Below are 144,179 nucleotides of genomic sequence, written 5' to 3'. Positions count from 1 at the left end.
TTTTTACTGACTACGTTTTGAACTGATCCTGTGACACTAGTTATAGAATCGGATGCTTCCCTTCAGGTTTACTGTATCCCTCTGACCTCCTTGGTGACGATGAAACACAGAAATTGCATCGGAAGTAAATAGAAAAGGCACAATGCCGACTTATGTACAAGACGACTGACTTATCTTACTGTCTATGTTTTGAACCGTTCTTGTGACACTAGTTATAGAATCCGATGCTTCACTTCAGGTTTACTGTATGCCTTAAACCTTCTTATTGACGATGAAACACAGAAATTGCATCGGAATAAAATACAAAAGGCACAATGCCGACTTATATACAAGAAGACTGACTCTTCCTACTGTCCATGATTTGAACCATTCCTGTAACCCTAGTTATAGATTCCGGTGCTTCACTTCAGGTTTACTGTATCCCTTGGACCTTCTTATTGACGATGAAACACAGAAATTGTATCGGAATTAATTACAAAAGGCACAATGCCGACTTAAGTACATGAAGACCGACTCTTTCTACTGACTATGATTTTAACCATTCCTGTGACACTAGTTAAAAATTCCGATGCTTCACTTGAGGTTTACTGTATCCCTTGGACCGTCTTATTGACGATGAAGCACAGAAATTGCATCGGAATTAAATATAAAAGGTACAATGCCGACTTAAGTACAAGAAGACTGACTCTTCTTACTGACTATGTTTTGAACCATTCCTGTGACACTAGTTATAGATTCCGATACTTCACTTCAGGTTTACTGTATCCCTCTGACCTTCTTATTGACGATGAAACACAGAAATTGCAACGGAATTAGATACAAAAGGCACAAAGCCGACATAAGTACAAGATGACTGACCGTTCTTACTGACTATGTTTTGACCCATTCCATTGACACTAGTTGTAGATTCCGATGCTTCACTCCATGTTTACTGTATCCCTTGGACCTTCTCATTGACGATGAAACACAGAAATTGCATCGGAAATGAATAGAAAAAGCACAATGCCGACTTAAGTACAAGAAAACTTACTCTTCTTACTGACTATATTTTGAACCATCCTGTGACACTAGTTATAGATTCCGATGCTTCACTTCAGGTTTACTGTATCCCTTGGACCTTCTTATTGATGATGAAACACAGAAATTGCATCGGAATTAAATACAAAAGGCAAAATGCCGACATAAGTACACGAAGACTGACTCTTCTTACTGTCTATGTTGTGAATCATTCCTGTCACACTAGTTATAGATTCCGATGCTACACTCCAGGTTTACTTTATCCCTCCGACCTTCTTATTGACGATGAAGCACAGAAATTGCATCGGAATTAAATACAAAAGGCACAATGCCGACTTAAGAACAAGAAGACTTACTCTTCTTACTGACTATGTTTTGAACCATTCCTGTGACACTAGTTATAGATTCCAATGCTTCACTTCAGGTTTACTGTATCCCTGGGACCTTCTTATTGACGATGAAACACAGAAATTGCATCGGAATAAAATACAAATGCCACAATGCCGACTTAAGTAAAGGAAGACTGACTCTTCTAACTGTGTATGTTTTGAACCATTCCTGTGACACTAGTTATAGATACCGATGCTTCACTTCAGGTTTACTGTTCCCCTTGGACCTTCTTATTGACAATGAAACACAGAAATTGCATCAGAATTAAATAGAAAAGGCACAATGCCGACTTAAGTACAAGAAAACTGACGCTTCTTCCTGACTATGATTTGAACCATTCCTGTGACACTAGTTATAGATTCCGATGCTGCACTTCAGGTTTACTGTATCCCTTGGACCTTCGTATTGACGATGAAACAAACAAATTGCATCGGAATTAAATAGAAAAGGCACAATGACGACTTAAGTACAAGAAGACTGACTCTAATTACTGTCTATGTTTTGAACCATGCCTGTGACACTAGTTATAGTTTTCGATGCTTCACTTCAGGTTTACTGTATCCCTTGGACATTCTTATTGACGATGAAACACAGAAATTGCATCGGAATTAGATACAAAATCACAATACCGACCTAGGTACAAGAAGACTGACTCTTCTTACTGTCTATGTTTCGAACCATTCCTGTGACACTAGTTATTGATTCCGATGCTTCACTTCAGGTTTACTGTATCACTTGGACCTTCTTATTGACGATGAAACATAGAATTTGCATCGGAATTAAACACAAAACGCACAATGTCGACTTACGTACAAAAAGACTGACTCCTCTTACTGACTATGTTTTGAACCATTCCTGCGACACTAGTTATAGATTCCGTTGCTTCACTTCAGGTTTACTGTATTTCTCTGACCCTCTTATTGACGATAAAACACAGAATTTGCAACGAAATTAAATTCAAAATGCACAAAGCCGACTCAAGTACAAGAAGATTGATTTTCCTTACTGTCTATGTTTCGAACCATTCCTGTGGCACTAGTTGTAGATCCCGATGCTTCACTTCTGGTTTACTGTATCCCTCTGACCTTCTTATTGACGATGAAACACAGAAATTGTGTCGGAATAAAATACAAAAGGCACAATGCCGACTTAAGTAGAAGAAGACTGACTCTTTTTACTGACTACGTTTTGAACTGATCCTGTGACACTAGTTATAGAATCGGATGCTTCCCTTCAGGTTTACTGTATCCCCTGACCTCCTTGGTGACGATGAAACACAGAAATTGCATCGGAAGTAAATAGAAAAGGCACAATGCCGACTGAAGTACAAGACGACTGACTTTTCTTACTGTCTATGTTTTGAACCGTTCTTGTGACACTAGTTGTAGAATCCGATGCTTCACTTCAGGTTTACTGTATCCCTTGGACCTTCTTATTGACGATGAAACACAGAAATTGCATCGGAATAAAATACAAAAGGCACAATGCCGACTTAAGTACAAGAAGACTGACTCTTCCTACTGTCCATGATTTGAACCATTCCTGTAACCCTAGTTATAGATTCCGGTGCTTCACTTCAGTTTTACTGTATCCCTTGGACCTTCTCATTGACGATGAAACACAGAAATTGCATCGGAAATGAATAGAAAAAGCACAATGCCGACTTAAGTACAAGAAAACTAACTCTTCTTACTGACTATATTTTGAACCATCCTGTGACACTAGTTACAGATTCCGATGCTTCACTTCAGGTTTACTGTATCCCTTGGACCTTCTTATTGATGATGAAACACAGAAATTGCATCGGAATTAAATACAAAAGGCAAAATGCCGACATAAGTACACGAAGACTGACTCTTCTTACTGTCTATGTTGTGAATCATTCCTGTCACACTAGTTATAGATTCCGATGCTACACTCCAGGTTTACTTTATCCCTTCGACCTTCTTATTGACGATGAAGCACAGAAATTGCATCGAAATTAAATACAAAAGGCACAATGCCGACTTAAGAACAAGAAGACTGACTCCTCTTACTGACTATGTTTTGAACCATTCCTGTGACACTAGTTATAGATTCCAATGCTTCACTTCAGGTTTACTGTATCCCTGGGACCTTCTTATTGACGATGAAACACAGAAATTGCATCGGAATAAAATACAAATGCCACAATGCCGACTTAAGTACAAGAAGACTGACTCTTCTAACTGTGTATGTTTTGAACCATTCCTGTGACACTAGTTATAGATACCGATGTTTCACTTCAGGTTTACTGTTCCCCTTGGACCTTCTTATTGACAATGAAACACAGAAATTGCATCAGAATTAAATAGAAAAGGCACAATGCCGACTTAAGTACAAGAAAACTGACGCTTCTTCCTGACTATGATTTGAACCATTCCTGTGACACTAGTTATAGATTCCGATGCTTCACTTCAGGTTTACTGTATCCCTTGGACCTTCTTATTGACGACGAAACACAGAATTTGCATCGGAATTAGATGCAAAAGGCACAATGCCGACTTAAGTACAAGAAGAATGCCTCTTCTTACTGTCTATGTTCCGAACCATTCCTGTGACACTAGTTATTGATTCCGATGCTTCACTTCAGGTTTACTGTATCCCTTGGACCTTCTTATTGACGATGAAACACAGAATTTGCATCGGAATTAAACACAAAAGGCACAATGTCGACTTAAGTAGTAAAAGACTAACTCCTCTTACTGACTATGTTTTGAACCATTCCTGCGACACTAGTTATAGATTCCGTTGCTTCACTTCAGGTTTACTGTATCCCTCTGACCCTCTTATTGACGATAAAACACAGAAATTGCAACGATATTAAATTCAAAATGCACAAAGCCGACTCAAGTACAAGATGATTGACTCTGCTTACTGTCTATGTTTCGAACCATTCCTGTGACACTAGTTATCGATCCCGATGCTTCACTTCTGGTTTACTGCATCCCTCTGACCTTCTTATTGACGATGAAACACAGAAATTGCATCGGAATTAAATACAAAAGGCACAATGCCGACTTAAGGACAAGAAGACTGACTCTTCTTACTGACTATGTCTTGAACCATTCCTGTGACACTAGTTATACATTCCGATGCTTCACTTCAGGTTTACTGTATCCCTCTGACCTTCTTATTGACGATGAAACACAGAAATTGCAACGGAATTAAATACAAAAGACACAATGCCGACATAAGTACAAGATGACTGACCGTTCTTACTGACTATGTTTTGAACCACTCCATTGACACTAGTTATAGGTTCCGATGCTTCACTCCACGTTTACTGTATCCCTTGGACCTTCTCATTGACGATGAAACACAAAAATTGCATCGGAATTAAATAGAAAAGGCACAATGCCGACTTAAGTACAAGAAAACTAACTCTTCTTACAGACTATATTTTGAACCATCCTGTACCACTAGTTATAGATTCCGATGTTTCACTTCAGGTTTACTGTATCCCTTGGACCTTCTTATTGACGATGAATCACAGAAATTGCATCGGAATAAAATACAAAAGGCACAATGCCGACTTAAGTACAAGAAGACTGACTCTTCCTACTGTCAATGTTTGAACCATTCCTGTGATACTAGTAATACATTCCGATGCTTCACTTCAGGTTTACTGTATCCCTCTGATCTTCTTATTGACGATAAAACACAGAAATTGCAACGAAATTAAATTCAAAATAAACAAAGCCGACTCAAGTACAAGAAGATTGATTCTCCTTACTGTCTATGTTTCGAACCATTCCTGTGACACTAGTTATGGATCCCGATGCTTCACTTCTGGTTTACTGTATCCCTCTGACCTTCTTATTGACGATGAAACACAGAAATTGCATCGGAATTAAATACAAAAGGCACAATGCCGACTTAAGTAGAAGAAGACTGACTCTTTTTACTGACTACGTTTTGAACTGATCCTGTGACACTAGTTATAGAATCGGATGCTTCCCTTCAGGTTTACTGTATCCCTCTGACCTCCTTGGTGACGATGAAACACAGAAATTGCATCGGAAGTAAATAGAAAAGGCACAATGCCGACTTATGTACAAGACGACTGACTTATCTTACTGTCTATGTTTTGAACCGTTCTTGTGACACTAGTTATAGAATCCGATGCTTCACTTCAGGTTTACTGTATGCCTTAAACCTTCTTATTGACGATGAAACACAGAAATTGCATCGGAATAAAATACAAAAGGCACAATGCCGTCTTATATACAAGAAGACTGACTCTTCCTACTGTCCATGATTTGAACCATTCCTGTAACCCTAGTTATAGATTCCGGTGCTTCACTTCAGGTTTACTGTATCCCTTGGACCTTCTTATTGACGATGAAACACAGAAATTGTATCGGAATTAAATACAAAAGGCACAATGCCGACTTAAGTACATGAAGACCGACTCTTTCTACTGACTATAAATTTAACCATTCCTGTGACACTAGTTAAAAATTCCGATGCTTCACTTGAGGTTTACTGTATCCCTTGGACCGTCTTATTGACGATGAAGCACAGAAATTGCATCGGAATTAAATATAAAAGGTACAATGCCGACTTAAGTACAAGAAGACTGACTCTTCTTACTGACTATGTTTTGAACCATTCCTGTGACACTAGTTATAGATTCCGATGCTTCACTCCAGGTTTACTGTATCCCTTTCGACCCTCGTATAGACGATGAAACACAGAAATTGCATCGGAATTAAATACAAAATCCACAATGCCGACTTAAGGACAAGAAGACTGACTCTTCTTACTGACTATGTCTTGAACCATTCCTGTGACACTAGTTATAGATTCCGATGCTTCACTTCAGGTTTACTGTATCCCTCTGACCTTCTTATTGACGATGAAACACAGAAATTGCAACGGAATTAGATACAAACGGCACAAAGCCGACATAAGTACAAGATGACTGACCGTTCTTACTGACTATGTTTTGACCCATTCCATTGACACTAGTTGTAGATTCCGATGCTTCACTCCATGTTTACTGTATCCCTTGGACCTTCTCATTGACGATGAAACACAGAAATTGCATCGGAAATGAATAGAAAAAGCACAATGCCGACTTAAGTACAAGAAAACTTACTCTTCTTACTGACTATATTTTGAACCATCCTGTGACACTAGTTATAGATTCCGATGCTTCACTTCAGGTTTACTGTATCCCTTGGACCTTCTTATTGATGATGAAACACAGAAATTGCATCGGAATTAAATACAAAAGGCAAAATGCCGACATAAGTACACGAAGACTGACTCTTCTTACTGTCTATGTTGTGAATCATTCCTGTCACACTAGTTATAGATTCCGATGCTACACTCCAGGTTTACTTTATCCCTCCGACCTTCTTATTGACGATGAAGCACAGAAATTGCATCGGAATTAAATACAAAAGGCACAATGCCGACTTAAGAACAAGAAGACTTACTCTTCTTACTGACTATGTTTTGAACCATTCCTGTGACACTAGTTATAGATTCCAATGCTTCACTTCAGGTTTACTGTATCCCTGGGACCTTCTTATTGACGATGAAACACAGAAATTGCATCGGAATAAAATACAAATGCCACAATGCCGACTTAAGTAAAGGAAGACTGACTCTTCTAACTGTGTATGTTTTGAACCATTCCTGTGACACTAGTTATAGATACCGATGCTTCACTTCAGGTTTACTGTTCCCCTTGGACCTTCTTATTGACAATGAAACACAGAAATTGCATCAGAATTAAATAGAAAAGGCACAATGCCGACTTAAGTACAAGAAAACTGACGCTTCTTCCTGACTATGATTTGAACCATTCCTGTGACACTAGTTATAGATTCCGATGCTGCACTTCGGGTTTACTGTATCCCTTGGACCTTCGTATTGACGATGAAACAAACAAATTGCATCGGAATTAAATAGAAAAGGCACAATGACGACTTAAGTACAAGAAGACTGACTCTAATTACTGTCTATGTTTTGAACCATGCCTGTGACACTAGTTATAGTTTTCGATGCTTCACTTCAGGTTTACTGTATCCCTTGGACATTCTTATTGACGATGAAACACAGAAATTGCATCGGAATTAGATACAAAATCACAATACCGACCTAGGTACAAGAAGACTGACTCTTCTTACTGTCTATGTTTCGAACCATTCCTGTGACACTAGTTATTGATTCCGATGCTTCACTTCAGGTTTACTGTATCACTTGGACCTTCTTATTGACGATGAAACATAGAATTTGCATCGGAATTAAACACAAAACGCACAATGTCGACTTACGTACAAAAAGACTGACTCCTCTTACTGACTATGTTTTGAACCATTCCTGCGACACTAGTTATAGATTCCGTTGCTTCACTTCAGGTTTACTGTATTTCTCTGACCCTCTTATTGACGATAAAACACAGAATTTGCAACGAAATTAAATTCAAAATGCACAAAGCCGACTCAAGTACAAGAAGATTGATTTTCCTTACTGTCTATGTTTCGAACCATTCCTGTGGCACTAGTTGTAGATCCCGATGCTTCACTTCTGGTTTACTGTATCCCTCTGACCTTCTTATTGACGATGAAACACAGAAATTGTGTCGGAATAAAATACAAAAGGCACAATGCCGACTTAAGTAGAAGAAGACTGACTCTTTTTACTGACTACGTTTTGAACTGATCCTGTGACACTAGTTATAGAATCGGATGCTTCCCTTCAGGTTTACTGTATCCCCTGACCTCCTTGGTGACGATGAAACACAGAAATTGCATCGGAAGTAAATAGAAAAGGCACAATGCCGACTGAAGTACAAGACGACTGACTTTTCTTACTGTCTATGTTTTGAACCGTTCTTGTGACACTAGTTGTAGAATCCGATGCTTCACTTCAGGTTTACTGTATCCCTTGGACCTTCTTATTGACGATGAAACACAGAAATTGCATCGGAATAAAATACAAAAGGCACAATGCCGACTTAAGTACAAGAAGACTGACTCTTCCTACTGTCCATGATTTGAACCATTCCTGTAACCCTAGTTATAGATTCCGGTGCTTCACTTCAGTTTTACTGTATCCCTTGGACCTTCTTATTGACGATGAAACACAGAAATTGTAACGGAATTAAATACAAAAGGCACAATGCCGACTTAAGTACATGAAGACAGACTCTTTCTACTGACTATGATTTTAACCATTCCTGTGACACTAGTTAAAGATTCCGATGCTTCACTTGAGGTTTACTGTATCCCTTGGACCTTCTTATTGACGATGAAGCACAGAAATTGCATCGAAATTAAATACAAAGGGTACAATGCCGACGTAAGTACAAGAAGACTGACTCTTCTTACTGACTATGTTTTGAACCATTCCTGTGACACTAGTTATAGATTCCGATGCTTCACTCCAAGTTTACTGTATCCCTTTGGACCCTCGTATAGACGATGAAACACAGAAATTGCATCGGAATTAAATACAAAATCCACAATGCCGACTTAAGGACAAGAAGACTGACTCTTCTAACTGACTATGTCTTGAACCATTCCTGTGACACTAGTTATAAATTCCGATGCTTCACTTCAGGTTTACTGTATCCCTGGGACCTTCTTATTGACGATGAAACACAGAAATTGCATCGGAATAAAATACAAATGCCACAATGCCGACTTAAGTACAAGAAGACTGACTCTTCCTACTGTCAATGTTTTGATCCATTCCTGTGACACTAGTAATACATTCCGATGCTTCACTTCAGGTTTACTGTATCCCTCTGATGTTCTTATTGACGATGAAGCACAGAAATTGCATCGGAATTAAATACAACGGCACAATGCCGACTTAAGTACAAGAAGACTGAATCTTCTTACTGTCTATGTTTTGAACCATTCCTCTGACACTAGTTATAGATTGCGATGCTTCAATTCAGGTCTACTGTATCCCTTGGACCTTCTTATTGACGATGAAACACAGAAATTGCACCGGAATTAAATACAAAATGCACAATGCTGACCTAAGTACAAGAAGACTGACTCTTATTACTGTCAATGTTTGAACCATTCCTGTGACACTAGTAATACATTCCGATGCTTCACTTCAGGTTTACTGTATCCCTCTGACCCTCTTATTGACGATAAAACACAGAAATTGCAACGAAATTAAATTCAAAATGCACAAAGCCGACTCAAGTACAAGAAGATTTACTCTCCTTACTGTCTATGTTTCGAACCATTCCTGTGACACTAGTTATCGATCCCGATGCTTCACTTCTGGTTTACTGTATCCCTCTGACCTTCTTATTGACGATGAAACACAGAAATTGCATCGGAATTAAATACAAAAGGCACAATGCCGACATAAGTGCAAGATGACTGACCGTTCTTACTGACTATGTTTTGAACCATTCCATTGACACTAGTCATAGATTCCGATGCTTCACTCCACGTTTACTGTATCCCTTGGACCTTCTCATTGACGATGAAACACAGAAATTGCATCGGAATTAAATAAAAAAGGCACAATGCCGACCTAAGTACAAGAAGACTGACTCTTCCTACTGTCAATGTTTGAACGATTCCTGTGACACTAGTAATACATTCCGATGCTTCACTTCAGGTTTACTGTATCCCTCTGATCTTCTTATTGACGATGAAACACAGAAATTGCATCGGAATTAAATGCAAAAGGCACAATGCCGACTTAAGTACAAGAAGATTGCCTCTTCTTACTGTCTATGTTTCGAACCATTCCTGTGAGACTAGTTATTGATTCCGATGCTTCACTTCAGGTTTACTGTATCACTTGGACCTTCTTATTGACGATGAAATACAGAGTTTGCATCGGAATTAAACACAAAAGGCACAATGTCGACTTACGTACAAAAAGACTAACTCCTCTTACTGACTATGTTTTGAACCATTCCTGCGACACTAGTTATAGATTCCGTTGGTTCACTTCAGGTTTACTGTATCCCTCTAACCCTCTTATTGACGATAAAACACAGAAATTGCAACGAAATTAAATTCAAAATGCACAAAGCCGACTCAAGTACAAGAAGATTGATTCTCCTTACTGTCTATGTTTCGAACCATTCCTGTGACACTAGTTATAGATCACGATGCTTCACTTCTGGTTTACTGTATCCCTCTGACCTTCTTATTGACGATGAAACACAGAAATTACATCGGAATTAAATACAAAAGGCACAATGCCGACTTAAGTAGAAGAAGACTGACTCTTTTTACTGACTACGTTTTGAACTGATCCTGTGACCCTAGTTATAGTATCGGATGCTTCCCTTCAGGTTTACTGTATCCCTCTGACCTCCTTGGTGACGATGAAACACAGAAATTGCATCGGAAGTAAATAGAAAAGGCACAATGCCGACTTAAGTACAAGACGACTGACTTTTCCTACTGTCTATGTATTGAACCGTTCTTGTGACACTAGTTATAGATTCCGATGCTTCACTTCAGGTTTACTGTATCCCTTGGACCTTCTTATTGACGATGAAACACAGAAATTGCATCGGTATAAAATACAAAAGGCACAATGCCGACTTAAGTACAAGAAGACTGACTCTTCCTACTGTCCATGATTTGAACCATTCCTGTAACCCTGTTATAGATTCCGGTGCTTCACTTCAGGTTTACTGTATCCCATGGACCTTCTTATTGACGATGAAACACAGAAATTGTATCGGAATTAAATACAAAAGGCACAATGCCGACTTAAGTACATGAAGACCGACTCTTTCTACTGACTATGATTTTAACCGTTCCTGTGACACTAGTTAAAGATTCCGATGCTTCACTTGAGGTTTACTGTACCCCTTGGACCTTCTTATTGACGATGAAGCACAGAAATTGCATCGGAATTAAATACAAAAGGTACAATGCCGACTTAAGTACAAGAAGACTGACTCTTCTTACTGACTGTGTTTTGAACCATTCCTGTGACACTAGTTATAGATTCCGATGCTTCACTCCAGGTTTACTGTATCACTTTGGACCCTCGTATAGACGATGAAACACAGAAATTGCATCGGAATTCAATACAAAATCCACAATGCCGACTTAAGGACAAGAAGACTGACTCTTCTTACTGACTATGTCTTGAACCATTTCTGTGACGCTAGTTATAGATTCCGATGCTTCACTTCAGGTTTACTGTATCCCTGTGACCTTCATATTGACGATGAAACACAGAAATTGCAACGGAATTAGATACAAAAAACACAATGCCGACATAAGTACAAGATGACTGACCGTTCTTACTGACTATGTTTTGAACCATTCCATTGACACTAGTTGTAGATTCCGATGCTTCACTCCACGTTTACTGTATCCCTTGGACCTTCTCATTGACGATGAAACATAGAAATTGCATCGGAAATGAATAGAAAAAGCACAATGCCGACTTAAGTACAAGAAAACTAACTCTTCATACTGACTATATTTTGAACCATCCTGTGACACTAGTTATAGATTCCGATGCTTCACTTCAGGTTTACTGTATCCCTTGGACCTTCTTATTGATGATGAAACACAGAAACTGCATCGGAATTAAATACAAAAGGTAAAATGCCGACATAAGTAAACGAAGACTGACTCTTCTTACTGTCTATGTTGTGAATCATTCCTGTCACACTAGTTATAGATTCCGATGCTACACTCCAGGTTTACTGTATCCCTTCGACCTTCTTATTGACGATGAAGCACAGAAATTGCATCGGAATTAAATACAAAAGCACAATGCCGACTTAAGAACAAGAAGACTGACTCTTCTCACTGACTATGTTTTGAACCATTCATGTGACACTAGTTATAGATTACAATGCTTCACTTCAGGTTTACTGTATCCCTGGGACCTTCTTATTGACGATGAAACACAGAAATTGCATCGGAATAAAATACAAAAGCCACAATGCCGACTTAAGTACAAGAAGACTGACTCTTCTAACTGTCTATGTTTTGAACCATTCCTGTGAGACTAGTTATAGATACCGATGCTTCACTTCAGGTTTACTGTTCCCCTTGGACCTTCTTATTGACGATGAAACACAGAAATTGCATCAGAATTAAATAGAAAAGGCACAATGCCGACTGAAGTACACGAGACTGTCTCTTCTTACTGACTATGTTTTGAACCATTGCTGTGACACTAGTTATAGATTCTGATGCTTCACTTCAGGTTTGCTGTATCCCTCTGACCTTGTTATTGTCGATGAAACACAGAAATCGCATCGGAATGAAATACAAAAGGCACAATGCCGACTTAAGTACAAAAAGACTGACTCTTCTTACTGACTATGTTTCGAACCATTCCTGTGACACTAGTTATAGATTCCGATGCTTCACTTCGGGTTTACTGTATCCCTTGGACCTTCGTATTGACGATGAAACACACAAATTGCATCGGAATTAAATAGAAAATGCACAATGACGACTTAAGTACAAGAAGACTGACTCTAATTACTGTCTATGTTTAGATCCATTCCTGTGATACTAGTTATAGTTTTCGATGCTTCACTTCAGGTTTACTGTATCACTTGGACATTCTTATTGACGATGAAACACAGAAATTGCATCGGAATTAGATACAAAATCACAATACCGACCTAGGTACAAGAAGACTGAATCTTCTTACTGTCTATGTTTTGAACCATTCCTCTGACACTAGTTATAGATTCCGATGCTTCAATTCAGGTCTACTGTATCCCTTGGACCTTCTTATTGACGATGAAACACAGAAATTGCACCGGAATTAAATACAAAATGCACAATGCCGACCTAAGTACAAGAAGACTGACTCTTCCTACTGTCAATGTTTGAACCATTCCTGTGACACTAGTAATACATTCCGATGCTTCACTTCAGGTTTACTGTATCCCTCTCACCCTCTTATTGACGATAAAACACAGAAATTGCTACGAAATTAAATTCAAAATGCACAAAGCCGACTCAAGTGCAAGAAGATTGACTCTCCTTACTGTCTATGTTTCGAACCATTCCTGTGACACTAGTTATCGATCCCGACGCTTCACTTCTGGTTTATTGTATCCCTCTGACCTTCTTATTGACGATGAAACACAGAAATTGCATCGGAATTTAAATACAAAGGGCACAATGCCGACTTAAGGACAAGAAGACTGACTCTTCTTACTGACTATGTCTTGAACCATTCCTGTGACACTAGTAATACATTCCGATGCTTCACTCCACGTTTACTGTATCCCTTGGACCTTCTCATTGACGATGAAACACAGAAATTGCATCGGAATTAAATAGAAAAGGCACAATGCCTACTTAAGTACAAGAAAACTAACTCTTCTTACAGACCACATTTTGAACCATCCTGTACCACTAGTTATAGATTCCGATGCTTCACTTCAGGTTTACTGTATCCCTTGGACCTTCTTATTGACGATGATTCGCAGAAATTGCATCGGAATAAAATACAAAAGGCACAATGCCGACTTAAGTACAAGAACACTGACTCTTCCTACTGTCAATGTTTGAACCATTCCTGTGAGACTAGTAATACATTCCGAAGCTTCACTTCAGGTTTACTTTATCCCTCTGATCTTCTTATTGACGATAAAACACAGATATTGCAACGAAATTAAATTCAAAATGCACAAAGCCGACTCAAGTACAAGAAGATTGATTCTCCTTACTGTCTATGTTTCGAACCATTCCTGTGACACTAGTTATGGATCCCGATGCTTCACTTCTGGTTTACTGTATCCCTCTGACCTTCTTATTGACGATGAAACACAGAAATTGCATCGGAATTAAATACAAAAGGCACAATGCTGACTTAAGTAGAAGAAGACTGACTCTTTTTACTGACTACGTTTTTAACTGATCCTGTGACACTAGTTATAGAATCGGATGCTTCCCTTCAGGTTTACTGTATCCCTCTGACCTCCTTGGTGACGATGAAACACAGAAATTGCATCGGAAGTAAATAGAAAACGCACAATGCCGACTTCAGTACAAGACGACTGACTTTTCTTACTGTCTATGTTTTGAACCGTTCTTGTGACACTGGTTATAGAATCCGATGCTTCACTTCAGTTTTACTGTATCCCTTGGACCTTCTTATTGACGATGAAACACAGAAATTGCATCGGAATAAAATACAAAAGGCACAATGCCGACTTAAGTACAAGAAGTCTGACTCTTCCTACTGTCCATGATTTGAACCATTCCTGTAACCCTAGTTATAGATTCCGGTGCTTCACTTCAGGTTTACTGTATCCCTTGGACCTTCTTATTGACGATGAAACACAGAAATTGTATCGGGATTAAATACAAAAGGCACAATGCCGACTTAAGTACATGAAGACCGACTCTTTCTACTGACTATGATTTTAACCATTCCTGTGACACTAGTTAAAGATTCCGATGCTTCACTTGAGGTTTACTGTATCCCTTGGACCTTCTTATTGACGATGAAGCACAGAAATTGCATCGGAATTAAATAAAAAAGGTACAATGCCGACTTAAGTACAAGAAGACTGACTCTTCTTACTGACTATGTTTTGAACCATTCCTGTGACACTAGTTATAGATTCCGATGCTTCACTACAGGTTTACTGTATCCCTTTGGACCCTCGTATAGACGATGAAACACAGAAATTGCATCGGAATTAAATACAAAATCCACAATGCCGACTTAAGGACAAGAAGACTGACTCTTCTTACTGACTATGTCTTGAACCATTCCTGTGACACTAGTTATAAATTCCGATGCTTCACTTCAGGTTTACTGTATCCCTCTGACCTTCTTATTGACGATGAAACACAGAAATTGCAACGGAATTAGATACAAAAGGCACATTGCCGACATAAGTACAAGATGACTGACCGTTCTTACTGACTATGTTTTGAACCATTCCATTGACACTAGTTGTAGATTCCGATGCTTCACTCCACGTTTACTGTATCCCTTGGACCTTCTCATTGACGATGAAACACAGAAATTGCATCGGAAATGAATAGAAAAAGCACAATGCCGACTTAAGTACAAAAAAACTAACTCGTCTTACTGACTATATTTTGAACCATCCTGTGACACTAGTTATAGATTCCGATGCTTCACTTCAGGTTTACTGTATCCCTTGGACCTTCTTATTGATGATGAAACACAGAAATTGCATCGGAATTAAATACAAAAGGCACAATGCCGACTTAAGAACAAGAAGACTGACTATGTTTTCAACCATTCCTGTGACACTAGTTACAGATTCCAATGCTTCACTTCAGGTTTACTGTATCCCTCTGACCTTCTTATTGACGATGAAACACAGATATTGCAACGGAATTAAATACAAAAGGCACAATGCCGACATAAGTACAAGATGACTGACCGTTTTTACTGACTATGTTTTGAACCATTCCATTGACACTAGTTATAGATTCCGATGCTTCACTCCACGTTTACAGTATCCCTTGGACCTTCTTATTGACGACGAATCACAGAAATTGCATCGGAATAAAATACAAAATGCACAATGCCGACTTAAGTACAAGAAGACTGACTCTTCCTACTGTCAATGTTTGAACCATTCCTGTGACACTAGTAATACATTCCGATGCTTCACTTCAGGTTTACTGTATCCCTCTGATCTTCTTATTGACGATGAAACACAGAAATTGCATCGGAATTAAATGCAAAAGGCACAATGCCGACTTAAGTACAAGAAGATTGCCTCTTCTTACTGTCTATGTTTCGAACCATTCCTGTGACACTAGTTATTGATTCCGATGCTTCACTTCAGGTTTACTGTATCACTTGGACCTTCTTATTGACGATGAAACACAGAATTTGCATCGGAATTAAACACAAAAGGCACAATGTCGACTTACGTACAAAAAGACTAACTCCTCTTAATGACTATGTTTTGAACCATTCCTGCGACACTAGTTATAGATTCCGTTGCTTCACTTCAGGTTTACTGTATCCCTCTGACCCTCTTATTGACGATAAAACACAGAAATTGCAACGAAATTAAATTCAAAATGCACAAAGCCGACACAAGTACAAGAAGATTGGCTCTCCTTACTGTCTATGTTTCGAACCATTCCTGTGACACTAGTTATGGATCCCGATGCTTCACTTCTGGTTAACTGTATCCCTCTGACCTTCTTATTGACGATGAATCACAGAAATTGCATCGGAATAAAATACAAAAGCACAATGCCGACTTATGTACAAGAAGACTGACTCTTCCTACTGTCAATGTTTGAACCATTCCTGTGACACTAGTAATACATTCCGATGCTTCACTTCAGGTTTACTGTATCCCTCTGATCTTCTTATTGACGATGAAACACAGAAATTGCATCGGAATTAAATGCAAAAGGCACAATGCCGACTTAAGTACAAGAAGATTGACTTTTCTTACTGTCTGTGTTTCGAACCATTCCTGTGACACTAGTTATAGATTCCGATGCTTCACTCCACGTTTACTGTATCCCTTGGACCTTCTCATTGACGATGAAACACAGAAATTGCATCGGAATTAAATAGAAAAGGCACAATGCCGACTTAAGTACAAGAAAACTAACTCTTATTACAGACTATATTGTGAACCATCCTGTACCACTAGTTATAGATTCCGATGCTTCACTTCAGGTCTACTGTATCCCTTGGACCTTCTTATTGACGATGAATCACAGAAATTGCATCGGAATAAAATACAAAAGGCACAATGCCGACTTAAGTACAAGAAGACTGACTCTTCCTACTGTCAATGTTTGAACCATTCCTGTGACACTAGTAATACATTCCGATGCTTCACTTCAGGTTTACTGTATCCCTCTGATCTTCTTATTGACGATAAAACACAGAAATTGCAACGAAATTAAATTAAAAATGCACAAAGCCGACTCAAGTACAAGAAGATTGATTCTCCTTACTGTCTATGTTTCGAACCATTCCTGTGACACTAGTTATGGATCCCGATGCTTCACTTCTGGTTTACTGTATCCCTCTGACCTTCTTATTGACGATGAAACACAGAAATTGCATCGGAATTAAATACAAAAGGCACAATGCCGACTTAAGTAGAAGAAGACTGACTCTTTTTACTGACTACGTTTTGAACTGATCCTGTGACACTAGTTATAGAATCGGATGCTTCCCTTCAGGTTTACTGTATCCCTCTGACCTCCTTGGTGACGATGAAACACAGAAATTGCATCGGAAGTAAATAGAAAAGGCACAATGCCGACTTCAGTACAAGACGACTGACTTTTCTTACTGTCTATGTTTTGAACCGTTCTTTTGACACTAGTTATAGAATCCGATGCTTCACTTCAGTTTTACTGTATCCCTTGGACCTTCTTATTGACGATGAAACACAGAAATTGCATCGGAATAAAATACAAAAGGCACAATGCCGACTTAAGTACAAGAAGACTGACTCTTCCTACTGTCCATGATTTGAACCATTCATGTAACCCTAGTTATAGATTCCGGTGCTTCACTTCAGGTTTACTGTATCCCTTGGACCTTCTTATTGACGATGAAACACAGATATAGTATCGGAATTAAATACAAAAGGCACAATGCCGACTTAAGTACATGAAGACCGACTCTTTCTACTGACTATGTTTTGAACCATTCCTGTGACACTAGTTATAGATTCCGATGCTTCACTCCAGGTTTACTGTATCCCTTTGGACCCTCGTATAGACGATGAAACACAGAAATGGCATCGGAATTAAATACAAAATCCACAATGCCGACTTAAGGACAAGAAGACTGACTCTTCTTACTGACTATGTTTTGAACCATTCCTGTGACACTAGTTATAGATTCCGATGCTTCACTCCACGTTTACTGTATCCCTTGGACCTTCTCATTGACGATGAAACACAGAAATTGCATCGGAAATGAATAGAAAAAGCACAATGCCGACTTAAGTACAAGAAAACTAACTCTTCTTACTGACTATATTTTGAACCATCCTGTGAAACTAGTTATAGATTCCGATGCTTCACTTCAGGTTTACTGTATCCCTTGGACCTTCGTATTGATGATGAAACACAGAAATTGCATCGGAATTAAATACAAAAGGCAAAATGCCGACATAAGTACACAAAGACTGACTCTTCTTCCTGTCTATGTTGTGAATCATTCCTGTCACACTAGTTATAGATTCCGATGCTACACTCCAGGTTTACTGTATCCCTTCGACCTTCTTATTGACGATGAAGCACAGAAATTGCATCGGAATTAAATACAAAAGGCACAATGCCGACTTAAGAACAAGAAGACTGACTCTTCTTACTGACTATGTTTTGAACCATTCCTGTGACACTAGTTACAGATTCCAATGCTTCACTTCAGGTTTACTGTATCCCTGGGACCTTCTTATTGACGATGAAACACAGAAATTGCATCGGAATAAAATACAAAAGCCACAATGCCGACTTAAGTACAAGAAGACTGACTCTTCTAAGTGTCTATGTTTTGAACCATTCCTGTGACACTAGTTATTGATACCGATGCTTCACTTCAGGTCTACTGTTCCCCTTGGACCTTCTTATTGACGATGAAACACAGAAATTGCATCAGAATTAAATGGAAAAGGCACAATGCCGACTTAAGTACAAGAAAACTGACGCTTCTCCCTGACTATGATTTGAACCATTCCTGTGACACTAGTTATAGATTCCGATGCTTCACTTCAGGTTTACTGTATCCCTTGGACCTTCGTATTGACGATGAAACACACAAATTGCATCGGAATTAAATAGAAAAGGCACAATGACGACTTAAGTACAAGAAGACTGACTCTAATTACTCTCTATGTTTTGAACCATTCCTGTGACACTAGTTATAGTTTTCGATGCTTCACTTCAGGTTTACTGTATCCCTTGGACATTCTTATTGACGATGAAACACAGAAATTGCACCGGAACTAAATACAAAATGCACAATGCCGACCTAAGTACAAGAAGACTGACTCTTCCTACTGTCAATGTTTGAACCATTCCTGTGACACTAGTAATACATTCCGATGCTTCACTTCAGGTTTACTGTATCCCTCTGACCCTCATATTGACGATAAAACACAGAAATTGCAACGAAATTAAGTTCAAAGTGCACAAAGCCGACTCAAGTACAAGAAGATTGACTCTCCTTACTGTCTATGTTTCGAACCATTCCTGTGACAATAGTTATCGATCCCGATGCTTCACTTCTGGTTTACTGTATCCCTCTGACCTTCTTATTGACGATGAAACACAGAAATTGCATCGGAATTAAATACAAAAGGCGCAATGCCGACTTAAGGACAAGAAGACTGACTCTTCTTACTGACTATGCCTTGAACCATTCCTGTGACACTAGTTATAGATTCCGATGCTTCACTTCAGGTTTACTGTATCCCTCTGACCTTCTTATTGACGATGAAACACAGAAATTGCATCGGAATTAAATAGAAAAGGCACAATGCCGACTTAAGTACAAGAAAACTAACTCTTCTTACTGACTATATTTTGAACCATCCTGTGACACTAGTTATAGATTCCGATGCTTCACTTCAGGTTTACTTGTATCCCTTGGACCTTCTTATTGACGACGAATCACAGAAATTGCATCGGAATAAAATACAAAATGCACAATGCCGACTTAAGTACAAGAAGACTGACTCTTCCTAATGTCAATGTTTGAACAATTCCTGTGACACTAGTAATACATTCCGATGCTTCACTTCAGGTTTACTGTATCCCTCTGATCTTCTTATTGACGATGAAACACAGAAATTGCATCGGAATTATATGCAAAAGGCAGAATGCCGACTTAAGTACAAGAAGATTGCCTCTTCTTACTGTCTATGTTTCGAACCATTCCTGTGACACTAGTTATTGATTCCGATGCTTCACTTCAGGTTTACTGTATCACTTGGACCTTCTTATTGACGATGAAACACAGAATTTGCATCGGAATTAAACACAAAAGGCACAATGTCGACTTACGTACAAAAAGACTAACTCCTCTTACTGACTATGTTTTGAACCATTCCTGCGACACGAGTTATAGATTCCGTTGCTTCACTTCAGGTTTACTGTATCCCTCTGACCCTCTTATTGACGATAAAACACAGAAATTGCATCGAAATTAAATTCAAAATGCACAAAGCCGACTCAAGTACAAGAAGATTGACTCTCCTTACTGTCTATGTTTCGAACCATTCCTGTGACACTAGTTATGGATCCCGATGCTTCACTTCTGGTTTACTGTATCCCTCTGACCTTCCTATTGACGATGAAACACAGAAATTGCATTGGAATTAAATACAAAAGGCACAATGCCGACTTAAGTAGAAGAAGACTGACTCCTTTTACTGACTATGTTTTGAACTGATCCTGTGACACTAGTTATAGAATCGGATGCTTCACTTCAGGTTTACTGTATCCCTCTGACATCCTTGGTGACGATGAAACACAGAAATTACATCGGAAGTAAATAGAAAAGGCACAATGCAGACTTAAGTACAAGACGACTGACTTTTCTTACTGTCTATGTTTTGACCGTTCTTGTGACACTAGTTGTAGATTCCGATGCTTTACTTCAGGTTTACTGTATCCCTTGGACCTTCTTATTGACGATGAAACACAGAAATTGCACTGAATAAAATACAAAAGGCACAATGCCGACTTAAGTACAAGAAGACTGACTCTTCCTACTGTCCATGATTTGAACAATTCCTGTAACCCTAGTTATAGATTCCGGTGCTTCACTTCAGGTTTACTGTATCCCTTGGACCTTCTTATTGACGATGAAACACAGAAATTGTATCGGAATTAAATACAAGAGGCACAATGCCGACTTAAGTACATGAAGACCGACTCTTTCTACTGACTATTAATTTTAACCATTCCTGTGACACTAGTTAAAGATTCCGATGCTTCACTTGAGGTTTACTGTATCCCTTGGACCTTCTTATTGACGATGAAGCACAGAAATTGCTTCGGAATTAAATACAAAATGTACAATGCCGACTTAAGTACAAGAAGACTGACTCTTCCTACAGACTACGTTTTGAACCATTCCTGTGACACTAGTTATAGATTCCGATGCTTCACTCCAGGTTTACTGTATCCCTTTGGACCCTCGTATAGACGATGAAACACAGAAATTGCATCGGAATTAAATAAAACTCCACAATGCCGACTTATGGACAAGAAGACTGACTCTTCTTACTGACTATGTCTTGAACCATTCCTGTGACACTAGTTATAGATTCCGATGCTACACTTCAGGTTTACTGTATCCCTCTGACCTTCTTATTGACGACGAAACACAGAAATTGCAACGGAATTAAATACAAAAGGCACAATGCCGACATAAGTACAAGATGACTGACCGTTCTTACTGACTATGTTTTGAACCATTCCATTGACACTAGTTGTAGATTCCGATGCTTCACTCCACGTTTACTGTATCCCTTGGACCTTCTCATTGACGATGAAACACAGAAATTGCATCGGAATTAAATAGAATAGGCACAATGCCGACATAAGTACAAGAAAACTAACTCTTCTTACTGGCTATATTTTGAACCATCCTGTGACACTAGTTATAGATTCCGATGCTTCACTTCAGGTTTACTGTATCCCTCTGATCTTCTTATTGACGATGAAGCACAGAAATTGCATCGGAATTAAATACAACGGCACAATGCCGACTTAAGTACTAGAAGACTGAATCTTCTTACTGTCTATGTTTTGAACCATTCCTCTGACACTAGTTATAGATTCCGATGCTTCAATTCAGGTCTACTGTATCCCTTGGACCTTCTTATTGACGATGAAACACAGAGATTGCACCGGAATTAAATACAAAATGCACAATGCCGACTTAAGTACAATAAGACTGACTCTTCCTACTGTCTATGTTTAAAACCATTCCTGTGACACTACTTATAGATTCCGATGCTTCCCTTCAGGTTTACTGTATCCCTCTGACCTTCTTAATGACGAGGAAACACAGAAATTGCATCGGAATTAAATAGAAACGCCACAATGCCTACTTAAGTACAAGAAGACTGACTCTTCCTACTGGCTACGTGTTGAACCATTTCTGTGACACTATTATAGATTCCGATGCTTGACTTCAGTTTTACTGTATCCCTTGGACCTTCTTATTGACGATGAAACACAGAAATTGCATCGGAATTAAATACAAAAGGCACAATGCCGACTTAAGTACAAGGATACTGACCCCTCTTACTGCCTATGTTTTGAACCATTCCTGTGACACTAGTTATAGATTCCGATGCTTCACTTCAGGTTTACTGTATACCTTGGACCTTCTTATTGACGATGAAACACAGAAATTGCATCGGAATTAAGTACAAAAGGCACAATGCCGACTTAAGTAATAGAAGACTGACTCTTCTTACTGTCTATGTTTTGAACCATTCCTCTGACACTAGTTATAGATTCAGTTGCTTCACTTCAGGTTTACAGTATCCCTCTGACCTTCTTATTGACGATGAAACACAGAAATTGCATCGGAATTAAATACAACAGCACAATGCCGACTTAAGTACAAGAAGACTGAATCTTCTTACTGTCTACGTTTTGAACCATTCCTGTGACACTAGTTATAGATTCCGATGCTTCACTTCAGGTTTACTGTATCCCTTGGACCTTCTTATTGACGATGAAACACAGAAATTGCATCGGAATTAAATACAAAAGGCACAATGCCGACTTAAGTACAAGAAGACTGACTCTTCTTACTGTCTATGTTTGAACCATTTCTCTGACACTAGTTATAGATTCAGATGCTTCAATTCAGGTCTCCTGTATCTTTTGGACCTTCGTATTGACGATGATACACAGAAATTGCATAGGAATTAAATACAAAAGGCACAATGCCGACTTAAGTAATAGAAGACTGACTCTTCTTACTGTCTATGTTTTGAACCATTCCTCTGACACTAGTTATAGATTCAGTTGCTTCACTTCAGGTTTACAGTATCCCTCTGACCTTCTTATTGACGATGAAACACAGAAATTGCATCGGAATTAAATACAACAGCACAATGCCGACTTAAGTACAAGAAGACTGAATCTTCTTACTGTCTACGTTTTGAACCATTCCTCTGACACTAGTTATAGATTCCGATGGTTCAATTCAGGTCTACTGTATCCCTTGGACCTTCTTATTGACGATGAAACACAGAAATTGCACCGGAATTAAATACAAAATGCACAATGCCGACTTAAGTACAAGAAGACTGACTCTTCCTACTGTCTATGTTTAAAACCATTCCTGTGACACTACTTATAGATTCCGATGCTTCACTCCAGGTTTACTGTATCCCTTGGACCTTCGTATTGACGATGATACACAGAATTTGCATCGGAATTAAATACAAAAGGCACAATGCCGACTTAAGTACAAAAAGATTGATTCTTCTTACTGTCTATGATTTGAACCATTCATGTGACACTAGTTATCGATCCCGATGCTTCACTTCAGGTTTACTGTATCCCTCTGACCTTCTTAATGACGAGGAAACACAGAAATTGCATTGGAATTAAATAGAAACGCCACAATGCCTACTTAAGTACAAGAAGACTGACTCTTCTTACTGGCTACGTTTTGAACCATTCCTGTGACACTATTATAGATTCCGATGCTTGACTTCAGTTTTACTGTATCCCTTGGACCTTCTTATTGACGATGAAACACAGAAATTGCATCGGAGTTAAATACAAAAGGCACAATGCCGACTTAAGTACATGGAGACTGACTCTTCTTACTGTCTATGCTTTGAACCATTTCTGTGACGCTAGTTATAGAGTCCGATGCTACACTTCAGGTTTACTGTATCCCTTGGACCTTCTTATTGACGATGAATCACAGAAATTGCATCTGAATTAAATACAAAAGGCACAATACCGACTTAAGTACAAGAACACTGACTCTTCTCACTGTCTATGTTTTGAAACATTCCTGTGACACTAGTTATCGATTCCGATGCTTCACTTCAGGTTTACTGTATCCCTTGGACCTTCTTATTGACGATGTAACACAGAAATTGCATCGGAATTAAATACAAAAGGGCACAATGCCGACTTAAGTACAAGAAGACTGACTCTTCTTACTGTCTATGATTTGAACCATTACTGTGACACTAGTTAAAGATTCCGATGCTTCACTCAAGGTTTACTGTATCCCTCTGACCTTCTTATTGACGATGAATCTCAGAAATTGCATCGGAAGTAAATACAAAAAGCACAATGCCGACTTAAGGACAAGAAGACTGACTCTTCTTACTGACTATGTTTTGAACAATTCCTGTGAGACTAGTTTTAGATTCCGATGCTGCACTTCATGTTTACTGTATCCCTCTGACCTTCTTATTGACGATGAAACACAGAAATTGCATCGGAATTAAATACAAAAGGCACAATGCCGACTTAAGTACAAGGATACTGACCCCTCTTACTGCCTATGTTTTGAACCATTCCTGTGAAACTAGTTATAGATTCCGATGCTTCACTTCAGGTTTACTGTATCCCTTGGACCTTCTTATTGACGATGAAACACAGAAATTGCATCGGAATTAAATACAAAAGGCACAATGCCGACTTAAGTAATAGAAGACTGACTCTTCTTACCGTCTATGTTTTGAACCATTCCTCTGACACTAGTTATAGATTCAGTTGCTTCACTTCAGGTTTAAGTATCCCTCTGACCTTCTTATTGACGATGAAACACAGAAATTGCATCGGAATTAAATACAACAGCACAATGCCGACTTAAGTACAAGAAGACTGAATCTTCTTACTGTCTACGTTTTGAACCATTCCTCTGACACTAGTTATAGATTCCGATGCTTCAATTCAGGTCTACTGTATCCCTTGGACCTTCTTATTGACGATGAAACACAGAAATTGCACCGGAATTAAATACAAATTGCACAATGCCGACTTAAGTACAAGAAGACTGACTCTTCCTACTGTCTATGTTTAAAACCATTCCTGTGACACTACTTATAGATTCCGATGCTTCACTCCAGGTTTACTGTATCCCTTGGACCTTCAAATTGACGATGAAACACAGAAATTGCATCGGAATTAAATACAAAAGGCACAATGCTGACTTAAGTACAAGAAGACTGACTCTTCTTACTGACTCTGATTTGAACCATTCCAGTGACACAAGTTATAGATTCCGATGCTTCCCTTCAGGTTTACTGTATCCCTTGGAACTTCGTATTGACGATGATACACAGAATTTGCATCGGAATTAAATACAAAAGGCACAATGCCGACTTAAGTACAAGAAGATTGACTCTCCTTACCGTCTATGCTTTGAACCATTCCTGTGACACTACTTATCGATCCCGATGCTTCACATCAGGTTTACTGTATCCCTCTGACCTTCTTAATGACGAGGAAACAGAGAAATTGCATCGGAATTAAATAGAAACGCCACAATGCCTACTTAAGTACAAGAAGACTGACTCTTCTTACTGGCTATGTTTTAAACCATTCCTGTGACACTATTATAGATTCCGATGCTTGACTTCAGTTTTACTGTATCCCTTGGACCTTCTTATTGACGATGAAACACAGAAATTGCATCGGAATTAAATACAAAAGGCACAATGCCGACTTAAGTACAAGAAGACTGACCCCTCTTACTGTTTATGTTTTGAACCATTCCTGTGACACTAGTTATAGATTCCGATGCTTCACTTCAGGTTTACTGTATCCCTTGGACCTTCTTATTGACGATGAAACACAGAAATTGCATCGGAATTAAATACAAAAGGCACAATGCCGACTTAAGTACAAGAAGACTGACTCTTCTTACTGTCTATGTTTGAACCATTTCTCTGACACTAGTTATAGATTCAGATGCTTCAATTCAGGTCTACTGTATCCCTTGGACCTTCGTATTGACGATGATACACAGAATTTGAATCGGAATTAAATACAAAAGGCACAATGCCGACTTAAGTACAAAAAGATTGACTCTTCTTACTGTCTATGATTTGAACCATTCATGTGACACTAGTTATCGATCCCGATGCTTCACTTCAGGTTTACTGTATCCCTCTGACCTTCTTAATGACGAGGAAACACAGAAATTGCATTGGAATTAAATAGAAACGCCACAATGCCTACTTAAGTACAAGAAGACTGACTCTTCTTACTGGCTACGTTTTGAACCATTCCTGTGACACTATTATAGATTCCGATGCTTGACTGCAGTTTTACTGTATCCCTTGGACCTTCTTATTGACGATGAAACACAGAAATTGCATCGGAGTTAAATACAAAATGCACAATGCCGACTTAAGTACATGGAGACTGACTCTTCTTACTGTCTATGTTTTGAACCATTTCTGTGACACTAGTTATAGAGTCCGATGCTACACTTCAGGTTTACTGTATCCCTTGGACCTTCTTATTGACGATGAATCACAGAAATTGCATCGGAATTAAATACAAAAGGCACAATACCGACTTAAGTACAAGAACACTGACTCTTCTCACTGTCTATGTTTTGAAACATTCCTGTGACACTAGTTATCGATTCCGATGCTTCACTTCAGGTTTACTGTATCCCTTGGACCTTCTTAATGACGATGTAACACAGAAATTGCATCGGAATTAAATACAAAGAGCACAATGCCGACGTAAGGACAAGAAGACTGACTCTTCTTACTGACTATGTTTTGAACAATTCCTGTGAGACTAGTTTTAGATTCCGATGCTGCACTTCATGTTTACTGTATCCCTCTGACCTTCTTATTGACAGTGAAACACAGAAATTGCATCGGAATTAAATACGAAAGGCACAATGCCAACTTAAGTACAAGAAGACTGACTCTTCTTACTAACTATGTTTTGAACAATTCCTGTGACACTAGTTATAGATTCCGATGCTTCGCGTCAGGTTTACTATATCCCTTGGACCTTCTTGTTGACGATGTAACACAGAAATTGCATCGGAATTAAATACAAAAGGCACAATGCCGACTTAAGTAAAAGAAGACTGACTCTTCTTATTGTCTATGACTTGAACCATTACTGTGACACTAGTTAAAGATTCCGATGCTTCATTCCAGGTTTACTGTATCCCTCTGACCTTCTTATTGACGATGAAACGCAGAAATTGCATCGGAATTAAATACAAAAAGCACAATGCCATCTTAAGGACAAGAAGACTTTCTCTTCTTACTGACTATGTTTTGAACAATTCCTGTGAGACTAGTTTTAGGTTCCGATGCTGCACTTCATGTTTACTGTATCCCTTGGACCTTCGTGTTGACGATGATACACAGAATTTGCATCGGAATTAATTACAAAAGGCACAATGCCGACTTTAGTACAAGAAGAACGACTCTTCTTAATGTCTATGTTTTGATCCATTCCTGTGACACTAGTTATAGATTCCGATGCTTCACTTCAGGTTTACTGTATCCCTTGGACCTTCGTATTGACGATGAAACACACAAATTGCATCGGAATTAAATAGAAAAAGCACAATGACGACTTAAGTACAAGAAGACTGACTCTTCTTACTGTCTATGTTTTGATCCATTCCTGTGACACTAGTTATAGATTTCGATGCTTCACTTCAGGTTTACAGTATCCCATGGACCTTCTTATTGACGATGAATCACAGAAATTGCATCGGAATAAAATACAAAAGGCACAATGCCGACTTAAGTACAAGAAGACTGACTCTTCCTACTGTCAATGTTTTGAACCATTCCTGTGACACTAGTAATACATTTCGATGCTTCACTTCAGGTTTACTGTATCCCTCTGATCTTCTTATTGACGATGAAGCACAGAAATTGCATCGGAATTAAATACAACGGCACAATGCTGACTTAAGTACTAGAAGACTGAATCTTCTTACTGTCTATGTTTTGAACCATTCCTCTGACACTAGTTATAGATTCCGATGCTTCAATTCAGGTCTACTGTATCCCTGGGACCTTCTTATTGACGATGAACCACAGAAATTGCACCGGAATTAAATACAAAATGCACAATGCCGACTTAAGTACAATAAGACTGACTCTTCCTACTGTCTATGTTTAAAACCATTCCTGTGACACTACTTACAGATTCCGATGCTTCCCTTCAGGTTTACTGTATCCCTTGGACCTTCGTGGTGACGATGATACACAGAATTTGCATCGGAATTAAATACAAAAGGCACAATGCCGACTTAAGTACAAGAAGACTGACTCTTCCTACTGTCAATGTTTTGAACCATTCCTGTGACACTAGTAATACATTTCGATGCTTCACTTCAGGTTTACTGTATCCCTCTGATCTTCTTATTGACGATGAAGCACAGAAATTGCATCGGAATTAAATAGAAACGCCACAATGCCTACTTAAGTACAAGAAGACTGACTCTTCTTACTGGCTACGTTTTGAACCATTCCTGTGACACTAGTATAGATTCCGATGCTTGACTTCAGTTTTACTATATCCCTTGGACCTTCTTATTGACGATGAAACACAGAAATTGCATCGGAACTAAATACAAAAGGCACAATGCCGACTTAAGTACAAGAAGACTGACCCCTCTTACTGCCTATGTTTTGAACCATTCCTTTGACACTAGTTACAGATTCCGATGCTTCACTTCAGGTTTACTGTATCCCTTGGACCTTCTTATTGACGATGAAACACAGAAATTGCATCGAAATTAAATACAAAAGGCACAATGCCGACTTAAGTACAAGAAGACTGACTCTTCTTACTGTCTATGTTTTGAACCATTCCTCTGACACTAGTTATAGATTCAGATGCTTCACTTCAGGTTTACAGGATCCCTCTGACATTCTTATTGACGATGAAACACAGAAATTGCATCGGAATTATATACAACGGCACAATGCCGACTTAAGTACAAGAAGACTGAATCTTCTTACTGTCTACGTTTTGAACCATTCCTCTGACACTAGTTATAGATTCCGATGCTTCAATTCAGGTCTACTGTATCCCTTGGACCTTCTTATTGACGATGAAACGCAGAGATTGCACCGGAATTAAATGCAAAACGCACAATGCCGACTTAAGTACAAGAAGACTGACTCTTCCTACTGTCTATGTTTAAAACCATTCCTGTGACACTACTTAAAGATTCCGATGCTTCACTCCAGGTTTACTGTATCCCTTGGACCTTCATATTGACGATGAAACACAGAAATTGCATCGGAATTAAATACAAAAGGCACAATGCTGACTTAAGTACAAGAAGACTGACTCTTCTTACTGACTATGATTTGAACCATTCCTGTGACACTAGTTATAGATTCCGATGCTTCCCTTCAGGTTTACTGTATCCCTTGGACCTTCGTATTGACGATGATACACAGAATTTGCATCGGAATTAAATACAAAAGGCACAATGCCGACTTAAGTAGAAGAAGATTGACTCTTCTCACTGTCTATGCTTTGAACCATTCCTGTGACACTACTTATCGATCCCGATGCTTCACATCAGGTTTACTGTACTCCTTTGACCTTCTTAATGACGAGGAAACACAGAAATTGCATCGGAATTAAATAGAAACGCCACAATGCCTACTTAAGTACAAGCAGACTGACTCTTCTTACTGGCTACGTTTTGAACCATTCCTGTGACACTATTATAGATTCCGATGCTTGACTTCAGTTTTACTGTATCCCTTGGACCTTCTTATTGACGATGAAACACAGAAATTGCATCGGAATTAAATACAAAAGGCACAATGCCGACTTAAGTACAAGAAGACTGACTCTTCTTACTGTCTATGTTTGAACCATTCCTCTGACACTAGTTATAGATTCAGATGCTTCAATTCAGGTCTACTGTATCCCTTGGACCTTCTTATTGACGATGAAACACAGAAATTGCACCGGAATTAAAAAGAAAATGCACAATGCCGACCTAAGTACAAGAAGACTGACTCTTCCTACTGCCTATGTTTAAAACCATTCCTGTGACACTACTTATAGATTCCGATGCTTCACTCCAGGTTAACTATATCCCTTGGACCTTCATATTGACGATGAAACACAGAAATTGCATCGGAATTAAATACAAAAGGCACAATGCTGACTTAAGTACAGGAAGAGTGACTCTTCTTACTGACTATGATTTGAACCATTCCTGTGACACTAGTTATAGATTCCGATGCTTCCCTTCAGATTTACTGTATCCCTTGGACCTTCGTATTGACGATGATACACAGAATTTGCATCGGAATTAAATACAAAAGGCACAATGCCGACTTAAGTACAAAAAGATTGACTCTTCTTACTGTCTATGCATTGAACCATTCCTGTGACACTAGTTATCGATCCCGATGCTTCACTTCAGGTTTACTGTATCCCTCTGACCTTCTTAATGACGAGGAAACACAGAAATTGCATTGGAATTAAATAGAAACGCCACAATGCCTACTTAAGTACAAGAAGACTGACTCTTCTTACTGGCTACGTTTTGAACCATTCCTGTGACACTATTATTGATTCCGATGCTTGACTTCAGTTTTACTGTATCCCTTGGACCTTCTTATTGACGATGAAACACAGAAATTGCATCGGAATTAATTACAAAAGGCACAATGCCGACTTAAGTACAAGAAGACTGACCCCTCTTACTGCCTATGTTTTGAATTATTCCTGTGACACTAGTTATAGATTCCGATGCTTCACTTCAGGTTTACTGTATCTCTTGGACCTTCTTATTGACGATGAAACACAGAAATTGCATCGGAATTAAATACAATAGGCACAATGCCGACTTAGGTACATGGAGACTGACTCTTCTTACTGTCTATGTTTTGAACCATTTCTGTGACACTAGTTATAGAGTCCGATGCTACACTTCAGGTTTACTGTATCCCTTGGACCTTCTTATTGACGATGAATCACAGAAATTGCATCGGAATTAAATACAAAAGGCACAATACCGACATAAGTACAAGAACACTGACTCTTCTCACTGTCTATGTTTTGAAACATTCCTGTGACACTAGTTATCGATTCCGATGCTGCAATTCGGGTTTACTGTATCCCTTGGACCTTCTTATTGACGATGTAACACAGAAATTGCATCGAAATTAAATACGAAAGGCACAATGCCGACTTAAGTACAAGAAGACTGACTCTTCTTACTGTCTATGATTTGAACCATTACTGTGACACTAGTTATAGATTCCGATGCTTCACTTCAGGTTTACTGTTTCCCTTGGACCTTCTTATTGACGATGAAACACAGAAATTGCATCGGGATTAGATACAATAGGCACAATGCCGACTTAAGGACAAGAAGACTGAATCTTCTTACTGACTATGTTTTGAACCATTCCTGTGACACCAGTTATAGTTTCCGATGCTTCACTTCATTTTTACTGCATCCCTCTGACCTTCTTATTGACGATGAAACACAGAAATTGCATCGGAAATAAATACAAAAGGCACAATGCTGACTTAAGTACAAGAAGACTGACTCTTCTTACTGTCTATGTTTGAACCATTCCTGTGACACTAGTTAAAGATTCCGCTGCTTCATTCCAGGTTTACTGTATCCCTCTGACTTTCTTATAGACGATGAAACGCAGAAATTGCATCGGAATGAAATACAAAAAGCACAATGCCAACTTAAGGACAAGAAGACTGTCTCTTCTTACTGACTATGTTTTGAACAATTCCTGTGAGACTAGTTTTAGATTCCGATGCTGCACTTCATGTTTACTGTATCCCTCTGACCTTCTTGTTGACAGTGAAACACAGAAATTGCATCGGAATTAAATACGAAAGGCACAATGCCAACTCAAGTACAAGAAGACTGACTCTTCTTACTGACTATGTTTTGAACCATTCCTGTGACACTAGTTACAGATTCCGATGCTTCGTGTCAGGTTTACTTTATCCCTCTGACCTTCTTATTCATGATGAAACACAGAAATTGCTCGGAATGAAATAGAAAAGGCACAATGCCGACTTAAGTACAAGCAGACTGATTCTTCTTACTGTCTATGTTTTGAGCCATTCCTGTGACACTAGTTATAGATTCCGATGCTTCAATTCAGGTCTACTGTATCCCTTGGACCTTGTTATTGACGATGAAACACAGAAATTGCACCGGAATTAAATACAAAATGCACAATGCCGACTTAAGTACAAGAAGACTGACTCTTCTTACTGACTATGATTTGAACCATTCCTGTGACACTAGTTATACATTCCGATGCTTCCCTTCAGGTTTATAGTATCCCTTGGACCTTCGTATTGACGATGAAACACAGAAATTGCATCGGAAATAAATACAAAAGGCACAATGCCGACTTAAGTACAAGAAGATTGACTCTACGTACTGTCTATGCTTCGAACCTATCCTGTGACACTAGTTATCGATCCCGATGCTTCACTTCAGGTTTACTGTATCCCTCTGACCTTCTTAATGACGAGGATACACAGAAATTTCATCGGAATTAAATAGAAACGCCACAATGCCTACTTAAGTACAAGAAGACTGACTCTTCTTACTGGCTACGTTTTGAACCATTCCTGTGACACTATTATAGATTCCGATGCTTGACTTCAGTTTTACTGTATCCCTTGGACCTTCTTATTGACGATGAAACACAGAAATTGCATCGGAATTAAATACAAAAAACACAATGCCGACTTAAGGGCAAGAAGACTGACTCTTCTTACTGACTATGATTTGAACCATTCCTGTGATACTAGTTATAGATTCCGATGCTTCCCTTCAGGTTTACTGTATCCCTTGGACCTTCCTATTGTCGATGAAACACAACAATTGCATCGGAATTAAATACAAAAGGCACAATGCCGACTTAAGTACAAGAAGATTGACTCTTCTTACTGTCCATGCTTTGATCCATTCCTCTGATACTAGTTATTTATCCCGATGCTTCACTTCAGGTTTACTGTATCCCTCTGACCTTCTTAATGACGAGGAAACACAGAAATTGCATCGGAATTAAATAGAAACGCCACAATGCCTACTTAAGGACAAGAAGACTGACTCTTCTTACTGACTATGTTTTGAACAATTGCTGTGGGACTAGTTTTAGATTCCGATGCTGCACTTCATGTTTACTGTATCCCTCTGACCTTCTTATTGACAGTGAAACACAGAAATTGCATCGGATTAAATACGAAAGGCACAATGCCAACTTAAGTACAAGAAGACTGACTCTTCTTACTAACTATGTTTTGAACAATTCCTGTGACACTAGTTATAGATTCCGATGCTACGCGTCAGGTTTACTGTATCCCTTGGACCTTCTTATTGACGATGTAACACAGAAATTGCATCGGAATTAAATACAAAAGGCACAATGCCGACTTAAGTACAAGAAGACTGACTCTTCTTATTATCTATGATTTGAACCATTACTGTGACACTAGTTAAAGATTCCGCTGCTTCATTCCAGGTTTACTGTATCCCTCTGACCTTCTTATTGACGATGAAACGCAACAATTGCATCGGAATTAAATACAAAAAGCACAATGCCGACTTAAGGGCAAGAAGACTGACTCTTCTTACTGACTATGTTTTGAACATTTCCTGTGAGACTAGTTTTAGATTCCGATGCTGCACTTCATTTTTACTGTATCCCTCTGACCTTCTTATTGACAGTGAAACACAGAAATTGCATCGGAAATAAATACGAAAGGCACAATGCCAACTTAAGTACAAGAAGACTGACTCTTCTTACTGACTATGTTTTGAACCATTCCTGTGACACTAGTTATAGATTCCGATGCTTCGCTTCAGGTTTACTGTATCCCTCTGACCTTCTTATTCATGATGAAACACAGAAATTGCTCGGAATGAAAAAGAAAAGGCACAATGCCGACTTAAGTACAAGAAGACTGATTCATCTTACTGTCTATGTTTTGAACCATTCCTGTGACACTAGTTGTAGATTCCGATGCTTCACTTCAGGTTTACTGTTTCCCTTGGACCGTCTTATTGACGATGAAAAACAGAAATTGCATCGGAATTAAATACAAAAGGCACAATGCCGACTTAAGTACTAGAAGACTGACTCTTCCTACAGTCTATGTTTTGAACCATTCCTGTGACACTAGTTATAGATTCCGATGCTTCACTTCAGGTTTACTGTATCCCTTGGACCTTGTTATTGACGATGAAACACAGAAATTGCTTCGGAAATCGACACAAAAGGCACAATGCCGACTTAACTACAAGAAGACTGACTCTTCTTACTGACTATGCTTTGAACCATTCCTGTGACACTAGTTATAGACTCCGAAGCTTAACTTCAGGATTACTGTATCCCTCTGACCTTCTTAGTGACGATGAAACACAGAATTTGCATCGGAATTAAATACAAAAAACACAATGCCGACTTAAGTACAAGAATACTGACTCATCTTACTGTCTATGTTTCGAACCATTCCTGTGACACTAGTTATGGATTCCGATCCTTCACTTCAGGTTTACTGTTTCCCTTGGACCTAATTATTGACGAAGAAACAGAGAAATTGCATCGGAATTAAATACAAAAGGCACAATGCCGACTTAAGTACAAGAAGACTGACCCCTCTTACTGCCTATGTTTTGAACCATTCCTGTGACACTAATAATAGATTCCGATGCTTCACTTCCGGTTTACTGTATCCCTTGGACCTTCTTATTGTCGATGAAACACGGAAATTGCATCGGAATTAAATACAAAAGGCACAATGCCGACTTAAGTACATGGAGACAGACTCTTCTTACTGTCAATGTTTTGAACCATTTCTGTGACACTAGTTATAGAGTCCGATGCTTCACTTCAGGTTTACTGTATCCGTTGGACCTTCTTATTGACGATGAATCACAGAAATTGCATCGGAATTAAATACAAAAGGCACAATACCGACTTCAGTACAAGAACACTGACTCTTCTCACTGTCTATGTTTTGAAACTTTCCTGCGACACTAGGTATCGAATCCGATGCTTCACTCCAGGTTTACTGTATCCCTCTGATCTTCTTATTGACGATGAAACGCAGAAATTGCATCGGAATTAAATACAAAAAGCACAATGCCGACTTAAGGACAAGAAGACTGACTCTTCTTACTGACTATGCTTTGAACAATTCCTGTGAGACTAGTTTTAGATTCCGATGCTGCACTTCATGTTTACTGTATCCCTCTGACCTTCTTATTGACAGTGAAACACAGAAATAGCGTCGGAATTAAATACGAAAGGCACAATGCCAACTTAAGTACAAGAAGACTAACTCTTCTTCCTGACTATGTTTGAACCATTCCTGTGACACTAGTTATAGATTCCGATGCTTCGCGTCAGGTTTACTGTATCCCTCTGACCTTCTTATTCATGATGAAACACAGAAATTGTTCGGAATGAAATAGAAAAGGCACAATACCGACTTAAGTAAAAGAAGACTGATTCTTCTTACTGTCTATGCTTTGAGCCATTCCTGTGACACTAGTTATAGATTCTGATGCTTCAATTCTGGTCTACTGTATCCCTTGGACCTTCTTATTGACAATGAAACACAGAAATTGCACCGGAATTAAATACAAAATGCACAATGCCGACTTAAGTACAAGAAGACTGACTCTTCATACTGTCTATGTTTAAAACCATTCCTGTGACGCTACTTATAGATTCCGATGCTTCACTCCAGGTTTACTGTATCCCTCTGACCTTCTTAATGATGAGGAAACACAGAAATTGCATCGGAATTAAATAGAAACGCCACAATGCCTACTTAAGTACAAGAAGACTGACTCTTCTTACTGGCTACGTTTTGAACCATTCCTGTGACACTATTATAGATTCCGATGCTTGACTTCAGTTTTACTGTGACCCTCGGACATTCTTATTGACGATGAAACACAGATATTGCATCGGAATTAAATACAAAAAGCACAATGCCGACTTAAGGGCAAGAAGACTGACTCTTCTTACTGACTATGTTTTGAACAATTCCTGTGAGACTAGTTTTAGATTCCGATGCTGTAATTCATTTTTACTGTATCCCTCTGACCTTCTTATTGACAGTGAAACACAGAAATTGCATCGGAATTAAATACGAAAGGCACAATGCCGACTTAAGGGCAAGAAGACTGACTCTTCTTACTGACTATGTTTTGAACAATTCCTGTGAGACTAGTTTTAGATTCCGATGCTGCACTTCATTTTTACTGTATCCCTCTGACCTTCTTATTGACAGTGAAACACAGAAATTGCATCGGAATTAAATACAAAAGGCACAATGCCGACTTAAGTACTAGAAGACTGACTCTTCCTACTGTCTATGTTTTGAACCATTCCTGTGACACTAGTTATAGATTCCGATGCTTCACTTCTGGTTTACTGTATCCCTTGGACATTAATATTGACGATGAAACACATAAATTGATTCGGAAATCGATACAAAAGGCACAAAGCCGACTTAACTACAAGGAGACTGACTCTTCTTACTGACTATGCTTTGAACCATTCCTGTGACACTAGTTATAGATTCCGAAGCTTGACTTCAGGATTACTGTATCCCTCTGACCTTCTTAGTGACGATGCAACACAGAATTTGCATCGGAATTAAATACAAAAAGCACAATGCCGACTTAAGTACAAGAAGACTGACTCTTCCTACTGTCCATGTTTTGAACCATTCCTGTGACCCTAGTTATAGATTCCGACGCTACACTCCAGGTTTAATGTATCCCTCTGACCTTCTTATTGACGATGAAACACAGAAATTGCTCGGAATGAACTAGATAAGGCACAATGCCGACTTAAGTACAAGAAGACTGTCTCTTCTTACTGTCTATGATTTGAACCATTCCTGTGACACTAGTTGTAGATTCCGATAGTTCACTTCAGGTTTATTGTATCCCTTGGAACTTCTTATTGACGATGAAACACAGAAATTGTATCGGAATTAAATACAAAAGGCACAAGCCGACTTAAGTACATGAAGACCGACTCTTAATTCTGACTATGATTTTAACCATTCTCGTGACACTAGTTATAGATTCCGATGCTTCACTTGAGGTTTACTGTATCCCTTCGACCTTCTTATTGACGATGAAGCACAGAAATTGCATCGGAATTAAATAGAAAAGGAACAATGCCGACTTGAGTACAAGAAGACTGACTCTTCTTAATATATATGCTTTGAACCATTCCTGTGACACTAGTTATGGATTCCGATGCTTCACTTCAGGTTTACTGTATCCCTCTGACCATCTTATTGACGATGAAACACAGAAATTGCAACGGAATTAAATACAAAAGGCACAATGCCGACTTAAGTACAAGATGACTGCCTGTTCTTACTGTCTATGTTTTGAACCATCCATTGACACTAGTTATAGATGACGATGCTTCACTCCAGGTTTACTGTATCCCTTGTACCTCCTTATTGACGATGAAACACAGAAATTGCATCGGAATTAAATTGAAAAGGCACAATGCCGACTTAAGTACAAGAAGACTGACTCTTCTTACTGACTATGATTTGAACCATTCCTGTGACACTAGTTATGGAATCCGATGCTTCACTTCAGGTTTACTGTATCCCTTGGAATTTCTTATTGACGATGAAACACAGAAATTGCAACGGAATTTAATACAAAAAGCACAATACCGACTTAAGTACAAGAAGACAGACTCTTCTTACTGACTGTGTTTTGAACCATTCCTGTGACACTAGTTATAGAGTTCGATGCTTCACTTCAGGTGTACTGTATCCCTAGGACCTTCTTATTGACGATGAAACACAGAAATTGCATCGGAATTAAATAGAAAAGGCACAATGCCGACTTATGTACAAGAATACTGACTCATCTTACTGTCTATGTTTTGACCCGTCCCTGTGACTCTAGTTATAGATTCCAATGCTTCACTCCAGGTTTACTGTATCCCTTGGACCTTCGTATTGACGATTAAACACAGAAATTGCATCGGAATTAAATACAAAATGCACAATGATGACTTACGTACAAGAAGACTGACTCTTCTAACTGACTATGTTTTGAACCATTCCTTTGACTCTAGTTATAGATTCCGATGCTTCACTTTAGGTTTAGTGTATCTCTTGGACCTTCTTGTTGACGATGAAACACAGAAATTGAATCAGAATTGAATAGAAAATGCACAATGATGACTTAAGTACAAGAAGACTGACTCTTCTAACTGACTATGTTTTGAACCATTCCTGTGACTCTAGTTATAGATTCCGATGCTTCACTCCTGGTTTACTGTATCCCTTGGACCTTCTTATTGACGATGAAACACAGAAAATGCATCGGAATTAAATGCAAAAGGCACAATGCCGACTTAAGTACAAGAAGACTGACTCTTCCTACTGTATATGTTTTGAACCATTCCTGTGACAGTAGTTATAGATTCCAATGCTTCACTCCAGGTTTACTGTATCCCTTGGACCTTCGTATTGACGATTAAACACAGAAATTGCATCGGAATTAAATACAAAATGCACATTGATGACTTACGTACAAGAAGACTGACTCTTCTAACTGACTATGCTTTGAACCATTCCTGTGACACTAGTTATAGATTCCGAAGCTTGACTTCAGGATTACTGTATCCCTCTGACCTTCTTAGTGACGATGCAACACAGAATTTGCATCGGAATTAAATACAAAAAGCACAATGCCGACTTAAGTACAAGAAGACTGACTCTTCCTACTGTCCATGTTTTGAACCATTCCTGTGACCCTAGTTATAGATTCCGACGCTACACTCCAGGTTTAATGTACCCCTCTGACCTTCTTATTGACGATGAAACACAGAAATTGCTCGGAATGAACTAGATAAGGCACAATGTCGAATTAAGTACAAGAAGACTGACTCTTCTTACTGTCTATGTTTTGAACCATTCCTGTGACACTAGTTAGTGACTCCGATGCTTCACTCCAGGTTTACTGTATCCCTTGGACCTTCTTATTGACGATGAAACACAGATATTGCATCGGAATTAAATAGAGAAGGCACAATGCCGACTTAAGTACAAGAAGACTGACTCTTCTTACTGTTTATGTTTAGATCCATTCCTGTGACACTAGTTATAGATTCCGATGCTTCACTCCAGGTTTACTGTGTCCCTTGGACCTTCTTATTGACGATGAAACGCAGAAATTGCATCGGAATTAAATACAATAGGCACAATGCCGACTTAAGTACAAGAAGACTGACTCTTCCCACTGTCAATGATTTGAACCATTCCTGTGACACTAGTTATAGAATCCGATGCTTCACTTCGGGTTTACTGTATCCCTTGGACCTTCTTATTGACGATGAAACACAGATATTGCATCGGAATTAAATAGAGAAGGCACAATGCCGACTTAAGCACAAGAAGACTGACCCTTCTTACTGACTATGTTTGAAACATTCCTGTGACACTAGTCATAGATTCCGATGCTTCACTCCATGTTTGCTGTATCCCTTGGACCTCCTTATTGACGATGAAACACAGAAATGGCATCGGAATTAAATACAAAAGGCACAATGCCGACTAAAGTACAAGAAGACTGACTCTACTTACAGTCTATGTTTTGAACCATTCCTGTGACACTAGTTATAGATTCCGGTGCTTCACTCCAGGTTTACTGTATCCCTCGGACCTTCTTATTGACCATGAAACGCAGCAATTGCATCAGAATTAAATAAAAAAGCACAATGCCGACTTAAGTACAAGAATACTGACTCATCTTACTGTCTATGTTTCGAACCATTCCTGTGACACTAGTTATAGATTCCGATCCTTCACTTCAGGTTTACTGTTTCCCTTGGACCTTCTTATTGACGAAGAAACATAGAAATTGCATCGGAATTAAATACAAAAGGCACAATGCCGACTTAAGTACAAGAAGACTGACTCTTCCTACTGTCCATGTTTTGAACCATTCCTGTGACCCTAGTTATAGATTCCGGTGCTTTACTTCAGGTTTACTGTATCCCTTGGAACTTCTTATTGACGATGAAACACAGAAATTTTATCGGAATTAAATACAAAAGGCACAAGCCGACTTAAGTACATGAAGACCGACTCTTCCTTCTGACTATGATTTTAAGCATTCTCGTGACACTAGTTGTAGATTCCAATGCTTCACTTGAGGTTTACTGTATCCCTTCGACCTTCTTATTGAGGATGAAGCACAGAAATTGCATCGGAATTAAATGGAAAAGGCACAATGCCGACTTAAGTACAAGAAGACTGACTCTTCTTACTGGCTACGCTTTGAACCATTCCTGTGACACTATTATAGATTCTGATGCTTGACTTCAGTTTTACTGTATCCCTCGGACCTTCTTATTGACGATGAAACGCAGCAATTGCATCGGAATTAAATACAAAAAGCACAATGCCGACTTAAGGGCAAGAAGACTGACTCTTCTTACTGACTATGTTTTGAACAATTCCTGTGAGACTAGTTTTAGATTCCGATGCTGCACTTCATTTTTACTGTATCCCTCTGACCTTCTTATTGACAGTGAAACACAGAAATTGCATCGGAATTAAATACAAAAGGCACAATGCTGACTTAAGTACTAGAAGACTGACTCTTCCTACTGTCTATGTTTTGAACCATTCCTGTGACACTAGTTATAGATTCCGATGCTTCACTTCTGGTTTACTGTATCCCTTGGACATTAATATTGACGATGAAACACAGAAATTGCTTCGGAAATCGATACAAAAGGCACAATGCCGACTTAACTACAAGAAGACTGACTCTTCTTACTGACTATGCTTTGAACCATTCCTGTGACACTAGTTATAGATTCCGAAGCTTAACTTCAGGATTACTGTATCCCTCTGACCTTCTTAGTGACGATGCAACACAGAATTTGCATCGGAATTAAATACAAAAAGCACAATGCAGACTTAAGTACAAGAATACTGACTCATCTTACTGTCTATGTTTCGAACCATTCCTGTGACACTAGTTATAGATTCCGATCCTTCACTTCAGGTTTACTGTTTCCCTTGGACCTTCTTATTGACGAAGAAACAGAGAAATTGCATTGGAATTAAATACAAAAGGCACAATGCCGACTTAAGTAGAAGAAGACTGACTCTTCCTACTGTCCATGTTTTGAACCATTCCTGTGACCCTAGTTATAGATTCCGACGCTACACTCCAGGTTTAATGTATCCCTCTGACCTTCTTATTGACGATGAAACACAGAAATTGCTCGGAATGAACTAGATAAGGCACAATGCCGACTTAAGTACAAGAAGACTGTCTCTTCTTACTGTCTATGTTTTGAACCATTCCTGTGACACTAGTTGTAGATTCCGATAGTTCACTTCAGGTTTATTGTATCCCTTGGAACCTCTTATTGACGATGAAACACAGAAATTGTATCGGAATTAAATACAAAAGGCACAAGCCGACTTAAGTACATGAAGACCGACTCGTAATTCTGACTATGATTTTAACCATTCTCGTGACACTAGTTATAGATTCCGATGCTTCACTTGAGGTTTACTGTATCCCTTCGCTTTCTTATTGACGATGAAGCACAGAAATTGCATCGGAATTAAATAGAAAAGGAACAATGCCGACTTCAGTACAAGAAGACTGACTCTTCTTAATATATATGCTTTGAACCATTCCTGTGACACTAGTTATGGATTCCGATGCTTCACTTCAGGTTTACTGTATCCCTCTGACCATCTTATTGACGATGAAACACAGAAATTGCAACGGAATTAAATACAAAAGGCACAATGCCGACTTAAGTACAAGATGACTGCCTGTTCTTACTGTCTATGTTTTGAACCATCCATTGACACTAGTTATAGATGACGATGCTTCACTCCAGGTTTACTGTATCCCTTGTACCTCCTTATTGACGATGAAACACAGAAATTGCATCGGAATTAAATTGAAAAGGCACAATGCCGACTTAAGTACAAGAAGACTGACTCTTCTTACTGACTATGTTTTGAACCATTCCTGTGACACTAGTTGTAGATTCCGATAGTTCACTTAAGGTTTACTGTATCCCTTGGACCTTGTTATTGACGATGAAACACAGAAATTGCTTCAGAATTCGATACAAAAGGGACAATGCCGACTTAAGTACAAGAAGACTGACTCTTCTTACTGACTACGCTTTGAACCATTCCTGTGACACTAGTAAATAGATTCCGATGCTTATTTCAGGTTTACTGTATCCCTCTGACCTTCTTAGTGACGATGAAACACAGGAATTGCATCGGAATTAAATACAAAAAGCACAATACCGACTTAAGTACAAGATTACTGACTCATCTTATTGTCTATGTTTTGAACCATCCCTGTGACTCTAGTTATAGATCCCGATGTTTCACTCCAGGTTTACTGTGTCCCTTGGACCTTCTTATTGACGATGAAACACAGAAATTGCATCGGAATTAAATGCAAAAGGCACAATGCCGACTTAAGTAAAAGAAGACTGACTCTTCCTACTGTATATGCTTTGAACCATTCCTGTGACACTAGTTATAGATTCCGAAGCTTAACTTCAGGATTACTGTATCCCTCTGACCTTCTTAGTGACGATGCAACACAGAATTTGCATCGGAATTAAATACAAAAAGCACAATGCAGACTTAAGTACAAGAATACTGACTCATCTTACTGTCTATGTTTCGAACCATTCCTGTGACACTAGTTATAGATTCCGATCCTTCACTTCAGGTTTACTGTTTCCCTTGGACCTTCTTATTGACGAAGAAACAGAGAAATTGCATTGGAATTAAATACAAAAGGCACAATGCCGACTTAAGTAGAAGAAGACTGACTCTTCCTACTGTCCATGTTTTGAACCATTCCTGTGACCCTAGTTATAGATTCCGACGCTACACTCCAGGTTTAATGTATCCCTCTGACCTTCTTATTGACGATGAAACACAGAAATTGCTCGGAATGAACTAGATAAGGCACAATGCCGACTTAAGTACAAGAAGACTGTCTCTTCTTACTGTCTATGTTTTGAACCATTCCTGTGACACTAGTTGTAGATTCCGATAGTTCACTTCAGGTTTATTGTATCCCTTGGAACCTCTTATTGACGATGAAACACAGAAATTGTATCGGAATTAAATACAAAAGGCACAAGCCGACTTAAGTACATGAAGACCGACTCGTAATTCTGACTATGATTTTAACCATTCTCGTGACACTAGTTATAGATTCCGATGCTTCACTTGAGGTTTACTGTATCCCTTCGCTTTCTTATTGACGATGAAGCACAGAAATTGCATCGGAATTAAATAGAAAAGGAACAATGCCGACTTCAGTACAAGAAGACTGACTCTTCTTAATATATATGCTTTGAACCATTCCTGTGACACTAGTTATGGATTCCGATGCTTCACTTCAGGTTTACTGTATCCCTCTGACCATCTTATTGACGATGAAACACAGAAATTGCAACGGAATTAAATACAAAAGGCACAATGCCGACTTAAGTACAAAATGACTGCCTGTTCTTACTGTCTATGTTTTGAACCATCCATTGACACTAGTTATAGATGACGATGCTTCACTCCAGGTTTACTGTATCCCTTGTACCTCCTTATTGACGATGAAACACAGAAATTGCATCGGAATTAAATTGAAAAGGCACAATGCCGACTTAAGTACAAGAAGACTGACTCTTCTTACTGACTATGTTTTGAACCATTCCTGTGACACTAGTTGTAGATTCCGATAGTTCACTTAAGGTTTACTGTATCCCTTGGACCTTGTTATTGACGATGAAACACAGAAATTGCTTCAGAATTCGATACAAAAGGGACAATGCCGACTTAAGTACAAGAAGACTGACTCTTCTTACTGACTACGCTTTGAACCATTCCTGTGACACTAGTAAATAGATTCCGATGCTTATTTCAGGTTTACTGTATCCCTCTGACCTTCTTAGTGACGATGAAACACAGGAATTGCATCGGAATTAAATACAAAAAGCACAATACCGACTTAAGTACAAGATTACTGACTCATCTTATTGTCTATGTTTTGAACCATCCCTGTGACTCTAGTTATAGATCCCGATGTTTCACTCCAGGTTTACTGTGTCCCTTGGACCTTCTTATTGACGATGAAACACAGAAATTGCATCGGAATTAAATGCAAAAGGCACAATGCCGACTTAAGTAAAAGAAGACTGACTCTTCCTACTGTATATGCTTTGAACCATTCCTGTGACACTAGTTATGGAATCCGATGCTTCACTTCAGGTTTACTGTATCACTTGGAATTTCTTATTGACGATGAAACACAGAAATTGCATCGGAATTTAATACAAAAAGCACAATACCGACTTAAGTACAAGAAGACAGACTCTTCTTACTGACTGTGTTTTGAACCATTCCTGTGACACTAGTTATAGAGTTCGATGCTTCACTTCAGGTGTACTGTATCCCTAGGACCTTCTTATTGACGATGAAACACAGAAATTGCATCGGAATTAAATAGAAAAGGCACAATGCCGACTTATGTACAAGAATACTGACTCATCTTACTGTCTATGTTTTGACCCGTCCCTGTGACTCTAGTTATAGATTCCGATGCTTCACTCCAGGTTTACTGTATCCCTTGGACCTTCGTATCGACGATGAAACACAGAAATTGCATCGGAATTAAATACAAAATGCACAATGATGACTTACGTACAAGAAGACTGACTCTTCTAACTGACTATGTTTTGAACCATTCCTTTGACTCTAGTTATAGATTCCGATGCTTCACTTTAGGTTTAGTGTATCCCTTGGACCTTCTTGTTGACGATGAAACACAGAAAGTGCATCAGAATTGAATAGAAAATGCACAATGATGACTTAAGTACAAGAAGACTGACTCTTCTAACTGACTATGTTTTGAACCATTCCTGTGACTCTAGTTATAGATTCCGATGCTTCACTTCAGTTTTACTGTATCCCTTGGACCTTCGTATTGACGATGAACACAGAAATTGCATCGGAATTAAATAGAACAGGCACAATGCCGACTTAAGTACAAGAATACTGACTCATCTTACTGTCTATGCCTTGAACCGTCTCTGTGACTCTAGTTATAGATTCCGATGCTTCACTCCAGGTTTACTGTATCCCTTGGACCTTCTTATTGACGATGAAACACAGAAAATGCATCGGAATTAAATGCAAAAGGCACAATGCCGACTTAAGTACAAGAAGACTGACTCTTCCTACTGTATATGTTTTGAACCATTCCTGTGACAGTAGTTATAGAATCCGATGCTTCACTTCAGGTTTACTGTATCCCTTGGACCTTCTTATTGACGATGAAACACAGAAATTGCATCGGAATTAAATACAAAAAGCACAATACCGACTTAAGTACAAGAAGACAGACTCTTCTTACTGACCATGTTTTGAACCATTCCTGTGACACTAGTTATAGAGTCCGATGCTTGACTTCAGGTTTACTGTATCCCTTCGACCTTCTTATTGACGATGAAACACAGAAATTGCATCGGAATTAAATAGAAAAGGCACAATGCCGACTTAAGTACAAGAAGACTGACTCTTCTTACTGTTTATGTTTAGATCCATTCCTGTGACACTAGTTGTAGATTCCGATGCTTCACTTCAGGTTTACTGTATCCCTTGGATCTTCTTATTGACGATGAAACACAGAAATTACATCGGAATTAAATACTAAAGGCACAATGCCGACTTAAGTACATGGAGACTGACTCTTCTTACTGTCTATGTTTTGACCCATCCCTGTGACACTAGTTATAGATTCCGATGCTTCACTCCAGGTTTACTGTGTCCCTTGGACCTTCTTATTGACGATGAAACGCAGAAATTGCATCGGAATTAAATACAATAGGCACAATGCCGACTTAAGTACAAGAAGACTGACTCTTCCCACTGTCAATGATTTGAACCATTCCTGTGACACTAGTTATAGAATCCGATGCTTCACTTCAGGTTTACTGTATCCCTTGGACTTTCTTATTGACGATGAAACACAGAAATTGCATCGGAATTAAATACAAAATGCACAATAACGACTTAAGTACAAGAAGACTGACTCTTCTTACTGACTATGTTTGAAACATTCCTGTGACACTAGTCATAGATTCCGATGCTGTACTCCATGTTTGCTGTATCCCTTGGACCTCCTTATTGACGATGAAACACAGAAATTGCATCGGAATTAAATACAAAAGGCACAATGCCGACTAAAGTACAAGAAGACTGACTCTACTTACAGTCTATGTTTGAACCATTCCTGTGACACTAGTTATAGATTCCGGTGCTTCACTCCAGGTTTACTGTATCCCTTGGACCTTCTTATTGACGATGAAACACAGATATTGCATCGGAATTAATTAGAAGAAGCACAATGCCGACTTAAGTACAAGAAGACTGACTTTACTTACCCCTTATGTTTTGAACCATTCCTGTGACACTAGTTATAGATTCCGATGCTTCACTTCAGGTTTTCTGTAACTCTTGGACCTTCTTATTGACGTTTAAACACAGAAATTGCATCGGAATTAAATACAAAATGCACAATGATGACTTAAGTACAAGAAGACTGACTCTTCTAACTGACTATGTTTTGAACTATTCCTGTGACTCTAGTTATAGATTCCGGTGCTTCACTTCAGGTTTACTGTATCCCTCTGACCTTCTTATTGACGATGAAACACAGTAATTGCATCGGAATTAAATAGAAAAGGCACAGTGCCGACTTAAGTACAAGAATACTGACGCCCCTTACTGTCTATGTTTTGAACCGTCCCTGTGACTCTAGTTATACATTCCGATGCTTCTCTCGAGGTTTGATGTATCCCTTGGACCTCATTGACAATGAAACACAGAATTTGCATCGGAATTAAATACAAAGGGCACAATGCCGACTTAAGTACAAGAAGACTGGCTCATCTTACTGACTATGTTTTGAACCATTCCTGTGACACTAGTTATAGATTCCGATGCTTCACTCCAGGTTTACTGTATCCCTTGGACCTTGTTATTGACGATGAAACACAGAAATTGCATCGGCATTAAATACAAAAGACACAATGCCGACTTAATTACTAGAAGACTCACCCTTCCAACTGTCTATGTTTTGAACCATTCCTAAGACACTTGTTATAGATTCCGATGCTTCACTTCTGGTTTACTGTATCCCTTGGACCTTCTTATTGACGATGATACACAGAAATTGCATCGGAATTCAATACAAAAGGCACAATGCCGACTTAACTACAAGAAGACTGACTCTTCTTAATAACTATGCTTTGAACCATTCCTGTGACACTAGTTATAGACTCCGATGCTTCACTCCAGGTTTACTGTATCCCTTGGACCTTCTTATTGACGATGAAACACAGTAATTGCATCGGAATTAAATACAAAAGGCACAATGCCAACCTAAGTAAAAGAAGTCTGGCTCTTCCTACTGTCTATGATTTGAACCATTCCTGTGACACTAGTTATAGATTCCGATGCTTCACTCCAGGTTTACTGTATCCCTTTGTTCTTCTTATTGACGATGAAACACAGAAATTGCATCAGAATTAAACAGAAAATGCACAATGATGACTTAAGTACAAGAAGACTGACTCTTCTTACTGACTATGTTTTGAACCATTCCTGTGACACTAGTTATAGAGTCCGATGCTTCACTTCAGGTTTACTGTATCCCTTGGACCTTCTTATTGACGATGAAACACAGAAATTGCATTAGAATTAAATACAAAAGGCACAATGCCGACTGAAGTCCAAGATTACTGACTCATCTTACTGTCTATGTTTTGACCCGTCCCTGTGACTCTAGCTATAGATTCCGATGCTTCACTCCAGGTTTACTGTATCCCTTGGACCTTCTTATTGCCGATGAAACACAGAAATTGCATCGGAATTAAATACAAAAAGCACAATTCCGACTTATGTACAAGAAGACAGACTCTTCTTACTGACTATGTTTTGAACCATTCCTGTGACACTAGTTATAGAGTCCGATGCTTGACTTCAGGTTTACTGTATCCCTTGGACCTTCTTATTGACGATGAAACACAGAAATTGCATCGGAATTAAATAGAAAAGGCTCAATGCCGACTTATGTACAAGAATACTGACTCATCTTACTGTCTGTTTTTTGACCCGTCCCTGTGACTCTAGTTATAGATTCCGATGCTTCACTCCATGTTTACTGTATCCCTTGGACCTTCGTATTGACGATGAAACACAGAAATTGCATTGGAATTAAATACAAAAAGCACAATGTCGAATTACGTACAAGAAGACTGACTCTTCTTACTGTCTATGTTTTGAACCATTCCTGTGACACTAGTTAGTGACTCCGATGCTTGACTCCAGGTTTACTGTATCCCTTGGACCTTCTTATTGACGATGAAACACAGATATTGCATCGGAATTAAATAGAGAAGGCACAATGCCGACTTAATTACAAGAAGACTGACTCTTCTTACTGTTTATGTTTAGATCCATTCCTGTGACACTAGTTATAGATTCCGATGCTTCACTTCAGGTTTACTGTATCCCTTGGACCTTCTTATTCACGATGAAACACAGAAATTACATCGGAATTAAATACTAAAGGCACAATGCCGACTTAAGTACATGGAGACTGACTCTTCTTACTGTCAATGTTTTGACCCATCCCTGTGACACTAGTTATAGATTCCGATGCTTCACTCCAGGTTTACTGTGTCCCTTGGACCTTCTTATTGACGATGAAACACAGATATTGCATCGGAATTAAATAGAGAAGGCACAATGCCGACTTAATTACAAGAAGACTGACTCTTCTTACTGTTTATGTTTAGATCCATTCCTGTGACACTAGTTATAGACTCCGAAGCTTCACTTCAGGATTACTGAATCCCTTGGACCTTCTCATTGACGATGAAAGACAGAAATTGCATCTGAATTAAATACAATAGGCACAATGCCGACTTAAGTACAAGAAGACTGACTCTTCCCACTGTCAATGATTTGAAACATTCCTGTGACACTAGTTATAGAATCCGATGCTTCACTTCAGGTTTACTGTATCCCTTGGACCTTCTTATTGACGATGAAACACAGAAATTGCATTGGGATTAAATACAAAAAGCACAATAACGACTTAAGTACAAGAAGACTGACTCTTCTTACTGACTATGTTTGAAACATTCCTGTGACACTAGTCATAGATTCCGATGCTTCACTCTATGTTTGCTGTATCCCTTGGACCTCCTTATTGACGATGAAACACAGAAATTGCATCGGAATTAAATACAAAAGGCACAATGCCGACTAAAGTACAAGAAGACTGACTCTACTTACAGTCTATGTTTTGAACCATTCCTGTGACACTAGTTATAGATTCCGATGCTTGACTCCAGGTTTACTGTATCCCTTGGACCTTCTTATTGACGATGAAACACAGATATTGCATCGGAATTAATTAGAAGAAGCACAATGCCGACTTAAGTACAAGAAGACTGACTCTTCTTACTCCTTATGTTTTGAACCATTCCTGTGACACTAGTTATAGATTCCGATGCTTCACTTCAGGTTTTCTGTAACTCTTGGACCTTCTTATTGACGATTAAACACAGAAATTGCATCGGAATTAAATACAAAATGCACAATGATGACTTAAGTACAAGAAGACTGACTCTTCTAACTGACTATGTTTTGAACTATTCCTGTGACTCTAGTTATAGATTCCGATGCTTCACTTCAGGTTTACTGTATCCCTCTGACCTTCTTATTGACGATGAAACACAGTAATTGCATCGGAATTAAATAGAAAAGGCACAGTGCCGACTTAAGTACAAGAATACTGACGCCACTTACTGTCTATGTTTTGAACCGTCCCTGTGACTCTAGTTATACATTCCGATGCTTCTCTCCAGGTTTGATGTATCCCTTGGACCTCATTGACAATGAAACACAGAATTTGCATCGGAATTAAATACAAAGGGCACAATGCCGACTTAAGTACAAGAAGACTGGCTCATCTTACTAACTATGTTTTGAACCATTCCTGTGACACTAGTTATAGATTCCGATGCTTCACTCCAGGTTTACTGTATCCCTTGGACCTTGTTATTGACGATGAAACACAGAAATTGCATCGGCATTAAGTACAAAAGACACAATGCCGACTTAATTACTAGAAGACTCACCCTTCCAACTGTCTATGTTTTGAACCATTCCTAACTCACTTGTTATAGATTCCGATGCTTCACTTGAGGTTTACTGTATCCCTTGGACCTTCTTATTGACGATGATACACAGAAATTGCATCTTAATTCAATACAAAAGGCACGATGCCGACTTAACTACAAGAAGACTGACTCTTCTTAATAACTATGCTTTGAACCATTCCTGTGACACTAGTTATAGACTCCGATGCTTCACTCCAGGTTTACTGTATCCCTTGGACCTTCTTATTGACGATGAAACACAGTAATTACATCGGAATTAAATACAAAAGGCACAATGCCGACCTAAGTAAAAGAAGTCTGACTCTTCCTACTCTCTATGATTTGAACCATTCCTGTGACACTAGTTATAGATTCCGATGCTTCACTCCAGGTTTACTGTATCCCTTTGTTCTTCTTATTGACGATGAAACACAGAAATTGCATCAGTATTAAACAGAAAATGCACAATAATGACTTAAGTACAAGAAGACTGACTCTTCTTACTGACTATGTTTTGAACCATTCCTGTGACACTAGTTATAGAGTCCGATGCTTCACTTCAGGTTTACTGTATCCCTTGGACCTTCTTATTGACGATGAAACACAGAAATTGCATTAGAATTAAAAACAAAAGGCACAATGCCGACTGAAGTCCAAGATTACTGACTCATCTTACTGTCTATGTTTTGACTCGTCCCTGTGACTCTAGCTATAGATTCCGATGCTTCACTCCAGGTTTACTGTATCCCTTGGACCTTCTTATTGACGATGAAACACAGAAATTCCATCGGAATTAAATACAAAAGGCACAATGCCGATTTAAGTACAAGAAGACTGACTCTTCTTACTGACTATGATTTGAACCATTCCAGTGACACTAGTTATAGACTCCGAAGCTTCACTTCAGGGTTACTGAATCCCTTGGACCTTCTTATTGACGATGAAACACAGAAATTGCATCGGAATTAAATACAAAAGGCACAATGCCACCCAAAGTACAAGAAGACTGACTCTTCTTACAGTCTATGTTTTGAACCATTTCTGTGACACTAGTTATTGATTCCGGGGCTTCACTCCAGGTTTACTGTATCCCTTGGACCTTCTTATTGACGATGAAACACAGATATTGCATCGGAACTAAATAGAAAAGGCACAATGCCGACTTAAGTACAAGAAGACTGACTCTTCTTCCTGTTTATGTTTTGAACCATTCCCGTGGCACTAGTTATGGATTCCGATGCTTCTCTTCAGGTTTACTGTATCCCTTGGACCTTCTTACTGACGATGAAACACAGAAATTGCATCGGAATTAAATACAAAAGGCACCATGCCGACTTAAGTACATGAAGACTGACTCTTCTTACTGTCTATGTTTTGAACCATCCCTGTGACACTAGTTATAGATTCCGGTGCTTCACTCCAGGTTTACTGTATCCCTTGGACCTTCTTATTGACGATGAAACACAGCTATTGCATCGGAATTAATTAGTAAAAGCACAATGCCGACTTAAGTACAAGAAGACTGGCTCTTCTTACTGATTATGTTTTGAACCATTCCTGTGACACTAGTTATGGATTCCGATGCTTCACTTCAGGTTTTTTGTAACCCTTGGACCTTCTTATTGACGATAAAACACAGAAATTGCATCGGAATTAAATACAAAATGCACAATGATGACTTAAGTACAAGAAGACTGACTCTTCTAACTGTCTATGTTTTGAACCATTCCCGTGACTCTAGTTATAGATTCCGATGCTTCACTTCAGGTTTACTGTATCCCTTGGACCTTCTTGTTGTCGATGAAACACAGAAATTGCATCAGAATTAAATAGAAAATGCATAATGCTGACTTAAGTACAAGAAGACTGACTCTTTTAACTGACTATGTTTTGAACCATTCCTGTGACTCTAGTTATAGATTCCGATGCTTCACTTCAGGTTTACTGTATCCCTTGGACCTTCGTATTGACGATGAAACACAGAAATTGCATCGTAATTAAATAGAAAAGGCACAATGCCGACTTAAGTACAAGAATACTGACTCATCTTACTGTCTATGCCTTGAACCGTCTCTGCGACTCTAGTTATAGATTCCAATGCTTCACTCCTGGTTTACTGTATCCCTTGGACCTTATTGACGATGAAACACAGAAATTGCATCGGAATTATATACAAAAGGCACAATGCCGACTTAAGTACAAGAAGACTGACTCATCTTATTGTCTATGTTTTGAACCATCCCTGTGACTCTAGTTATAGATTCCGATGTTTCACTCCAGGTTTACTGTATCCCTTGGACCTTCTTATTGACGATGAAACACAGAAATTGCATCGCAATTAATTGCAAAAGGCACAATGCCGACTTAAGTACAAGAAGACTGACTCTTCCTACTGTATATGTTTTGAACCATTCCTGTGACACTAGTTAGAGATTCCGATGCTTTACTTCAGGTTTACTGTATCCCTTGGACCTTCTTATTGACGATGAAACACAGAAATTGCATCGGAATTAAATACAAAAAGCACAATACCGACATATGTACATAAAAACAGACTCTTCTAACTGACTATGATTTGAACCATTCCTGTGACACTAGTTATAGAGTCCGATCCTTCACTTCAGGTTTACTGTATCCCTTGGACCTTCTTATTGACGATGAAACACAGAAATTGCATCGGAATTAAATAGAAAAGGCACAATGCCGACTTATGTACAAGAATACTGCCTCATCTTACTGTCTATGATTTGACCCGTCCCTTTGACTCTAGTTATAGATTCCGACGCGTCACTCCAGGTTTACTGTATCCCTTGGACCTTCGTATTGACGATGAAACACAGAAATTGCATCGGAATTAAATACAAAAGGCACAATGCCGACTTGAGTACAAGAAGACTGACTCTTCTTACTGACTATGTTTTTAACCATTCCTGTGACACTAGGTATAGATTCCGATGCTTCACTTCAGGTTTACTGTACCCCTCTGACCATTTTATTGGCGATGAAACACAGAAATTGCATCGGAATTAAATACAAAAAGCACAATAACGACTTAAGTACAAGAAGACTGACTCTTCTTACTGACTATGTTTAAAACATTCCTGTGACACTAGTCATAGATTCCGACGCTTCACTCCATGTTTGCTGTATCCCTTGGACCTCCTTATTGACGATGAAACACATAAATTGCATCGGAATTAAATACAAAAGGCACAATGCCGACTAAAGTACAAGAAGTCTGACTCTACTTACAGTCTATGTTTTGAACCATTCCTGTGACACTAGTTATAGATTCCGGTGCTTCACTCCAGGTTTACTGTATCCCTTGGACCTTCTTATTGACGATGAAACACAGAAATTGCATCGGAATTAAATACAAAAGGCACCATGCCGACTTAAGTACATGAAGACTGACTCTTCTTACTGTCTATGTTTTGAACCATCCCTGTGACACTAGTTATAGATTCCGGTGCTTCACTCCAGGTTTACTGTATCCCTTGGACCTTCTTATTGACGATGAAACACAGCTATTGCATCGGAATTAATTAGTAAAAGCACAATGCCGACTTAAGTACAAGAAGACTGGCTCTTCTTACTGATTATGTTTTGAACCATTCCTGTGACACTAGTTATGGATTCCGATGCTTCACTTCAGGTTTTTTGTAACCCTTGGACCTTCTTATTGACGATAAAACACAGAAATTGCATCGGAATTAAATACAAAATGCACAATGATGACTTAAGTACAAGAAGACTGACTCTTCTAACTGTCTATGTTTTGAACCATTCCCGTGACTCTAGTTATAGATTCCGATGCTTCACTTCAGGTTTACTGTATCCCTTGGACCTTCTTGTTGTCGATGAAACACAGAAATTGCATCAGAATTAAATAGAAAATGCATAATGCTGACTTAAGTACAAGAAGACTGACTCTTTTAACTGACTATGTTTTGAACCATTCCTGTGACTCTAGTTATAGATTCCGATGCTTCACTTCAGGTTTACTGTATCCCTTGGACCTTCGTATTGACGATGAAACACAGAAATTGCATCGTAATTAAATAGAAAAGGCACAATGCCGACTTAAGTACAAGAATACTGACTCATCTTACTGTCTATGCCTTGAACCGTCTCTGCGACTCTAGTTATAGATTCCAATGCTTCACTCCTGGTTTACTGTATCCCTTGGACCTTATTGACGATGAAACACAGAAATTGCATCGGAATTATATACAAAAGGCACAATGCCGACTTAAGTACAAGAAGACTGACTCATCTTATTGTCTATGTTTTGAACCATCCCTGTGACTCTAGTTATAGATTCCGATGTTTCACTCCAGGTTTACTGTATCCCTTGGACCTTCTTATTGACGATGAAACACAGAAATTGCATCGCAATTAATTGCAAAAGGCACAATGCCGACTTAAGTACAAGAAGACTGACTCTTCCTACTGTATATGTTTTGAACCATTCCTGTGACACTAGTTAGAGATTCCGATGCTTTACTTCAGGTTTACTGTATCCCTTGGACCTTCTTATTGACGATGAAACACAGAAATTGCATCGGAATTAAATACAAAAAGCACAATACCGACATATGTACATAAAAACAGACTCTTCTAACTGACTATGATTTGAACCATTCCTGTGACACTAGTTATAGAGTCCGATCCTTCACTTCAGGTTTACTGTATCCCTTGGACCTTCTTATTGACGATGAAACACAGAAATTGCATCGGAATTAAATAGAAAAGGCACAATGCCGACTTATGTACAAGAATACTGCCTCATCTTACTGTCTATGATTTGACCCGTCCCTTTGACTCTAGTTATAGATTCCGACGCGTCACTCCAGGTTTACTGTATCCCTTGGACCTTCGTATTGACGATGAAACACAGAAATTGCATCGGAATTAAATACAAAAGGCACAATGCCGACTTGAGTACAAGAAGACTGACTCTTCTTACTGACTATGTTTTTAACCATTCCTGTGACACTAGGTATAGATTCCGATGCTTCACTTCAGGTTTACTGTACCCCTCTGACCATTTTATTGGCGATGAAACACAGAAATTGCATCGGAATTAAATACAAAAAGCACAATAACGACTTAAGTACAAGAAGACTGACTCTTCTTACTGACTATGTTTAAAACATTCCTGTGACACTAGTCATAGATTCCGACGCTTCACTCCATGTTTGCTGTATCCCTTGGACCTCCTTATTGACGATGAAACACATAAATTGCATCGGAATTAAATACAAAAGGCACAATGCCGACTAAAGTACAAGAAGTCTGACTCTACTTACAGTCTATGTTTTGAACCATTCCTGTGACACTAGTTATAAATTCCGGTGCTTCACTCCAGGTTTACCGTATCCCTTGGACCTTCTTATTGACGATGAAACACAGATATTGCATCGGAATTAATTAGAAGAAGCACAATGCCGACTGAAGTACAAGAAGACTGACTCTTCTTACTGCTTATGTTTTGAACCATTCCTGTGACACTAGTTTTAGATTCCGTTGCTTCACTTCAGGTTTCTGTAACCCTTGGACCTTCTTATTGACGATTAAACACAGAAATTGCATCGGAATTAAATACAAAATGCACAATGATTACTTAAGTACAAGAAGACTGACTCTTCTAACTGACTATGTTTTGAACCATTCCTGTGACTCTAGTTATAGATTCCGATGCGTCACTTCAGGTTTACTGTATCCCTCTGAACTTCTTATTGACGATGAAACACAGAAATTGCATCGGAATTAAATAGAAATGGCACAGTGCCGACTTAAGTACAAGAATACTGACTCTCCTTACTGTCTATGTTTTTAACCGTCCCTGTGACTCTAGTTATAGATTCCGATGCTTCTCTCCAGGTTTGATGTATCCCTTGGACCTCATTGACGATGAAACACAGAACTTGCATCGGAATTAATTACAAAAGGCACAATGCCGACTTAAGTACAAGAAGACTGGCTCATCTTACTGTCTACGTTTTGAACCGTCCCTGTGACACTAGTTATAGATTTCGATGTTTCACACCAGGTTTACTGTATCCCTTGGACCTTCTTATTGACGATGAAACACAGAAATTGCATCGGAATTAAATACAAAAGGCACAATGCCGACTTAAGTACAAGAAGACTGACTCTTCTTACTGACTATGTTTTGAACCATTCCTGTGACACTAGTTATAGATTTCGATGCTTCACTCCAGGTGTACTGTATCCCTTGGACCTTCTTATTGACGATAAAACACAGAAATTGCATCGGCATTAAATACAAAAGACACAATGCCGACTTAATTACTAGAAGACTCACCCTTCCAACTGTTTATGTTTTGAACCATTCCTAAGTCACTTGTTATAGATTCCGATGCTTCACTTCTGGTTTACTGTCTCCCTTGGACCTTCTTATTGACGATGATACACAGATATTGCATCGGAATTCAGTACAATAGGCACAATGCCGACTTAACTACAAGAAGACTGACTCTTCTTATTGACTATGCTTTGAACCATTCCTGTGACACTAGTTATAGACTCCAATGCTTCACTCCAGGTTTACTGTATCCCTTGGACCTTCTCATTGACGATGAAACACAGAAATTGCTTCGGAATTAAATACAAAAGGCACAATGCCGACCTAAGTAAAAGAAGTCTGACTCTTCCTACTGTCTATGATTTGAACCATTCCTGTGACACTAGTTATAGATTCCGATGCTTCACTCCAGGTTTACTGTATCCCTTTGTTTTTTTTATTGACGATGAAACACAGAAATTGCATCAGAATTAAACAGAAAATGCACAATGATGTCTTAAGTACAAGAAGACTGACTCTTCTTAGTGACTATGTTTTGAACCATTCCTGTGACACTAGTTATAGAGTCCGATGCTTCACTTCAGGTTTACTGTATCCCTTGGACCTTCTTATTGACGATGAAACACAGAAATTGCATCGGAATTAAATAGAAAAGGCACAATGCCGACTTATGTACAAGAATACTGCCTCATCTTACTGTCTATGATTTGACCCGTCCCTGTGACTCTAGTTATAGATTCCGATGCTTCACTCCAGGTTTACTGTATCCCTTGGACCTTCGTATTGACGATGAAACACAGAAATTGCATCGGAATTAAATACAAAAGGCACAATGCCGACTTAAGTACAAGAAGACTGACTCTTCTTACTGACTATGTTTTTAACCATTCCTGTGACACTAGGTATAGATTCCGATGCTTCACTTCAGTTTTACTGTACCCCTCTGACCATTTTATTGGCGATGAAACACAGAAATTGCATCGGAATTAAATACTAAAAGCACAATGTCGAATTAAGTACAAGAAGACTGACTCTTCTTACTGTCTATGTTTTGAACCATTCCTGTGACACTAGTTATTGACTCCGATGCTTCACTCCAGGTTTACTGTATCCCTTGGACCTTCTTATTGACGATGAAACACAGAAATTGCATCGGAATTAAATACAAAAAGCACAATAACGACTTAAGTACAAGAAGACTGACTCTTCTTACTGACTATGTTTTTAACCATTCCTGTGACACTAGGTATAGATTCCGATGCTTCACTTCAGGTTTACTGTACCCCTCTGACCATTTTATTGGCGATGAAACACATAAATTGCATCGGAATTAAATACTAAAGGCACAATGCCGACTAAAGTACAAGAAGTCTGACTCTACTTACAGTCTATGTTTTGAACCATTCCTGTGACACTAGTTATACATTCCGGTGCTTCACGCCAGGTTTACCGTATCCCTCGGACCTTCTTATTGACGATGAAACACAGATATTGCATCGGAATTAATTAGAAGAAGCACAAAGCCGACTTAAGTACAAGAAGACTGACTCTTCTTACTGCTTATGTTTCGAACCATTCCTGTGACACTAGTTATAGATTCCGTTGCTTCTCTTCAGGTTTCTGTAACCCTTGGACCTTCTTATTGACGATTAAACACAGAAATTGCATCGGAATTAAATACAAAATGCACAATGATTACTTAAGTACAAGAAGACTGACTCTTCTAACTGACTATGTTTTGAACCATTCCTGTGACTCTAGTTATAGATTCCGATGCGTCACTTCAGGTTTACTGTATCCCTCTGACCTTCTTATTGACGATGAAACACAGAAATTGCATCGGAATTAAATAGAAATGGCACAGTGCCGACTTAAGTACAAGAATACTGACTCTCCTTACTGTCTATGTTTTGAACCGTCCCTGTGACTCTAGTTATAGATTCCGATGCTTCTCTCCAGGTTAGATGTATTCCTTGGACCTCATTGACGATGAAACACAGAACTTGCATCGGAATTAATTACAAATGGCACAATGCCGACTTAAGTACAAGAAGACTGGCTCATCTTACTGTCTACGTTTTGAACCGTCCCTGTGACACTAGTTATAGATTCCGATGTTTCACACCAGGTTTACTGTATCCCTTGGACCTTCTTATTGACGATGAAACACAGAAATTGCATCGGAATTAAATACAAAAGGCACAATGCCGACTTAAGTACAAGAAGACTGACTCTTCTTACTGACTATGTTTTGAACCATTCCTGTGACACTAGTTATAGATTTCGATGCTTCACTCCAGGTTTACTGTATCCCTTGGACCTTCTTATTGACGATGAAACACAGAAATTGCATCGGCATTAAATACAAAAGACACAATGCCGACTTAATTACTAGAAGACTCACCCTTCCAACTGTCTATGTTTTGAACCATTCCTAAGACACTTGTTATAGATTCCGATGCTTCACTTCTGGTTTACTGTCTCCCTTGGACCTTGTTATTGACGATGATACACAGATATTGCATCGGAATTCAGTACAATAGGCACAATGCCGACTTAACTACAAGAAGACTGACTCTTCTTATTGACTATGCTTTGAACCATTCCTGTGACACTAGTTATAGACTCCGATGCTTCACTCCAGGTTTACTGTATCCCTTTGTTCTTCTTATTGACGATGAAACACAGAAATTGCATCAGAATTAAACAGAAAATGCACAATGATGTCTTAAGTACAAGAAGACTGACTCTTCTTAGTGACTATGTTTTGAACCATTCCTGTGACACTAGTTATAGAGACTGATGCTTCACTTCAGGATTTACTGTATCCCTTGGACCTTCTCATTGACGATTAAACACAGAAATTGCATTAGAATTAAATACAAAAGGCACAATGCCGACCTAAGTACAAGAATACTGACTCATCTTACTGTCTATGTTCTGACCCGTCCCTGTGACTCTAGTTATAGATTCCGATGCTTCACTCCAGGTTTACCGTATCCCTTGGACCTTCTTATTGACGATGAAACACAGAAATTGCATCGGAATTAAATACAAAATGCACAATGCCGACTTAAGTACAAGAAGACTGACTCTTCTTACTGACTATGTTTTGAACCATTCCTGTGACACTATTTATAGATTCCGGTGCTTCACTCCAGGTTTACTGTATCCCTTGGACCTTCTTATTGACGATGAAACACAGAAATTGCATCGGAATTAAATACAAAAGGCACAATGCCGACTTAAGTACATGAAGACTGACTCTTCTTACAGTCTATGTTTTGAACCATTCCTGTGACACTAGTTATAGATTCCGGTGCTTCACTCCAGGTTTCCTGAATCCCTTGGACCTTCTTATTGACGATGAAACACAGATATTGCATCGGAATTACTTAGAAAAGGCAGAATGCCGATTTATGTACAAGAAAACTGACTCTTCTTACTGTTTATGATTTGAACCATTCCTGTGACACTAGTTATAGATTCCGATGCTTCACTCCAGGTTTTCTGTATTCCTTGGACCTTCTTATTGACGATGAAACACAGAAATTGCATCGGAATTAAATACAAAAGGCACAATGCCGACTTAAGTACATGAAGACTGACTCTTCTTACTGTCTATGATTTCAACCATCCCTGTGACACTAGATATAGATTCCGATGTTTCACTCCAAGTTTACTGTGTCCCTTGGACCTTCTTATTGACGATGAAACACAGAAATTGCATCGGAATTATATACAAAAGGCACAATGCCGACTAAAGTACAAAAAGACTGACTCTTCTTACAGTCTATGTTTTGAAACATTCCTGTGACACTAGTTATAGATTCCGGTGCTTCACTCCAGGGTTACTGTATCCCTTGGACCTTTTTATTGACGATGAAACACAGAAATTGCATCAGAATTAAATAGATAAGGCACAATGCCGACATAAATCCAAGAAGACTGACGCTTCTTACTGACTATGTTTTGAACCACTCCTGTGACACTTGTTATTGATTCCGATGCTTCAATTCAGGTTTACTGTATCCCTTGGACCTTCTTATTGACGATGAAACACAGATATTGCATCGGAATTAAATAGATAACGCACAATGCCGCCTTAAGTACAAGATGATTGACTATTCTTATTGTCTATGTTTTGAACCATTCCTGTGACACTAGTTATAGACTCCGATGCTTCACTTCAGGTTTACTGTATCCCTCTGACTTTCATATTGTCGATGAAACACAGAAATTGCATCGGAATTAAATACTAAAGGCACAATGTCGAATTAAGTACAAGAAGACTGACTCTTCTTACTGTCTATGTTTTGAACCATTCCTGTGACACTAGTTATTGACTCCGATGCTTCACTTCAGGTTTACTGTATCCCTCTGACCTTTTTATTGACGATGAAACACCGAAATTGCATCGGAATTAAATACTAAAGGCACAATGTCGAATTAAGTACAAGAAGACTGACTCTTCTTACTGTCTATGTTTTGAACCATTCCTGTGACACTAGTTATTGACTCCGATGCTTCACTCCAGGTTTACTGTATCCCTTGGACCTTCTTATTGACGATGAAACACAGAAATTGCATCGGAATTAAATACAAAATGCACAAATGCGACTTAAGTACAAGAAGACTGACTCTTATTACTGACTATATTTTGAAAAATTCCTGTGACACTAGTCATAGATTACGACGCTTCACTCCATTTTTGCTGTATCCCTTGGACCTCCTTATTGATGATGAAACACAGAAATTGCATCGGAATTAAATACAAAAGGCACAATGCCGACTAAAGTACAGGAAGACTGACTCTACTTACAGTCTATGTTTTGAACCATTCCTGTGACACTAGTTATAGATTCCGATGCTTCACTCCAGGTATACTGTATCCCTTGGACCTTCTTATTGAAGATGAAACACAGAAATTGCATCGGCATTAAATACAAAAGACACAATGCCGACTTAATTACTAGAAGACTCATTCTTCCAACTGTCTATGTTTTGAACCATTCCTAAGACACTTGTTATAGATTCCGATGCTTCACTTCTGGTTTACTGTCTCCCTTGGACCTTCTTATTGACGATGATACACAGAAATTGCATCGGAATTCAATACAAAAGGCACAATACCGACTTAACTACAAGAAGACAGACTCTTCTTATTGACTATGCTTTGAACCATTCCTGTGACACTAGTTATAGACTCCGATGCTTCACTCCAGGTTTACTGTATCCCTTGGACCTTCTTATTGACGATGAAACACAGAAATTGCATCGGAATTAAATACAAAAGGCACAATGCCGACCTAAGTAAAAGAAGTCTGACTCTTCCAACTGTCTATGATTTGAACCATTCCTGTGACACTAGTTATAGAATCCGATGCTTCACTCCAGGTTTACTGTATCCCTTGGACCTTCTCATTGACGATGAAACACAGAAATTGCATTAGAATTAAATACAAAAGGCACAATGCCGACTTAAGTACAAGAATACTGACTCATCTTACTGTCTATGTTTTGACCCGTCCCTGTGACTCTAGTTATAGATTCCGATGCTTCACTCCAGGTTTACTGTATCCCTTGGCCCTTCTTATTGACGATGAAACACAGAAATTGCATCGGAATTAAATACAAAAGGCACAATGCCGACTTAAGTACAAGAAGACTGACTCTTCTTACTGACTATGTTTCGAACCATTCCTGTGACACTAGTTATAGATTCCGGTGCTTCACTCCAGGTTTACTGTATCCCTTGGACCTTCTTATTGACGATGAAACACAGATATTGCAACGGAATTACATAGAAAAGGCACAATGCCGACTTAAGTACAAGAAGACTGACTCTTATTACAGTCTATGTTTTGAACCATTCCTGTGACACTAGTTATAGATTCCGATGCTTCACTTAAGGTTTACTGTATCCCTTGGACTTTCTTACTGACGATGAAACACAGAAATTGCATCGGAATTAAATACAAAAGCGCAATGCCGACTTAAGTACAAGAAGACTGACTCTTCTTACTGACTATGTTTTGAACCATTCCTGTGACACTAGTTATAGACTCCGAAGCTTCACTTGAGGATTACTGAATCCCTTGGACCTTCTCATTGACGATGAGACACAGAAATTGCATCGGAATTAAATACAAAAGGCACAATGCCGACTTAAGTACATGAAGACTGTCTCTTCCTACTTTCTATGTTTGAACCAACCCTGTGACACTAGTTATAGATTCCGATTCTTCACTCCAGGTTTACTGTGTACCTTGGACCTTCTTATTGACGATGAAACAAAGAAATTGCATCGGAATTAAATACAATAAGCACAATGCCGACTTAAGTACAAGAAGACTGACTCTTCCTACTGTCTATGTTTTGAACCATTCCTGTGACACTAGTTATAGATTCCGATGCTTCACTCCAGGTTTACTGTATACCTTGGACCTTCTTATTGACGATGAATCACAGATATTGCATCGGATTTAATTAGAAGAAACACAATGCCGACTTAAGTACAAGAAGACTGACTCTTCTTACTGCTTATGTTTTGAACCATTCCTGTGACACTAGTTATAGATTCCGATGCTTCAATTCAGGTTTTCTGTAACCCTTGGACCTTCTTATTGACGATTAAACACAGAAATTACATCGGAATTAAATACAATATGCACAATGATGACTCAAGTACAAGAAGACTGACTCATCTAACTGACTATGTTTTGAACCATTCCTGTGACTCTAGTTATAGATTCCGATGCTTCACTCCAGGTTTACTGTATACCTTGGACCTTCTTATTGACGATGAATCACAGATATTGCATCGGAAGTAATTAGAAGAAACACAATGCCGACTTAAGTACAAGAAGACTGACTCTTCTTACTGCTTATGTTTTGAACCATTCCTGTGACACTAGTTATAGATTCCGATGCTTCACTTCAGGTTTTCTCCAACCCTTGGACCTTCTTATTGTCGATTAAACACAGAAATTACAACGGAATTAAATACAAAATGCACAATGATGACTTAAGTACAAGAAGCCTGACTCTTCTAACTGACCATGTTTTGAACCATTCCTGTGACTCTAGGTATAGATTCCGATGCTTCACTTCAGGTTTACTGTATCAATTGGACCTTCTTGTTGACGAAGAAACACAGAAATTGCATCAGAATTAAATAGAAAATGCACAATGATGACTTAAGTACGAGAAGACTGACTCTTCTAACAGACTATGTTTTGAACCATTCCTGTAACTCTAGTTATAGATTCCGATGCTTCACTTCAGGTTTACTGTATCCCTTGGACCTTCGTATTGACGATGAAACACAGAAATTGCATCGGAATTAAATAGAAAAGGCACAATGCCGACTTAAGTACAAGAATACTGACTCTCCTTACTGTCTATGTTTTGAACCGTCCCTGTGACTCTAGTTATAGATTCCGATGCTTCTCTCCAGGTTTGATGTATCCCTTGGACCTCATTGACGATGAAAAACAGAACTTGCATCGGAATTAAATACAAAAGGCACAATTCCGTCTTAAGTACATGAAGACTGGCTCATCTTACTGTCTACGTTTTGAACCGTCCCTGTGACTCTAGTTATAGATCCCGATGTTTCACTCCAGGTTTACTGTATCCCTTGGACCTTCTTATTGACGATGAAACAGAGAAATTGCATCGGAATTAAATACAAAAGGCACAATACCGACTTAAGTACGAGAAGACTGACTCTTTATACTGACTATGTTTTGAACCATTCCTGTGACACTAGTTATAGATTCCGATGCTTCACTCCAGGTTTAATGTATCCCTTGGACCTTCTTATTGACGATGATACACAGAAATTGCATCGGAATTCAATACAAAAGGCACAATGCCGACTTAACTACAAGAAGACTGACTCTTCTTAATAACCATGCTTTGAACCATTCCTGTGACACTAGTTATAGATTCCGTGCTTCACTTCAGGTTTTCCCTAACCCTTGGACCTTCTTATTGACGATGAAACACAGAAATTGCATCGGAATTAAATACAAAAGGCACAATGTCGACCTAAGTAAAAGAAGTCTGACTCTTCCTACTGTCTATGATTTGAACCATTCCTGTGACACTAGTTATAGATTCCGATGCTTCACTCCAGGTTTACTGTATCCCTTTGTTCTTCTTATTGACGATGAAACACAGAAATTGCATCAGAATTAAACAGAAAATGCACAATGATGACTTAAGTACAAGAAGACTGACTCTTCTTACTGACCATGTTTTGAACCATTCCTGTGACTCTAGTTATAGATTCCGATGCTTCACTTCAGGTTTACTGTATCAATTGGACCTTCTTGTTGACGAAGAAACACAGAAATTGCATCAGAATTAAATAGAAAATGCACAATGATGACTTAAGTACAAGAAGACTGACTCTTCTAACAGACTATGCTTTGAACCATTCCTGTAACTCTAGTTATAGATTCCGATGCTTCACTTCAGGTTTACTGTATCCCTTGGACCTTCGTATTGACGATGAAACACAGAAATTGCATCGGAATTAAATAGAAAAGGCACAATGCCGACTTAAGTACAAGAATACTGACTCTCCTTACTGTCTATGTTTTGAACCGTCCCTGTGACTCTAGTTATAGATTCCGATGCTTCTCTCCAGGTTTGATGTATCCCTTGGACCTCATTGACGATGAAACACAGAACTAGCATCGGAATTAAATACAAAAGGCACAATTCCGACTTAAGTACATGAAGACTGGCTCATCTTACTGTCTACGTTTTGAACCGTCCCTGTGACTCTAGTTATAGATCCCGATGTTTCACTCCAGGTTTACTGTATCCCTTGGACCTTCTTGTTGACGATGAAACAGAGAAATTGCATCGGAATTAAATACAAAAGGCACAATGCCGACTTAAGTACGAGAAGACTGACTCTTCTTACTGACTATGTTTTGAACCATTCCTGTGACACTAGTTATAGATTCCGATGCTTCACTCCAGGTTTACTGTATCCCTTGGACCTTCTTATTGACGATGATACACAGAAATTGCATTGGAATTCAATACAAAAGGCACAATGCCGACTTAACTACAAGAAGACTGACTCTTCTTAATAACTATGCTTTGAACCATTCCTGTGACACTAGTTATAGACTCCGATGCTTCACTCCAGGTTTACTGTATCCCCTGGACCTTCTTATTGATGATGAAACACAGAAATTGCATCGGAATTAAATACAAAAGGGACAATGCCGACCTAAGTAAAAAAAGTCTGACTCTTCCTACTGTCTATGATTTGAACCATTCCTGTGACACTAGTTATATATTCCGATGCTTCTCTCCAGGTTTACTGTATCCCTTTGTTCTTCTTATTGACGATGAAACACAGAAATTGCATCAGAATTAAACAGAAAATGCACAATGATGACTTAAGTACAAGAAGACTGACTCATCTTACTGACCATGTTTTGAACCATTCCTGTGACTCTAGTTATAGATTCCGATGCTTCACTTCAGGTTTACTGTATCAATTGGACCTTCTTGTTGACGAAGAAACACAGAATTTGCATCAGAATTAAATAGAAAATGCACAATGATGACTTAAGTACAAGAAGACTGACTCTTCTAACAGACTATGTTTTGAACCATTCCTGTAACTCTAGTTATAGATTCCGATGCTTCACTTCAGGTTTACTGTATCCCTTGGACCTTCGTATTGACGATGAAACACAGAACTTGCATTGGAATTAAATACAAAAGGCACAATTCCGACTTAAGTACATAAAGACTGGCTCATCTTACTGTCTACGTTTTGAACCGTCCCTGTGACTCTAGTTATAGATTCCGATGTTTCACTCCAGGTTTACTGTATCCCTTGGACCTTCTTATTGACGATGAAACAGAGAAATTGCATCGGAATTAAATACAAAAGGCACAATGCCGACTTAAGTACGAGAAGACTGACTCTTCTTACTGACTATGTTTTGAACCATTCCTGTGACACTAGTTATAGAGTCCGATGCTTCACTTCAGGTTTACTGTATCCCTTGGACCTTCTTATTGACGATGAAAGACAGAAATTGCATTAGAATTAAATACAAAAGGCACAATGCCGACTGAAGTACAAGATTACTGACTCATCTTACTGTCTATGTTTTGACCCGTCCCTGTGACTCTAGCTATAGATTCCGATGCTTCACTCCAGGTTTACTGTATCCCTTGGACCTTCTTATTGACGATGAAACACAGAAATTGCATCGGAATTAAATACAAAAGGCACAATGCCGACTTAAGTACAAGAAGACTGACTCTTCTTACTGACTATGATTTGAACCATTCCTGTGACACTAGTTATAGACTCCGAAGCTTCACTTCAGGATTACTGAATCCCTTGGACCTTCTCATTGACGATGAAAGACAGAAATTGCATCGGAATTAAATACAAAAGGCACAATGCCGCCCAAAGTACAAGAAGACTGACTCTTCTTACAGTCTATGTTTTGAACCATTCCTGTGACACTAGTTATAGATTCCGGTGCTTCACTCCAGGTTTACTGTATCCCTTGGACCTTCTTATTGACGATGAAACACAGATATTGCATCGGAATTAAATAGAAAAGGCACAATGCCGACTTAAGTACAAGAAGACTGACTCTTCTTCTTGTTTATGTTTTGAACCATTCCCGTGGCACTAGTTATGGATTCCGACGCTTCTCTTCAGGTTTACTGTATCCCATGGACCTTCTTACTGACGATGAAACACAGAAATTGCATCGGAATTAAATACAAAAGGCACAATGCCGACTTAAGAACTTGAAGACTGACTCTTCTTACTGTCTATGTTTTGAACCATCCCTGTAACACTAGTTATAGATTCCGGTGCTTCACTCCAGGTTTACTGTATCCCTTGGACCTTCTTATTGACGATGAAACACAGATATTGCATCGGAATTAATTAGAAGAAGCACAATGCCGACTTAAGTACAAGAAGACCGACTCTTCTTACTGATTCTGTTTTGAACCATTCCTGTGACACTAGTTATAGATTCCGATGCTTCACTTCAGGTTTTTTGTACCCCTTGGACCTTCTTATTGACGATTAAACACAGAAATTGCATCGGAATTAAATACAAAATGCACAATGATGACTTAAGTACAAGAAGACTGACTCTTCTAACTGTCTATGTTTTGAACCATTCCCGTGACTCTAGTTATAGATTCCGATGCTTCACTTCAGGTTTACTGTATCCCTTGGACCTTCTTGTTGTCGATGAAACACAGAAATTGCATCAGAATTAAATAGAAAATGCACAATGCTGACTTAAGTACAAGAAGACTGACTCTTTTAACTGACTATGTTTTGAACCATTCCTGTGACTCTAGTTATAGATTCCGATGCTTCACTTCAGGTTTACTGTATCCCTTGGACCTTCGTATTGACGATGAAACACAGAAATTGCATCGGAATTAAATAGAAAAGGCACAATGCCGACTTAAGTACAAGAATACTGACTCATCTTACTGTCTATGCCTTGAACCGTCTCTGTGACTCTAGTTATAGATTCCAATGCTTCACTCCTGGTTTACTGTATCCCTTGGACCTTATTGACGATGAAACACAGAAATTGCATCGGAATTATATACAAAAGGCACAATGCCGACTTAAGTACGAGAAGACTGACTCATCTTATTGTCTATGTTTTGAACCATCCCTGTGACTCTAGTTATAGATTCCGATGTGTCACTCCAGGTTTACTGTATCCCTTGGACCTTCTTATTGACGATGAAACACAGAAATTTCATCGGAATTAAATGCAAAAGGCACAATGCCGACTTAAGTACAAGAAGACTGACTCTTCCTACTGTATATGTTTTGAACCATTCCTGTGACACTAGTTATAGAATCCGATGCTTTACTTCAGGTTTACTGTATCCCTTGGACCTTCTTATTGACGATGAAACACAGAAATTGCATCGGAATTAAATACAAAAAGCACAATACCGACTTATGTACATAAAGACAGACTCTTCTAACTGACTACGATTTGAACCATTCCTGTGATACTAGTTATAGAGTCCGATGCTTCACTTCAGGTTTACTGTATCCCTTGGTCCTTCTTGTTGACGATGAAACACAGAAATTGCATCGGAATTAAATAGAAAAGGCACGATGCCGACTTATGTACAAGAATACTGCCTCATCTTACTGTCTATGTTTTGACCCGTCCCTGTGACTCTAGTTATAGATTCCGATGCTTCACTCCAGGTTTACCGTATCCCTTGGACCTTCGTATTGACGATGAAACACAGAAATTGCATCGGAATTAAATACAAAAGGCACAATGCCGACTTAAGTACAAGAAGACTGACTCTTCTTACTGACTATGTTTTTAACCATTCCTGTGACACTAGTTATAGATTCCGATGCTTCACTTCAGGTCTACTGTACCCCTCTGACCTTTTTATTGAAGATGAAACGCAGAAATTGCATCGGAATTAAATACTAAAGGCACAATGTCGAATTAAGTACAAGAAGACTGACTTTTCTTACTGTCTATGTTTTGAACCATTCCTGTGACACTAGTTATTGACTCCGATGCTTCACTCTAGGTTTACTGTATCCCTTGGCCCTTCTTATTGAAGATGAAACACAGAAATTGCATCGGAATTAAATACAAAAAGCACAATAACGACTTAAGTACAAGAAGACTGACTCTTCTTACTGACTATGTTTAAAACATTCCTGTGACACTAGTCATAGATTCCGACGCTTCACTCCATGTTTGCTGTATCCCTTGGACCTCTTTATTGACGATGAAACACATAAATTGCATCGGAATTAAATACAAAAGGCACAATGCCGACTAAAGTACAAGAAGTCTGACTCTACTTACAGTCTATGTTTTGAACCATTCCTGTGACACTAGTTATAGATTCCGGTGCTTCACTCCAGGTTTACCGTATCCCTTGGACCTTCTTATTGACGATGAAACACAGATATTGCATCGGAATTAATTAGAAGAAGCACAATGCCGACTTAAGTACAAGAAGACTGACTCTTCTTACTGCTTGTGTTATGAACCATTCCTGTGACACTAGTTATAGATTCCGTTGCTTCACTTCAGGTTTTCTGTATCCCTTGGACCTTCTTAGTGACGATTAAACACAGAAATTGCATCGGAATTAAATACAAAATGCACAATGATTACTTAAGTACAAGATGACTGACTCTTCAACTGACTATGTTTTGAACCATTCCTGTGACTCTAGTTATAGATTCCGATGCGTCACTTCAGGTTTACTGTATCCCTCTGACCTTCTTATTGACGATGAAACACAGAAATTGCATCGGAATTAAATAGAAATGGCACAGTGCCGACTTAAGTACAAGAATACTGACTCTCCTTACTGTCTATGTTTTGAACCGTCCCAGTGACTCAAGTTATAGATTCCGATGCTTCTCTCCAGGTTTGATGTATCCCTTGGACCTCATTGACGATGAAACACAGAACTTGCATCGGAATTAATTAAAAAACGCACAATGCTGACTTAAGTACAAGAAGACTGGCTCATCTTACTGTCTACGTTTTGAACTGTCCCTGTGACTCTAGTTATTGATTCCGATGTTTCACTCCAGGTTTACTGTATCCCTTGGACCTTCTTATTGACGATGAAACACAGAAATTGCATCGGAATTAAATACAAAAGGCACAATGCTGACTTAAGTACAAGAAGAACGACTCTTCTTACTGACTATGTTTTGAACCATTCCTGTGACACTAGTTATAGATTCCGATGCTTCACTCCAGGTTTACTGTATCCCTTGGACCTTCTTATTGACGATGAAACACAGAAATTGCATCGGCATTAAATACAAAAGACACAATGCCCACTTAATTACTAGAAGACTCACCCTTCCAACTGTCTATGTTTTGAACCATTCCTAAGACACTTGTTATAAATTCCGATGCTTCACTTCAGGTTTACTGTCTATCTTGGACCTTCTTATTGACGATGATACACAGAAATTGCATCGGAATTCAGTACAAAAGGCACAATGCCGACTTAACTACAAGAAGACTGAATCTTCTTATTGACTATGCTTTGAACCATTCCTGTAACACTAGTTGTAGACTCCGATGCTTCACTCCAGGTTTACTGTATCCCTTGGACCTTCTTATTCACGATGAAACACAGAAATTGCTTCGGAATTAAATACAAAAGGCACAATCCCGACCTAAGTAAAAGAAGTCTGACTCTTCCTGCTGTCTATGATTTGAACCATTCCGGTGACACTAGTTATAGATTCCGATGCTTCACTCCAGGTTTTCTGTTTTCCTTGGACGTTCTTATTGACGATTAAACACAGAAATTGCATCGGAATTATATACAAAAGGCACAATGCCGTCTAAAGTACAAAAAGACTGACTCTTCTTACAGTCTATGTTTTGAACCATTCCTGTGACACTAGTTATAGATTCCGGTGCTTCACTCCAGCGTTACTGTATCCCTTGGACCTTTTTATTGACGATGAAACTCAGAAATCGCATCAGAATTAAATAGATAAGGCACAATGCCGACATAAATACAAGAAGACTGACGCTTCTTACTGACTATGCTTTGAACCACTCCTGTGACACTAGTTATTGATTCCGATGCTTCAATTCAGGTTTACTGTATCCCTTGGACCTTCTTATTGACGATGAAACACAGATATTGCATCGGAATTAAATAGATAACGCACAATGCCGCCTTAAGTACAAGATGATTGACTCTTCTTATTGTCTATGTTTTGTACCATTCCTGTGACACTAGTTATAGACTCCGATGCTTCACTTCAGGTTTACTGTATCCCTCTGACCTTCATATTGACGATGAAACACAGAAATTGCACCGGAATTAAATACTAATGGCACAATGTCGAATTAAGTACAAGAAGACTGACTCTTCTTACTGTCTATGTTTTGAACCATTCCTGTGACACTAGTTATTGACTCCGATGCTTCACTTCAGGTTTACTGTATCCCTCTGACCTTTTTATTGACGAAGAAACACAGAAATTGCATCGGATTTAAATACTAAAGGCACAATGTCGAATTAGGTACAAGAAGACTGACTCTTCTTACTGTCTATGTTTTGAACCATTCCTGTGACACTAGTTATTGACTCTGATGCTTCACTCCAGGTTTACTGTATCCCTTGGACGTTCTTATTGACGATGAAACACAGAAATTGCATCGGAATTAAATACAAAAAGCACAATAACGACTTAAGTACAAGAAGACTGACTCTTCTTACTGACTATGTTTTGAAACATTCCTGTGACACTAGTCATAGATTCCGACGCTTCACTCCATGTTTGCTGTATCCCTTGGACCTCCTTATTGACGATGAAACACAGAAATTGCATCGGAATTAAATACAAAAGGCACAATGCCGACTAAAGTACAAGAAGACTGTCTCTACTTACAGTCTATGTTTTGATCCATTCCTGTGACACTAGTTATAGATTCCGGTGCTTCACTCCAGGTTTACCGTATCCCTTGGACCTTCTTATTGACGATGAAACACAGATATTGCATCGGAATTAATTGGAAGAAGCACAATGCCGACTTAAGTACAAGAAGACTTACTCTTCTTACTGCTTATGTTTTGAACCATTCCTGTGACACTAGTTATAGATTCCGTGGCTTCACTTCTGGTTTTCTGTAACCCTTGGACCTTCGTATTGACGATTAAACACAGAAATTGCATCGGAATTCAATACAAAAGGCACAATGCCGACTTAACTACAAGAAGACTGACTCTTCTTATTGACTATGCTTTGAACCGTTCCTGTGACACTAGTTATAGACTCCGATGCTTCACTCCAGGTTTACTGTATCCCTTGGACCTTCTTATTGACGATCAAACACAGAAATTGCATCGGAATTAAATACAAAAGGCACAATGCCGACCTAAGTAAAAGAAGACTCACTCTTCTAACTGACTATGTTTTGAACCATTCCTGTGACTCTAGTTATAGATTCCGATGCTTCACTTCAGGTTTGCTGTATCCCTCTGACCTTCTTATTGACGATGAAACACAGAAATTGCATCGGAATTAAATAGAACAGGCACAGTGCCGACTTAAGTACAAGAATACTGACTCTCCTTACTGTCTATGTTTTGAAGCGTCCCTGTGACTCTAGTTATAGATTCCGATGCTTCTCTCCAGGTTTGATGTATCCCTTGGACCTCATTGACGATGAAACACAGAACTTGCATCGGAATTAATTAAAAAAGGCACAATTCCGACTTAAGTTTAAGAAGACTGGCTCATCTTACTGTCTACGTTTTGAACCGTCCCTGTGACTCTAGTTATAGATTCCGATGTTTCACTCCAGGTTTACTGTAACCCCTTGGACCTTCTTATTGACGATGAAACACAGAAATTGCATCGGAATTAAATACAAAAGGCACAATGCCGACTTAAGTACAAGAAGACTGACTCTTCTTACTGACTATGTTTTGAACCATTCCTGTGACACTAGTTATAGATTCCGATGCTTCACTCCAGGTTTACTGTATCCCTTGGACCTTCTTATTGACGATGAAACACAGAAATTGCATCGTTATTAAATACAAAAGACACAATGCCGACTTAATTACTAGAAGACTCACCCTTCCAACTGTCTATGTTTTGAACCATTCCTAAGACACTTGTTATAGATTCCGATGCTTCACTTCAGGTTTACTGTCTCCCTTGGACCTTCTTATTGACGATGATACACAGAGATTGCATCGGGATTCAGTACAAAAGGCACAATGCCGACTTAACTACAAGAAGACTGACTCTTCTTATTGACTATGCTTTGAACCATTCCTGTGACACTAGTTATAGAGTCCGATGCTTCACTTCAGTATTTACTGTATCCCTTGGACCTTCTCATTGACGATGAAACACAGAAATTGCATTAGAATTAAATACAAAAGGCACAATGCCGACCTAAGTAAAAGAAGTCTGACTCTTCCTACTGTCTATGATTTGAACCATTCCTGTGACACTAGTTATAGATTCCGATGCTTCACTCCAGGTTTACTGTATCCCTTTGTTCTTCTTATTGACGATGAAACACAGAAATTGCATCAGAATTAAACAGAAAATGCACAATGATGTCTTAAGTACAAGAAGACTGACTCTTCTTACTGACTATGTTTTGAACCATTCCTGTGACACTAGTAATAGAGTCCGATGCTTCACTTCAGTATTTACTGTATCCCTTGGACCTTCTCATTGACGATGAAACACAGAAATTGCATTAGAATTAAATACAAAAGGCACAATGCCGACTTAAGTACAAAAATACTGACTCATCTTACTGGCTATGTTTTGACCCGTCCCTGTGACTCTAGTTATAGATTCCGATGCTTCACTCCAGGTTTACTGTATCCCTTGGACCTTCTTATTGACGATGAAACACAGAAATTGCATCGGAACTAAATACAAAAGGCACAATGCCGACTTAAGTACAAGAAGACTGACTCTTCTTACTGACTATGTTTTGAACCATTCCTGTGACACTAGTTATAGATTCAGGTGCTTCACTCCAGGCTTACTGTATCCCTTGGACCTTCTTATTGACGATGAAACACAGCTATTGCATCGGAATTAAATAGAAAAGGCACAATGCCGACTTAAGTACAAGAAGACTGACTGTTCTTGCTGTTTATGTTTTGAATCATTCCCGTGACACCAGTTATGGATTCCGATGCTTCACTTCAGGCTTACTGTATCCCTTGGACCTTCTTATTGACGACGAAACACAGAAATTGCATCGGAATTAAATACAAAAGGCACAATGCCGACTTAAGTACATGAAGACTGACTCTTCCTACTGTCAATGTCTTGAACCATTCCTGTGAAACTAGTTATAGATTCCGATGCTTCACTTCAGGTTTACTGTATCCCTTGGACTTTCTTACTGACGACGAAACACAGAAATTGCATCGGAATTAAATACAAAAGGCACAATGCCGACTTAAGTACAAGAAAACTGACTCTTCTTACTGTTTATGATTTGAACCATTCCTGTGACACTAGTTATAGATTCCGATGCTTCACTCCAGGTTTTCTGTGTTCCTTGGACCTTCTTATTGACGATTAAACACAGAAATTGCATCGGAATTATATACAAAAGGCACAATGCCGACTAAAGTACAAAAAGACTGACTCTTCTTACAGTCTATGATTTGAACCATTCCTGTGACACTAGTTATAGATTCCGGTGCTTCACTCCAGGGTTACTGTATCCCTTGGACCTTTTTATTGACGATGAAACACAGAAATTGCATCAGAATTAAATAGATAAGGCACAATGCCGACATAAATACAAGAAGACTGACGCTTCTTACTGACTATATTTTGAACCACTCCTGTGACACTAGTTATTGATTCCGATGCTTCAATTCAGGTTTACTGTATTCCTTGGACCTTCTTATTGACGATGAAACGCAGATATTGCATCGGAATTAAATAGATAACGCACAATGCCGCCTTAAGTACAAGATGATTGACTCTTCTTATTGTCTATGTTTTGAACCATTCCTGTGACACTAGTTATAGACTCCGATGCTTCACTTCAGGTTTACTGTATCCCTCTGACCTTCATATTGACGATGAAACACAGAAATTGCATCGGAATTAAATACTAAAGGCACAATGTCGAATTAAGTACAAGAAGACTGACTCTTCTTACTGTCTATGTTTTGAACCATTCCTGTGACACTAGTTATTGACTCCGATGCTTCACTTCAGGTTTACTGTATCCCTCTGACCTTTTTATTGACGAAGAAACACAGAAATTGCATCGGAATTAAATACTAAAGGCACAATGGCGAATTAAGTACAAGAAGACTGACTCTTCTTACTGTCTATGTGTTGAACCATTCCTGCGACACTAGTTATTGACTCCTATGCTTCACTCCAGGTTTACTGTATCACTTGGACGTTCTTATTGACGATGAAACACAGAAATTGCATCGGAATTAAATACAAAAAGCACAATAACGACTTAAGTACAAGAAGACTGACTATTCTTACTGACTATGTTCTGAAACATTCCTGTGACACTAGTCATAGATTCCGACGCCTCACTCCATGTTTGCTGTATCCCTTGGACCTCCTCATTGACGATGAAACACAGAAATTGCATCGGAATTAAATACAAAAGGCACAATGCCGACAAAAGTACAAGAAGACTGACTCTACTTACAGTCTATGTTTTGATCCATTCCTGTGACACTAGTTATAGATTCCGGTGCTTCACTCCAGGTTTACCGTATCCCTTGGACCTTCTTATTGACGATGAAACACAGATATTGCATCGGAATTAATTGGAAGAAGCACAATGCCGACTTAAGTACAAGAAGACTTACTCTTCTTACTGCTTATGTTTTGAACCATTCCTGTGACACTAGTTATAGATTCCGTGGCTTCACTTCTGGTTTTCTGTAACCCTTGGACCTTCGTATTGACGATTAAACACAGAAATTGCATCGGAATTCAATACAAAAGGCACAATGCCGACTTAACTACAAGAAGACTGTCTCTTCTTATTGACTATGCTTTGAACCGTTCCTGTGACACTAGTTATAGACTCCGATGCTTCACTCCAGGTTTACTGTATCCCTTGGACCTTCTTATTGACGATCAAACACAGAAATTGCATCGGAATTAAATACAAAAGGCACAATGCCGACCTAAGTAAAAGAAGACTCACTCTTCTAACTGACTATGTTTTGAACCATTCCTGTGACTCTAGTTATAGATTCCGATGCTTCACTTCAGGTTTGCTGTATCCCTCTGACCTTCTTATTGACGATGAAACACAGAAATTGCATCGGAATTAAATAGAACAGGCACAGTGCCGACTTAAGTACAAGAATACTGACTCTCCTTACTGTCTATGTTTTGAAGCGTCCCTGTGACTCTAGTTATAGATTCCGATGCTTCTCTCCAGGTTTGATGTATCCCTTGGACCTCATTGACGATGAAACACAGAACTTGCATCGGAATTAATTAAAAAAGGCACAATTCCGACTTAAGTTTAAGAAGACTGGCTCATCTTACTGTCTACGTTTTGAACCGTCCCTGTGACTCTAGTTATAGATTCCGATGTTTCACTCCAGGTTTACTGTAACCCCTTGGACCTTCTTATTGACGATGAAACACAGAAATTGCACCGGAATTAAATACAAAAGGCACAATGCCGACTTAAGTACAAGAAGACTGACTCTTCTTACTGACTATGTTTTGAACCATTCCTGTGACACTAGTTATAGATTCCGATGCTTCACTCCAGGTTTACTGTATCCCTTGGACCTTCTTATTGACGATGAAACACAGAAATTGCATCGTTATTAAATACAAAAGACACAATGCCGACTTAATTACTAGAAGACTCACCCTTCCAACTGTCTATGTTTTGAACCATTCCTAAGACACTTGTTATAGATTCCGATGCTTCACTTCAGGTTTACTGTCTCCCTTGGACCTTCTTATTGACGATGATACACAGAAATTGCATCGGGATTCAGTACAAAAGGCACAATGCCGACTTAACTACAAGAAGACTGACTCTTCTTATTGACTATGTTTGAACCATTCCTGTGACACTAGTTATAGAGTCCGATGCTTCACTTCAGTATTTACTGTATCCCTTGGACCTTCTCATTGACGATGAAACACAGAAATTGCATTAGAATTAAATACAAAAGGCACAATGCCGACCTAAGTAAAAGAAGTCTGACTCTTCCTACTGTCTATGATTTGAACCATTCCTGTGACACTAGTTATAGATTCCGATGCTTCACTCCAGGTTTACTGTATCCCTTTGTTCTTCTTATTGACGATGAAACACAGAAATTGCATCAGAATTAAACAGAAAATGCACAATGATGTCTTAAGTACAAGAAGACTGACTCTTCTTACTGACTATGTTTTGAACCATTCCTGTGACACTAGTAATAGAGTCCGATGCTTCACTTCAGTATTTACTGTATCCCTTGGACCTTCTCATTGACGATGAAACACAGAAATTGCATTAGAATTAAATACAAAAGGCACAATGCCGACTTAAGTACAAAAATACTGACTCATCTTACTGGCTATGTTTTGACCCGTCCCTGTGACTCTAGTTATAGATTCCGATGCTTCACTCCAGGTTTACTGTATCCCTTGGACCTTCTTATTGACGATGAAACACAGAAATTGCATCGAAATTAAATACAAAAGGCACAATGCCGACTTAAGTACAAGAAGACTGACTCTTCTTACTGACTATGTTTTGAACCATTCCTGTGACACTAGTTATAGATTCAGGTGCTTCACTCCAGGCTTACTGTATCCCTTGGACCTTCTTATTGACGATGAAACACAGCTATTGCATCGGAATTAAATAGAAAAGGCACAATGCCGACTTAAGTACAAGAAGACTGACTCTTCTTGCTGTTTATGTTTTGAATCATTCCCGTGACACCAGTTATGGATTCCGATGCTTCACTTCAGGCTTACTGTATCCCTTGGACCTTCTTATTGACGACGAAACACAGAAATTGCATCGGAATTAAATACAAAAGGCACAATGCCGACTTAAGTACATGAAGACTGACTCTTCCTACTGTCAATGTCTTGAACCATTCCTGTGAAACTAGTTATAGATTCCGATGCTTCACTTCAGGTTTACTGTATCCCTTGGACTTTCTTACTGACGACGAAACACAGAAATTGCATCGGAATTAAATACAAAAGGCACAATGCCGACTTAAGTACAAGAAAACTGACTCTTCTTACTGTTTATGATTTGAACCATTCCTGTGACACTAGTTATAGATTCCGATGCTTCACTCCAGGTTTTCTGTGTTCCTTGGACCTTCTTATTGACGATTAAACACAGAAATTGCATCGGAATTATATACAAAAGGCACAATGCCGACTAAAGTACAAAAAGACTGACTCTTCTTACAGTCTATGTTTTGAACCATTCCTGTGACACTAGTTATAGATTCCGGTGCTTCACTCCAGGGTTACTGTATCCCTTGGACCTTTTTATTGACGATGAAACACAGAAATTGCATCAGAATTAAATAGATAAGGCACAATGCCGACATAAATACAAGAAGACTGACGCTTCTTACTGACTATATTTTGAACCACTCCTGTGACACTAGTTATTGATTCCGATGCTTCAATTCAGGTTTACTGTATTCCTTGGACCTTCTTATTGACGATGAAACGCAGATATTGCATCGGAATTAAATAGATAACGCACAATGCCGCCTTAAGTACAAGATGATTGACTCTTCTTATTGTCTATGTTTTGAACCATTCCTGTGACACTAGTTATAGACTCCGATGCTTCACTTCAGGTTTACTGTATCCCTCTGACCTTCATATTGACGATGAAACACAGAAATTGCATCGGAATTAAATACTAAAGGCACAATGTCGAATTAAGTACAAGAAGACTGACTCTTCTTACTGTCTATGTTTTGAACCATTCCTGTGACACTAGTTATTGACTCCGATGCTTCACTTCAGGTTTACTGTATCCCTCTGACCTTTTTATTGACGAAGAAACACAGAAATTGCATCGGAATTAAATACTAAAGGCACAATGGCGAATTAAGTACAAGAAGACTGACTCTTCTTACTGTCTATGTGTTGAACCATTCCTGTGACACTAGTTATTGACTCCTATGCTTCACTCCAGGTTTACTGTATCACTTGGACGTTCTTATTGACGATGAAACACAGAAATTGCATCGGAATTAAATACAAAAAGCACAATAACGACTTAAGTACAAGAAGACTGACTATTCTTACTGACTATGTTCTGAAACATTCCTGTGACACTAGTCATAGATTCCGACGCTTCACTCCATGTTTGCTGTATCCCTTGGACCTCCTCATTGACGATGAAACACAGAAATTGCATCGGAATTAAATACAAAAGGCACAATGCCGACAAAAGTACAAGAAGACTGACTCTACTTACAGTCTATGTTTTGATCCATTCCTGTGACACTAGTTATAGATTCCGGTGCTTCACTCCAGGTTTACCGTATCCCTTGGACCTTCTTATTGACGATGAAACACAGATATTGCATCGGAATTAATTAGAAGAAGCACAATGCCGACTTAAGTACAAGAAGACTGACTCTTCTTACTGCTTATGTTTTGAACCATTCCTGTGACACTAGTTATAGATTCCGTTGCTTCACTTCTGGTTTTCTGTAACCCTTGGACCTTCTTATTGACGATTAAACACAGAAATTGCATCGGAATTCAATACAAAAGGCACAATGCCGACTTAACTACAAGAAGACTGACTCTTCTTATTGACAATGCCTTGAACCGTTCCTGTGACACTAGTTATAGACTCCGATGCTTCACTCCAGGTTTACTGTATCCCTTGGAACTTCTTATTGACGATGAAACACAGAAATTGCATCGGAATTAAAAACAAAAGGCACAATGCCGACCTAACTAAAAGAAGACTCACTCTTCTAACTGACTATGTTTTGAACCATTCCTGTGACTCTAGTTATAGATTCTGACGCTTCACTTCAGGTTTACTGTATCCCTCTGACCTTCTTATTGACGATGAAACACAGAAATTGCATCGGAATTAAATAGAAAAGGCACAGTGCCGACTTAAGTACAAGAATACTGACTCTCCTTACTGTCTATGTTTTTAACCGTCCCTGTGACTCTAGTTATAGATTCCGATGCTTCTCTCCAGGTTTGATGTATCCCTTGGACCTCATTGACGATGAAACACAGAACTTGCATCGGAATTAATTAAAAAAGGCACAATGCCGACTTAAGTACAAGAAGACTGGCTCATCTTACTGTCCACGTTTTGAACCGTCCCTGTGACTCTAGTTATAGATTCCAATGTTTCACTCCAGGTATACTGTAACCCCTTGGACCTTCTTATTGACGATCAAACACAGAAATTGCATCGGAATTAAATTCAAAAGGCACAATGCCGACTTAAGTACAAGAAGACTGACACTTCTTACTGACTATGTTTTGAACCATTACTGTGACACTAGTAATAGATTCCGATGCTTCACTCCAGGTTTACTGTATCCCTTGGACCTTCTTATTGACGATGAAACACAGAAATTGCATCGGAATTAAATACAAAAGGCACAATGCCGACCTAAGTAAAAGAAGTCTGACTCTTCCTACTGTCTATGATTTGAACCATTCCTGTGACACTAGTTATAGATTACGATGCTTCACTCCAGGTTTACTGTATCCCTTGGACCTTCTCATTGACGATGAAACACAGAAATTGCATTAGAACTAAATACAAAAGGCACAATGCCGTCTTAAGTACAAGAATACTGACTCATCTTACTGTCTATGTTTTGACCCGTCCCTGTGACTCTAGTTATAGATTCCGATGCTTCACTCCAGGTTTACTGTATCCCTTGGACTTTCTTACTGACGATGAAACACAGAAATTGCATCGGAATTAAATACAAAAGGCACAATGCCGACTTAAGTACAAGAAGACTGACTCTTCTTACTGACTATGTTTTGAACCATTCCTGTGACACTAGTTATAGATTCCGGTGCTTCACTCCAGGTTTACTGTATCCCTTGGACCTTCGTATTGACGATGAAACACAGATATTGCATCGGAATTAAATAGAAAAGGCACAATGCCGACTTAAGTACAAGAAGACTGACTCTTCTTCCTGCTTATGTTTTGAACCATTCCCGTGACACTAGTTATGGATTCCGATGCTTCACTTCAGGCTTACTGTATCCCTTGGACCTTCTTATTGACGATGAAACACAGAAATTGCATCGGAATTAAATACAAAAGGCACAATGCCGACGTAAGTACATGAAGACTGACTCTTCTTACTGTCTATGATTTCAACCATCCCTGTGACACTAGATATAGATTCCGATGTTTCACTCCAGGTTTACTGTGTCCCATGGACCTTCTTATTGACGATGAAACACAGAAATTGCATCGGAATTAAATACAATACGCACAATGCCGACTTAAGTACAAGAAGACTGACTCTTCCTACTGTCAATGTTTTGAACCATTCCTGTGACACTAGTTATAGATTCCGATGCTTCACTTCAGGTTTACTGTATCCCTTGGACTTTCTTACTGACGATGAAACACAGAAATTGCATCGGAATTAAATACAAAAGGCGCAATGCCGACTAAAGTACACGAAGACTGACTCTTCTTACAGTCTATGTTTTGAACCATTCCTGTGACACTAGTTATAGATTCCGGTGCTTCACTCCAGGTTTACTGAATCCCTTGGACCTTCTTATTGACGATGAAACACAGATATTGCATCGGAATTACTTAGAAAATGCAGAATGCCCACTTAAGTACAAGAAAACTGACTCTTCTTACTGTTTATGATTTGAACCATTACTGTGACACTAGTTATAGATTCCGATGCTTCACTCCAGGTTTTCTGTATGCCTTGGACCTTCGTATTGACGATTAAACACAGAAATTGCATCGGAATTATATACAAAAGGCACAATGCCGACTAAAGTACAAAAAGACTGACTCTTCTTACAGTCTATGTTTTGAACCATTCCTGTGACACTAGTTATAGATTCCGGTGCTTCACTCCAGGGTTACTGTATCCCTTGGACCTTTTTTATTGACGATGAAACACAGAAATTGCATCTGAATTAAATAGATAAGGCACAATGCCGACTTAAATACAAGAAGACTGACGCTTCTAACTGACTATGTTTTGAACCATTCCTGTGACACTAGTTATTGATTCCGATGCTTCAATTCAGGTTTACTGTATCCCTTGGCCTTCTTATTGACGATGAAACACAGATATTGCATCGGAATTAATTAGATAACGCACAATGCCGACTTAAGTACAAGATGATTGACTCTTCTTATTGTCTATGTTTTGATCCATTCCTGTGACACTAGTTGTAGACTCCGATGCTTCACTTCAGGTTTACTGTATCCCTCTGACCTTCTTAGTGACGATGAAATACAGAAATTGTATCGGAATTAAATACATAAAGCACGATGCCGACTTAAGTACAAGATGACTGACTCTTCTTAATGTCTATGTTTTCAACCATTCCTGTGACACTAGTTATAGATTCCGATGCTTCAATTCAGGTCTACTGTATCCCTTGGGCCTTCTTATCGACGATGAAACACAGAAATTGCATCGGAAAAAAATTCAAATAGCACAATGCCGACTTTAGAACAAGAAGACTGACTCTTCTTACTGTCTTTGTTTAAAACCATTCCTGTGACACTAGTTGTAGATTCCGATGCTTCACTCCAGGTTTACTATATCCCTTGGACGTTCTTATTGACGATGACACACAGAAATTGCATCGGAATGAAATACAAAAGGCACAATGCCGACTTATGTACAAGAAGACTGACTCTTCTTACTGACTATATTTTGAACCATTCCTGTGCCATTACTTATATATTCCGATGCCTCACTTTAGGCTTACTGTATCCCTTGGACATTCTTATTGAAGATGAAACACAGAAATTGCATCGGAATAAAATACAAAAGGCACAACGCCGACTTAAGTACAAGAAGACTGACTCTTCCTACTGTCTATGATTTGAACTATTCCTGTGACACTAGTCATAGATCCCGATGCTCACTTCAGGCTTACTGTATCCCTCTGACCTTCTTATTGACGATGAAACACAGAAATTGCATCGGAATTAAATACAAAAGGCACAATGCCGACTTAAGTACAAGAACACTGACTCTTTTTACTGACTATGTTATGAACCATTCCTGTGACACTAGTTATAGATTCGGATGCTTCACTTCAGGTTTACTGTATTCCTGTGACCTTCTTATCGACGATTAAACACAGAAATTGCATCGGAATTAAATAGGAAAGGCACAATGCCGACTTCAGTTCAAGACGACTGACTTTTCTTACTGTCTATGTTTTGAAGCATTACTGTGTCACTAGTTATAGATTCCGATGCTTCACTTCAGGTTTACTGTATCCCTTGGACTTTCTTATTGACGATGAAACACAGAAATGGCGTCGGAATTAAATACAAAGGGCACAATGCCGACTTAAGTACAAGAAGACTGACTCTTCCTACTGTCTATGCTTTGAACCATTCCTTTGACACTAGTAATAGATTCCGATGCTTCGCTTTAGGTTTACTGTATCCCTTGGACCTTCTTATTGACGATGAAACACAGAAATTGAATCGGAATTAAATACAAATGGCACAATGCCGACTTAAGTACATGAAGACCGACTCTTCCTACTGACTATGTTTGAACCATTCCTGTGACACTAGTTATAGATTCCGATGCTTCACTCCAGGTTTACTGTATCCCTTGGACCTTCTTACTGACGTTGAAACACAGAAATGGCATCTGAATTAGATACAAAAGGCACAATGCCGACTTTAGGACAAGAAGACTGACTCTCCTTACTGTCTATGTTTTGAACCATTCCATTGACACTAGTTATAGATTCCGATGCTTCACTTTAGGTTTACTGTATCCCTTGGACCTTCTTATTGACGACGAAACACAGAAATTGCATCGGAATTAAATACAAAAGGCACAATGAAGACTTAAGTACAAGACGACTGACTCTTCTTACTGTCTATGTTTTGACCCATTCCTGTGACACTAGTTGTGTATTCCGATGCTTCACTCCAGGTTTACTGTATCCCTTGGACCTTCTTATTGACGATGAAACACAGAAATTGCATCGGAATTAAATATAAAAGGTACAATGACGACTTAAGGACAAGAAGACTGACTCTCCTAACTGACTATGATTTGAACCATTCCTGTGGCACTAGCTATAGATTCCGATGCTTCACTTCAGGTTTACTGTATCCCTCTGACCTTCTTATTGACGAAGAAAGACAGAAATTGCATCGGAATTAAGTACAAAAAGCACAATGCCAACTTAGGTACAAGAAGACTGATTCTTCTTACTGTCTATTTTTTGAACCACTCCATTGACACTAGTTATAGATTCCGATGTTTCACTCCAGGTTTACTGTATCCCTTGGACCTTGTTATTGACGATGAAACACAGAAATTGCATCGGAATTAAATAGAAAACGCACAATGCCGACTTAAGTACACGAAGACTGACTCTTCTTACTGTCTATGTTTTGAACCATTCCTGTGACGCTAGTCATAGATTCCGATGCTTCACTTCAGGTTTACTGTATCACGTGGACCTTCTTATTGACGATGAAACACAGAAATTGCATCATAATTAAATACAAAAGGCAGAATGCCGACTTAAGGACAAGAAGACTGACTCTTCTTACTGACTATGTTTTGAACCATTCCTGTGACACTAGATATTGATTCCGATGCTTCAATTCAGGTTTACTGTATCCCTTGGACCTACTTATAGACGATGAAACACAGATACTGCATCGGAATTAAATAGATAAGGCACAATGCCGACTTAAGTACAAGAAGATTGACCCTTCTTATTGTCTATGTTTTGAACCATTCCTGTGACACTAGTTATAGACTCCGATGCTTCACTTCAGGTTTACTGTATCCCTCTGACCTTCCTATTGACGATGAAACACAGAAATTGCATCCGAATTAAATACAAAAGGCACAATGCCGACTTAAGTACAAGAAGACTGACTCTTCCTACTGTCTATGTTTTGACCATTCCTGTGACACTAATTATAGATTCCGATCCTTCACTTCAGGTTTACTGTATCCCTCTGACCTTCTTATTGACGATGAAAAACAGAAATTGCATCGGAATAAAATACAAAACGCACAATGCCGACTTAAGTACAAGAAGACTGACTCTTCTTACTGACTATGTTTTGAACCATTCATGTGACACTTGTTATAGATTCCGATGCTTCACTCCGGGTTTACTGTATCCCTGGCACCTTCTTATTGACGATGAAAAACAGAAATAGCATCGGAATTAAATACAATAGGCACAATGCCGACTTAAGTTCAAGAAGACTGACTCTTCTTACTGTCTTTGTTTTGAACAATTCCTGTGACTCTAGTTTTAGATTCCGATGCTTCACTGCAGGTTTACTGTATCCCTCTGACCTTCTTAGTGACGATGAAAGACAGAAATTGTATCGGAATTAAATACATAAGGCACGATGCCGACTTAAGTACAAGATGACTGACTCTTCTTAATGTCTATGTTTTGAACCATTCCTGTGACACTAGTTATAGATTCCGATGCTTCAATTCAGGTCTTCTGTATCCCTTGGACCTTCTTATTGACGATGAAACACAGAAATTGCATCGGAATAAAATTCAAATGGCACAATGCCGACTTTAGTACAAGAAGACTGACTCTTCTTACTGTCTATGTTTAAAACCATTCCTGTGACACTAGTTATAGATTCCGGTGCTTCACTCCAGGTTTACTATATCCCTTGGACGTTCTTATTGACGATGACACACAGAAATTGCATCGGAATGAAATACAAAAATCACAATGCCGACTTATGTACAAGAAGACTGCCTCTTCTTATTGACTATATTTTGAACCATTCCTGTGCCACTACTTATAGATTCCGATGCCTCACTTTAGGCTTACTGTATCCCTTGGTCCTTCTTATTGACGATGAAACACAGAAATTGCATCGGAATTAAATACAAAAGGTACAAAGCCGACTAAAGTACAAGAAGACTAACTCTACCTACTGTCAATGTTTTTATCCATTCCTGTGACACTAGTTATAGATTCCGATGCTTCACTTCAAGTTTACTGTATGCCTCTGATCTTCTTCTTGACGATGATACACGGAAATTGCATCGGAATTAAATACAAAAGGCCCAATGCCGACTTAAGTACAAGAAGACTGACTCTTCTTACTGTCTATGTTTTGAACCATTCCTGTGACACGAGTTACAGATTCCGACGCATCACTTGAGGTTTTTTGTATCCCTTGGACCTTCTTATTGACGATGAATCACAGAAATTGCATCAGAATTAAACAGAAAAGGCACAATGCCGACTTAAGTACATGAAGACCGACTCTTCCTACTGACTATGTTTGAACCATTCCTGTGACACTAGTTATGGATTCCGATGCTTCACACCAGGTTTACTGTATCCCTTGGACCTTCTTATTGACGATGAAACACAGAAATTGCATCGCAACTAAATACAAAAGGCACAATGAAGACTTAAGTACAAGAAGACTGACTCTTCTTACTGTCTATGTTTTGACCCATTCCTGTGACACTAGTTGTAGATTCCGATGCTTCACTCCAGGTTTACTGTATACCTTGGACCTTCATATTGACAATGAAACACAGAAATTGCATCGGAATTAAATACAAAAGGCACAATGACGACTTAAGGACAAGAAGACTGACTCTCCTAACTGACTATGTTTTGAACCATTCCTGTGACACTAGCTATAGATTCCGATGCTTCACTTCAGGTTTACTGTATCCCTCTGACCTTCTTATTGACGATGAAACACAGAAATTGCATCGGAATTAAATACAAAAAGCACAATGCGAACTTAACTACAAGAAGACTGATTCCTCTTACTGTCTATGTTTTGAACCATTCCATTGACACTAGTTATAGATTCCGATGCTTCACTCCAGGTTTACTGTATCCCTTGGACCTTGTTTTTGACGATGAAACACAGAAATTGCATCGGAATTAAATAGAAAGGGCACAATGCCGACTTTAGTACAAGAAGACTGACTCTTCTTACTGTCTATGTTTAAAACCATTCCTGTGACACTAGTTATAGATTCCGATGCTTCACCTCAGGTTTACAGTATCCTTTGGACCTTCTTATTGACGATGAAACACAGAAATTGCATCGGAATTAAATACAAAAGGCAAAATGCCGTTTTAAGTACACGAAGACTGACTCTTCTTACTGTCTATGTTTTGAACCATTCCTGTGACGCTAGTCATAGATTCCGATGCTTCACTTCAGGTTTACTGTATCACTTGGACCTTCTTATTGACGATGAAACACAGAAATTGCATCATAATTAAATACAAAAGGCAGAATGCCGACTTAAGGACAAGAAGACTGACTCTTCTTACTAACTATGTTATGAACCATTCCTGTGACACTAGTTATTGATTCCGATGCTTCAATTCAGTTTTACTGTATCCCTTGGACCTTCTTATTGACGATGAAACACAGATATTGCATCGGAATTAAATAGATAAGGCACAATGCCGACTTAAGTACAAGAAGATTGACCCTTCTTATTGTCTATGTTTTGAACCATTCCTGTGACACTAGTTATAGACTCCGATGCTTCACTTCAGGTTTACTGTATCCCTCTGACCTTCCTATTGACGATGAAACACAGAAATTGCATCCGAATTAAATACAAAAGGCACAATGCCGACTTAAGTACAAGAAGACTCACTCTTCCTACTGTCTATGTTTTGAATATTTCTCTGACACTAATTATAGATTCCGATCCTTCACTTCCGGTTTACTGTATCCCTCTGACCTTCTTATTGACGATGAAACACAGAAATTGCATCGGAAGAAAATACAAAAGGCACAATGCCGACTTAAGTACAAGAAGACTGACTCTTGTTACTGTCTATATTTTGAACCATTCCTGTGAATCTAGTTATAGATTCCGATGGTTCACTTCAAGTTTACTGTATCCCTTTGACCTTCTTATTGACGATGAAACACAGATATTGCATCGGATTTAAATACAAAAATCACAATACTGACTTAAGTACAAGAAGACTGACTCTTCTTACTGTCTATATTTTGAACCATTCCTGTGAATCTAGTTATAGATTCCGATGCTTCACTTCAAGTTTACTGTATCCCTTTGACCTTCTTATTGACGATGAAACACAGAAATTGCATCGGAATTAGATACTAAAGGCACAAAGCCGACTAAAGTGCAAAAAGACTGACTCTTCCTACTGTCAATGTTTTGAACCATTCCTGTGACACTAGTTATAGATTCCGATGCTTCACTTCAGGTTTACTGTATCCCTCTGATCTTCTTGATGACGATGAAACACAGAAATTGCATCGGAATTAAATACAAAAGGCCCAATGCCAACTTAAGTACAAGAAGACTGATTCTTCTCACTGTCTATGTTTTGAACCATTCCATTGACACTAGTTATAGATTCCGATGCTTCACTCCAGGTTTACGGTATCTCTTGGACCTTCTTATTGACGATGAAACACAGAAATTGTATCGGAATTAAATACAAAAGGGACAATGCCGACTTAAGTACAAGATGACTGACTCTTCTTACTGTCTATGTTTTGACCTATTCCTGTGACACTAGTTATAGATTCGGATGCTTCACTTCAGGTTTACTGTATCCCTGTGACCTTCTTATCGACGAGGAAACACAGAAATTGCATCGGAATTAAATAGAAAAGGCACAATGCCGACTTAAGTACAAGAAGACTGATTCTTCTCACTGTCTATGTTTTGAACCATTCCATTGACACTAGTTATAGATTCCGATGCTTCACTCCAGGTTTACGGTATCTCTTGGACCTTCTTATTGACGATGAAACACAGAAATTGCATCGGAATTAAATACAAAAGGCACAATGACGACTTAAGGACAAGAAGATTTACTCTCGTAACTGACTATGTTTTGAACCATTCCTGTGACACTAGCTATAGATTCCGATGTTTCACTTCAGGTTTACTGTATCCCTCTGACCTTCTTATTGACGATGAGACACAGAAATTGCATCGGAATCAAATACAAAAATCACAATGCCGACTTAAGTACAAGAAGACTGATTCTTCTTACTGTCTATGTTTTGAACCATTCCATTGACACTAGTTACAGATTCCGATGCTTCACTCCAGGTTTACTGCATCCCTTGGACCTTGTTACTGACGATGAAACACAGAAATTGCATCGGAATTAAATAGAAAAGGCACAATGCCGACTTAAGTACAAGAAGACTGACTCTTCTTACAGACTATGTTTTGAACCATTCCTGTGACACTAGTTATAGATTTCGATGCGTCACCTCAGGTTTACAGTATCCCTTGGATCTTCTTATTGACGATGAAACACAGAAATTGCATCGGAATTAAATACAAAAGGCAAAATGCCGTTTTAAGTACACGAAGACTGACTCTTCTTACTGTCTATGTTTGAACCATTCCTGTGACACTAGTCATAGATTCCGATGCTTCACTTCAGGTTTACTGTATCGCTTGGAGCTTCTTATTGACGATGAAACACAGATATTGCATCGGAATTAAATACAAAAGGCAGAATGCCGACTTAAGGACAAGATGACTGACTCTTCTTACTGACTTTGTTTTTAACTATTCCTGTGAAACTAGTTATCGATTCCGATGCTTCACTTCAGGTTTATTGTATCCCTCTGACATTCTTAATGACGATGAAACACAGAAATTGCATCGGAATTAAATAGAAAAGGCACTACGTCGACTTAAGTACAAGAAGACTGACTCTTCTTACTGTCTACGTTTTGAACCATTCCTGTGACTCTAGTTATAGATTCCGATGCTTCACTCCAGGTTTACGGTATCTCTTGGACCTTCTTAATGACGATGAAACACAGAAATTGCATCGGAAGTAAATACAAAAGGCACAATGACGACTTAAGGACAGGAAGACTTACTCTCGTAACTGACTATGTTTTGAACCATTCCTGTGACACTAGCTATAGATTCCGATGTTTCACTTCAGGTTTACTGTATCCCTCTGACCTTCTTATTGACGATGAAATTACAGAAATTGCATCGGAATCAGATAGAAAAGGCACAATGCCGACTTCAGTACAAGAAGACTGACTCTTCCTACTGTCTATGTTTTGAACCATTCCATTGACACTAGTTATAGATTCCGATGCTTCACTTCAGGTTTACTGTATCCCTCTGAATTTCGTATTGACGATGAAACACAGAAATTGCCTCGGAATTAAATACAAAAGCCACAATGCCGATTTAAGTACAAGAAGACTGACTCTTCCTACTGTCTATGTTTTGAACCATTCCTGTCACACTAGTTACAGATTCCGATGCTTCACTTTAGGTTTACTGTTTCCCTTGGACCTTCTTATTGACGATGAAACACAGAAATTGCATCGGAATTAAATACAAAAGGCACAATGCCGACTTAAGTACAAGAAGACTGACTCTTCCTACTGTCTATGTTTTGAACCATTTCTGTGACACTAGTTATAGAGTCCGATGCTTCTCTTCAGGTTTACTGTTTCCCTTGGACCTTCTCATTGACGATGAATCACAGACATTGCATCGGAATTAAATACAAAAGGCACAATGCCGGCTTAAGTACAAGAAGACTGACTCTCCTTACTGTCTATATTTTGAACCATTGCAGTGACACTAGTTATAGATTCCGATGCTTCACTTCAGGTTTACTGTATCCCTTAAACCTTCTTATTGACGATGAAACACAGAAATTGCATCGGAATAAATACAAAAGGCACAATTCCGACTTAAGTACAAGAAGACTGACTCTTCTTACTGTCTATGTTTTGAACCATTACTGTGACACTAGTTATAGATTCCGATGATTCATTCCTGGTTTACTGTATCCCTTAGACCTTCTTATTGACGATGAAACACAGAAATTGCTTCGGAATTAAATACAAAAGGCACAATGCCGACTTAAGGACAAGAAGACTGACTCTTCTTACTGACTATGATTTGAACCATTGCTGTGACACTAGTTATAGATTCCGATGCTTCACTTCAGATTTACTGTATCCCTCTGACCTTCTTGTTAACGATGAAACACAGAAATTGCATCGGAATTAAGTACAAAAGGCACAATGCCGAGTTAAGTGCAAGAAGACTGACTCTTCTAACTGACTATGTTTTGAATCATTCCTGTGACACTAGTTATAGATTCCGATGCTTCTCTTCAGGTTTACTGTATCTCTTGGACCTTCATATTGACGATGAAACGTAGAAAATGGATCGGAATTAAATACAAAAAGCAAACTGCCGACATAAGTACACGAAGACTGACTCATCTTACTGTCTATAATGTGAACCATTCCTGTGGCACTAGTTATAGGTTCCGATGCTTCACTCCCGTTTTACTGTATCCCTTGGACCTTCTTATTGTCGATGAAACACAGAAATTGCATCGGAATTAAAAACAAAAGGCACAATGCTGACTTAAGGAAAAGAAGACTGACTCTTCTTACTGACTATGTTTTGAACTATTCCTGTGACACTAGTTATAGATTCCGATGCTTCACTTCAGGTTTACTGTATCCCTCTGACCTTCTTATTGACGATGAAACACAGAAATTGCATCGGAATTAAATACAAAATGCACAATGCCGACATAAGTACAAGAAGATTGACTCTTCTTACTGACTATGCTTTGAACCATTCCTGTGACACTAGCTATAGATTCCGATGTTTCACTTCAGGTTTACTGTATCCCTCTGACCTTCTTATTGACGATGAAATTACAGAAATTGCATCGGAATCAAATAGAAAAGGCACAATGCCGACTTCAGTACAAGAAGACTGACTCTTCCTACTGTCTATGTTTTGAACCATTCCATTGACACTAGTTATAGATTGCGATGCTTCAATTCAGGTCTACTGTATCCCTTGGACCTTCTTATTGACGATGAAACACAGAAATTGCATCGGAATAAAATTCAAATGGCACAATGCCGACTTTAGTACAAGAAGACTGACTTTTCTTACTGTCTATGTTTAAAACCATTCCTGTGACACTAGTTATAGATTCCGATGCTTCACTCCAGGTTTACTATACCCCTTGGACGTCCTTATTGACGATGACACACAGAAATTGCATCGGAATGAAATACAAAAGGCACAATGCCGACTTATGTACAAGAAGACTGCCTCTTCTTATTGACTATATTTTGAACCATTCCTGTGCCACTACTTATAGATTCCGATGCCTCACTTTAGGCTTACTGTATCCCTTGGTCCTTCTTATTGACGATGAAACACAGAAATTGCATCGGAATTAAATACAAAAGGCACAAAGCCGACTAAAGTACAAGAAGACTAACTCTACCTACTGTCAATGTTTTGATCCATTCCTGTGACACTAGTTATAGATTCCGATGCTTCACTTCAAGTTTACTGTATCCCTCTGATCTTCTTCTTGACGATGATACACGGAAATTGCATCGGAATTAAATACAAAAGGCCCAATGCCGACTTAAGTACAAGAAGACTGACTCTTCTTACTGTCTATGTTTTGAACCATTCCTGTGACACTAGTTACAGATTCCGACGCTTCACTCCAGGTTTACTGTATACCTTGGACCTTCATATTGACAATGAAACACAGAAATTGCATCGGAATTAAATACAAAAGGCACAATGACGACTTAAGGACAAGATGACTGACTCTCCTAACTGACTATGTTTTGAACCATTCCTGTGACACTAGCTATAGATTCCGATGCTTCACTTCAGGTTTACTGTATCCCTCTGACCTTCTTATTGACGATGAAACACAGAAATTGCATCGGAATTAAATACAAAAAGCACAATGCCAACTTAAGTACAAGAAGACTGATTCTTCTTACTGTGTATGTTTTGAACCATTCCATTGACACTAGTTGTAGATTCCGATGCTTCACTCCAGGTTTACTGTATCCCTTGGACCTTGTTATTGACGATGAAACACAGAAATTGCATCGGAATTAAATAGAAAGGGCACAATGCCGACTTTAGTACAAGAAGACTGACTCTTCTTACTGTCTATGTTTAAAACCATTCCTGTGACACTAGTTATAGATTCCGATGCTTCACCTCAGGTTTACAGTATCGTTTGGACCTTCTTATTGACGATGAAACACAGAAATTGCATCGGAATTAAATACAAAATGCAAAATGCCGTTTTAAGTACACGAAGACTGACTCTTCTTACTGTCTATGTTTTGAACCATTCCTGTGACGCTAGTCATAGATTCCGATGCTTCACTTCAGGTTTACTGTATCACTTGGACCTTCTTATTGACGATGAAACACAGAAATTGCATCATAATTAAATACAAAAGGCAGAATGCCGACTTAAGGACAAGAAGACTGACTCTTCTTACTAACTATGTTATTAACCATTCCTGTGACACTAGTTATTGATTCCGATGCTTCAATTCAGTTTTACTGTATCCCTTGGACCTTCTTATTGACGATGAAACACAGATATTGCATCGGAATTAAATAGATAAGGCTCATTGCCGACTTAAGTACAAGAAGATTGACCCTTCTTATTGTCTATGTTTTGAACCATTCCTGTGACACTAGTTATAGACTCCGATGCTTCACTTCAGGTTTACTGTATCCCTCTGACCTTCCTATTGACGATGAAACACAGAAATTGCATCCGAATTAAATACAAAAGGCACAATGCCGACTTAAGTACAAGAAGACTGACTCTTCCTACTGTCTATGTTTTGAATATTTCTCTGTCACTAATTATAGATTCCGATCCTTCACTTCCGGTTTACTGTATCCCTCTGACCTTCTTATTGACGATGAAACACAGAAGTTGCATCGGAAGAAAATACAAAAGGCACAATGCCGACTTAAGTACAAGAAGACTGACTCTTGTTACTGTCTATATTTTGAACCATTCCTGTGAATCTAGTTATAGATTCCGATGGTTCACTTCAAGTTTACTGTATCCCTTTGACCTTCTTATTGACGATGAAACACAGATATTGCATCGGATTTAAATACAAAAATCACAATACCGACTTAAGTACAAGAAGACTGACTCTTCTAACTGTCTATATTTTGAACCATTCCTGTGAATCTAGTTATAGATTCCGATGCTTCACTTCAAGTTTACTGTATCCCGTTGACCTTCTTATTGACGATGAAACACAGAAATTGCATCGGAATTAGATACTAAAGGCACAAAGCCGACTAAAGTGCAAAAAGACTGACTCTTCCTACTGTCAATGTTTTGAACCATTCCTGTGACACTAGTTATAGATTCCGATGCTTCACTTCAGGTTTACTGTATCCCTCTGATCTTCTTGTTGACGATGAGACACAGAAATTGCATCGGAATTAAATAGAAAAGGCACAATGCCGACTTAAGTACAAGAAGACTGACTCTTCTTACTGACTATGTTTTGAACCATTCCTGTGACACTAGTTATAGATTCCGGTGCTTCACTTCAGGTTTACCCTATACCTTTGACCTTCTTATTGACGATGAAACACAGAAATTGCATCGGAATTAAATACAAAAGGCACAATGCCGACTTAAGTACAAGAAGACTGACTCTTCCTACTGTCTATGCTTTGAACCATTCCTGTGACACTAGTTTTGGATTCCGATGCTTCACTTCAGGTTTACTGTATCCCTCTGACCTTCTTATTGACGCTGAAACACAGAAATTACATCGGAATTAAATACAAAAGGCACAATGCCGACTAAAGTACAAGAAGACTGACTCTTCCTACTGTCAATGTTTTGACCCTTCCTGTGACACTACTTATAGATCCCGATGCTTCACTCCAGGTTTACTGTATCCCTTGGACCTTCTTATTGACGATGAAACACAGAAATTGCATCGGAATGAAATACAAAAGGCACAATGGCGACTTAAGTACAAGAAGACTGACTCTTCTTACTGTCTATGTTTTGAACCATTCCTGTGACACTAGTTATAGATTCCGATGCTTCACTTCAGGTTTACTGTATCCCTTGGACCTTCTTATTGACGATGAAACTCAGAAATTGCAACGGAACTAAATAGAAAAGGCACAATGCTGACTTAAATACAAGAAGACTGACTCTTCTTAGTGTCTATGTTTTTGAACCAATCCTGAGGCACTAGTTACAGATTCCGATGCTTCACTTCAGGTTTACTGTATCCCTTGGACCTTCTTATTGACGATGAAACACAGAAATTGCCTCGGAATTAAATACAAAAAGCACAATGCCGACTTAAGTACAAGAAGACTGACTCTTCCTACTGTCTATGTTTTGAACCATTTCTGTGACACTAGTTATAGAGTCCGATGCTTCTCTTCAGGTTTACTGTTTCTCTTGGACCTTCTTATTGACGATGAATCACAGACATTGCATCGGAATTAAATACAAAAGGCACAATGCCGACTTAAGTACAAGAAGACTGACTCTCTTTACTATCTAGATTTTGAACCATTCCAGTGACACTAGCTATAGATTCCGATGCTTCACTTCAGGATTACTGTATCCGTTGGAACTTCTTATTGACGATGAAACACAGAAATTGCATCGGAATTAAATACAAAAGGCCCAATGCCAACTTAAGTACAAGAAGACTGATTCTTCTCACTGTCTATGTTTTGAACCATTCCATTGACACTAGTTATAGATTCCGATGCTTCACTCCAGGTTTACGGTATCTCTTGGACCTTCTTATTGACGATGAAACACAGAAATTGTATCGGAATTAAATACAAAAGGGACAATGCCGACTTAAGTACAAGATGACTGACTCTTCTTACTGTCTATGTTTTGACCTATTCCTGTGACACTAGTTATAGATTCGGATGCTTCACTTCAGGTTTACTGTATTCCTGTGACCTTCTTATCGACGAGGAAACACAGAAATTGCGTCGGAATTAAATAGAAAAGGCACAATGCCGACTTAAGTACAAGAAGACTGAATCTTCTCACTGTCTATGTTTTGAACCATGCCATTGACACTAGTTATAGATTCCGATGCTTCACTCCAGGTTTACGGTATCTCTTGGACCTTCTTATTGACGATGAAACACAGAAATTGCATCGGAATTAAATACAAAAGGCACAATGACGACTTAAGGACAAGAATATTTACTCTCGTAACTGACTATGTTTTGAACCATTCCTGTGACACTAGCTATAGATTCCGATGCTTCACTTCAGGATTACTGTATCCCTTGGAACTTCTTATCGACGATGAAACACAGAAATTGCATCGGAATTAAATACAAAAGGCCCAATGCCAACTTAAGTACAAGAAGACTGATTCTTCTCACTGTCTATGTTTTGAACCATTCCATTGACACTAGTTATAGATTCCGATGCTTCACTCCAGGTTTACGGTATCTCTTGGACCTTCTTATTGACGATGAAACACAGAAATTGTATCGGAATTAAATACAAAAGGGACAATGCCGACTTAAGTACAAGATGACTGACTCTTCTTACTGTCTATGTTTTGACCTATTCCTGTGACACTAGTTATAGATTCCGATGTTTCACTTCAGGTTTACTGTATCCCTCTGACCTTCTTATTGACGATGAGACACAGAAATTGCATCGGAATTAAATAGAAAAGGCACAATGCCGACTTAAGTACAAGAAGACTGACTCTTCTTACTGACTATGTTTTGAACCATTCCTGTGACACTAGTTATAGATTCCGGTGCTTCACTTCAGGTTTACCCTATACCTTTGACCTTCTTATTGACGATGAAACACAGAAATTGCATCGGAATTAAATACAAAAGGCACAATGCCGACTTAAGTACAAGAAGACTGACTCTTCCTACTGTCTATGCTTTGAACCATTCCTGTGACACTAGTTTTGGATTCCGATGCTTCACTTCAGGTTTACTGTATCCCTCTGACCTTCTTATTGACGCTGAAACACAGAAATTACATCGGAATTAAATACAAAAGGCACAATGCCGACTAAAGTACAAGAAGACTCACTCTTCCTACTGTCAATGTTTTGAACCATTCCTGTGACACTACTTATAGATCCCGATGCTTCACTCCAGGTTTACTGTATCCCTTGGACCTTCTTATTGACGATGAAACACAGAAATTGCATCGGAATGAAATACAAAAGGCACAATGGCGACTTAAGTACAAGAAGACTGACTCTTCTTACTGTCTATGTTTTGAACCATTCCTGTGACACTAGTTATAGATTGCGATGCTTCACTTCAGGTTTACTGTATCCCTTGGACCTTCTTATTGACGATGAAACTCAGAAATTGCAACGGAACTAAATAGAAAAGGCACAATGCCGACTTAAATACAAGAAGACTGACTCTTCTTAGTGTCTATGTTTTTGAACCAATCCTGTGGCACTAGTTACAGATTCCGATGCTTCACTTCAGGTTTACTGTATCCCTTGGACCTTCTTATTGACGATGAAACACAGGAATTGCCTCGGAATTAAATACAAAAAGCACAATGCCGACTTAAGTACAAGAAGACTGACTCTTCCTACTGTCTATGTTTTGAACCATTTCTGTGACACTAGTTATAGAGTCCGATGCTTCTCTTCAGGTTTACTGTTTCTCTTGGACCTTCTTATTGACGATGAAACACAGAAATTGCATCGGAATTAAATACAAAATGCACAATGCCGACTTAAGTACAAGAAGACTGACTCTTCTTACTGACTATGCTTTGATTCATTCCTGTGACACTAGTTATAGATTCCGATGCTTCACTTCAGGTTTACTGTATCCCTTGGACCTTCTTATTGACGATGAAACACAGAAAATGCATCGGAATTATATACAAAAAGCAAAATGCCGACGTAAGTACACGAAGACTGACTCTTCTTACCGTCTACGGTTTGAACCATTCCTGTGACACTAGTTATAGATTCCGATGCCACACTCCAGGTGTACTGTATCCTTTGGACCTCCTTATTTACGATGAAACACCGAAATTGCATCGGAATTAAATAGAAAAGGCACAATGCCGACTTAAGGACAAGAAGACTGACTCTTCTTACTGACTTTGTTTTGAAACATTCCTGTGACACTAGTTATAGATGCCGATGCTTCACTTCAGGTTTATTGTATCCCTCTGACCTTCTTATTGACGATGAAACACAGAAATTGCATCGGAATTAAATAGAAAAGGCACAATGTCGACTTAAGTACAAGGGGACTGATTCTTCTTACTGTCTATGTTTTGAACCATTCCTGTGACACTAGTTATAGATTCCGATGCCTCACTCCAGGTTTACTGTATACCTTGGACCTTCTTATTGACGATGAAACACAGAAATTGCATCGGAATGAAATACAACAGGCACAATGCAGACTTAGGTACAAGAAGTCTGACTCTTCCTACTGACTATGTTTTGAACCATTCCTGTGACACTAGTTATAGATTCCGATGCTTCACTTCAGGTTTACCGTATTCCTTGGACCTTCTTAAGGACGATGAAAAACTGAAAATGCATCGGAATTAAATACAAAAGGCAAAATGCCGACTTAAGTACACGAAGACTGACTCTTCTTACTGTCTATGTTTTGAACCATTCCTGTGACACTAGTTATAGATTCCGATGCTTCACTCCAGGTTTACTCTATCCCTTGGACCTTCTTATAGACGATGAAACACACAAATTGCATCGGAATTAAATAGAAAAGGCACAATGCCGACTTAAGTACAAGATGACTGACTCTTCTTACTGACTATGTTTTGAACCATTCCTGTGACACTAGTTATAGATTTCGGTGCTTCACTTCAGGTTTATCCTATACCTTTGACCTTCTTATTGACGATGAAACTCAGAAATTGCAACGGAACTAAATAGAAAAGGCCCAATGCTGACTTAAGTACAAGAAGACTGACTCTTCTTACTGTCTATGTTTTTGAACCAATCCTGTGGCACTAGTTTTAGATTCCGATGCTTCACTTCAGGTTTACTGTATCCCTTGGACATTCTTATTGCCGATGAAACACAGAAATTGCCTCGGAATTAAATACAAAAGGCACAATACCGACTTAAGTACAAGAAGACTTACTCTTCTTACTGTCTATGATTTGAACCATTCCTGTGACTCTAGTTATAGATTCCGATGCTTCACTTCAGGATTACTGTATCCCTTGGACCTTCTTATTGACGATGAAACGAAGAAATTGCATCGGAATGAAATACAAAAGGCACAATGCAGACTTAAGTACAATTAGACTGACTCTTCTTACTGACTATATTTTGAACCATTCCTGTGACACTAGTTATAGATTCCGATGCTTCACTTCAGGTTTGCTGTATCCCTCTGACCTTCTTATTGACGATGAAACACAGAAATTACATCGGAATTAATTAGAAAACGCACAATGCCGACTTAAGTACAAGAAGACTGACTCTTCTTACTGCCTATGTTTTGAACCATTCCTGTGACCCTAGGTATAGATTCCGATGCTTCACACCAGGTTTACTGTATCCCTGGGACCTTCTTATGGAAGATGACACACAGAAATAGCATCGGAATTAAATACAAAATGCACAATGCCGACTTAAGAACAAGAAGACTGACCCTACTTACTGACTATGCTTTGAACCATTCCTGTTACACTAGTTATAGATTCCGGTGCTTCACTTCAGGTTTACCCTATACCTTTGACCTTCTTCTTGACGATGAAACACAGAAATTACATCGGAATTAAATACAAAAGCCACAATGCCCACTAAAGTACAAGAAGACTGACTCTTCCTACTGTCAATGTATTAAACCATTCCTGTACAACTAGTTATAGATTCCGATGCTTCACTCCAGGTTTACTGTATCCCTTGGACCTTCGTATTGACGATGAAACACAGAAATTTCATCGGAATGAAATACAAAAGGCAGAATGCCGACTTAAGTACAAGAAGACTGACTCTTCTTACTGACTATGTTTTGAACCATTCCTGTGACACTAGTTATAGATTCCGATGATTCACTTCAGGTTTACTGTATCCTTCTGACCTTCTTATTGACGATGAAACACAGAAATTACATCGGAATTAATTAGAAAAGGCACAATGCCGACTTAAGTACAAGAAGACTGACTGTTTTTACTGACTATGTTTTGAACTATTCCTGTGACTCTAGTTATAGGTTCGGATTCGTCCCTTCAGGTTTACTGTATCCCTCTGACCTTCTTAGTGACGATTAAACACAGAAATTGCATCGGAATTAAATAGAAGTGGCACAATGCCGACTTAAGTACAAGACGACTGACTTTTCGTACTGTCTATGTTTGAACCATTCCTGTGACACTAATTACAGATTCCGATGCTTAACCTCAGGTTTACTGTATCCCTTGGACCTTCCTATTAAAGATGACACACAGAAATTGCATCGGAATTAAATACAAAGTGCACAATGCCTTCTTAAGGACAAGAAGACTGACCCTACTTACTGACTATGTTTTGAACCATTCCTGTTACACTAGCTATAGATTCCGATGCTTCACTTCAGGCTTACTGTATTCCTCTGATCGTCTTATTGACGATGAAACACAGAAATTGCATCGGAATTAAATAGAAAAGGCACAATGCCGACTTAAGTACAAGACGACTGACTTTTCTTACTGTCTATGTTTGAACCATTCCTGTGACACTAATTACAGATTCCGATGCTTAACCTCAGGTTTACTGTATCCCTTGGACCTTCTTATTGACGATGAAACACAGAAATTGCATCGGAATTAAATACAAAAGGCACAATGCCGACTTAAGTACAAGACGACTGTCTCTTCCTACCGTATATGTTTTGAACCATTCCTGGGACACTAATCATAGAATCTGATGCTTCACTTCAGGTTTACTGTATTCCTCTGATCGTCTTATTGACGCTGAAACCCAGAAATTACATCGGAATTAAATACAAAAGGCACAATGCCGTCTAAAGTACAAGAAGACTGACTCTTCCTACTGTCAATGTTTTCAACCATTCCTGTGACACTAGTTATAGATTTCGATGCTTCACTCCAGGTTTACTGTATCCCTTGGACCTTTTTATATTCGATGAAACACAGAAATTGCATAGGAGTGAAATACAAAAGGAGAATGCCGACTTAAGTACAAGAAGACTGACTCTTCTTACTATCTATGTTTTGAACCATTCCTGTGACTCTAGTTATAGATTCCAATGCCTCACTTCAGGAATACTGTATCCCTTGGACCTTCTTATTGACGATGAAACACAGAAATTGCATCGGAATGAAATGCAAAAGGCACAATGCCGACGTAAGTACAATTAGACTGACTCTTCTTACTGACTATGTTTTGAACCATTCCTGTGACACTAGTTATAGATTCCGATGCTTCACTTCAGGTTTACTGTATCCCTTGGACCTTCTTATTGACGATGAAACTCAGAAATTGCAACGGAACTAAATAGAAAAGGCACAATGCTGACTTAAATACAAGAAGACTGACTCTTCTTAGTGTCTATGTTTTTGAACCAATCCTGAGGCACTAGTTACAGATTCCGATGCTTCACTTCAGGTTTACTGTATCCCTTGGACCTTCTTATTGACGATGAAACACAGAAATTGCCTCGGAATTAAATACAAAAAGCACAATGCCGACTTAAGTACAAGAAGACTGACTCTTCCTACTGTCTATGTTTTGAACCATTTCTGTGACACTAGTTATAGAGTCCGATGCTTCTCTTCAGGTTTACTGTTTCTCTTGGACCTTCTTATTGACGATGAATCACAGACATTGCATCGGAATTAAATACAAAAGGCACAATGCCGACTTAAGTACAAGAAGACTGACTCTCTTTACTATCTAGATTTTGAACCATTCCAGTGACACTAGCTATAGATTCCGATGCTTCACTTCAGGATTACTGTATCCCTTGGAACTTCTTATTGACGATGAAACACAGAAATTGCATCGGAATTAAATACAAAAGGCCCAATGCCAACTTAAGTACAAGAAGACTGATTCTTCTCACTGTCTATGTTTTGAACCATTCCATTGACACTAGTTATAGATTCCGATGCTTCACTCCAGGTTTACGGTATCTCTTGGACCTTCTTATTGACGATGAAACACAGAAATTGTATCGGAATTAAATACAAAAGGGACAATGCCCACTTAAGTACAAGATGACTTACTCATCTTACTGTCTATGATTTGACCTATTCCTGTGACACTAGTTATAGATTCGGATGCTTCACTTCAGGTTTACTGTATCCCTGTGACCTTCTTATCGACGAGGAAACACAGAAATTGCATCGGAATTAAATAGAAAAGGCACAATGCCGACTTAAGTACAAGAAGACTGATTCTTCTCACTGTCTATGTTTTGAACCATTCCATTGACACTAGTTATAGATTCCGATGCTTCACTCCAGGTTTACGGTATCTCTTGGACCTTCTTATTGACGATGAAACACAGAAATTGCATCGGAATTAAATACAAAAGGCACAATGACGACTTAAGGACAAGAAGATTTACTCTCGTAACTGACTATGTTTTGAACCATTCCTGTGACACTAGCTATAGATTCCGATGTTTCACTTCAGGTTTACTGTATCCCTCTGACCTTCTTATTGACGATGAGACACAGAAATTGCATCGGAATTAAATAGAAAAGGCACAATGCCGACTTAAGTACAAGAAGACTGACTCTTCCTTCTGTCTATGCTTTGAACCATTCCTGTGACACTACTTATAGATCCCGATGCTTCACTTCAGGTTTACTGTATCCCTTGGACCTTCTTATTGACGATGAAACACAGAAATTTCATCGGAATGAAATACAAAAGGCACAATGCTGACTTAAATACAAGAAGACTGACTCTTCTTAGTGTCTATGTTTTTGAACCAATCCTGTGGCACTAGTTACAGATTCCGATGCTTCACTTCAGGTTTACTGTATCGCTTGGACCTTCTTATTGACGATGAAACACAGAAATTGCCTCGGAATTAAATACAAAAAGCGCAATGCCGACTTAAGTACAAGAAGACTGACTCTTCCTACTGTCTATGTTTTGAACCATTTCTGTGACACTAGTTATAGAGTCCGATGCTTCTCTTCAGGTTTACTGTTTCTCTTGGACCTTCTTATTGACGATGAATCACAGACATTGCATCGGAATTAAATACAAAAGGCACAATGCCGACTTAAGTACAAGAAGACTGACTCTCTTTACTATCTAGATTTTGAACCATTCCAGTGACACTAGCTATAGATTCCGATGCTTCACTTCAGGATTACTGTATCTCTTGGAACTTCTTATTGACGATGAAACACAGAAATTGCATCGGAATTAAATACAAAATGCACAATGCCGACTTAAGTACAAGAAGACTGACTCTTCTTACTGACTATGCTTTGAACCATTCCTGTGACACTAGTTATAGATTCCGATGCTTCACTTCAGGTTTACTGTATCCCTTGGACCTTCTTATTGACGATGAAACACAGAAAATGCATCGGAATTATATACAAAAAGCAAAATGCCGACGTAAGTACACGAAGACTGACTCTTCTTACCGTCTATGGTTTGAACCATTCCTGTGACACTAGTTATAGATTCCGATGCCACACTCCAGGTGTACTGTATCCTTTGGACCTCCTTATTTACGATGAAACACAGAAATTGCATCGGAATTAAATAGAAAAGGCACAATGCCGACTTAAGGACAAGAAGACTGACTCTTCTTACTGACTTTGTTTTGAAACATTCCTGTGACACTAGTTATAGATGCCGATGCTTCACTTCAGGTTTATTGTATCCGTCTGACCTTCTTATTGACGATGAAACACAGAAATTGCATCGGAATTAAATAGAAAAGGCACAATGTCGACTTAAGTACAAGGGGACTGATTCTTCTTACTGTCTATGTTTTGAACCATTCCTGTGACACTAGTTATAGATTCCGATGCCTCACTCCAGGTTTACTGTATACCTTGGACCTTCTTATTGACGATGAAACACAGAAATTGCATCGGAATGAAATACAACAGGCACAATGCAGACTTCGGTACAAGAAGTCTGACTCTTCCTACTGACTATGTTTTGAACCATTCCTGTGACACTAGTTATAGATTCCGATGCTTCACTTCAGGTTTACCGTATTCCTTGGACCTTCTTAAGGACGATGAAAAACTGAAAATGCATCGGAATTAAGTACAAAAGGCAAAATGCCGACTTAAGTACACGAAGACTGACTCTTCTTACTGTCTATGTTTTGAACCATTCCTGTGACACTAGTTATAGATTCCGATGCTTCACTCCAGGTTTACTCTATCCCTTGGACCTTCTTATAGACGATGAAACACACAAATTGCATCGGAATTAAATAGAAAAGGCACAATGCCGACTTAAGTACAAGAAGACTGACTCTTCTTACTGTCTATGTTTTGAACCATTCCTGTGACACTAGTTATAGATTCCGGTGCTTCACTTCAGGTTTACCCTATACCTTTGACCTTCTTATTGACGATGAAACTCAGAAATTGCAACGGAACTAAATAGAAAAGGCCCAATGCTGACTTAAGTACAAGAAGACTGACTCTTCTTACTGTCTATGTTTTTGAACCAATCCTGTGGCACTAGTTTTAGATTCCGATGCTTCACTTCAGGTTTACTGTATCCCTTGGACATTCTTATTGCCGATGAAACACAGAAATTGCCTCGGAATTAAATACAAAAGGCACAATACCGACTTAAGTACAAGAAGACTTACTCTTCTTACTGTCTATGATTTGAACCATTCCTGTGACTCTAGTTATAGTTTCCGATGCTTCACTTCAGGATTACTGTATCCCTTGGACCTTCTTATTGACGATGAAACGAAGAAATTGCATCGGAATGAAATACAAAAGGCACAATGCAGACTTAAGTACAATTAGACTGACTCTTCTTACTGACTATATTTTGAACCATTCCTGTGACACTAGTTATAGATTCCGATGCTTCACTTCAGGTTTGCTGTATCCCTCTGACCTTCTTATTGACGATGAAACACAGAAATTACATCGGAATTAATTAGAAAACGCACAATGCCGACTTAAGTACAAGAAGACTGACTCTTCTTACTGCCTATGTTTTGAACCATTCCTGTGACACTAGGTATAGATTCCGATGCTTCACACCAGGTTTACTGTATCCCTGGGACCTTCTTATGGAAGATGACACACAGAAATAGCATCGGAATTAAATACAAAATGCACAATGCCGACTTAAGAACAAGAAGACTGACCCTAGTTACTGACTATGCTTTGAACCATTCCTGTTACACTAGTTATAGATTCCGATGCTTCACTTCAGGTTTACCCTTTACCTTTGACCTTCTTCTTGACGATGAAACACAGAAATTACATCGGAATTAAATACAAAAGCCACAATGCCCACTAAAGTACAAGAAGACTGACTCTTCCTACTGTCAATGTATTAAACCATTCCTGTACAACTAGTTATAGATTCCGATGCTTCACTCCAGGTTTACCGTATCCCTTGGACCTTCGTATTGACGATGAAACACAGAAATTTCATCGGAATGGAATACAAAAGGCAGAATGCCGACTTAAGTACAAGAAGACTGACTCTTCTTACTGACTATGTTTTGAACCATTCCTGTGACACTAGTTATAGATTCCGATGCTTCTCTTCAGGTTTACTGTTTCTCTTGGACCTTCTTATTGACGATGAATCACAGACATTGCATCGGAATTAAATACAAAAGGCACAATGCCGACTTAAGTACAAGAAGACTGACTCTCTTTACTATCTAGATTTTGAACCATTCCAGTGACACTAGCTATAGATTCCGATGCTTCACTTCAGGATTACTGTATCTCTTGGAACTTCTTATTGACGATGAAACACAGAAATTGCATCGGAATTAAATGCAAAAGGCACAATGCCGACTTAAGTACAAGAAGACTGATTCTTCTTACTGTCTATGTTTTGAACCATTACTGTGACACTAGTTATAGATTCCGATGCTTCACTCCAGGTTTACTGTATCCCTTGGACCTTCTTATTGACGATGAAACACAGAAATTGCATCGGAATTAAAAACAAAAGGCACAATGCTGACTTAAGGACAAGAAGACTGACTCTTCTTACTGACTATGTTTTGAACCATTCCTGTGACACTAGTTATAGATTCCGATGCTTCACTTCAGGTTTACTGTATCCCTCTGACCTTCTTATTGACGATGAAACACAGAAATTGCATCGGAATTAAATACAAAATGCACAATGCCGACTTAAGTGCAAGAAGACTGACTCTTCTTACTGACTATGTTTTGAACCATTCCTGTGACACTAGTTATAGATTCCGATGCTTCACTTCAGGTTTACTGTATCCCTCTGACCTTCTTATTGACGATGAAACACAGAAATTGCATCGGAATTAAATACAAAATGCACAATGCCGACTTAAGTACAAAAAGACTGACTCTTCTTACTGACTATGCTTTGAACCATTCCTGTGACACTAGTTATAGATTCCGATGCTTCACTTCAGGTTTACTGTATCCCTTGGACCTTCTTATTGACGATGAAACACAGAAAATGCATCGGAATTATATACAAAAAGCAAAATGCCGACGTAAGTACACGAAGACTGACTCTTCTTACCGTCTATGGTTTGAACCATTCCTGTGACACTAGTTATAGATTCCGATGCCACACTCCAGGTGTACTGTATCCTTTGGACCTCCTTATTTACGATGAAACACAGAAATTGCATCGGAATTAAATACAAAAGGCACAATGCCGACTTAAAGACAAGAAGACTGACTCTTCTTACTGACTTTGTTTTGAAACATTCCTGTGACACTAGTTATAGATGCCGATGCTTCACTTCAGGTTTATTGTATCCCTCTGACCTTCTTATTGACGATGAAACACAAAAATTGCATCGGAATTAAATAGAAAAGGCACAATGTCGACTTAAGTACAAGGGGACTGATTCTTCTTACTGTCTATGTTTTGAACCATTCCTGTGACACTAGTTATAGATTCCGATGCCTCACTCCAGGTTTACTGTATACCTTGGACCTTCTTATTGACGATGAAACACAGAAATTGCATCGGAATGAAATACAACAGGCACAATGCAGACTTAGGTACAAGAAGTCTGACTCTTCCTACTGACTATGTTTTGAACCATTCCTGTGACACTAGTTATAGATTCCGATGCTTCACTTCAGGTTTACCGTATTCCTTGGACCTTCTTAAGGACGACGAAAAACTGAAAATGCATCGGAATTAAATACAAAAGGCAAAATGCCGACTTAAGTACACGAAGACTGACTCTTCTTACTGTCTATGTTTTGAACCATTCCTGTGACACTAGTTATAGATTCCGATGCTTCACTCCAGGTTTACTCTATCCCTTGGACCTTCTTATAGACGATGAAACACACAAATTGCATCGGAATTAAATAGAAAAGGCACAATGCCGACTTAAGTACAAGAAGACTGACTCTTCTTACTGTCTATGTTTTGAACCATTCCTGTGACACTAGTTATAGATTCCGGTGCTTCACTTCAGGTTTACCCTATACCTTTGACCTTCTTATTGACGATGAAACTCAGAAATTGCAACGGAACTAAATAGAAAAGGCCCAATGCTGACTTAAGTACAAGAAGACTGACTCTTCTTACTGTCTATGTTTTTGAACCAATCCTGTGGCACTAGTTTTAGATTCCGATGCTTCACTTCAGGTTTACTGTATCCCTTGGACATTCTTATTGCCGATGAAACACAGAAATTGCCTCGGAATTAAATACAAAAGGCACAATACCGACTTAAGTACAAGAAGACTTACTCTTCTTACTGTCTATGATTTGAACCATTCCTGTGACTCTAGTTATAGATTCCGATGCTTCACTTCAGGATTACTGTATCCCTTGGACCTTCTTATTGACGATGAAACGAAGAAATTGCATCGGAATGAAATACAAAAGGCACAATGCAGACTTAAGTACAATTAGACTGACTCTTCTTACTGACTATATTTTGAACCATTCCTGTGACACTAGTTATAGATTCCGATGCTTCACTTCAGGTTTGCTGTATCCCTCTGACCTTCTTATTGACGATGAAACACAGAAATTACATCGGAATTAATTAGAAAACGCACAATGCCGACTTAAGTACAAGAAGACTGACTCTTCTTACTGCCTATGTTTTGAACCATTCCTGTGACACTAGGTATAGATTCCGATGCTTCACACCAGGTTTACTGTATCCCTGGGACCTTCTTATGGAAGATGACACACAGAAATAGCATCGGAATTAAATACAAAATGCACAATGCCGACTTAAGAACAAGAAGACTGACCCTACTTACTGACTATGCTTTGAACCATTCCTGTTACACTAGTTATAGATTCCGATGCTTCACTTCAGGTTTACCCTATACCTTTGACCTTCTTCTTGACGATGAAACACAGAAATTAAATCGGAATTAAATACAAAAGCCACAATGCCCACTAAAGTACAAGAAGACTGACTCTTCCTACTGTCAATGTATTAAACCATTCCTGTACAACTAGTTATAGATTCCGATGCTTCACTCCAGGTTTACTGTATCCCTTGGACCTTCGTATTGACGATGAAACACAGAAATTTCATCGGAATGAAATACAAAAGGCAGAATGCCGACTTAAGTACAAGAAGACTGACTCTTCTTACTGACTATGTTTTGAACCATTCCTGTGACACTAGTTATAGATTCCGATGATTCACTTCAGGTTTACTGTATCCTTCTGACCTTCTTATTGACGATGAAACACAGATATTACATCGGAATTAATTAGAAAAGGCACAATGCCGACTTAAGTACAAGAAGACTGACTCTTTTTACTGACTATGTTTTGAACTATTCCTGTGACTCTAGTTATAGGTTCGGATTCGTCCCTTCAGGTTTACTGTATCCCTCTGACCTTCTTAGTGACGATTAAACACAGAAATTGCATCGGAATTAAATAGAAGAGGCACAATGCCGACTTAAGTACAAGACGACTGACGTTTCGTACTGTCTATGTTTGAACCATTCCTGTGACACTAATTACAGATTCCGATGCTTAACCTCAGGTTTACTGTATCCCTTGGACCTTCTTATTGACGATGAAACACAGAAATTGCATCGGAATTAAATACAAAATGCACAGTGCCGACTTAAGTACAAGAAGACTGTCTCTTCCTACTGTCTATGCTTTGAACCATTCCTGGGACACTAATTATACAATCTGATGCTTCACTTCAGGTTTACTGTATTCCTCTGATCGTCTTATTGACGCTGAAACCCAGAAATTGCATCGGAATTAAATACAAAAGGCACAATGCCGACTTAAGTACAGAAGACCGTCTCTTCCCACTGACTATGTATTGAACCATTCCCGTGACACTAGTTATAGATTCCGATGCTTCACTTGAGGTTTTTTGTATCCCTTGGATCTTCTTTTTGACGATGAAACACAGAAATTGCATCGGAATTAAATACAAAAGGCACAATGCCGACTTAAGTACAAGAAGACTGACTCTTCTTACTGTCTATGGTTTGAACCATTCCTGTGACACTAGTTATAGATTCCGATGCTTCACTCCAGGTTAACTGTATCCCTGGGACCTTCCTATTAAAGATGACACACAGAAATTGCATCGGAATTAAATACAAAATGCACTATGCCTTCTTAAGGACAAGAAGACTGACCCTACGTACTGACTATGTTTTGAACCATTCCTGCTACACTAGCTATAGATTCCGATGCTTCACTTCAGGCTTACTGTATTCCTCTGATCGTCTTATTGACGATGAAACACAGAAATTGCATCGGAATTAAATAGAAAAGGCACAATGCCGACTTAAGTACAAGACGACTGACTTTTCTTACTGTCTATGTTTGAACCATTCCTGTGACACTAATTACAGATTCCGATGCTTAACCTCAGGTTTACTGTATCCCTTGGACCTTCTTATTGACGATGAAACACAGAAATTGCATCGGAATTAAATAGAAAAGGCACAATGCTGACCTAAGTACAAGAAGACTGACTCTTCTTACTGTCTATGTTTTTGAACCGATCCTGTGACACTAGTTATAGGTTCCGATGTTTCACTTCAGGTATACTGTATCTCTTGGACCCTCTTATTGACGATGAAACACAGAAATTGCATCGGAATTAAATACAAAAGGCACAAGACCGACTTAAGTAAAAGAAGACCGACTCTTCTTACTGTCTATGTTTTGAACCATTCCCGTGACACTAGTTACTGATTCCGATGCTTCACTTCAGGATTACTGTATCCCTTGGACCTTCTTATTGACGATAAAACACCGACATTGCATCGGAATGAAATACAAAAGGCACAATGCCGACTTAAGTACAATTAGACTGACTCTTCTTACTGCCTATGTTTTTGAACCAATCCTGTGACACTAGTTATGGATTCCGATGCTTCACTTCAGGTTTACTGTATCCCTTGGACCTTCTTATTGACGATGAAACACAGAAATTGCATCGGAATTAAATACAAAAGGCACAATACCGACTTAAGTACAAGAAGACTGACTCTTCTTACTGTCTATGTTTTGAACCATTCCTGTGACTCTAGTTATAGATTCCAATGCCTCACCTCAGGAATACTGTATCCCTTGGACCTTCTTATTGACGATGAAACACAGAAATTGCATCGGAATGAAATACCAAAGGCACAATGCCGACGTAAGTACAATTAGACTGACTCTTCTTACTGACTATGTTTTGAACCATTCCTGTGACACTAGTTATAGATTCCGATGCTTCACTTCAGGTTTACTGTATCCCCATGACCTTCTTATTGACGATGAAACACAGAAATTACATCGGAATTAAATAGAAAAGGCACAATGCCGACTTAAGTACAAGAAGACTGACTCTTTTTACTGACTATGTCTTGAACAATTCCTGTGACTCTAGTTAAAGGTTCGGATGCTTCACTTCAGGTTTACTGTATCCCTCTGACCATCCTATTGACGATTAAACACAGAAATTGCATCGGAATTAAATAGAAAAGGCACAATGCCGTCTTAAGTACAAGACGACTGACTTTTCTTACTGTCTATGTTTTGAACCATTCCTGTGACACTAGTTATAGATTCCGATGCTTCACTTCAGGCTTACTGTATCCCTTGGACCTTCTTATTGACGATGAAACACAGAAATGGCATCGGAATTAAATACAAAAGGCACAATGCCGACTTAAGTAAAAGAAGACTGACTCTTCCTACTGTCTATGATTTGAACCAATCCTGTGACACTAGTTATAGAATCCGATGCTTCACTTCAGGTTTGCTATATCCCTTGGACCTTCTTATTGACGGTGAAACACAGAAATTGCATCGGCATCAAATACAAAAGGCACAATGCCGACTTAAGTACATGAAGACCGAATCTTCCTACTGACTATGTTTTGAACCATTCCTGGGACACTAGTTATAGAATCCGATGCTTCTCTTCAGGTTTACTGTATTCCTCTGATCGTCTTATTGACGCTGAAACACAGAAATTACATCGGAATTAAATACAGAAGGCACAATGCCGACTTAAGTACAAGAAGACTGACTCTTCTTACTGTCTATGCTTTGAACCATTCCTGTAACACTAGATATAGATTCCGATGCTTCACTTCAGGTATACTGTATCCCTTGGACCTTCTTATTGACGATAAAACACCGACGTTGCATCGGAATGAAATACAAAAGGCACAATGCCGACTTAAGTACAATTAGACTGACTCTTCTTACTGACTATGTTTTGAACCGTTCCTGTGACACTAGTTATAGATTCCGATGATTCACTTCAGGTTTACTGTGTCCTTCTGACCTTCTTATTGACGATGGAACACAGAAATTACATCGGAATTAATTAGAAAAGGCACAATGCCGACTTAAGTACAAGAAGACTGACTCTTTTTTATGACTATGTTTTGAACTATTCCTGTGACTCTAGTTATAGGTTCGGATTCTTCCCTTCAGGTTTACTGTATCCCTCTGACCTTCTTATTGACGATTAAACACAGAAATTGCATCGGAATTAGATAGAAAAGGCTCAATGCCGACTTAAGTACAAGGCGACTGACTTTTCTTACTGTCTATGTTTTGAACCATTCCTAAGACACTAGTTATAGATTCCGATGTTTCACTTCAGCCTTACTGTATCCCTTGGACCTTCGTATTGACGATGAAACACAGAAATTGCATCGGAATTAAATACAAAAGGCACAATGCCGACTTAAGTACAAGATGACTGACTCTTCCTACTGTCTATGTTTTGAACCAATCCTGTGACACTAGATATAGAATACGATGCTTCACTTCAGGTTTACTGTGCCCCTTGGACCTTCTTATTGACGATGAAACACAGAAATTGCATCGGAATTAAAAACAAAAGGCACAATGCCGACTTAAGTACATGAAGACCGACTCTTCCTACTGACTATGTTTTGAACCATTCCTGTGACACTAGTTATAGATTCCGATGCTTCACTTGAGGTTTTTTGTATCCCTTTGATCTTCTTATTGACGATGAAACACAGAAATTGCTTCGGAATTAAATACAAAAGGCACAATGCCGACTTAAGTACAAGAAGACTGACTCTTCTTACTGTCTATGATTTGAACCATTCCTGTGACACTAGTTATAGATTCCGATGCTTCACTGGAAGTTCACTGTATCCCTGGGACCTTCCTATTGAAGATGACACACAGAAATTGCATCGGAATTAAATACGAAATGCACAATGCCGACTTAAGGACAAGAAGACCGACCCTACTTACTGACTATGTTTTGAACCATTCCTGTTACACTAGCTATAGATTCCGATGCTTCACTTCAGGTTTACTTTATACCTCTGATCGTCTTATTGACGATGAAACACAGAAATTGCATCGGAATTAAATGGAAAAGGCACAATGCCGACTTAAGTACAAGACGACTGACTTTTCTTACTGTCTATGTTTGAACAATTCCTGTGACACTAATAACAGATTCCGATGCTTAACCTCAGGTTTACTGTATCCCTTGGACCTTCTTATTGACGATGAAACACAGAAATTGCATCGGAATTAAATACAAAAGGCACAATGCCGACTTAAGTACAAGAAGACTGACTCTTCTTACTGTCTATGTTTTGAACCATTCCTGTGACTCTAGTTATAGATTCCAATGCCTCACTTCAGGAATACTGTATCCCTTGGACCTTCTTATTGACGATGAAACACAGAAATTGCATCGGAATGAAATATAAAAGGCACAATGCCGACTTAAGTACAATTAGACTGACTCTACTTTCTGACTATGTTTTGATCCATTCCTGTGACACTAGTTATAGATTCCGATGCTTCACTTCAGGTTTAGTGTATCCCTCTGACCTTCTTATTGACGATGAAACACAGAAATTACATCGGAATTTAATAGAAAAGGCACAATGCCGACTTAAGTACAAGAAGACTGACTCTTTTTACTGACTATGTTTTGAACAATTCCTGTGACTCTAGTTAAAGTTTCGGATTCTTCACTTCAGGTTTACTGCATCCCTCTGACCATCCTATTGACGATTAAACACAGAAATTGCATCGGAATTAAATAGAAAAGGCACAATGCCGACTTAAGTACAAGACGACTGACTTTTCTTACTGTCTATGTTTTGAACCATTTATGTGACACTAGTTATAGATTCCGATGCTTCACTTCAGGCTTACTGTATCCCTTGGACCTTCTTATTGACGATGAAACACAGAAATGGCATCGGAATTAAATACAAAAGGCACAATGCCGACTTAAGTACAAGAAGTCTGACTCTTCCTACTGTCTATGTTTTGAACCAATCCTGTGACACTAGTTATAGAATCCGATGCTTCACTTCAGGTTTGCTGTATCCCTTGGACCTTCTTATTGACAATGAAACACAGAAATTGCTCGGCATCAAATACAAAAGGCACAATGCCGACTTAAGTAGATGAAGACCGAATCTTCCTACTGACTATGTTTTGAACCATTCCTGTGACACTAGTTATAGAATCCGATGCTTCACTTCAAGTTTACTGTATTCCTCTGATCGTCTTATTGACGCTGAAACACAGAAATTACATCGGAATTAAATACAAAAGGCACAATGCCGACTAAAGTACAAAAAGACTGACGCTTCCTACTGTCAATGTTTTGAACCATTCCTGTGACACTAGTTAGAGATTCCGATGCTTCACTCCAGGTTTACTGTATCCCTTGGACCTTCTTATTGACGATGAAACACAGAAATTGCATCGGAATTAAATACAAAAGGCACAATACCGACTTAAGTACAAGAAGACTGACTCTTCTTACTGTCTATGTTTTGAACCATTCCTGTGACTTTAGTTATAGATTCCGATGCCTCACTTCAGGATTACTGTATCCCTTGGACCTTCTTATTGACGATGAAACACAGAAATTGCATCGGAATGAAATACAAAAGGCACATTGCCGACTTAAGTACAATTAGACTGACTCTTCTTACTGACTATGTTTTGAACCATTCCTGTGACACTAGTTATAGATTCCGATGCTTCACTTCAGGTTAACTGTATCCCTCTGACCTTCTTATTGACGATGAAACATAGAAATTAAGTCGGAATTAAATAGAAAAGGCACAATGCCGACTTCAGTACTAGAAGACTGAGTCTTTTTACTGACTATGTTTTGAACTATTCCTGTGACTCTAGTTATAGGTTCGGATTCTTCACTTCAGGTTTACTGTATCCCTCTGACCATCCTATCGACGATTAAACACAGAAATTGCATCGGAATTAAATAGAAAAAGCACAATGCCGACTTAAGTACAAGACGACTGACTTTTCCTACTGTCTATGTTTTGAACCATTCCTGTGACACTAGATATAGATTCCGATGCTTCACTTCAGTATTACTGTATTCCTCTGATCGTCTTATTGACGATGAAACATAGAAATTGCATCGGAATTAAATACAGAAGGCACAATGCCGACTTAAGTACAAGAAGACTGACTCTTCTTACTGTATATGCTTTGAACCATTCCTGTAACACTAGATATAGATTCCGATGCTTCACTTCAGGTATACTGTATCCCCTGGACCTTCTTATTGACGATAAAACACCGACATTGCATCGGAATGAAATACAAAAGGCACAATGCCGACTTAAGTACAATTAGACTGACTCTTCTTACTGACTATGTTTTGAACCATTCCTGTGACACTAGTTATAGATTCCGATGATTCACTTCAGGTTTACTGTGTCCTTCTGACCTTCTTATTGACGATGGAACACAGAAATTACATCGGAATTAATTAGAAAAGGCACAATGCCGACTTAAGTACAAGAAGACTGACTCTTTTTACTGACTATGTTTTGAACTATTCCTGTGACTCTAGTTATAGGTTCGGATTCTTCCCTTCAGGTTTACTGTATCCCTCTGACCTTCTTATTGACGACTAAACACAGAAATTGCATCGGAATTAAATAGAAAAGGCTCAATGCCGACTTAAGTACAAGGCGACTGACTTTTCTTACTGCCTATGTTTCGAACCATTCCTAAGACACTAGTTATAGATTCCGATGCTTCACTTCAGCCTTACTGTATCCCTTGGACCTTCGTATTGACGATGAAACACAGAAGTTGCATCGGAATTAAATACAAAAGGCACAATGCCGACTTAAGTACAAGATGACTGACTCTTCCTACTGTCTATGTTTTGAACCAATCCTGTGACACTAGTTATAGAATCCGATGCTTCACTTCAGGTTTACTGTATCCCTTGGACCTTCTTATTGACGATGAAACACAGAAATTGCATCGGAATTAAAAACAAAAGGCACAATGCCGACTTAAGTACATGAAGACCGACTCTTCCTACTGACTATGTTTTGAACCATTCCTGTGACACTAGTTATAGATTCCGATGCTTCACTTGAGGTTTTTTGTATCCCTTTGATCTTCTTATTGACGATGAAACACAGAAATTGCTTCGGAATTAAATACAAAAGGCACAATGCCGACTTAAGTACAAGAAGACTGACTCTTCTTACTGTCTATGATTTGAACCATTCCTGTGACACTAGTTACAGATTCCGATGCTTCACTCGAAGTTCACTGTATCCCTGGGACCTTCCTATTGAAGATGACACACAGAAATTGCATCGGAATTAAATACGAAATGCACAATGCCGACTTAAGGACAAGAAGACCGACCCTACTTACTGACTATGTTTTGAACCATTCCTGTTACACTAGCTATAGATTCCGATGCTTCACTTCAGGTTTACTTTATACCTCTGATCGTCTTATTGACGATGAAACACAGAAATTGCATCGGAATTAAATGGAAAAGGCACAATGCCGACTTAAGTACAAGACGACTGACTTTTCTTACTGTCTATGTTTGAACAATTCCTGTGACACTAATAACAGATTCCGATGCTTAACCTCAGGTTTACTGTATCCCTTGGACCTTCTTATTGACGATGAAACACAGAAATTGCATCGGAATTAAATACAAAAGGCACAATGCCGACTTAAGTACAAGAAGACTGACTCTTCTTACTGTCTATGTTTTGAACCATTCCTGTGACTCTAGTTATAGATTCCAATGCCTCACTTCAGGAATACTGTATCCCTTGGACCTTCTTATTGACGATGAAACACAGAAATTGCATCGGAATGAAATATAAAAGGCACAATGCCGACTTAAGTACAATTAGACTGACTCTACTTTCTGACTATGTTTTGATCCATTCCTGTGACACTAGTTATAGATTCCGATGCTTCACTTCAGGTTTAGTGTATCCCTCTGACCTTCTTATTGACGATGAAACACAGAAATTACATCGGAATTTAATAGAAAAGGCACAATGCCGACTTAAGTACAAGAAGACTGACTCTTTTTACTGACTATGTTTTGAACAATTCCTGTGACTCTAGTTAAAGTTTCGGATTCTTCACTTCAGGTTTACTGCATCCCTCTGACCATCCTATTGACGATTAAACACAGAAATTGCATCGGAATTAAATAGAAAAGGCACAATGCCGACTTAAGTACAAGACGACTGACTTTTCTTACTGTCTATGTTTTGAACCATTTATGTGACACTAGTTATAGATTCCGATGCTTCACTTCAGGCTTACTGTATCCCTTGGACCTTCTTATTGACGATGAAACACAGAAATGGCATCGGAATTAAATACAAAAGGCACAATGCCGACTTAAGTACAAGAAGTCTGACTCTTCCTACTGTCTATGTTTTGAACCAATCCTGTGACACTAGTTATAGAATCCGATGCTTCACTTCAGGTTTGCTGTATCCCTTGGACCTTCTTATTGACAATGAAACACAGAAATTGCTCGGCATCAAATACAAAAGGCACAATGCCGACTTAAGTAGATGAAGACCGAATCTTCCTACTGACTATGTTTTGAACCATTCCTGGGACACTAGTTATAGAATCCGATGCTTCACTTCAAGTTTACTGTATTCCTCTGATCGTCTTATTGACGCTGAAACACAGAAATTACATCGGAATTAAATACAAAAGGCACAATGCCGACTAAAGTACAAAAAGACTGACGCTTCCTACTGTCAATGTTTTGAACCATTCCTGTGACACTAGTTAGAGATTCCGATGCTTCACTCCAGGTTTACTGTATCCCTTGGACCTTCTTATTGACGATGAAACACAGAAATTGCATCGGAATTAAATACAAAAGGCACAATACCGACTTAAGTACAAGAAGACTGACTCTTCTTACTGTCTATGTTTTGAACCATTCCTGTGACTTTAGTTATAGATTCCGATGCCTCACTTCAGGATTACTGTATCCCTTGGACCTTCTTATTGACGATGAAACACAGAAATTGCATCGGAATGAAATACAAAAGGCACATTGCCGACTTAAGTACAATTAGACTGACTCTTCTTACTGACTATGTTTTGAACCATTCCTGTGACACTAGTTATAGATTCCGATGCTTCACTTCAGGTTAACTGTATCCCTCTGACCTTCTTATTGACGATGAAACATAGAAATTAAGTCGGAATCAAATAGAAAAGGCACAATGCCGACTTCAGTACTAGAAGACTGAGTCTTTTTACTGACTATGTTTTGAACTATTCCTGTGACTCTAGTTATAGGTTCGGATTCTTCACTTCAGGTTTACTGTATCCCTCTGACCATCCTATCGACGATTAAACACAGAAATTGCATCGGAATTAAATAGAAAAAGCACAATGCCGACTTAAGTACAAGACGACTGACTTTTCTTACTGTCTATGTTTTGAACCATTCCTGTGACACTAGATATAGATTCCGATGCTTCACTTCAGTATTACTGTATTCCTCTGATCGTCTTATTGACGATGAAACATAGAAATTGCATCGGAATTAAATACAGAAGGCACAATGCCGACTTAAGTACAAGAAGACTGACTCTTCTTACTGTATATGCTTTGAACCATTCCTGTAACACTAGATATAGATTCCGATGCTTCACTTCAGGTATACTGTATCCCCTGGACCTTCTTATTGACGATAAAACACCGACATTGCATCGGAATGAAATACAAAAGGCACAATGCCGACTTAAGTACAATTAGACTGACTCTTCTTACTGACTATGTTTTGAACCATTCCTGTGACACTAGTTATAGATTCCGATGATTCACTTCAGGTTTACTGTGTCCTTCTGACCTTCTTATTGACGATGGAACACAGAAATTACATCGGAATTAATTAGAAAAGGCACAATGCCGACTTAAGTACAAGAAGACTGACTCTTTTTACTGACTATGTTTTGAACTATTCCTGTGACTCTAGTTATAGGTTCGGATTCTTCCCTTCAGGTTTACTGTATCCCTCTGACCTTCTTATTGACGACTAAACACAGAAATTGCATCGGAATTAAATAGAAAAGGCTCAATGCCGACTTAAGTACAAGGCGACTGACTTTTCTTACTGCCTATGTTTCGAACCATTCCTAAGACACTAGTTATAGATTCCGATGCTTCACTTCAGCCTTACTGTATCCCTTGGACCTTCGTATTGACGATGAAACACAGAAGTTGCATCGGAATTAAATACAAAAGGCACAATGCCGACTTAAGTACAAGATGACTGACTCTTCCTACTGTCTATGTTTTGAACCAATCCTGTGACACTAGTTATAGAATCCGATGCTTCACTTCAGGTTTACTGTATCCCTTGGACCTTCTTATTGACGATGAAACACAGAAATTGCATCGGAATTAAAAACAAAAGGCACAATGCCGACTTAAGTACATGAAGACCGACTCTTCCTACTGACTATGTTTTGAACCATTCCTGTGACACTAGTTATAGATTCCGATGCTTCACTTGAGGTTTTTTGTATCCCTTTGATCTTCTTATTGACGATGAAACACAGAAATTGCTTCGGAATTAAATACAAAAGGCACAATGCCGACTTAAGTACAAGAAGACTGACTCTTCTTACTGTCTATGATTTGAACCATTCCTGTGACACTAGTTACAGATTCCGATGCTTCACTCGAAGTTCACTGTATCCCTGGGACCTTCCTATTGAAGATGACACACAGAAATTGCATCGGAATTAAATACAAAATGCACAATGCCGTTTTAAGGACAAGAAGACCGACCCTACTTACTGACTATGTTTTGAACCATTCCTGTTACACTAATTATAGATTCCGATGCTTCACTTCAGGTTTACTGTATTCCTCTGATCGTCTTATTGACGATGAAACACAGAAATTGCATCGGAATTAAATGGAAAAGGCACAATGCCGACTTAAGTACAAGACAACTGACTTTTCTTACTGTCTATGTTTGAACAATTCCTGTGACACTAATTACAGATTCCGATGCTTAACCTCAGGTTTACTGTATCCCTTGGACCTTCTTATTGACGATGAAACACAGAAATTGCATCGGAATTAAATACAAAAGGCACAATGCCGACTTAAGTACAAGAGGACTGTCTCTTCCTACTGTCTATGTTTTGAACCATTGCTGGGACACTAATTATAGAATCCGATGCTTCACTTCAGGTTTACTGTATTCCTCTGATCGTCTAATTGACGCTGAAACACAGAAATTACATCGGAATTAAATACAAAAGGCACAATGCCGACTAAAGTACAAGAAGACTGGCTCTTCCTACTGTCAATGTTTTCAACCATTCCTGTGACACTAGTTATAGATTCCGATGCTTCACTCCAGGTTTACTGTATCCCTTGGACCTTTTTATTGTCGATGAAACACAGAAATTGCATAGGAGTGAAATACAAAAGGAGAATGCCGACTTAAGTGCAAGAAGACTGACTCTTCTTACTGACTATATTTTGAACCATTCCTGTGACACTAGTTATAGATTCCGATGCTTCACTTCAGGTTTACTGTATCCCTTGGACCTTCTTATTGACGATGAAGCACAGAAATTGCATCGGAATTAAATAGAAAAGGCACAATGCTGACTTAAGTACAAGAAGACTGACTCTTCTTACTGTCTATGTTTTTGAACCAATCCTGTGACACTAGTTATAGATTCCGATGCTTCACTTCAGGTTTACTGTATCCCTTGGACCTTCTTATTGACGATGAAACACAGAAATTGCATCGGAATTAAATACAAAAGGCACAATACCGACTTAAGTACAAGAAGACTGACTCTTCTTACTGTCTATGTTTTGAACCATTCCTGTGACTCTAGTTATAGATTCCAATGCCTCACTTCAGGATTACTGTATCCCTTGGACCTTCTTATTGACGATGAAACACAGAAATTGCATCGGAATGAAATATAAAAGGCACAATGCCGACTTAAGTACAATTAGACTGACTCTTCTTTCTGACTATGTTTTGAACCATTCCTGTGACACTAGTTATAGATTCCGATGCTTCACTTCAGGTTTACTGTATCCCTCTGACCTTCTTATTGACGATGAAACACAGAAATTACATCGGAATTAAATAGAAAATGCACAATGCCGACTTTAGTACAAGAAGACTGACTCTTTTTACTGACTATGTTTTGAACAATTCCTGTGACTCTAGTTAAAGTTTCGGATTCTTCACTTCAGGTTTACTGCATCCCTCTGACCATCCTATTGACGATTAAACACAGAAATTGCATCGGAATTAAATAGAAAAGGCACAATGCCGACTTAAGTACAAGACGACTGACTTTTCTTACTGTCTATGTTTTGAACCATTTATGTGACACTAGCTATAGATTCCGATGCTTCACTTCAGGCTTACTGTATCCCTTGGACCTTCTTATTGACGATGAAACACAGAAATGGCATCGGAATTAAATACAAAAGGCACAATGCCGACTTAAGTACAAGAAGTCTGACTCTTCCTACTGTCTATGTTTTGAACCAATCCTGTGACACTAGTTATAGAATCCGATGCTTCACTTCTGGTTTTCTGTATCCCTTGGACCTTCTTATTGACGATGAAACACAGAAATTGCTCGGCATCAAATACAAAAGGCACAATGCCGACTTAAGTACATGAAGACCGAATCTTCCTACTGACTATGTTTTGAACCATTCCTGGGACACTAGTTATAGAATCCGATGCTTCACTTCAAGTTTACTGTATTCCTCTGATCGTCTTATTGACGCTGAAACACAGAAATTACATCGGAATTAAATAAAAAAGGCACAATGCCGACTAAAGTACAAAAAGACTGACGCTTCCTACTGTCAATGTTTTGAACCATTCCTGTGACACTAGTTATAGATTCCGATGCTTCACTCCAGGTTTACTGTATCCCTTGGACCTTCTTATTGACGATGAATCACAGAAATTGCATCGGAATGAAATACAAAAGGAGAATGCCGACTTAAGTACAAGAAGACTGACTCTTCTTACTGACTATGTTTTGAACCATTCCTGTGACACTAGTTATAGATTCCGATGCTTCACTTCAGGTTTACTGTATCCCTCGGACCTTCTTATTGACGATGAAACACAGAAATTGCATCGGAATTAAATACAAAAGGCACAATACCGACTTAAGTACAAGAAGACTGACTCTTCTTACTGTCTATGTTTTGAACCATTCCTGTGACTCTAGTTATAGATTCCGATTACTCACTTCAGGATTACTGTATCCCTTGGACCTTCTTATTGACGATGAAACACAGAAATTGCATCGGAATGAAATACAAAAGGCACAATGCCGACTTAAGTACAATTAGACTGACTCTTCTTACTGACTATGTTTTGAACCATTCCTGTGACACTAGTTATAGACTCCGATACTTCACTTCAGGTTTACTGTATCCCTCTGACCTTCTTATTGACGATGAAATACAGAATTTACATCGGAATTAAATTGAAAAGGCATAATGCCGACTTAAGTACTAGAAGACTGACTCTTTTTACTGAGTATGTTTTGAACTATTCCTGTGACTCTAGTTATAGGTTCGGATTCTTCACTTCAGGCTTACTGTATCCCTCTGACCATCCTATTGACGATTAAACACAGAAATTGCATCGGAATTAAATAGAAAAGGCACAATGCCGACTTAAGTACAAGAAGTCTGACTCTTCCTACTGTCTATGTTTTGAACCAATCCTGTGACACTAGTTATAGAATCCGATGCTTCACTTCAGGTTTGCTGTATCCCTTGGACCTTCTTATTGACGATGAAACACAGAAATTGCTCGGCATCAAATACAAAAGGCACAATGCCGACTTAAGTAGATGAAGACCGAATCTTCCTACTGACTATGTTTTGAACCATTCCTGGGACACTAGTTATAGAATCCGATGCTTCACTTCAAGTTTACTGTATTCCTCTGATCGTCTTATTGACGCTGAAACACAGAAATTACATCGGAATTAAATACAAAAGGCACAATGCCGACTAAAGTACAAAAAGACTGACGCTTCCTACTGTCAATGTTTTGAACCATTCCTGTGACACTAGTTATAGATTCCGATGCTTCACTCCAGGTTTACTGTATCCCTTGGACCTTCTTATTGACGATGAAACACAGAAATTGCATCGGAATTAAATACAAAAGGCACAATACCGACTTAAGTACAAGAAGACTGACTCTTCTTACTGTCTATGTTTTGAACCATTCCTGTGACTTTAGTTATAGATTCCGATGCCTCACTTCAGGATTACTGTATCCCTTGGACCTTCTTATTGACGATGAAACACAGAAATTGCATCGGAATGAAATACAAAAGGCACATTGCCGACTTAAGTACAATTAGATTGACTCTTCTTACTGACTATGTTTTGAACCATTCCTGTGACACTAGTTATAGATTCCGATGCTTCACTTCAGGTTAACTGTATCCCTCTGACCTTCTTATTGACGATAAAACATAGAAATTAAGTCGGAATTAAATAGAAAAGGCACAATGCCGACTTCAGTGCTAGAAGACTGAGTCTTTTTACTGACTATGTTTTGAACTATTCCTGTGACTCTAGTTATAGGTTCGGATTCTTCACTTCAGGTTTACTGTATCCCTCTGACCATCCTATCGACGATTAAACACAGAAATTGCATCGGAATTAAATAGAAAAAGCACAATGCCGACTTAAGTACAAGACGACTGACTTTTCCTACTGTCTATGTTTTGAACCATTCCTGTGACACTAGATATAGATTCCGATGCTTCACTTCAGTATTACTGTATTCCTCTGATCGTCTTATTGACGATGAAACATAGAAATTGCATCGGAATTAAATACAGAAGGCACAATGCCGACTTAAGTACAAGAAGACTGACTCTTCTTACTGTATATGCTTTGATACATTCCTGTAACACTAGATATAGATTCCGATGCTTCACTTCAGGTATACTGTATCCCTTGGACCTTCTTATTGACGATAAAACACCGAATTGCATCGGAATGAAATACAAAAGGCACAATGCCGACTTAAGTACAATTAGACTGACTCTTCTTACTGACTATGTTTTGAACCATTCCTGTGACACTAGTTATAGATTCCGATGATTCACTTCAGGTTTACTGTGTCCTTCTGACCTTCTTATTGACGATGGAACACAGAAATTACATCGGAATTAATTAGAAAAGGCACAATGCCGATTTAAGTACAAGAAGACTGACTCTTTTTACTGACTATGTTTTGAACTATTCCTGTGACTCTAGTTATAGGTTCGGATTCTTCCCTTCAGGTTTACTGTATCCCTCTGACCTTCTTATTGACGATTAAACACAGAAATTGCATCGGAATTAAATAGAAAAGGCTCAATGCCGACTTAAGTACAAGGCGACTGACTTTTCTTACTGTCTATGTTTCGAACCATTCCTAAGACACTAGTTATAGATTCCGATGCTTCACTTCAGCCTTACTGTATCCCTTGGACCTTCGTATTGACGATGAAACACAGAAATTGCATCGGAATTAAATACAAAAGGCACAATGCCGACTTAAGTACAAGATGACTGACTCTTCCTACTGTCTATGTTTTGAACCAATCCTGTGACACTAGTTATAGAATCCGATGCTTCACTTCAGGTTTACTGTATCCCTTGGACCTTCTTATTGACGATGAAACACAGAAATTGCATCGGAATTAAAAACAAAAGGCACAATGCCGACTTAAGTACATGAAGACCGACTCTTCCTACTGACTATGTTTTGAACCATTCCTGTGACACTAGTTATAGATTCCGATGCTTCACTTGAGGTTTTTTGTATCCCTTTGATCTTCTTATTGACGATGAAACACAGAAATTGCTTCGGAATTAAATACAAAAGGCACAATGCCGACTTAAGTACAAGAAGACTGACTCTTCTTACTGTCTATGATTTGAACCATTCCTGTGACACTAGTTACAGATTCCGATGCTTCACTCGAAGTTCACTGTATCCCTGGGACCTTCCTATTGAAGATGACACACAGAAATTGCATCGGAATTAAATACAAAATACACAATGCCGTCTTAAGGACAAGAAGACCGACCCTACTTACTGACTATGTTTTGAACCATTCCTGTTACACTAGCTATAGATTCCGATGCTTCACTTCAGGTTTACTGTATTCCTCTGATCGTCTTATTGACGATGAAACACAGAAATTGCATCGGAATTAAATGGAAAAGGCACAATGCCGACTTAAGTACAAGACAACTGACTTTTCTTACTGTCTATGTTTGAACAATTCCTGTGACACTAATTACAGATTCCGATGCTTAACCTCAGGTTTACTGTATCCCTTGGACCTTCTTATTGACGATGAAACACAGAAATTGCATCGGAATTAAATACAAAAGGCACAATGCCGACTTAAGTACAAGAAGACTGTCTCTTCCTACAGTCTATGTTTTGAACCATTGCTGGGACACTAATTATAGAATCCGATGCTTCACTTCAGGTTTACTGTATTCCTCTGATCGTCTAATTGACGCTGAAACACAGAAATTACATCGGAATTAAATACAAAAGGCACAATGCCGACTAAAGTACAAGAAGACTGGCTCTTCCTACTGTCAATGTTTTCAACCATTCCTGTGACACTAGTTATAGATTCCGATGCTTCACTCCAGGTTTACTGTATCCCTTGGACCTTTTTATTGTCGATGAAACACAGAAATTGCATAGGAGTGAAATACAAAAGGAGAATGCCGACTTAAGTACAAGAAGACTGACTCTTCTTACTGACTATGTTTTGAACCATTCCTGTGACACTAGTTACAGATTCCGAAGCTTCACTTCAGGTTTACTGTATCCCTTGGACCTTCTTATTGACGATGAAGCACAGAAATTGCATCGGAATTAAATAGAAAACTCACAATGCTGACTTAAGTACAAGAAGACTGACTCTTCTTACTGTCTATGTTTTTGAACCAATCCTGTGACACTAGTTATAGATTCCGATGCTTCACTTCAGGTTTACTGTATCCCTTTGACCTTCTTATTGACGATGAAACACAGAAATTGAATCTTAATTAAATACAAAAGGCACAATACCGACTTAAGTACAAGAAGACTGACTCTTCTTACTGTCTATGATTTGAACCATTCCTGTGACTCTAGTTATAGATTCCAATGCCTCACTTCAGGAATACTGTATCCCTTGGACCTTCTTATTGACGATGAAACACAGAAATTGCATCGGAATGAAATACAAAAGGCACAATCCCGACTTAAGTACAATTAGACTGACTCTTCTTACTGACTATGTTTTGATCCATTCCTGCGACACTAGTTATAGATTCCGATGCTTCACTTCAGGTTTACTGTATCCCTCTGACCTTCTTATTGACGATGAAACACAGAAATTAAATCGGAAATTAATAGAAAAGGCACAATGCCGACTTAAGTACAAGAAGACTGACTCTTTTTACTGACTATGTTTTGAACAATTCCTGTGACTCTAGTTAAAGGTTTGGATTCTTCACTTCAGGTTTACTGTATCCCTCTGACCATCCTATTGACGATTAAACACAGAAATTGCATCGGAATTAAATTGAAAAGGCACAATGCCGACTTAAGTACAAGACGACTGACTTTTCTTACTGTCTATGTTTTGAACCATTCCTGTGACACTAGTTATAGATTCCGATGCATCACTTCAGGCTTACTGTATCCCTTGGACCTTCTTATTGACGATGAAACACAGAAATGGCATCGGAATTAAATACAAAAGGCACAATGCCGACTTAAGTACAAGAAGACTGACTCTTCCTACTGTCCATGTTTTGAACCAAACCTGTGACACTAGTTATAGAATCCGATGCTTCACTTCTGGTTTGCTGTTTCCCTTGGACCTTCTTATTGACGATGAAACACGGAAATTGCATCGGTATCAAATACAAAAGGCACAATGCCGACTAATGTACATGAAGACCGAATCTTCCTACTGACTATGTTTTGAACCATTCCTGGGACACTAGTTATAGAATCCGATGCTTCACTTCAGGTTTACTGTATTCCTCTGATCGTTTTATTGACGCTGAAACACAGAAATTACATCGGAATTAAATACAAAAGGCACTATGCCGACTAAAGTACAAAAAGTCTGACGCTTCCTACTGTCAATGTTTTGAACCATTCCTGTGACACTAGTTATAGATTCCGATGCTTCACTCCAGGTTTACTGTATCCCTTGGACCTTCTTATTGACGATGAAACACAGATATTGCATCGGAATGAAATACAAAAGGAGAATGCCGACTTAAGTACAAGAAGACTGACTCTTCTTACTGACAATGTCTTGAACCTTTCCTGTGACACTAGTTATAGATTCCGATGTTTCATTTCAGGTTTACTGTATCCCTTGGACCTTCTTATTGACGATGAAACACAGAAATCGCATCTGAATTAAATACAAAAGGCGCAATACCGACTTAAGTACAAGAAGACTGACTCTTCTTACCGTCTATGTTTTGAACCATTCCTGTGACTCTAGTTATAGATTCCGATGCCTCACTTCAGGATTACTGTATCCCTTGGACCTTCTTATTGACGATGAAGCACAGAAATTGCATCGGAATGAAATACAAAAGGCACAATGCCGACTTAAGTACAATTAGACTGACTCTTCTTACTGACTATGTTTTGAACCATTCCTGTGACACTAGTTATAGATTCCGATGCTTCACTTCAGTTTTACTGTATCCCTCTGACCTTCTTATTGACGATGTAACACAGAAATTACATCGGAATTAAATAGAAAAGGCACAATGCCGACTTAAGTACTAGAAGACTGACTCTTTTTACTGACTATGTTTTGAACTATTCCTGTGACTCTAGTTATAGGTTCGGATTCTTCACTTCAGGTTTACTGTATCCCTCTGACCATCCTATTGACGATTAAACACAGAAATTGCATCGGAAGTAAATAGAAAAGGCACAATGCCGACTTAAGTACAAGACGACTGACTTTACTTACTGTCTATGTTTTGAACCATTCCTGTGACACTAGATATAGATTCCGATGCTTCACTTCAAGTTTAAAGTATTCCTCAGATCGTCTTATTGACGATGAAACACAGAAATTGCATTGGAATCAAATACAGAAGGCACAATGCCGAATTAAGTACAAGAAGACTGACTCTTTTTACTGTCTATGTTTAGAACCATTCCATTGACACTAGTTATAAATTCCGATGCTTCACTCCAGGATTACTGTATCCTTTGGACCTTGTTATTGACGATGAAACACAGAAATTGCATCCGAATTAATAAGAAAAGGCACAATGCCGACTTAAGTACAAGAAGACTGACTCTTCTTACTGACTATGTTTTGAACCATTCCTGTGACACTAGATATAGATTACGATGCTTCACTTCAGGTTTACTGTATCCCTTGGACCTTCTTATTGACGATTAAACACAGAAATTGCATCGGAATTAAATACAAAAGGCAAAGAGCTTACTTAAGTGCACGAAGACTGACTCTTCTTACTGTCTATGTTTTGAACCATTTCTGTGACTCCAGTTATAGATTCCGATGCTACACTGCAGGTTTACTGTATCCCTTGGACCTTCGTATTGACGATGAAACACAAAAATTGCATCGGAATTAAATTCAAAGGACACAATGCCGACTTAAGGACAAGAAGACTGACTCTTCTTACTGACTTTGTTTTGAACCATCCCTGTGACACTAGCTATTAATTCCGATGCTTCACTTCAGGTTTACTGTATCCCTAGGACCTTCGTATTGACGATGAAACATAGAAATTGCAACGGAATTAAATAGAAAAGGCACAATGCCGACTTAAGTACAAGAAGACTGACTCTTCCTACTGTCTACGTTTTGAACCATTCCTGTGACACTAGTGATAATTTCCAATGCTTCACCTCAGGTTTACTGTATCCCTTGGACCCTCTTATTGACGATGAAACACAGAATTTGCATCGGAATTAAATACAATAGGCACAATGGCGACATAAGTACATGCAGACCGAGTCTTCCTACTGACTATGTTTTGAACCATTCCTGTGACACTAGCTATAGATTCCGATGCTTCACTTGAGGTTTACTGTATCCCATGGACCTTCTTATTGACGATGAAACACAGAAATTGCATCGGAATTAAATACAAACGGCACAATGCCGACTTAAGTACAAGAAGACTGACAGTTCTTACTGTCTATGATTTGAACCATTCCTGTGACACTAGTTATAGATTCCGACGCTTCACTCCAGGTTTACTGTATCCCTTGGAGCTTCTTATTGACGATGAAACACAGAAATTGCATCGGAATTAAATACAAAAGGCGCAATGCCGACTTAAGTACAAGAAGACAGACTCTTCTTACTGATTATAGTTTGAACCTTTCCTGTGACACTAGCAATAGATTCCGATGCTTCACCTCAGGTTTACTGTATCCCTCTGACCTTCTTATTGACGATGAAACACAGAAATTGTATCGGAATTAAATACAAAAGGCATAATGCCGACTTAAGTACAAGAAGACTGACTCTTCCTACTGTCTATGTTTTGAACCAATCCATTGACATTAGTTACAGATTCCGATGCTTCACTCCAGGTTTACTGTATCCCTTGCACCTTGTTATTGACGATGAAACACAGAAATTGTATCGGAATTAAATACAAAAGGCATAATGCCGACTTAAGTACAAGAAGACTGACTCTTCCTACTGTCTATGTTTTGAACCATTCCTGTGGCACTACTTGTGGATTCCGATGCTTCACTTCAGGTTTACTGTAACCCTCTGACCTTCTTATTGACGATGAAACACAGAAATTGCATCGGAATTAAATACAAAAGGCACAATGCCGACTTAAGCACAAGAAGACTGACTCTAATTACTGTCTATGTTTTGAACCATTCCTGTGACACTAGTTATAGTTCCCGATGCTTCACTCCAGGTTTACTGTATCCCTTGGACCTTCTTATTGACGATGAAACACAGAAATTGCATCGGAATTAAATACAAAAGGCACAATGCCGACTTAAGTACAAGTAGACTGACTCTTCCAACTGTCTATGTTTTGAACCATTCCTGTGACACTAGTTATAGTTCCCGATGCTTCACTCCAGGTTTACTGTATCCCTTGGAACTTCTTATTGACGATGAAACACAGATATTGCATCGGAATTAAATACAAAAGGCGCAATGCCGACTTAAGTTCAAGAAGACAGACTCTTCTTACTGATTATAGTTTGATTCTTTCCTGTGACACTAGTTATAGATTCCGATGCTTCACTAAAGGTTTACTGTATCCCTTGGACCTTGTTATTGACGATGAAACACATAAATTGCATCGGAAATAAATAGAAAAGGCACAATGCCGACTTCAGTACAAGAAGACTGACTCTTCTTACCGACTATGTTTTGAACTATTCCTGTGACACTACATATAGATTCCGATGCTTCACATCAGGTTTACTGTATCCCTTGGACCTTTTTATTGACGATGAAACACAGAAATTGCATCGGAATTAAATACAAAAGGCAAAATGCCAACTTTAGTACACGAAGACTGACTCTTCTTACTGTCTAAGTTTTGAACCATTCCTGTGAAGCTAGTTATAGATCCCGATGCTTCACTCCAGGTTTACTGTATCCCTTGGATGTTCATATTGACGATGAAACACAGAAATTGCATCGGAATTAAATAGAAAGGCACAATGCCGACTTAAGTACAAGAAGACTGACTCTTCTTACTGCATATGTTTGGAACCATTCCTGTGACAGTAGTTACAGATTCCGATGCTTCACTTCAGGTTTGCTGTATCCGTTGGACCTTTTTATAGACGATGAAACACAGAAATTGCATCGGAATTTAATACAAAAGGCAAATTGCTAACTTTAGTACACGAAGACTGACTCTTCTAACTGTCTATGTTTTGAACCAATCCTTTGACACTAGTTATAGATTCCGATGCTACACTCCAGGTTTACTGTATCCCTAGGACCATATTGCCGATGAAACACAGAAATGGCACCGGAATTAAGTACAAAAGGCACAATGCCGACGTAAGGACAAGAAGACTCACTCTTCTAACTGACTATGATTTGATCCATTCCTGTGACACTAGCTATAGATTCCGATGCTTCACGTCAGGTTTACTGTATCCCTCTGACCTTCTTATTGACGATGAAACACAAAAAATGGCATCGGAATTAAATACAAAAGGCGCAATGCCGACTTAAGTACAAGAAGACACTCTCTTCTTACTGATTATAGTTTGAACCTTTCCTGTGACACTAGTTATAGATTCCGATGCTTTACTTCAGTTTTACTGTATACCTTGGACCATCTTATTGACGATGAAACACAGAAATTGCATCGGAATTAAATACAAAAGGCACAATGCCGATTTAAGGACAAGATGACTGACTCTTCTTACTGACTATGGTTTGAACCATTCCTGTGACACTAGCAATAGATTCCGATGCTTCACCTCAGGTTTACTGTATCCCTCTGACCTTCTTATTGACGATGAAACACAGAAATTGTATCGGAGTTAAATACAAAAGGCACAATGCCGACTTAAGTACAAGAAGACTGACTCTTCCTACTGTCTATGTTTTGAACCAATCCATTGACACTAGTTACAGATTCCGATGCTTCACTCCAGGTTTACTGTATCCCTTGGACCTTGTTATTGACGATGAAACACAAAAATTGCATCGGAATTAAATAGGAAGGCACAATGCCGACTTAAGTACAAGAAGACTGACTCTTCTTACTGACTATGTTTGGAACCATTCCTGTGGCACTAGTTACAGATTCCGATGCTTCACTTCAGGTTTGCTGTATGCGTTGGACCTTTTTATAGACGATGAAACACAGAAATTGCATCGGAATTAAATACAAAAGGCAAAATGCTAACTTTAGTACACGAAGACTGACTGTTCTAACTGTCTATGTTTTGAACCATTACTGTGACACTAGTTATAGATTCCGATGCTACACTCCAGGTTTACTGTATCCCTAAGACCATATTGCCGATGAAACACAGAAATTGCATCGGAATTAAGTACAATAGGCACAATGCCGACTTGAGCACAAGAAGACTGACCCTACTTACTGTCTATGTTTTGAACCATTCCTGTGACAATAGTTATAGTTCCCGATGCTTCACTCCAGGTTTACTGTATCCCTTGGACCTTTTTATTGACGATGAAACACAGAAATTGCATAGGAATTAAATACAAAAGGCACAATGCCGACTTAAGTACAAGAAGACTGACTCTTCCAACTGTCTACGTTTTGAACCACACCTGTGACACTAGTTATAGATTCCGATGCTTCACTCCAGGTTTACTATATCCCTTGGACCTTCTTATTGTCGATGAAACACAGAAATTGCATCGGAATGAAATACAAAAGGCACAATGCCGACTTAAGTACTAAAAGACTGACTCTTCTTACTGATTATAGTTTGAACCATTCCTGTGACACAAGTTATAGATTCCGATGCTTTACTTCAGGTTTACTGTATCCCTCTGACCTTCTTATTGGCGATGAAACACAGAAATTGCATCGGAACTAAATACAAAAGGCACAATGCCGACTTAAGGACAAGAAGACGGACTCCTCTAACTGACTATATTTTGAACCACTCCTGTGACACTAGCAATAGATTCCGATGCTTCACTTCAGGTTTACTGTATCCCTCTGACCTCCTTATTGACGATGAAACACAGAAATTGCATCGGAATGAAATACAAAAGGCATAATGCGGACTTAAGTACAAGAAGACTGACTCTTCATACTGTCTATGTTTTGAACCATTCCATTGACACTAGTTATAGATTCCGATGCTTCACTTCAGGTTTACTGTATCCCTTGTACCTTGTTATTGACGATGAAACACAGAAATTGAATTTGAATTAAATAGAAAAGGCACAATGCCGACTTAAGTACAAGAAGACTGACTCTTCTTACCGACTATGTTTTGAACCATTCCTGTGACCCTAGTTATAGATTCCGATGCTTCACATCAGGTTTACTGTATCCCTTGGACCTTTATATTGACGATGAAACACAGAAATTGCGTCGGAATTAAATACAAAAGGCAAAATGCCAACTTTAGTACACGAAGACTGACTCTTCTTACTGTCTAAGTTTTGAACCTTTCCTGTGAAGCTAGTTATAGATCCCGATGCTTCACTCCAGGTTTACTGTATCCCTTGGATGTTCTTATTGACGATGAAACACAGAAATTGCATCGGAATCAAATTGAAAGGCACAATGCCGACTTAAGTACAAGAAGACTGACTCTTCTTACTGACTATGTTTGGAACCATTCCTGTGACACTAGTTACAGATTCCGAAGCTTCACTTCAGGTTTGCCGCATCCGTTGGACCTTTTTATAGACGATGAAACACAGAAATTGCATCGGAATTTAATACAAAAGGCAAAATGCTAACTTTAGTACACGAAGACTGACTCTTCTAACTGTCTATGTTTTGAACCAATCCTTTGACACTAGTTATAGATTCCGATTCTACACTCCAGGTTCACTGTATCCCTAGGACCATATTGCCGATGAAACACAGAACTTGCACCGGAATTAAGTACAAAAGGCACAATGCCGACGTAAGGACAAGAAGACTGACTCTTCTAACTGACTATGATTTGATCCATTCCTGTGACACTAGCTATAGATTCCGATGCTTCACGTCAGGTTTACTGTATCCCTCTGACCTTCTTATTGACGATGAAACATTGAAATTGCATCGGAATTAAGTACAATAGGCACAATGCCGACTTAAGCACAAGAGGACTGACTCTACTTACTGTCTATGTTTTGAACCATTCCTGTGACACTAGTTACAGTTCCCGATGCTTCACTCAGGTTTACTGTATCCCTTGGACCTTCTTATTGACGATGAAACACAGATATTGCATCGGAATTAAATACAAAAGGCGCAATGCCGACTTAAGTTCAAGAAGACAGACTCTTCTTACTGATTATAGTTTGAACCTTTCCTGTGACACTAGTTATAGATTCCGATGCTTTACTTCAGTTATACTGTATCCCTCTGACCTTCTTATTGACGATGAAACACAGAAATTGCATCGGAATTAAATACAAAAGGCACAATGCCGACTTGAGGACAAGAAGACTGACTCTTCTAACTGACTATATTTTGAACCACTCCTGTGACAGTAGCAATAGATTCCGATGCTTCACTTCAGGTTTACCGTATCCCTCTGACCTCCTTATTGACGATGAAACACTGAAATTGCATCGGAATGAAATACAAAAGGCATAATGCGGACTTAAGTACAAGAAGACTGACTCTTCTAACTGTCTATGTTTTGAACCAATCCTTTGACACTAGTTATAGATTCCGATGTTACACTCCAGGTTTACTGTATCCCTAGGACCATATTGCCGATGAAACACAGAAATTGCACCGGAATTAAGTACAAAAGGCACAATGCTGACGTAAGGACAAGAAGACTCACTCTTCTAACTGACTATGATTTGATCCATTCCTGTGACACTAGCTATAGATTCCGATGCTTCACGTCAGGTTTACTGTATCCCTCTGACCTTCTTATTGACGATGAAACACAAAAAATGGCATCGGAATTAAGTACAATAGGCACAATGCCGACTTAAGCACAAGAGGACTGACTCTACTTACTGTCTATGTTTTGAACCATTCCTGTGACACTAGTTATAGTTCCCGATGCTTCACTCCAGGTTTACTGTATCCCTTGGACCTTCTTATTGACGATGAAACACAGAAATTGCATCGGAATTAAATACAAAAGGCGCAATGCCGACTTAAGTACAAGAAGACAGACTCTTCTTACTGATTATAGTTTGAACCTTTCCTGTGACACTAGTTATAGATTCCGATGCTTTACTTCAGGTTTACTGTATACCTTGGACCATCTTATTGACGATGAAACACAGAAATTGCATCGGAATTAAATACAAAATGCACAATGCCGATTTAAGGACAAGATGACTGACTCTTCTTACTGACTATGGTTTGAACCATTCCTGTGACACTAGCAATAAATTCCGATGCTTCACCTCAGGTTTACTGTGTCCCTCTGACCTTCTTATTGACGATGAAACACAGAAATTGTATCGGAATTAAATACAAAAGGCATAATGCCGACTTAAGTACAAGAAGACTGACTCTTCCTACTGTCTATGTTTTGAACCAATCCATTGACACTAGTTACAGATTCCGATGCTTCACTCCAGGTTTACTGTATCCCTTGGACCTTGTTATTGACGATGAAACACAGAAATTGCATCGGAATTAAATAGAAAGGCACAATGCCGACTTAAGTACAAGAAGACTGACTCTTCTTACTGACTATGTTTGGAACCATTCCTGTGACACTAGTTACAGATTCCGATGCTTCACTTCAGGTTTGCTGTATGCGTTGGACCTTTTTATAGACGATGAAACACAGAAATTGCATCGGAATTAAATACAAAAGGCAAAATGCTAACTTTAGTACACGAAGACTGACTGTTCTGTCTATGTTTTGAACCATTCCTGTGACACTAGTTATAGATTCCGATGCTACACTCCAGGTTTACTGTATCCCTAAGACCATATTGCCGATGAAACACAGAAATTGCACCGGAATTAAATACAAAAGGCACAATGCCGACGTAAGGACAAGAAGACTGACTCTTCTAACTGACTATGATTTGATACACTCCTGTGACACTAGCTATAGATTCCGATGCTTCACGTCAGGTTTACTGTATCACTCTGACCTTCTTATTGACGATGAAACACAGAAATTGCATAGGAATTAAATACAAAAGGCACAATGCCGACTTAAGTACAAGAAGACTGACTCTTCCAACTGTCTACGTTTTGAACCACACCTGTGACACTAGTTATAGATTCCGATGCTTCACTCCAGGTTTACTATATCCCTTGGACCTTCTTATTGTCGATGAAACATAGAAATTGCATCGGAATTAAATACAAAAGGCACAATGCCGACTTAAGTACTAGAAGACTGACTCTTCTTACTGATTATAGTTTGAACCATTCCTGTGACACAAGTTATAGATTCCGATGCTTTACTTCAGGTTTACTGTATCCCTTGGACCTTGTTATTGACGATGAAACACAGAAATTGCATCGGAAATAAATAGAAAAGGCACAATGCCGACTTAAGTACAAGAAGACTGACTCTTCTTACCGACTATGTTTTGAACCATTCCTGTGACACTAGATATAGATTCCGTTGCTTCACATCAGGTTTACTGTATCCCTTGGACCTTTTTATTGACGATGAAACACAGAAATTGCATCGGAATTAAATACAAAAGGCAAAATGCCAACTTTAGTACACGAAGACTGACTCTTCTTACTGTCTAAGTTTTGAACCATTCCTGTGAAGCTAGTTATAGATCCCGATGCTTCACTCCAGGTTTACTGTATCCCTTGGATGTTCTTATTGACGATGAAACACAGAAATTGCATCGGAATGAAATACAAAAGGCATAATGCCGACTTAAGTACAAGAAGACTGACTCTTCTTACTGCATATGTTTGGAACCATTACTGTGACAGTAGTTACAGATTCCGATGCTTCACTTCAGGTTTGCTGTATCCGTTGGACCTTTTTATAGACGATGAAACACAGAAATTGCATCGGAATTTAATACAAAAGGCAAATTGCTAACTTTAGCACACGAAGACTGACTCTTCTAACTGTCTATGTTTTGAACCAATCCTTTGACACTAGTTATAGATTCCGATGCTACACTCCAGGTTTACTGTATCCCTAGGACCATATTGCCGATGAAACACAGAAATTGCACCGGAATTAAGTACAAAAGGCACAATGCCGACGTAAGGACAAGAAGACTCACTCTTCTAACTGACTATGATTTGATCCATTCCTGTGACACTAGCTATAGATTCCGATGCTTCACGTCAGGTTTACTGTATCCCTCTGACCTTCTTATTGACGATGAAACACAAAAAATGGCATCGGAATTAAGTACAATAGGCACAATGCCGACTTAAGCACAAGAGGACTGACTCTACTTACTGTCTATGTTTTGAACCATTCCTGTGACACTAGTTATAGTTCCCGATGCTTCACTCCAGGTTTACTGTATCCCTTGGACCTTCTTATTGACGATGAAACACAGAAATTGCATCGGAATTAAATACAAAAGGCGCAATGCCGACTTAAGTACAAGAAGACAGACTCTTCTTACTGATTATAGTTTGAACCTTTCCTGTGACACTAGTTATAGATTCCGATGCTTTACTTCAGGTTTACTGTATACCTTGGACCATCTTATTGACGATGAAACACAGAAATTGCATCGGAATTAAATACAAAATGCACAATGCCGATTTAAGGACAAGATGACTGACTCTTCTTACTGACTATGGTTTGAACCATTCCTGTGACACTAGCAATAGATTCCGATGCTTCACCTCAGGTTTACTGTATCCCTCTGACCCTCTTATTGACGATGAAACACAGAAATTGTATCGGAATTAAATACAAAAGGCATAATGCCGACTTAAGTACAAGAAGACTGACTCTTCCTACTGTCTATGTTTTGAACCAATGCATTGACACTAGTTACAGATTCCGATGCTTCACTACAGGTTTACTGTATCCCTTGGACCTTGTTATTGACGATGAAACACAGAAATTGCATCGGAATTAAATAGAAAGGCACAATGCCGAGTTAAGTACAAGAAGACTGACTCTTCTTACTGACTATGTTTGGAACCATTCCTGTGACACTAGTTACAGATTCCGATGCTTCACTTCAGGTTTGCTGTATGCGTTGGACCTTTTTATAGACGATGAAACACAGAAATTGCATCGGAATTAAATACAAAAGGCAAAATGCTAACTTTAGTACACGAAGACTGACTGTTCTAACTGTCTATGTTTTGAACCATTCCTGTGACACTAGTTATAGATTCCGATGCTACACTCCAGGTTTACTGTATCCCTAAGACCACATTGCCGATGAAACACAGAAATTGCACCGGAATTAAAAACAAAAGGCACAATGCCGACGTAAGGACAAGAAGACTGAATCTTCTAACTGACTATGATTTGATACACTCCTGTGACACTAGCTATAGATTCCGATGCTTCACGTCAGGTTTACTGTATCACTCTGACCTTCTTATTGACGATGAAACACAGAAATTGCATAGGAATTAAATACAAAAGGCACAATGCCGACTTAAGTACAAGAAGACTGACTCTTCCAACTGTCTACGTTTTGAACCACACCTGTGACACTAGTTATAGATTCCGATGCTTCACTCCAGGTTTACTATATCCCTTGGACCTTCTTATTGTCGATGAAACACAGAAATTGCATCGGAATTAAATACAAAAGGCACAATGCCGACTTAAGTACTAGAAGACTGACTCTTCTTACTGATTATAGTTTGAACCATTCCTGTGACACAAGTTATAGATTCCGATGCTTTACTTCAGGTTTACTGTATCCCTCTGACCTTCTTATTGGCGATGAAACACAGAAATTGCATCGGAACTAAATACAAAAGGCACAATGCCGACTTAAGGACAAGAAGACGGACTCCTCTAAATGACTATATTTTGAACCACTCCTGTGACACTAGCAATAGGTTCCGATGCTTCACTTCAGGTTTACTGTATCCCTCTGACCTCCTTATTGACGATGAAACACAGAAATTGCATAGGAATGAAATACAAAAGGCATAATGCGGACTTAAGTACAAGAAGACTGACTCTTCATACTGTCTATGTTTTGAACCATTCCATTGACACTAGTTATAGAATCCGATGCTTCACTGCAGGTTTACTGTATCCCTTGTACCTTGTTATTGACGATGAAACACAGAAATTGAATCGGAATTAAATAGAAAAGGCACAATGCCGACTTAAGTACAAGAAGTCTGACTCTTCTTACCGACTATGTTTTGAACCATTCCTGTGACACTAGATATAGATTCCGATGCTTCACATCAGGTTTACTGTATCCCTTGGACCTTTATATTGACGATGAAACACAGAAATTGCGTCGGAATTAAATACAAAAGGCAAAATGCCAACTTTAGTACACGAAGACTGACCCTTCTTACTGTCTAAGTTTTGAACCTTTCCTGTGAAGCTAGTTATAGATCCCGATGCTTCACTCCAGGTTTACTGTATCCCTTGGATGTTCTTATTGACGATGAAACACAGAAATTGCATCGGAATTAAATAGAAAGGCACAATGCCGACTTAAGTACAAGAAGACTGACTCTTCTTACTGACTATGTTTGGAACCATTCCTGTGACACTAGTTACAGATTCCGATGCTTCACTTCAGCTTTGCTGTATCCGTTGGACCTTTTTATAGACGATGAAACACAGAAATTGCATCGGAATTAAATGCAAAAGGCAAATTGCTAACTTTAGTACACGAAGACTGACTCTTCTAACTGTCTACGTTTTGAACCAATCCTTTGACACTAGTTATAGATTCCGATGCTACACTCCAGGTTTACTGTATCCCCAGGACCATATTGCCGATGAAACACAGAAATTGCACCGGAATTAAGTACAAAAGGCACAATGCCGACGTATGGACAAGAAGACTCACTCTTCTAACTGACTATGATTTGATCCATTCCTGTGACACTAGCTATAGATTCCGATGCTTCACGTCAGGTTTACTGTATCCCTCTGACCTTCTTATTGACGATGAAACACAAAAGATGGCATCGGAATTAAGTACAATAGGCACAATGCCGACTTAAGCACAAGAGGACTGACTCTACTTACTGTCTATGTTTCGAACCATTCCTGTGACACTAGTTATAGTTCCCGATGCTTCACTCCAGGTTTACTGTATCCCCTGGACCTTCTTATTGACGATGAAACACAGAAATTGCATCGGAATTAAATACAAAAGGCGCAATGCCGACATAAGTACAAGAAGACAGACTCTTGTTACTGATAATAGTTTGAACCTTTCCTGTGACACTAGTTATACATTCCGATGCTTTACTTCAGGTTTACTGTACACCTTGGACCATCTTATTGACGATGAAACACAGAAATTGCATCGGAATTAAATACAAAAGGCACAATGCCGATTTAAGGACATGATGACTGACTCTTCTTACTGACTATGGTTTGAACCATTCCTGTGACACTAGCAATAGATTCCGATGCTACACTTCAGGTTTACTGTATTCCTCTGACCTTCTTATTGACGATGAAACACAGAAATTGTATCGGAATTAAATACAAAAGGCATAATGCCGACTTAAGTACAAGAAGACTGACTCTTCCTACTGTCCATGTTTTGAAATAATCCATTGACACTAGTTATAGATTCCGATGCTTCACTCCAGGTTTACTGTATCCCTTGGACCTTGTTATTGACGATGAAACACAGAAATTGCATCGGAATTAAATAGAAAGGCACAATGCCGAGTTAAGTACAAGAAGACTGACTCTTCTTACTGACTATGTTTGGAACCATTCCTGTGACACTAGTTACAGATTCCGATGCTTCACTTCAGGTTTGCTGTATGCGTTGGACCTTTTTATAGACGATGAAACACAGAAATTGCATCGGAATTAAATACAAAAGGCAAAATGCTAACTTTAGTACACGAAGACTGACTGTTCTAACTGTCTATGTTTTGAACCATTCCTGTGACACTAGTTATAGATTCCGATGCTACACTCCAGGTTTACTGTATCCCTAAGACCACATTGCCGATGAAACACAGAAATTGCACCGGAATTAAAAACAAAAGGCACAATGCCGACGTAAGGACAAGAAGACTGACTCTTCTAACTGACTATGATTTGATACACTCCTGTGACACTAGCTATAGGTTCCGATGCTTCACGTCAGGTTTACTGTATCACTCTGACCTTCTTATTGACGATGAAACACAGAAATTGCATAGGAATTAAATACAAAAGGCACAATGCCGACTTAAGTACAAGAAGACTGACTCTTCCAACTGTCTACGTTTTGAACCACTCCTGTGACACTAGCTATAGGTTCCGATGCTTCACTTCAGGTTTACTGTATCCCTCTGACCTCCTTATTGACGATGAAACACAGAAATTGCATAGGAATGAAATACAAAAGGCATAATGCGGACTTAAGTACAAGAAGACTGACTCTTCATACTGTCTATGTTTTGAACCATTCCATTGACACTAGTTATAGATTCCGATGCTTCACTTCAGGTTTACTGTATCCCTTGTACCTTGTTATTGACGATGAAACACAGAAATTGAATCGGAATTAAATAGAAAAGGCACAATGCCGACTTAAGTACAAGAAGTCTGACTCTTCTTACCGACTATGTTTTGAACCATTCCTGTGACACTAGATATAGATTCCGATGCTTCACATCAGGTTTACTGTATCCCTTGGACCTTTATATTGACGATGAAACACAGAAATTGCGTCGGAATTAAATACAAAAGGCAAAATGCCAACTTTAGTACACGAAGACTGACCCTTCTTACTGTCTAAGTTTTGAACCTTTCCTGTGAAGCTAGTTATAGATCCCGATGCTTCACTCCAGGTTTACTGTATCCCTTGGATGTTCTTATTGACGATGAAACACAGAAATTGCATCGGAATTAAATAGAAAGGCACAATGCCGACTTAAGTACAAGAAGACTGACTCTTCTTACTGACTATGTTTGGAACCATTCCTGTGACACTAGTTACAGATTCCGATGCTTCACTTCAGCTTTGCTGTATCCGTTGGACCTTTTTATAGACGATGAAACACAGAAATTGCATCGGAATTAAATGCAAAAGGCAAATTGCTAACTTTAGTACACGAAGACTGACTCTTCTAACTGTCTATGTTTTGAACCAATCCTTTGACACTAGTTATAGATTCCGATGCTACACTCCAGGTTTACTGTATCCCTAGGACCATATTGCCGATGAAACACAGAAATTGCACCGGAATTAAGTACAAAAGGCACAATGCCGACGTAAGGACAAGAAGACTCACTCTTCTAACTGACTATGATTTGATCCATTCCTGTGACACTAGCTATAGATTCCGATGCTTCACGTCAGGTTTACTGTATCCCTCTGACCTTCTTATTGACGATGAAACACAAAAGATGGCATCGGAATTAAGTACAATAGGCACAATGCCGACCTAAGCACAAGAGGACTGACTCTACTTACTGTCTATGTTTCGAACCATTCCTGTGACACTAGTTATAGTTCCCGATGCTTCACTCCAGGTTTACTGTATCCCTTGGACCTTCTTATTGACGATGAAACACAGAAATTGCATCGGAATTAAATACAAAAGGCGCAATGCCGACATAAGTACAAGAAGACAGACTCTTGTTACTGATAATAGTTTGAACCTTTCCTGTGACACTAGTTATAGATTCCGATGCTTTACTTCAGGTTTACTGTACACCTTGGACCATCTTATTGACGATGAAACACAGAAATTGCATCGGAATTAAATACAAAAGGCACAATGCCGATTTAAGGACATGATGACTGACTCTTCTTACTGACTATGGTTTGAACCATTCCTGTGACACTAGCAATAGATTCCGATGCTACACTTCAGGTTTACTGTATTCCTCTGACCTTCTTATTGACGATGAAACACAGAAATTGTATCGGAATTAAATACAAAAGGCATAATGCCGACTTAAGTACAAGAAGACTGACTCTTCCTACTGTCCATGTTTTGAAGTAATCCATTGACACTAGTTATAGATTCCGATGCTTCACTCCAGGTTTACTGTATCCCTTGGACCTTGTTATTGACGATGAAACACAGAAATTGCATCGGAATTAAATAGAAAGGCACAATGCCGACTTAAGTACAAGAAGACTGACTCTTCTTACTGACTATGTTTGGAACCATTCCTGTGACACTAGTTACAGATTCCGATGCTTCACTTCAGGTTTGCTGTATCCGTTGGACCTTTTTATAGACGATGAAACACAGAAATTGCATCGGAATTTAATACAAAAGGCAAAATGCTAACTTTAGTACACGAAGACTGACTCTTCTAACTGTCTATGTTTTGAACCAATCCTTTGACACTAGTTATAGATTCCGATGCTACACTCCAGGTTTACTGTATCCCTAGGACCATATTGCCGAAGAAACACAGAAATTGCACCGGAATTAAATACAAAAGGCACAATGCCGACGTAGGGACAAGAAGACTGACTCTTCTTACTGACTATGTTTGGAACCATTCCTGTGAAACTAGTTACAGATTCCGATGCTTCACTTCAGGTTTACTGTATCCCTCTGACCTCCTTATTGACGATGAAACACAGAAATTGCATCGGAATGAAATACAAAAGGCATAATGCGGACTTAAGTACAAGAAGACTGACTCTTCTTACTGTCTATGTTTTGAACCATTCCATTGACACTACTTATAGATTCC

This window comes from Schistocerca americana, chromosome 3 (assembly GCF_021461395.2).
Source record: "Schistocerca americana isolate TAMUIC-IGC-003095 chromosome 3, iqSchAmer2.1, whole genome shotgun sequence".
Classification (NCBI taxonomy): domain Eukaryota; kingdom Metazoa; phylum Arthropoda; class Insecta; order Orthoptera; family Acrididae; genus Schistocerca; species Schistocerca americana.
The sequence above is the reverse complement of the archived record's forward strand: the minus strand, read 5'-3'. Positions refer to the sequence as shown.